Source organism: Rhineura floridana, chromosome 2 (genome assembly GCF_030035675.1).
Source record: "Rhineura floridana isolate rRhiFlo1 chromosome 2, rRhiFlo1.hap2, whole genome shotgun sequence".
In the NCBI taxonomy this organism is placed as follows: domain Eukaryota; kingdom Metazoa; phylum Chordata; class Lepidosauria; order Squamata; family Rhineuridae; genus Rhineura; species Rhineura floridana.
Genome location: NC_084481.1, coordinates 128944957 through 129066852, shown reverse-complemented (window position 1 = coordinate 129066852; position 121896 = coordinate 128944957). Strand labels below are relative to the sequence as shown.

Here is a 121896-nt window from a genome sequence, read left to right as displayed (position 1 = left end):
GGGGCTTATGGGAGTTGTAGTTCAGCAACATCTGGAGGGTTAAATGTTCTCCACACCTGCTATAAGTGAAGTCTGGTATCATACTCAAAGTTTGGTGCTCGCTGAGTAGCATGTTTAATTATTTAATAATAGTTTAATTTGTGGAATGGGATGGCCCACAGCTGTCTAAACAGATGAGATTAAAACACACAAAGGCAGATACAAAGGCAGAAGGAGCCTTGCAATCAAACCTTTGGAATCCAAGAAAACCAACCAAATGCAGCTGCTGTCAAACCTCACTAGAGGGCATCAATTTCTTAACCATGCACTCAAGCAGCATAGATGGCAAATAATCTTTTGCTTTTTGAAAAGGGTGGTGATGTTGCAGAGACAGTGCCAAAGATTGTAATTCCATTATGGTGCTTACACCACAATCAGCTGGAGTTTGTCAACACAGGGCGGACTTGAATCAGCAAGTTCCTGGTAGTGTACACAAGAGAAGCAAAAACCTTGGGGCAGTAATGAGGAGAATGCATAGTGATAACAACCATAAGCAAATCCTAGCTAAGGAGCACCATTCATAGAATCATAGAATAGTAGAGTTGGAAGGGGTCTATAAGGCCATCAAGTCCAACCCCCTGTTCAATGCAGGAATCCAAATCAAAGCATTCCTGACAGATGGATCTCCAGCTGCCCCTTGAATGCCTCCAGTGTCAGAGAGCCCACTACCTCTCTAGGTAATTGATTCCATTGTCGTATGGCTCTAACAGTTAGGGAGTTTTTCCTGATGTCCAGTTGAAATCTGGCTTCCCGAAACTTGAGCCCATTATTCCATGTCCTGGACTCTGGGACGATTGAGAAGAGATTGCAAAAGTGCAAGAAGGAAGGGAGGAAACTGCACATTCCTGCTCTAAAAATGAGCAAACACATTTTACTCAACAAGGCTAGATATCTTATGTGGTTCAAGAAGGGAGTACAAAAGACCACAGTTATGAATGCTATTCACATGTGCCTTATACCAGACCACTAGTCCACAAAAATTTCATCTCACCAAATAATGATGCCCTTGTGAAATATCATCACTAGTTTAGGATATGGATGCCAAATCCTTCAAACTATTTCTTCAAACCATTTGCTTCTCACAGAAAAGGAGTTTCAGAGAGTAATATTGTCTCTTAGAGCTCCTAATTTTGGAAGGCTTTTGGGGGGCTCTTGATGTTGTAGCCTCTTTTAGGGGGTGGGTTGTTCTACCACTGTTATATTTATGTGTTTTTTAACTTTTTATTTTGTTTAAGTTTTTATACTGGTTTTAACTTTTTATTGGTTGTAGGTCACTTGGGGTTCACTTTTGTGATGAAAAGCAGCTAACATTTAATAAATAAATAATAGATAAATAAATTGTGCAATCTTCAGCTTGCTTAGTGGCTCTAGAACATCTCACACACTGGTGACATCAAGAACATTTAATTGCAAGTTCTTTCAGGTTACCCACAGAAAGTGTTCTCAAAAGGGGAGGAGCAGGAAGCATAACCTTGAGCAGAGTGTGTAACTGGAATATCAGTGATGTTCCAGCAGTGCATCTTCCTGCTGGCAGCATACCTCAAATACTGTCCTTATAGTGGATATTTCACCATATCCTTTAGTCATCAGCCAGTGTAGCTCAAGTACAGCATCGTACAGTCATGCCTCATTACTGATGATATTAATACCATAATGAAACAAAAAACATAAAACCACCCTTGACCAGAATGGACAGGAAAATCTTGCTATCTAACACATAATGGACACTCTTCTAGCAGTTCTCAAACGTAGTTTTAGCTACAGCACACCAAATGGCGAAACCAAACCAAAACTCAACCCCTTTCTTACTCAAACAATCTCCTAGAATTCAGATGGATGGGAGCAGAAAGGAGGAGTGTTGCTCACACTATGACTAAGGGAGGTGAGGAATGAGGATATTGCCTTTTCTCCCTAGGAGATATTCAGTTCTGACATGCTGAAAGGAAAGTTCATTCAGTATGCTAATTAAGTGGTTCTGCTGTTGAGTCTTCTCCTCCTCCCTCCCTCCCCACCCCGCAGCCCGCCCGGGATTCAGATGGGCGGCTACGAAGAGAGCAATATTGTGGTAATACGATCCCATCCGCCCTCACTCATTTGGCGAGTTCCCGAAGACAGGCAATCGGCACCTCCGATAACAGCCAGGCTGGAGTGGAGCGGACGGAGAGTTTTGGAATTTGCGATTTGAGCTAAGCAGGTAGGTAAATGCGAAGTAAAGAAAAACTTTGCTGGAATGATCAACAGAAAGACAGAGTCGACCCGAGTGAAATTGCTGGATTAAATTTTTGAGCGGAATGAAGGAAAAATGAATCACTGGAGCCCCCTCCGCTGCGACTTTCATGCTCCCAGCAACATACCTTCGTCAGTATTGCTTTCTCTAGTTATATGTTCTTCTTGATCTTCCACTATATTGGCTATTAGATCTGTCCCTAAACTTGTTAATATCGTTTGGTGGTGGTGGTAATTTTATTAAGCAGAAACCACGGGTGAAATCCATGACACCGCAGCATTAAATTATAATCTGTTTACTTTATTTGGAAAATGTGTATGCTACCCTTCAGGGTGATGTATAGAACAATGTTTAAAAGCAAACGAACTAAAACAGTAAAATAATAATAATAGAACTAGTTCATTTGCACATCAAAGTGGCATTTAATTCGAGGTGAGCTTCTTGCTTTACTTATCTTGAAAGAGCAGGAAAGGTCCTATAGGGTATAACAAAGTCATTGTTTTAAAACGGGTCAGTTTGATTAGGCTGCTCAAAAATTCTCTTCTGAGATGCCGAATACAGCTGTTGTGTATACTGATAAGGAACCAGACAACAGTGACAAGCCTGGACAGTGCAAGGGAGCTTTGGTTTTGGCATTTCTGGAGCAGCAGGAACTTTTCCACAACATAGTGTGATATGGCCTACTTTTGACAGGGAAAAGGAAAAAGATCCCACTGGGTATTTACAAGCTCTTCATCATGCCTGAAGTAGCTCTGTGGATCCTGACCACTATCATAAAAAAATACAAAGTCTAGTTTCTACTGTGTCACATGAAGTTTCATTTCTAAAGCTCAGTGTAATCAGTTTGGAATTTTGTCAGCTAGATAATTTTCCTTTACAAGATTCTACATGTGGGGGGATGCGTGCTGGCAACCCAAAGCATGCATGGACACACAAAGAAGGGCCTAACCTCTGTTATGTATTTCTCCTCTTATACTAAAGTTGTTAGCTTCAACTCCTGGGCACAATCCGGGTAATTATTATTATGCAACCATGATGATGTACATGCTAGACTGGTTTTATGGGAGTCCTGCACTTTAATCTAAAACAACATTCATCCAAAAGTCTTGCGGGGACTTGTGGCTGATGTTGATTGTAGTCAATAAGTCGATTCTTAAAGATTGTTAGTGATTAATCTGTTAACAATTTTTTGACAGGTACCAGGTTATGTTCTTTTTTTACGTTTTACTACTTCAGCTGCTTCTAACACTCCTTGCATTTCCTCACTGTTCAAGACAATTAAAGGAATCAGAGGATGCGGTGAAAGGAGGTAACTTTCTTTATACATAAGCTCTGCCCTCTAAACACAAAACTCTACTGAAATTCATTGAGAATCTCTACCCAATATGCAGCACAAAATGTCATAAAACAAAATTATTATTTGTTCACTGAAGCTTTAATCTTCTTTCATTAAAAAGATTGATGGGGGAATCATCCAGACACTATTGCCCAATATAGTTCAGTCAAAGTTCAAGAAATAAGTAGTTCTTCTGGGGTATACGAAATGAAAATAATTTATTGCAATAGTCAATAGTGATAGAGCAACAATCTAAAGACACATTGTTCTGGATTTTAAACTGTACCTTCCCTATACTAGTATGTTTTGCCAGAATGCATAGATCATAATTGCTTCTAGTTGGCCCCACACAACCAGCAATATGGTCACATCTTGTATATTTGCCAGATCGCCACTGTACCACAACACAAACTGTATTTGGAATTCATCAAGCCCATTGTTCATCAATAGGTATACCAAGCAGCTGTTAAACTCCAGCAGCAGTGGTGATAATCATACTTTATTTATATATCACATATTTTACAAATACATTTGTGCTCAAAGTGGTTCATAGAAAATTTTGTTGTTATATGCCTTCAAGTTGATTACGACTTACGGCGACCCTATGAATCAGTGACCTCTAATAGCATCTCTTATAAGCCACGCTGTTCAGATCTTGTAAGTTCAGGTCTGTGGCTTCCATTATGGAAACAATCCATCTCTTGTTTGGTCTTCCTCTTTTTCTACTCCCTTCTGTTTTTCCCAACATTATTGTCTTTTCTATTGAATCATGTCTTCTCATTATGTACCCAACGTTTGATAACCTCAGTTTCATCATTTTAGCTTCTAGTGATAGTTCTGGTTTAATTTGTTCTAACACCCAATTATTTGTCTTTTTTGCAGTCCTTGGTATGTGCAAAGCTCTCTTCCAACACCACATTTCAAATGAGTGTATTTTTCTTTTATCCGCTTTTTTCACTGTCCCACTTTCACATCCATACATAGAGATCAGGAATACCATGGTCTGAATGATCCTGACTTTAGTGTTCAGTGATACATCTTTGTATTTGAAGACCTTTTCCCTCATAGCTGCCCTCCCCAGTCCTAGCCTTCTTCTGATTTCTTGACTATTGTCTCCACTTTGGTTAATGAGTGTGCCAAGGTATTGATAATCCTTGACAAGTTCAATAGTCTAAATATAATAGTGTAGTACCATAATAACATTATATCACTTCAATATGTCAAACAATTTAACAATGAACAGCTCATTTAAAATATATTCAAGGTAAGGATAGTGCTTACAAATAGATTAGTTAACAATGTTAAATGCGTCTGCATCCAAAATAGCCACAAAGCTGATGGCATTAGTGCTCTAGCAACCATCCCCCCCCAAAAAAAACTGTTATAGGGCAGCCTCCTTGTGAAAGCTCTTAGGGCTGTAAGGCTGAACAAGGCAGGTAGAATCAGCCACTCCCTAATGGCAAGCATGCCATTGCCGTGCTCTAGCTACCTTGCAATCCTCCCCCTTCTTGCTCCCACTGAACTAATGAGTTATGCAAGATTTTTAATTTTATATTTTTACAAAGAAATGTCCCCCTGAGGTTTCCTGCAATTATACCATGGTTACTTAAATTACTTAGATTACTTTTAGATTAAATTACTTAGATTAATTTTAATTGATGGATTTCATTTGGTTTTATCAAACGTTTTTAGCATATGAGCATGCATTTCTAAGAATTAATAACCATGGAAGAATTACAAAGAAATGTCATTTTGTGATGTCATTTTCCTGCAAAAATTTCTCATATTCAGTCTACCCTCAGGCTTCTCTCAGACTCCCAAAATTGCTTCAGCTTAATTTGACACACTTCAGTCCCACCTAACTTGAAGAGGTTCACTCCCTTTGACACATACCTCTGTTCTGGTTTGTAAAGGCTGTTTTTAACCTCCTCGTGGTGAGCACCTTTAATACGTCTCAAAGTGACATCACTCTCATATTTTCATAAGTAATTATTATGAACTACCTGAGGGTGAACAATGATGTTGATTCTCAAGAATTCATCCAGGTGGTTTTTTCTTAGGCTACTCTTTAAAGATGTCTGTTTTGAAATACAATATACTATTGTTAAGAATACTGCTAAAGTTTGTCATGTGCTCCTGGGATTAAAGCATTGTGTTAGAGCAGCTTGATGTCTTGCACTTTTGAAGATAGAAGTGAGCTAAAAATCAATTATCAGTGAGTGGTTGTTTAATAACTCCATGAGTATGGAAAGTCCACTCCACACTTGTGTTCGTTCTTCTAAGCCGGGGTACCCAACATGGTGCCTTCCAGATGTTATGGATGATGGCCCCAGCTAGCATGACCAATGGTCAGGTATAACTGGAGTTGTCCAACAATATCTGGGGAGCATCACATTGGCCAACTGTTTTCTAAGCTATCCCACTTATATCACTTGGGTATTTTTTTCCATGGATGGTAGGATAAGAAGCAAAGGGTTAAACTACATGGAGAGCAAACTAAAGTTTAGGAGATACTATCCAGCCCAACTATCTTAGAAGAATATGTTTGCCAGCAGTTGGAAGATAAGCGGGTTTTCCAAATAAAGGAAATCGGTGTGTGAGACTTTAAAATTTTCTTTCTGTCACCTATTCTCCTCACTACTTGTTTACTCACGTTTTTGCTGTTGATGCTTTCATCTCTCACCAGGTATTTAAATTCTTCTTCCTTCTGAAAGTTTGCTGCATAGTACAGGAAGGAAAGGAATAAGGATATTCTTTCCCACTTTTCAGAAACCTCCTCACAATGACATACCAATAAAGTACTCAAGTATGGGGTAGGCAGCAGGAATCTAGTCCTGGGGTCCCAGGGGGTCTTAGACCCCTTACCTTTTGGGGAGCCAGGTACCAGCAGGGTTCCTATGTCTCCAGCATACTATGAGCCGATCAGCATGAAAGGGGAATATGTTAGCCACTGAGAAGAGTCCCAGTGAGTGTCAATTGCAAGCAAGCCTTTATTCATTCCTATTTTGAAAAGTCAAGACAAGTTGTGGAGAGTGAAAATTCTGTAATTACAGAAGGGACAGTTTGGTAGCCACAGGAGATAAATGTGTAGACACTTTATTCAGTAATACAAACAGTACCTCTGAGAAAGTACAGTCAAATGGTGTCAGTGAAAAAGAAGCAGAAAGCAGTATTCAAACCTGGCCAGATTATTCTACAATTTTAGAAAGTTGTATAATCTTAGAAAGGGGCATGACTAAGACTCTCATAAAGGCTGAGACTCTCTCTCCTGCACTTCTGAATTTGCCACTACACTACTGGCTGGCAGCCATCTCCAGTCCTGAATCCTTCTGCAATATATTGCACAGTGAAAAAAGCAGGTGGATTCTCTATGAGCCCCAAACAGTACTATGAGGCTCCTTGTCCAAGAACTGGGGGTATTCTACAACAGGTTGTACAACATGTTATAAACAACCTGGCTTATCTGCTATGGTTTCCTTGAGAAAAATCATAGAGTAGTTTTAATTTTACTGACATGTGGCAGATAGTCTTCATATACAGTTGCATAATTTATCTTGCCTGCAACACCTTTCGATAATTAAATAGTGAGATTCTGGAAGGATTGCAATTGATGTAAACCTTCGAAAAGAAACTGAAAGAGACCTCACAGGTGTTCTAAAAGCAGCCAATAATATCAGATTTGAGACTGGGCTGAGATTTTTACATTGTACCCACCCACTGGGGTCAAGAAGATAGCTGTGGCTTTGGGATGTCAACTAAATATAGTAAACAAACAAGCTTTTTACTCAGTGGCCCACCACGGAATTTTGAATCGATGGCACCTGATATAACCTCACAGAATCAGCATTGGGGATGAGGCTTCACAGTTAGATATATGGTTGAGTTAGGTCTAGGCAGGACACAAGCAGGATTAGATACAAGCATTATCAGGATACCAGGGCAAGAGACAGGAAAGCAAGAATTTGGGGCAAGTAGAAAATTTGGGGAAAGGCTCACAAAACCAACAAGGAGAAGCAGAGGAAGTCAAGTTGCATACCAGCAGTTTTTTCCTGCTTGCTATTATAGGGACTGCTATGAGGCTGGAGCCCACAAGGCTAGGGCAACCATCATGGTCATAACTGTGTCACCTGCAGACTCTCTCACAAGAGCTGACTAGTGAGTCTCAATCTGTCAGTTATAAATATAGCCTTGGGAAAACTTATGTTTAAATATGAAAGTCCTTTTAGTTTAGTATGGGGACCACATGGCTTCCTAATGTAACTTGGGCAAACATGGGAGGTTGTGGCTACAGCCCTAGGACTCCACCTGGTGTGTTTTTTTAAAGTTCTATTAATGGAAATTAGGAGCTTTATCATTTTCCCCCAGTGTATTTATATGCCAGTGTATTTTTTAAAAAATGTCATGGTTGTGTATTTGATATCATTGTTTTAATTTTTTTTTTCAGTGTTCATCTCAGCAGAGAAAGCCAATTTCTTTATTGGACGGCATCTTCTATACAACAGATTTGACTTCGAACTAGTAACCAAAGGGGATCTTGAAAGAGAATGCTATGAAGAACACTGTAATTATGAGGAAGCAAGAGAAATTTTTGGTGACCAAGAAAAAACAGTAATTACTTTTCTTTGGTGGCTTGTAAAGGAAGTCAATGTAACCCATTGTACTTAGGGATGAAATGTTAATATTTCAACCTAGAGTTGACAGGAAGGTGCCTCCTACAGCAGTCCTTCTTCATTTGTTTGTACTATTGTGCAGAGATGGAAAGCGCTGACTGTGTACCTCAGGTTTCCCCAATTTCCTGCCTTCCAGATATTTTGGACTACAATTTACATTATCCCTGACCATTAGCCATGCTGGTTGAGGTTGATGGAAGTTTTAGTCCAAACCATCTGGAGGACAAAAGGTTAGGGAAAGCTGGCATAGCTGATTAACCATCACATTTGTAGAATTCACAAGTGAATCAAAATTCCATTCCACCCTCACTTTGGTGCTGTACAGGCGGGCCCTACTTTACAGCGCTTCGCCTTTTGGCATTCTGCTAATGCGGCAGCTTTCAATTTGGGAAAGTCCCTGCTTTAAGGTGCTTGTTCCGCTTTTACAGCAGTTTTTGCTCGTCGCATGCCATTTTCGTGCACTGCGCACCATTATCTTCAATGGGTTCTGCTTTTTGGCGGTTTCCGCTTTTCGGCGGCAGTCCGGAACGGAACCTGCAGTATAAGCGGGGCCCGCCTGTACTCACATTATGCTTTATGTACTACTGGTACTGGATGAGGATGAGTACACCCTTCTGTCTCTGCATAATGGATGAGGGTAACCTTGCTGAATGGGAATAGCCACACTGTTGTTAATTTTTTTGTAAATGGGGCTGGATGTTGCTTTGCATAGGGGAATCACATGTCCATGAAGAAAATGTTTTTAATATAGTAAAGTTTCTTAAATGTGCAGTGTGGAGATTTTTTCCATGTATGCACAGTTTTTATTATTATTATTATTACTATTATTATTATAGTCAGCATGGATATTTTTGCATTCCGCAATGTTAAATTGAAAATACCCCCATGCCATTCTGATGCTTCCCATAAGCTCATTTTAAAACAAAGCTTTACAAAATTTATAGTCTTGAACTCAGAAATGTTCGCTTAAGAACCATTTTAAATTTTCATTGTGATACACAAAACAGTCAGAGAGAATCAAGAGTTCAAAGTGTAAAAAGAGAGAGAAAACCATACCCTTTTTGACTGTCACTGTTCTCATAATTTGTTGACATTAATTAAAAATCAACCATGTTCACAGAGTACCTGTAATCCTATTACTGACCTTGCCCCACACTCTGACTTTCATCTTCTGTAGTTTAAAAGTTTAAAGCCTGGCTAATTTTTAATTAATTTAAGAAATTTAGCACTGAACTCAATGATAAGGCCAGGCATGCTCAATAAGAACCAACTGTCAGTGTTCTAAGCCAGACTCACAGCTGCTTGGCTTGCCTAATCGGGGCCACACCCACACCAGACCTTTATTTCACTTTAGACAGCCATGTTTTCCTCCAAAGCAGCCTTTCCCAAACAGTGTGCCTCCAGATGTTGTTGGACCACAAATCTCATCAACCTCAGCTAGCATTGCCAATGGTCAGAAAAGATGGGAGTTGTGGTCCAACAACATCTGGAGGCACACTGGTTGGGAAAGGCTGCCCCAAAGCATCCTGGGAAGTGTAGTTTGTGAAGGGTGCTGAGAGGAGACTCTTATCCCCCTGAAAGAGCTCCGGTGGCCAGAGTGGTTTAACAGTCAGTTGCTCTGACTGAAACTCTGTGAGGGGAACAGGGCATCTCTTAGCAACTCTCAGCATCCTTCACTAACTATACTTCCCAGGATTCTTTTGGAGAAGCTATGACTGACTGTTGTTGTTGTTGTTGTTGTTGTTATGTTATGAGGTCTTCCTCTGTTTTCCCCAGCATCATTGTCTATTCTAGTGAATCATGTCTTCTCATTATGTGTCCAAAGTATGATAACCTCACTTCCATCATTTTAGTGACAGTTTAGTCAGTTTAATGACTTCTAGTGACAGTTCTGGTTTAATTTGTTCTGACACCCAATTATTCGTCTTTTTCACAGTCCATAGTAAGCACAAAGCTCTGCTCCAACACCACATTTCAAATGAGTTGATTTTTCTCTTATCCGCTTTTTTAACTGTCCAACTTTCACATCCATACATAGAGATCGGGAATACCATGGTCTTAACGATCCTGACTTTAGTGTTCAGTGATACATCTTTGCATTTGAAGACCTTCTCTAGTTCTCTCATAGCTGTCCTCCCCAGTCCTAGCCTTCTTCTGACTTCTTGACTATTGTCTCCATTTTGGTTAATGAGTGTGCCAAGGTATTGATTATCCTTGACAAGTTCAATAGTCTAAATATAATAGTGTAGTACCATAATAAAATTATATCACTTCAACATGCCGACATATTGATAATCCTTGACAAGTTCAATGTCTTCATGGTCAACTTTGAAGTTACGTAAATCTTCTGTTGTCATTAGTTTAGTCTTTTTGACGTTCAGCTGTAGTCCTGCTTTTGTGCTTTCTTCTTGAACTTTCATCAGTGTTCATTTCAAATCATTACTGCTTTCTGCTAGTAGTATGTTATTGTCTGCATATCTTAAATTATTGATATTTCTCCCTCCAATCTTCACACTCCTTCATCTTGGTCCAGCCCCGCTTTCCGTATGATATGTTCTGCATATAGATTAAAGATTAAACAAATAGGGTGATAAAATACACCCTTGTCTCACACCCTTCCTGACTGGGAATCAATCCGTTTCTCCATATTCTGTCCTTACAGTAGCCTCTTGTCCAGAGAACAGTAGGGCTCTGCTTTTTGGCATTCCGCTAATACGGCGGCTTTCAATTAGAGTAAGGCCCCACCCATATGGCGCTTGTTCTGCTTTTACAGCATTTTTTGGGCATCAGGCACCATTTTATTGACAGAGTTCCACTTTTAGGCGGGTTTCACTTTTAGGCGGGGGTCTGGAACATAACCTGCAATATGAGTGGGGCCCTACTGTATAGGTTGCACTTCAGGACAATCAGATGCTGTGGCACTCCCATTTCTTTTAAAGCATTCCATAGTTTTTCATGATCTACACAGTCAAAGGCTTTGCTGTAATCTATAAAGCACAGGGTGATTTTCTTCTGAAATTCCTTGCTCTGTTTCATTATCCAACATATGTTTGCAATATGATCTCTGGTGCCTCTTCCTTTCTAAATCCAGCTTGGACGTCTGGCATTTCTCGCTCCATATATGGTAAAAGCCTTTGTCGTAGAATCTTGAGCATTACTTTACTTGCATGGGATATTAAGGCAATAGTTTGGTAATTACTGCATTCCCTGGGATCCCCTTTCTTTGGAATTGGGATGTATATTGAATGCTTCCAGTCTGTGGGCCATTGTTTTCTTTTCCATATTTGTTGACCATTTTTTGTCAAAATTTGGACAGATTGAGTCTCAGTTGCTTGTAGCAACTCTATTGGGAAGCTTTTGCCTCACATTCTAAAATTTCTGGTTCTTCATCATACAGTTTCTCCATGAATGAATCTGTCATCCTGGCATCTCTTCTACAGAGTTCTTCAGTGTATTGCTTCCATCTTTCTTTTATTTCTTCTTGGTCAGTCAGTGTGTTCACCTGTTGATTATTCAACATCCCTACTCTTGGTTTAAATTTCCCTTTCATTTCTCTAATCTTTTGGAATAGGACTCTTGTTCTTACCTTTTTGTTGTCCTCTTCTATTTCTATACAGTAACTATTGTAATAGTTCTCTTTGTCCCTATGTACTAGTCGCTGTATTGTTGCATTTAGGGTTCTGACTGTGTTTCTATCTCCTTTTGCTTTCCTTCTTTCTTTAGCCATTTTAAGAGTTTCTTCAGTCATACACTGAGGTCTTTCTCTCTTTTTAACTAGAGATATTGTCTTTTTGCTTTCTTCCCTGATAATGTCAGAGCTTAGAATATTACTTTAAAAAAATAATAAATTACAGTTACAGTTACATGACCCAAAAAAGTAGTAATTACTATTGCAATTGCTCTGAAAGTAACTGATTACTTTACCTTTCCTCCAAAGTAATCACTACAATTACATTTCCGTTACTTTAAAAAAACCGCCTACAAGGTGCTGGCCTTGGGTGCTGCACATCTAAGTAGCCTAAAACAACATTAAAAATAAACAAACACATACAGAGATAGTAGAATAATTATTTTTATTCATAAGATAGCAATGGTGGTCTCTCTGCTGGTAAGGGTGGTGGGGAGGGAGACTGTGGCCACTACTCAGATCTTTGCACGTCAAACCAAGTGCAACCCCCCCCCCCACTCAGCCAGTCAGCATAATCTCTCTCACTTAACCACCTCCCAGACCCTGCCCTGCCACCAACTGAGGGACGCTCACTCAAACATTTTCCCCTGAGATGCAAAAAAGTTAAAATACTGCAAATGCAGCACAGTAGCCAGAGAGGGTGGTGGAGGCCACTTTGTGTGCCAAGTGCAAACACATTATTCACATAACACACACACACACACGTTGTCATCTTTCACCTCCACAGTTCTTTATCTCCTTTCTGCTGGGATGTTATTTAAATTTATTTTGGCATTATGATTGCTTTGTTGTTCTTCTTTAGCTTTACTCTGATTTTCAATACAACCAGTTCATGATCTGTACTGTAGTCTGCTCCTAGTCTTGTTGTCGCAGAAAGTATGGAACTTCTCCATCTTCTGCTACCAATTATATAATCAATTTGATTCCTATATTGACCATTTGGTGATGTCCACATGTACAGTCGTCTTTTCAGTTGCTCAAAAAATGTGTTTGCAAGAAACAAATTATTGGCTTTACAGAATTCAATAAGTCTTTCTCCTGCTTCATTTCTGTCTGCTAAGCCCCATTTTCCCACAATTCCTAGTTCTTCTCTGTTCCCTACTTTTCCATTCCAGTCCCCCATGATTATCGGAGCATCCTGTTTTGGTGTGTGATCAATTTCTTCCTGTATTTCTGCATAAAATCTCTCCATTTCCTCTTCTGTGTTTGCCGTTGGAGCATAGACTTGGATGATGGTTATGTTAATAGGTTTCCCATTTAATCTCATTGATATTACTTGCTCAGACTGCGTTATAGTTCCTAACTGCTTTTGCTCCATCACTTCTCACTATTAAAGCAACCTCATTTCTTCTTTATTTTTCATTTCCTGCATAAAATATTTTGTAGTTGCCTGATTGAAAGTGTCCTGTTCCCATCCATTTTACTTCATTCATGCCAGGTATTGTAATGTTAATATGTTCCATTTCTTGCTTGACAATTTCTAACTTTGATACTGTTCACCATGTTTTCCTTTTGAAAAGGAAAGGGGCTTCCCCTCTGCCCAGTGCCCACCCATCCAATCTCCTCCCTGCCCTCCTCCCCTCCCTGCCCTCCCCCAGGTCAGTTTCACCTATCCTAAGCATGATTGCACAGGAGGAAATCCCACTGAACTCAAAAAGCATGCATATGATCAAACCTGCCCTCCCCTTCTCCTTCCTCTTATCCCCTCCTTTTTGCCCCTCCCCTCCCCCTTCCTTCACCCCTCCCTTCCCCTCCCCCATCCCCTACCAATTCCCTCCCTCCCCCATCCCCTACCAATTCCCTCCTTCCCCCTCCTCCTCCTTCCCCCTCCTCCTCCTTCCCCCTCCTCCTCCTTCCCCTCCCCTCTGCCCTCCCCCTCCCCCATGGCCAGTTTTACCTATCCTAAGCATGATTGCACAGGAGTATATCCCAATGAACTCAAAAAGCATGAAAATGATCAAACCTGTCCTCCCCTTCTCCTCCTTCCCATGACCTCCCTTACGCCTTCCCTCTCCCTTCCTTCACTCCTCCCCTTCTAATCCCCTCCTTCCCCCTCCTCCTCCTCCTTCTGTTCCCCTCTCCTCCCTTCCTCCTTCTCTCTACTCACTCCTCCCCCCTCCTCTCCCATGGACAGTTTTACCTATCCTAAGAATGATTGCTTGGGAGTAAATCCCACTGAACTCAATAAGCATGCAAATGATCAAACCTGCCCTCTCCTCTCCTTCCCCCTCCTACCTGCTCCCCTCCCCATCCTCCCCTTCCCATCCCCTGTGGTCAGTTTCACCTATCCTAAGCATGATTGCAGGGAAGTAAATCCCCTAAACCCAGTAAGTATGCAAATGATCAATCCATTCTCAGCAAACTTGCACAGAATCCCATTTCTTACCTCCCGGATGAAAAAGCAGAGACATTCACTAATAGGCAAAAAATGTTGCAGTTTAAGAACTTACCTATAGCCCACAGATATTTCTGTCAAACTTTAAAAAGCAGGGAAATTGGGCAGCTCTAGTGAATGCACCAGGGGAGCAGGAGACCTGACTTCCTCTCTGACATATTTTGACAAATTTGTAGGGCAGTCCAATATCTCAGAGGAGGTCAGTTCTCCTGCTCCCCTGGTGCATTCACTAGAGCTGCCCAATTTCCCTGCTTTTTAAAGTTTGATAGAAATATCTGTGGGCTATAGGCATGTTCTTAAACTGCAAGGTTTTTTGCCTATTAGTGAATTTACTATTGGAGGAGTGTTCCATTGCCATATCCAGAAAACAATACGTACTAATGATGTTTTTTTAAAAACAAAGCTTCATAAAAATGGCAGAGGTGATGGGTAGTTGTGTTGCTTGCTATTAATGATGTCACAAGCACTATCATTTATTTATTTATTTATTTATTTATTTTGTTCAAATCATGTAGATTTGTATCATGTAGATACCTGTGTTAATTACACAGTCCCAATCTGCACAGTACTTACTATAGCAAAGAATGTGGTAAATGTGGAAAGAACTGTATGCCCCAGCAGCAAATTATTGTGCTTAGGGCGGTGTACAACAGGGAGGGCGGTGTACAACAGGGATTAATTAATTAAGTGTTTTATATCATGTATGCAGAGCTAAAAGCTTGTTGCAATTTATATATATAAATGTTTGTGGGAATTTAACAAATAATTTATGTTGGTACCGAATTCCATTCAGAGTTAGTAAGTGCAACTCTTTTAATTTCAGAAGAGTTAAATTCTTTACTGATTTTGGAGGTAGTTTTTGTTGGCTCCTATAGACTTGATCTCATGCACATTTTTCTTATTTATTATCCTAGATGCTCTTTTGGAAAGAATATGTCATTAAAGGTTCTGGTGCAAAGACAGGTAAGCCCAAGTTATAGCAGATCTTGGTAGGGTTTGCTTTTTATATTGCAGAAACTAATGCAGTTCATTCACAATCAGGGGGCAGTCCAAATCCCTGGCTGGCGGCTGTGGGGCTTAAAGGAGTGGCAATGCCACTGCCACATTCACAGACTTGTTACTTATGCCAGCCAGGGGAGAAGTGGGGGGAGGAAAAATTCCTCCTTGTTATGCCAGCTCCCAAGCTGGCATTTGAAATTGTATATACGATATTTTGTTTTATATCATCCATTGGAAGAGGAAGTTACTTAGTCCTGTTGTACAATGGAACATCATTTTACCTTTGAACTAAAGCCATTCCTTTAATGGGTTTGGAGGGCAGAGAAAGGCTGTAATGTTCTAAGTGTTTCTAGTTCCCAGATGCCACATGCCATAAGTGCAAGTGCATGCTGTTCCTCTGATGGCCACTCAGTACACTAGGGGAATCATACACAGTGTTAGCCTGGTAGTTCAGTTCATGCTGGGAAAGGATGTGCAAAGCATTGAGTGAATTGGTACCTTCACTTTTGGCTCCTACATCCCAGAAAAGAATTTACTCATAGATTACAATGTTACATGGCTCCTTTTTTTTCCTTCTTCAATACGAGGTTTGGTTCACTCCACATAGTTGATTTATTTTGCTCTGTTTGCTCTGTGGGCATCTGGTGCACTAAATTCATTCAAGTTGTGTTTGTGGCAAACACACTAAGATCTGGTGATGTAGATTAATCTCTAATCCTTAGTCACTTCTCCTCTCCCTATTATTATATGCATTACTGCTGCAGTCCAAGACCCTCTCTTTGACAACTTCTGGCCTTGATGTAATGAGAATAACACATACTTCCCTATCCCAGTCTGATAGGGAAGATAGGGAATATTACTGCTGAAGAGTACTTTTGTACATCTATGGAATTATTTCAGAATGGTTTCAAAAGATTTTTTTAAATGGCATAATAGTGGGTTAAGATGTGACCTAGGATAGATCAAGAAACAATGCACTCAGAACAGTAATTCTGACTTCTGTACAGGTGCACAAGGAATACAGAAGATTGATGTTATGGGGCTTTTGACGGGCCTGGTTGCAATTGGAGTGCTGTTGGTTATAACTGGACTACTTATTTATTATCTCTGCCAAACGAGGTGCAAACAAAGACAATTACCACGGTAAGGAATTAAGTATTGTAATTACCAAGCCTTTTCAGTGTGTTCATTTCTGACACAAAAGTTTCTGCAGCCTAAACAAATTGCTGGATTGAGGTATATCTATTTGCACACATCTGTTTACTGCATTTTGTCCTGTCTGGGTTCATGCTGTGCAGATCTGTAAATGTGAAGGTCCTGGGACTTAGAAACAAATGAAAGCAGACTATGACTTACCAAAAACAACAACAACTATGGACTTATAACTTAAACAGTTGAATCCTTTGGAACCAATACTTTTGTAATAATCCTGTTGTATCTTAATGTAATATATGTTGATTTGAATGGAAATTAGGGATACAAAATTGTTATGAGCCTGGGAGAACATGAAGATCAGTGAGCAAAACTAATTGATGAGGGTTGGAGACAGGATAAAGGTAAAATCAGGAGTCAGTCATAATGGTGGGGAATAACCAACAGGAACATGGAAACAGGCTTATTCAGGCCATTGAACCATCTAGCTCAATATATTGACTGGCAGCAGCTCTCCAGAGTTTCAGACATCACTCTTTTCCAATCCTAGCTGGAAATGCCAGGGACTGAACCTGGGATCTTTTGTATACAACGTATATGATCTGCCACTGAGCTACAGTGCCCTCAGAAAAAAAGAAGGGCTAGATAAAAGGTTAGCATTTCGTAACTTAAAGTGCAGCAGCTTCATTTGATACATAATATTCACACAGATAAAACACCTTTCGTAATTTCTATTTATGTATGTAGTTTGTTGTTCAGATAACTAATGCAATATGTGTGGGGGAAATGATTTATTCTTATGAGAACTGATAAATTATTATGGCAATAAGAGCACAACATTTTAAAGCTGAAGAATGAAAAGGCAACTGAGCTGCAACCTATATTCATGCTGGGAGTAAGCCTCATTAAAATCAATGGGCTACTTCTGAGTAGGGATTGCACTCTATGTATACCTTTATTAATGCCATCCAGCAAGAGAGATCTGCACACTGCAGCATGGTTAGCTGGTGTAAATCTGTACTGTGATGCTCATCTGGGCCTCTTTGAACTGGTTGGATGAACTTTTCTAAATGCATGGACCACCAGTTGTTAATATGACTTGAACTGGATTGTGGCTATTATGTTGTTGCTTTCAGAATGTGCTGTCCTTTAAATTAGTTGTTAATTTCTAGCTATTTGTTGATGATACCATTTTAAATATAATGTGAGAAAAATAAGGATGTTGCGTTAAATCCTTGGAAACACTTGTGGCTTGATATCTTTGGTAGTTTAAAAGCATGAAACAGCTTCTTAGAAACCTGTGCATGGGATTTAACCAACAACTTATTATTGTCACCTCATGGACAATATTTTTCCTAACCAGGGATAATTTAAATTTAGTCCTGTGTCACTAATCTATTAGAGTTCTTTAAGAGTCTCAGCAAACATGGATAGAGGTGAAATAATGTACTTGGACTTTCAAAAAGCTTTTGACAAGGTACCTCACCAAAGACTCCTGAGTAAGCTTAGCAGTCATGGAATAAGAGGAGAGGTCCTCTTGTGGATCAAGAATTGCCTACATAGCAGAAAGCAGAAAGTACCAATAAATTGACAGTTCTCTCAATGGAGGGCTGTAGAAAGTAGAGTCCCCAAAGGATCCTTATTGAGACCTGTACTTTTTAACTTGTTCATAAATGATATAGAGTAAGCAGTGAGGTGGCCAAGTTTGCTGATGATACGAATTGTTCAGAGTTGTTAAAAAGGGATTGCAATGAGCTCCAAAAGGACCTCTTTAAATGGAATGAATGGATGATAAGAGCAAATAATCTTAATTTCACATATACGCTCCTGGGGTGACTGAGAAGGAACAAGACCTAGGGTCATAGTGGACAGCTCGATGAAAATGTCAACCCACTGTGCGGCAACTGTGAAAAAGGCAAATTTCATGCTAGGGATCATTAGGAAAAGTATTGAAAATAAAACTGATACATACCATTGTATAAATGTATAGTGAGACCACACTTGGGATACTGTGTACATTTCTGGTTGCCTCACCTCAAAAAGGATATTGTAGATCTGGAAAAGGTTAAAAAAAGGGCAACCTAAATGATTAAGGGGATGGAGCAACTCCCCTATGAGGAAAAGTTGCAGTATTGGGGACTTTTTAAAGATAAGGCAAGTAAGAGGTGACATGACAGAAGTGTATAAAATTATGCATGGCATGGAGAAAGTGGACAGAGAAAAGCTTTTTCCCCTCTCTCATAACACTAGAACTCGTGGACACCCAAGGAAGCTGAATGTTGGAAGATTCAGGACAAAGTACTTCTTCACACAGCACATAGTTAAACTATGGAATTCGCTCCCTCAAGAGGCAGTGATGGCTACGATCTTGGATGGGTTAAGAGGGGATTAGACTAATTCATGGAGGAAAAGATCATAAGTGGCTACTAGCCATGATGACTATGTTCTCTCCATAGAAACAGTATGCTTCCAAATACCAGTTGTTGGAAACCGCAGGAGGGGAGAGTGCTCTTGCACTCAGGTCCTTGTGGGTTTCCCATGGGCAACTGGTTGGCCACTGTGAGAACAGGATGCTGGATTAGATGGGCCACTGGCCTGGTCCCATCAGGCTCTTCTTATGTTCTTACCAAACCTCTTAAAACAAGAACAGGAAGCTCTTAAATATAATACCCACACAGTACTTTTTTCAACATTTACAAAACACTTCTGCAAGTAACTTGGAGGTCATGCACATATCATGCATTGTTCTCACAAGGGGGGTTTCCTACCCAGGCTGGAGTTGATAGCAAAGCACAATCCTAGTGTAGAGGAATTGTTACAGAGTGTTGTAGTGTGGGAAGGTGACATTACATTATGTTAAGGTTACCATGAGATCACCACACAGACCTACCTGTCCACAATATTTTCTAAGGTCAGACCTACCTGTCCACAATATTTTCTAAGGTGTGCCACATCAAAAATCTTTCCATATATATTTTACCCTTTCATTTAATTCTTCAGAGGTGATGTTCTCTTGCCCAGTGCTGATCCACGTTTCAGTAAAATGCTTATCCATATGCTTCAGTAAAATGGGAAAAGACTGCAGGTGAATACTCCCTTCCATTCTGTGAATTGGCATATTTGTCTCATGGGCAAGCACTAAACCATGAAAATGTTGTACTCCTATGAAAGTGTGGTTCATGTTCTTCTCTCAAATGAAGTTTTAGACTATTATACTTAGTCACCACTACCCCAAAAGGCTATATAACAGTTCTTTGAAAATTGGTGCTATTCTTCAAAGCTGTGTTTTTATTTTAGGCACACAAGCTGCAGGAGTCATAACTCTTCCATCATCTTTCAAAGACATGAAGAATTTCCCTTAAACCCTCTCCCGCAATGCACAGAACAGATTGGATTACCAACTTATGAACAAGCAATAGCACTAAGAGGCAATCATGATGCTCTACCCCCACCATATCCAGGCCCTTCAAGAGGGTTTAAAGTGTTCAAGAAGTCTGTCTCTCTTCCTGGTCCTTAATAAGCATGGCTTGTGAAATGGTTGCAAATTAACTTGGCTAAAAGAATATGTATAGTTGCAAATTAACTTGGCTAAAAGAATACGTATAGCTGGAATGTTGCAGTATTGTGCTCACTTCAGGAGTCTTTCACAGTGTGAAAGGGATACAACTCTTCAGTGTGCCTAAGAGGAAGTGAAGTGTGTCAGGTGAACAAGGAAAGCATCTGTCAGGTGAACAAGGAAAGCAGTGTTCTGATGGCTAAGGATGAAAGACTCCTTTTGTTATGCTTATTTTTAGGTGCTAAGAACTGTAGGGGGCCTGGCTCCTGTGCATTTTGAGCCAATCAATGCAATCAGTAAATTGATAAGCCAGCTTTCCTGTCTCTCAAAAATGTCATTTTCAATTTTAAAAAAGTTGCTCTTGTTTTTTTAATTACCAATTAAAATCAGTGATGAAGTGCAGATGATAGTATGAAATAACACAGGATCCTTGCTTTGAACTATTTTTAATCATGATACAAAGAAGAGCTAGTAACAGGTAAAAATTGAATGTTTTTCTAACTCTGTACAACTTAAACTATGTTTCTTAGACTAACAGTAACTAATCTTCAATTTAGTGGTTTGATAGCAAAAGACTCTACAACTGAAATTCTGTGTCTATCCTTTCTTTTTACTTGTCTCTCAGTGCCCATTACATTATGAATCTTAAGGCCTGTTTGATCTATGTGATAAGAATTGATCTGCTCTATCAGACCAAAGGTTAGTTTGGTTCATCATTCTGTTTTTAGAAGCAGCTACCAGTTGACTATGGGAAGCTCGCAAGTATCTCCCATAGCCTGATCTTGCCATCTGGTAATCTAGAACGAAGAGACAGGACAATTTACTTATCTATATAAATACTATAGACTTGTATCCCACTCAGTTCAACGGATTTAACTAAATCATGACTTAACTTAAGTTCATTAATTTCAGTAAGTCTGCTCTCCATATGACTTAGTTGGATACAACTCACTGTTGCAATGTTTCACTCAGGCCAATTTAAATTAAGCCCTAAAAGGTCAAGGCACTTTAGCAAACAGCTTCTGAACATCTTGGCCTGTGATACTATTGCAGCAAATCAAATCTGGCTTGCAAAACAGGACAGGGGATGTTTTAACACTGCTTGTTTAAAAATACAAGTAAAAACTTCAGTGCAAAAGAGTCATTAAAATTCTTAGTAAAGCTGATAGTTTTAAGAGAAAGTGAGTAGAATCCTAATCTAATGAAATCAGTGGGAAATTTTCCATTGACTCAAAGCATGTTAGGATCATTGTAAAGTTAAGATATTATATACTGCTAAAGAAGGAACAGGGAACCCTATACAGATGCTACACACATTTGGGCAATTTGCTAAACAGATTATAAAGACAAGGATTTCCCAAGGATTACTTTTTTTAATGTAACATAATTCTGGTTTGTAGAAATACTCTATTTTTTAAAAAATCACTTGTTCTTGCCTGTCTATCTCTTTCATATGATACATAGACAAACATAATGTCAAGAAATATCAGACAGTGGCGCTGATCCAGAGATCACATGGAAATATAATGCCTCTGGAGTGGGGCTTTTAACTTTGAAGAGTATCACCCCTATGACATAGTAGAAATTTATATACTAACTAGAGGCTGTTTCTAAAATGCTTTTTGATGCCTCTCTGGAATCTAATTCGGCAGGGTATGATCTCTCACTCCATCTCTTAGTGTTATAAGTCTTCTCCTACTGGGAAGATAAATTGCATGCTGCTGTGTAGTTGTGAAATAGTTCCAACTACATATTAGAAACCCATCTAAAAACACACTATATTGAAAAACTTAGAAAGAAAAAATGTACTTTCAAGCTGCACAGGTCATAGCGAGAATTGTGGTGGGAAATAGGAGCAGTTTATACATCATGTTAACATATAGAATGGTATTCAATGCTAATCCTGCTCAGAGTAGATTCACTGAGGTTAATAGATATGACTAATTTAGTTGCATTAATTTTGATGAGTCTACTCTGAGAAGGTCATAGTTGAATACAATCCATAATGATCCTGATGACCACTTAAGAGCCCGAATATTACACCGGAACTATTCCTTAACTCTGTCATTTCATGGTACCACTTCCAGTGTGTTAATCAACATTTTGTAAAATTTAGGATTAAATATTACATTTCATCTTGTTCACACAGTTGGCCAGAACCTGAAGAAGGTTACAGCCTTTATTCAAAAAGCACTTTAAAAGTATACCGTGGTGTAGTACTGTTATATGATACAATATACAATTTTCAAGAGGGTAGCTATATTTGTCTCTTGCAGAAAAAATATCAATAAGTCTTGTGGTACCTTAAAGACCAACAAACATACTATGGAATAAGTTACTGTGGACTAGAATCAGCTTCATCAGATACATGAAGTGTTATCCTGAGTTACAGGTACAAGGGTGGTGGGAGGAGAGGGGAATGGAAACTGAGGTCAGAGAGAAATCAATGCAAGAAGTACAGATGATGATAAATACATTATTAACAGTGGCCATTCACAAGTATCACAGTTACTAGCATAGTCCAGGCATTGGTAAGCTAATTAATGCATGCAGTGTGGTTAAAAAAAAATCTTTATCTCTGTCCAAGCTACAGATGATAGCACTGAACCTTTTGATGAATACACACAGTTTGCATTTATTTCTTACATGGAATGGCCCACTGTGCAGAAACTTTATAATACAGTGGCTCCCACAGACTGCAGGTAATACTTGTTGAAGTTTACTTGCACAAATAACTGCTCTATTCATGTGAGCAGTGTCAAATCAAAGGAGCAAAACCACTAAGGGAAACTTGTAGTGACTATTTCCATTGGGGTGGTGCATGCCCTGTTCAGGAAAGCACATGCAATATTCTGTAGACAGCTCTAGAGGTTACACTGTTCACGCATGATTTTCCCACCCACTTTTCCAAAGTGTTCATGCATTTGATTTCTCCACCTGCATTCTGAAGTAATACAGTAAAGGACCGTTTTCCATGCACCCACTAATGTTTGTATGAACTTTTGGACCATTTCACATAGTACCCAAGAACTTGAATTTTCTAGTATGTACACTCTACAAGCGGACAACCAATTTTGGTTTCCTGTAGAGAGTTCTAGATATTTACAGTTTTGTGTACCAGTAGATATACAAGTTAAAATAGTGTATGTGAGAAGAAAACTTAAATAAGGAACAGAAGAGGGAGAAGCTGAAGTGGCTGCATGGTCGTGTGGGCCAATACACGCATCACATTTTTAGTGCAATCGCAGAAAACATTTCACTTGTACATACAAAGACGTGAAGCATTTTCCACTACACAAGAGCCAACAAATTGTTAGGGAATTCAGCCAAAATATGTCACCCACATTCATCACTAGGTTTTGACTATACGGAAGTTACAATGGGTAGGGGGACCTTTTGGTGTGCCGAGACTTTAAATATTCCAAATTAATTAACGTCTGCATTTCGGCTCGACGCCTTTCCCACTTCTGTTCTATAGATCAAGTTCCCTCCTCTTCTCCTGCCACCGCTGCTAGTAGTGATCATCATCAGCGACGGCAGGAAGAGCAGCAACAGCTATCCCCGCTACCGAGGCTGCTGCTTCCCGTGCTCTGGAGCTCTAGTAAACTGTGGAGGGGTGGGAGGGGCATCCTGGGAAACAGCCGCCGCAGCTCGACATGGGTCTCTGGCTGGGCTGCTTGCAGCCCCTGCTGCCAACTCCGTCGCCCTATCACCCCTGATTCCAAACCACTCTCCCGGCCCTCGTAGCGGAAATTGAGGGGAGGACCGGGTCGGGGGTGGCCGCTGCCGCCCTCCTTCTGTGAGAGGGAAGGGGGAGTCGCTCCTACCCCTCTCGGTCCTTGCAGCCGCCCCCCTCCGTTCCCTTCTCCTCGCGCGCTCAGGCCCTAAGTGGAGCCTCGGCGTTCCCTCTGTTGCCGCTCCGATGATGGATAGGAACTACCCGGCGGCCTCCAGCTACCCCGATCCGCTGGCTTCGGTCACCGCCGCCCCCGTGTCCTCTCAGCCCACCACCGCCTGGGCCTACGAACGGGGCACTAGCAGCCTCAAGCCCAGGTAAGGAGGGTCCGTTCTCCCGCTAGTCCGCCTGCTGGGCCGGGGGGGGCTGCGCCAGGAAAGGCCGGGGATTGAGGCGAGGCCTTCATTCTCCCTCGCACCCACGGGGCGTGTTCCGGGCGCCTTCGCGTTTCTCGAGGTGGGGGCTGACTTTTCTTCTCCAGGGCGCTGTGCGGAGTGGAGAAAATAGTGTGGGGGAGGACAGACGCCTCCCTAGACCTGGGCCCACCAGTAGGGGAGCGCTGGGGCCTCAGGGAAACTCGTTGCCGTTAAGTGTACCTTGGGATTTTTGGGTGGGTTTAAAGAGGTGAAGAAGGCTATAATAAGGGCATTAATGGGGTAATAAGTGCCAGTAAAGGGCAAAAAGAAAGGAAACTCTGTGGTGTAGTAGAAGACAGGGAGGGAGGGAGAGACGGACGGAGGGATTCTGGGTTGCCGTGTAATTCTAAGCCACGCTTCTCTCTCATATATGCTCGCTTTCTACAACTGGAGCGTTTTTCTTTCTTCCCTTCGCCACGGGATGAGGGTTCAGAATAGCAGAACCAGCTTGTCCCCCTCCCCGTTAAATGCATTTTAAGGGTGCCCAAGGGTGCGAGCAAGAAAAGTTGCCCTGCTTTCTTCTGCTCCCAAGTTGTGTGTTCACCAGGCATGTTCGAGTTCAAGAGTTCATGTTTACTTTTATGTTGCCTAGGGGAAGCCCATCACACTGTACCAGTTTTTTTGAGGTCTTTGGAGGAATAAGGGGGGAGCTTCTCCCCCATATGTATCAATCATAAGGAATAGAGTGAGGCTGTAAAGTTGCGGCACAGTTTGTTATTTATTGATAATGTTAGTGTTCTGCTTACAGGTCTTTATAGTCAAGTGGTATATAAATTTTGTTAAATAAAAATTAACAAATAAATAAAATATGCACACACACAGCAGTTCTTGCCAATAGATTGTGGGTGGTGGGTGGGAATTTAGTGGTCCCAATCTACATATAGTATACCAGGGCCAGGAAATCCTGTTGGCACCCCTGCATAGGCCAAATGGGGAGGCCTAGGAAGCCACATTAGGTCAGTCGGCTGAAGGTTCCCTACCTCTGACGTAAGACATCAACATAAAAGCTTCCAAAAACTTGTGCTTGAGGAAAGGAGTGTAGAAAAAAAAAATACATAGGGTGAAACCTTGAAAGCACAGAGTTCGTAATCGGGGATGGACATTGCCAACTCTTGATTATCTCATCTTAAACCACCAGAGAGTGTTTTGGGCCCATCGCATTGCTTCCCAGCATCCTTGCATCATTTAAATTTTATTATGCCATCAATTGTTATGCTATATAGTTAAAGGTTCAATAGTCTTTTGGTTACAGATGCTTATGTTCTGCAGCCTAAAACTCAATTCATGTTGAAACTTGTCCAAGAGTGTTCAACCGCCAGGAGTTTAGGAGAGTAAAACTTGGATGGTTGAATGTGATCATTTTATATTTCCTAGGAGATGCTTTTTCATACATACTGGCAAAGGTGGTTTTGCCATCCTCTGAATGTTAAAGCATGGCCTCTCCTATAGCATCCATCTTCTTAAAAATGTAGGCTTTGCTATACTGTACGAACAATCTGTGTTTCTTAAAACAATTGAGGGATTTTGTACATTGTTACCAATGCCTTTGCATTGAACCTGATATCCAGTTGGGTGTTATTATGGATTTTCTAGATCCATTTTAGTGAGGGTTCAGACCCAATTTTGGCACAGAAACTGCCTTAGTTGTCCTATATGATAACTTATGTTGGGAGAAAGATAGAATGAGTGTGTCCCTATTAATACTCCTTGATCTCTCAGCGACTTTTGATGCCATCAACCATGGTATTCTTCTGGAGTGGTTGCCTGAGTGGGGGTGTATGGCACTGTTCTGTGGCGGTTCCAGTCCTGCTTGGATGGTTGCTGTTGGAGGGTGATGCTTGGGGATATTGTTTGCCTCCATGCAGTTTCCAATTTGGGGTTCCACAGAGTTCAGTTTTATCTCCCATGCAATTTAACATCTACATGAAACCACTGAGTAGGACTATCTGATTTGGAGTAAGTTGTCAGCAATATGCTGACAACACACAACTCTATCTCTCCTTTACATCTCCAGGAGCGGCAGTAGATGTGCTAGACTGATGTCTTCCTTTCGTAATGGACTAGATGAGAGCCAGTAAACTGAAGCTGAATCCAGACAAGACTGAGGCAGTGTTATTGGGTAGTTCCCTAGACCGGATAGAAGGGTTGTGGTCTGCTCTTGATGGGATTACACTCCCTCTGAAGGAACATACATAGCTTGGGAGTACTTCTGGATCCACTACTGTCACTTGAGGGTCAACTGGCCTCAGTGGCGAGGAGTACCTTCTATCATCTTTGGCTGGTGGCCCAGCTTCGACTCTGTGGAGAAGGAAAAAGACTGACTTCTGTTGCCTATGCTCTGGTAACCTCTAAGTTGATTACTGCAATGCATTATACGTGGGGCTGCCTTTGGACAGTTTGGAAACTGCAGCTGGCACAGAATTCAGCATCCAGACTGCTCACCGGGACAAGACGATTTGAGCACATAATACCAACTCTGGCACAACTGCACTGGCTACCGGTTAGTTCCTGTGCTCAATTCAAAGTGCTGGTTTTGAACTATAAAGCCTTGTATGGCTCAGGACCCCAATACCTCAAGGGCTGTCTCTCCCTATATGTACCAACCTAGACCCTGCACTCAACATTGAATATATGCCGGGAGGAAGGGCGGGATATAAATCAAATAAATAAATAAATAATCAATAAATATACACCATGTGTATGCCTGCAGAGCCCTACCTAGACCTTTTCAGTCATTGTCTTTTGCAGTTTGCCTTGCTTTATCAATGGCGCATTCCCAGAAACCCTATAAAAGCAACTGCAGATAATGTTTTCATTAATTATTTCAGTTAGATACAAGAAGTGCTGTAATTAAAAATCATGCACAACTGTGTATATAGGAAAAATTGAAATAGCTGTGCAATCTTCGGCAATGAGAAGAGCAAGAGAATCTCTGTCGTTGACAGATAGGCTTTGATAGCTTTGCAAGGTAGATAGTCATTCCTTGCCTTACAAGTCAGTCCAAGCCTGCTCACCAGCAAGGGAGGTTTCCTTGCAGCTTTTGGCCAGGAGCTCTCACTCACCCACAGAGCCAGGACAATGTAATAACTCTGCCTCTTCAGGTTACTTGCCTGATGATAGGTGAGGGCAGAACTGAGCAACCATACAGATTTCTTGCTTCAGAGATCTGAGAGTAAAAAAGGTAACTGAGCAGATTGACGATTTGCACCTATGTACTGCATTCATATAGCCATAGTAACACAAGGGCAGCACACACGTGCAGGTCTTTTTTGGGAGGAGGGTTGCCCTCTTTTGGGAAGTTTCAGTGTTGAAGGAAATTTCTGCTTACATTCTTGATTGGTCGTGGTCCTGTTTTGTTTTCAAAACAGTCAAAATGGGGCCATCAGTTTTGCAATTACAGAAAGTACGTGGGGCCTCAAAAAAATTGTAGTAGTATATTCCAAGCCTCCAAGAGAAGTATTCCTGTTCAAGGATCCACCCATCCTGGAACATGAAGTCAAGTCTCTAGGGAGAAGAGGTGGGGCCTAAACATTTTACTGTTTTATAGAGGACAGAAGTAGTTCTGGATAATGTTCTTTTCTTCCTTCTGCATCCTGTACAGTGCAAACGTCTTCCCAACAACCTTCTATAAGCAGGGAGGAGCTTCTACAGGTCATTTCTTCTTTCCCCTCCATTCCGCCCCCCAACTGACACACAAACATTCCATGTCTCTACTGCTTTCAAACATGGATTTAACTGATAAAACTCATAGAGTCCGTCCAGTTTCTCTTAGGCCCATTTTTCATCCTGTGGATGAAAAGGAATGCTGTTTATAGAAGAGACTGGAGAAAATGTAGGATTTTAGCATAGGTGTGATTTGGCAACAGCATGCCTTCCTCCATCACAAAACAACATGTGTCAGCAAAGACAGGAGTTCCTGCCTTAGTGTACAGAGTGAACCCAGAGGTTCCTTCTCCAGACAATAAGATAAATTACTCTAGAATTTTCTTTTCTCTATGGCAGCCTTTCCCAATCAGTGTGCCTCCAGATGTTGTTGGACCACAATTCCCATCTTTCCTGACCATTGGCAATGCTGGCTGAGGCTGATGGGAGTTGTGGTCCAACAACATCTGGAGGCACAGTGGTTGGGAAAGGCTGCTCTATGGTCTCAATGTTTTGTGGGATCTCACTGTTCTGTAGGTCACATGGCCATTTTCAAAATTCTTTTAATATATTATTTATTTATTTATTTATTCTATTTCTATGCTGCCTTTTGGCCAAAGGCCCTCAAGGCGGCTTACAAAAAAATAAAATAAACACAAATACAATATACACATCAGAAAAGAATACAGTGCACAAAAATTCAAACAACAAAATATTAACGTTAAAAAAACAAGTTTCTTTACAGGCCTGGAGATAATCTGTCCTTAAAATGTAGCACTGCCACTCCAAGAATTGTAGTCCTCAAACATTGAGCAGCTGTTGTAAAGTAGCCCTGTGTCACATTAAAATTGATAAGATAGCTGACAACCTGAGTTCTCTGTCAGAGGGAAGAAGCAACAAAATGTTGCAATATATTCTGTCCTAATAGGAATGCTCCTGTTTAGGGGCTAGCCATGCCATCTTTGAGCAGGCTATTTCATTTGCCCCAACCCCCAATTTTCATTTTTTCTTTTCCAGTTGATGTATTTGTTTTAACGTTTTTAGTTACTGTAAACCGCCCAGAGGGTTCCGGCTATGGGGCGTATACAAGTATAATAAAATAATAAAATAAATAAATAAAAATAAATACTCAACATTAATGACTACTGAGCATGCTTGGGTTTCATTGAGCTAGATTTTTTGGGGGGGAATGCACTGCTTAGTTTTTTTTTATTCTGCTAATATAAATCTGGGAATTATCCTAAGCATTATTAAAGAAAGATTTACCAAACATAGAGAAGAAAAAGGGTTGCTGAAGCCAAAGAACCAGCATGGCTTCTGCAAGTGTAAGTACTGTCTCACTAAGATTTTAAAAAGTGTTCTTTGAGAATGTCAAGCATATAGAAAGGGGGGATCCAGTCAACATTGTGTTCTTAGACTTTTAAAAAGCTTTTGATAAGGTCACTTACCAAATATCCTGAGGAAGCTTAGCATTCATGCTGGAGGAGGGCAGGCCCCCATTAGAAGGCTGTGATGATGTGGAGAAACAACTGTGATTTGGCTGCTAAATCTAACCTGTAGACAATCTGGTCTAAGTTAGTTTCTCTGTTTTTTAAAATTGTCAAGTCTGCTTCAGGTTTAAAGCAGTTTTTCCTTCTCTAATCAAGATGACAGATGTATTTGTTATGACGGTTAGTAATTCAGGGAAAGAGTGGTCTGTTAACACAGAGAAAGATATTTACTGCCTGTTTATTCAGATTATAGCACATGTCTGAACATTATTGCTTGTAGTACCCTGAGATAATAGAGCATTTTAGTAGCCCTATTGCTATTTGCAGTGCACTATTAATGTACATAAGAGTTCTGTTAGCAGCAGGGCTGTGGAGTCGGTATGTCAAACCTTTGACTCCGACTCCTCTATTTTTCTACTGTCCAACTCCTTCATAAATGGCAAATGTATATTGATTTATTAATATTAATAAATTGATATTAATATTAAAATGTTAATTTTATTTTGAAGTCAGTTGGGACATTTCTACCGACTCCGACTTCACCCAAAATTGCTTCCGACTCCACAACTCCAACTCCACAGCCCTGGTTAGCAGCGCAAGAAGTGGTCACATTTTGATTTTTATGCTGATATTTGAATCCAACTCCAGAGTTAGTGCAGGAGCTGCCATAAGCATTTCCCCCCTGCCCTCAGTGTAGCAGGTACAGGTGCCACATTGAGGTTATTTGTTTGCTGGGATAGGCGGCAATGGCTGTTATTTGCTCTTACAGAGCAAGGCATACTAAGGGCCATTTGGCAATCTGGTTTTTGGAGGGACTTTTTAGTGGTATGGGTATTTATAGACAGATTTGGTTCTGGTCTATTGACAAGCATGGCATCTAGATCCCTCTAAATACGATAATGCAAATCACCATTGTGGTGGTGTGATTTGAGGGTGTACAATAAAAAACAATTCCTGTCACTTGCTCCAATTACTTATGCTTTGCAGACATACACTTCTGTAAAGGAAATTTGTAGTGGGAATAGTTTATGACTTTCCATAGCAAAATTTTGAAATCTAATATCCAAAAGACAGAACAAGACTGAGACTTGTGGGAGTTCATGAGAGGTCTCGTGGATGAAATTTGAAATGCTGCTTTTTCATATGAATGACAATGGAGCTGAGTCAATTGTCACCACACATGCTTTTTTTCTAGACAAAAAAAAGCAAAATAATGCTGTTGTATGTATGATTTCTAGAGTAGTCGTTCCCAAAACATTTTTCCCATGGACCACTTGAAAATTTCTGAAGGTCTTGGTGGACCACTTAATTATTTTTCTGCGTGTTACAATAATGGTAATGTACTGTGCTAGATTCTGTAGGATTTTTAATTGTATTTTTATTGCTTTTTATTGCTTGTATGTTGCATTTTATTGAATTCAAGTTGTAATACAATGAAATACAACATAAGTAAGAGAAGCAGTAAAATACAATTAAAAATCAATATGAATATTTAATGCAGACATGCTGCAGACCACCTGAATGACGCTTGTGGACCACTGGTGGTTCATGGATCACAGTTTGGGAAGCCCCATTCTAGACAGCAGTTTCTTGTTTACATTCTAAAAAAATTACAGCCCATGTGAAGTGGAGAGAAGTAACTAAAATGGTAAATTTTAAAAACTGTGTCTGCTTTGTGTCACGCATACTTAATTGCAGATGTATAAAGAAGCTGCAGAGGTGGCTATATGAATGGTTTTTCACTGTTTCTAATTAAGAATTTATCAAACATGTTTGTAATTTGCTTTTCCTCCAGGGAACTCGGAGTAACTTATGTGGATCTCATCTGGCTTTATTCTCACAGCAGTCCTTTGCAGTAGGCTAGTCCAAAGTTGAATACTGCCCACTATCTCCAATGCATCCCGTCAGTGCAAGAATTACAGCTAGCGCATGGGACTTCCCCCCCCCTTCACCTCTGCACTTGCCATACACCCTCTCCAAATCTGCTCCAGAGGATTGGAGGAGCCCCTAGAACAGACTTAGGCGGTGCATGGAGGGGAGGGGGGGAAGTCCCATTGTGTTAGCAGTAATTCTTGCACTGACAGGTCACTGATATAGCGCTATTGTGAACACAACCTACTTACTGGTCTCAGCTAAATATGTTTTGTGGCTGAGTGGTTATTCAGCACCGGGCTGTCCTTGTGAAAGTTTGACACTCAGTTTAGTACAGATCATTAGCTTTTTTTATTATTAGGGTTTCTGAGCTTTTCTTAGTGTAAGGTGAAATATATCTGGCATGGATAGGTCTGCCTGAACTCAGAAGTGAATAGGGATTGAGTTGCAGGACTACTTTGTGAAATGTGTGACAGATGGCCAATCTTCGGCTGTTGATATTTAGTGCTAGTTTACAATGCTGGACAGTTTGTAAATATATTTAAAGGCATTTTGGCTCTTCTACTTTGTGTAGAGTTTCTTCAAATTCACAGAATAAATCATGGCATTTCCTGATGGATTTTGCCAACTTAACTTTTGTCTCTGAGTTTGCAAGACTAGAGACAACAGGTCTAATCAAAGTTTAGTTTGGCGGTATCATTGTTTTCATTGTCCGTGTGCAGTAGCCCATAATGATAGTGGAGTCACCCAAGATTTGTACATTGGTCAGATTTGTAAGTGCCAAATACTAACTGAAAAATGCACACTGAATTATTATTTTGCCTCTAATGATGAGCATGCTTATGAAATTCTGTTCTTCAGCCTGCAAAAATTGCTCCAAATTCATAATGCAAAATTAGTCCCAGACTGAGACTGCCAGAATGCTGTATCATAGCCTGTGCTTACATAGTGAATGTGAAGAATATACACACAGTTACTTGATATAGAGAGCCAGTATGGTGTAGTGGTTAGAGTGTTGGACTACAATCTGGGACACCAGGATTCGAACCCTTACACAGCCATGAAGCTCACTGGGTGACCTTGGGCCAGTCACTGCCTCTCAGCCTCAGAGGAATACCACTTACCATGAAAACCCTATTCATAGGGTAGCCATAAGTCGGAATCAACTTGAAGGCAGTACATTTACATTTTACTTGATATAACAGAATAAGATCCTTTTTCCTGCACCCATAATTGCATGGTGCTTATAAAAACATTTTTCTGTAGATTCAGTTTTTCCTGTTAGAATTGTTCTATAATATACCTGTGTTAGCAAGTGGTGTAAATTAGTACATAACTGATATGGGTGGTTCTGCATTTTGTTCCTGTCTTTCCAATTGACTTGTTTGACTGTTAGCCTGTTATAGCTAGGCTTTCCAAACTTGCCATTGCTTTCCTTTTGCTGAGTTCACTTCTTGTCTTACAAAAACACCTGTATGGTATGTTTACATGAGCTTCCTTAACTGTGCCAAACTATAATATGGATGATAATGGACTCACATGTCTTGCTATTCTGTATTTGTTTTGTGGCAGTCTAGAAAGCTGATTAACATGAACTTAAGTTGTGCAGGTAGTTACTGTTGCATGTACGTTGTATTGAGGGTGAGTGGAAAGACTGAACTGTTTTTAGCTGCACAAGAGATGGACAAGTTCTTGAAAGTTAGATTCCAGTTAAGTGCCTTTTTGAAATAATCCATGCATTTATTGTTCTCTCTCTGTGTGTGTGTGTGTGTGTGTGTGTGTGTGTTTCTGTTTATCTGAAGAGAAATCAGAACTGTGAGTGCACTATCCAAAGTGGCCGTCACTCTTCTTTCACAGCACTTAATATATAGGATAACATCATGGCAGTTTTCTCCATTGTGATGTACATGGGGGCAACAGCAAGTTGAGTTTGATATGCTGTATATTTTTCCCAAAGTTATGATGGGCAGCACAGTATGTGGTGTTGGAGGAGAGCTTTGCACATACCATGGACTGCAAAAAAGACAAATAATTGGGTGTTAGAACAAATTAAACCAGAACTGTAACTAGAAGCTAAAATGATGAAACTGAGGTTATCATACTTTAGACACATCATGAGAAGACATGATTCACTAGAAAAGCCAATAATGCTGGGAAAAACAGAAGGGGGTAGAAAAAGAGGAAGGCCAAACAAGAGATGGATTGAAGCCACAGACCTGAACTTACAAAATCTGAACAGGGTGGTTCATGACAGATGCTGTTGGAGGTTGCTGATTCATAGGGTTGCCATAAGTCGTAATCAACTTGAAGGCACACACCACCAACAACAGTATTTAATTTATCCAACAGAAGTGAATAGGTTCCATTGATTTATTTTTATGTGAAAGACTATTGAGAGGTTACAATTTGAATTACAACAAGAATAAGTCAATTTATTTCTCTTCCTGATAATGCTTTCTGTAAATAAATCAAATGTGTGTGTTGTTGCCAGGGGTAGTCTTGACAAGCCTTTCTTCTTTTTAAAAAAGATTTGTCAATAAGGTGATCATTAGATCTTAGTACAGTTTATCCTATATCGTACCTCAACGAATTTTTCAGAAAAGCTGTTCCTGCCATTTGATAATACTTGGAGATATTGGTAGAGTAACTGGCTGCAGATATTCATTGTTCTATGCTTTTGCATGTCTGAGAGCAATATTTGATGTATAGCAGGCATGGCTAAATGTTTTCAGTCCAAGTGCTGCAATGCTTTGTTGCAAACCCTCTAGGGGCCACATACCAAAATGGGTGGAGCCAAATCCTTATGACATAAGGAACTGAAACTAATTGTATGTAAAATGAATTCATAATTAGCCCCCACCATTGATTTCATATTGCCTTTTTGGTTGCTTTTTAAAGATAACAGAGAAAGAGAATTAATGGTGCTCATTAACATTTTGGCTTTTTAAATCTCTCACACACTGAATTTTACTTCTCTGTCATGAACCCTGTGGATAACTTCTGGCAGAGCGGATCTGACAAGGAGGAAGACTTGTATCCAAGGGAAGGTTCTGATGGTCTGCAAGAAAAGTGAAGAGGGCTGGGATCCAGGGAAGGTTCTAGTGTTCTGCAAAGGGGAGGTGGTCAGTTTGGGAGGGAGTCCAGTGATGTGCCAGATGGCAGCCCCACCCAAGACTAGGTCAGCATGACAGATTGTCATTCCCCCACCCCTCCTCTGAAGTTCTCCCCAACTCCAGAATTGCCGCTCAGTCTGCCTCTTGGCAGAGATGCACTGGACTAAACATTCTTCCTAATAGTGGCCCAACATCCCTCTCTCAGATAAAGTACTGCACACATCATGCCACAGAACTGTCTTTACAATCAAAAGCATTTCTGGTAGTGTTAAATAGGCATATCAGTACTTGCTTTCTAGTATTAAAATGCTTAAGATTTCTGTTTGCCCTCAATTATAAATTAGTGTTGTTTAGGATCAAGCTAGATAATTCAGGCATAAAAATTAAAATGAAGTTGATACTTAAATTATTCAGCTTCCAAAATACAGCTGACCTATACGTGTATCGCATATCTTCAAGTTGGATTTTACATAAATCTTTTTGTGAATAAGGAAAGTCGTTTTAGTGGTTGTTTTGTTGTAAAAACCTGCTTAAGAAATGTTCTGTTAGTCATAAAAATGTGTTATATATTCCAAACATTTGTATCTCTCTTTTAGCCTAGTGATTGTCAGAGTTATTAATAAAATAACAATGATGGAAACAATGAGAACAAAATAACAATGCTAAAACAATTAGAATTTCTTGAAATATCAGAATAGCACTAGAAATTATAAGCCAAGTAAAGGAGAAGACTACATCATGAAAGATTAAAAGAGTAACTGAGACAGGAAAGTTTAAATGCCTGGACAAATAAAAAGGTCTTCACCTGGCACCAGATGCTTCCATCTGGTGAGTCTCCCTGGGGGTGGCAGCCCATAGACAGGATGCCACCACCAAAAAAGTCCTTATCTCAGAATCCCACTAGCCTTGATTCTGAAGGTTGGGAGACTCAATAAAGATTCTCAGCAGAAGAGTTTAGCATCTGATCAGGTGGCCCTTAAAGTACACAATTCTCAAGCCATTTAGGGCAGTATTACTATATCCTGTCGCTAGGGGAACAATTTCAACTAGTGCAAGGGGATTTTCCCCCTCTCCTCCCCCTATGTGTGCTCCTTGCATTCCCCAAATCTGCTCCAGAGTGTTGCGTGGAGGAGAGGAGGGAGTGTTCTGCTTGACTTAATGCTATATTGAATTCAATCCTTAGGGATTTAATTATTAAAATAAATATTTGGAATTATGCACAGGAACAGACTAGAAGCCAGTAATACCTCGCATTAATGTACTCAATGGGACCAGAGCGAGTACGTAAACCGAAAATATCTTTAAAGTGAAGCACTACCTTTTAAAACTTTTTTCCCCTCTCCTTCATGCGGAGCCTCAAAGCCCCATGCTAAAGCCTCTGCTGCTGCGCTGCCGCACCTCTCAGCTGATCACGATCGCACCTCCCAGCTGATTTGCGGTGGCGCTATTTCCACCCCCACGTGCTAAAGCCTCTGCTGCTGCACTGCCGCACCTCTCTGTAACCCTAACCCTGTAAGTGGTTTGCTAGCTGTGTTTCTGGAGAAATACAGACATATGGAGCATGTACGTTATAGCGAGGTGACGTTAAGTGAAGCGATGTTAAGCGGGGTATGCCTGTATATGTCTCTTAAAGATTTATGCTATATGTCCCTCCCCCATTAGTTCTTCTATTGTAGCTGCTGTATTCATGAAGCTCCTCAATGGTCTTCAGAGGCAGCCTAAAGTACAATATATTGCAATAATTCAAATAGCATGTTCCCATAGTGTGGTTAACTGTGGCCAGCCTGTGCTTGTCCCGTAGGGGCTACAGCTGGCACTCCAGCATCAGTTGGTGAAAGGTACTTCATGCAAGGCATTTGGGCCTCCACATTTAGGGCAGAATCTAATAGAACCCCCACACTGTGAACCTGATCCTTTAGGAATGCAACCCTGCCAGATTAGGCTGAACACCACTTTCCTGGGCAGACAAATCACCCACCAACAGTAACATCTATTGTCTAGATTGAACTTCAGTTTATTGACCCTCATCCAGTCCAATACGATGGTTCTGTACTTTCACAGCTTCATCTGAATTTGATGGAAAGGAGAAATAGAGTTAGGTGCTATCAGCATACTGATGAGGTCTCTGATGATACTTTATACAGTAGGGTCCCGCTTCTCGGCATTCCACTAATACAGCGCCAGCGGGGCGATCAGCTGGAGGGGGTGCTGGAGCTCCCCGCACTCCAGCTGATCGCACCGGAGGAGGGGAAGATCAACTGTAGCGTGCTACAGCTGATCTTCTCTTCTGGCGTGATCAGACTCTTGCTTGAGCTGATTGCACCCGAGGAGGGGAAGATCTGATCTTCTCCTCCTCTGGTGCGATCAGCGGGTTAGTCCAGACCCCCATGCTACAGCTGATCCGCTTTTTAGTGGTTTTTGCTTTTTGGCGGGGGTCTGGAACTTAACCTGCTGTATGAGTGGGGCCCTACTGTGTCTTATATTCTATTTTATAGAATAGAATATATTCTATTATATTGTTTTCCTATCTCTGCTACATATTTTGAAAAATTGTCTACACTTATAACAACAACATTTTATTGCAGTCAACCAACCATTAAAAGTACAAAAACAATGAATATTGTCGGTCTCCCTACTGCTCCCTACGAAAAAAGCATAAGATCCTTTTAAGACACAAACCCAGAAGCTGCTCATAATTCATGGCAACAATTAATATCAGCTTTCTATTCCCAGAATTCCCCAATGTTTTGGTATACAGTTTCTGTACATTTATATATTAATTAATTTATTATACAGCCACAAGAGTGACTGTATACTATAGTCAGCATGGATATTTCACATTCTGCAATGTTAAATTGAAAATATCCCCCATGCCATTCTGATGCTTCCCATAAGCTTATTTCAAAACAAAACCTTACAAAACTTAGTCCTGAACTCAAGAAACGCTTGCTTAACAACCCTCTAAATTTTCATGGCGATTCACAAAACAGTCAGAGAGAATCGAGGGTTCAAAGTGTAAAAAGAGAGAGAGAGAAACCAGACCCCTTTTGGACTTTTTTCTGTCAGAGTTCTCATAATCTAATGAAATTAATTAAAAATCAGCCATGTTCATAGAGTACCTGTAATCCTGACCTTGCACCATATTCTGACCTTAATCTTCTGCAGTTTAAAAGTTAAAAAAATGCCTGGCTGATCTGTAATTAATTTAAGAAATTTAGCATTGAACTGAATAATAATGTTGGGCATGCTCAGTAAGAACCAACTGTCAGTGTTCTAAAAGCCAGACTCCCATCTGCTGGGCTTACCTAAGGGGAGAAGGGGGGCAGGGAGGGGGAGGGGAGGAGATTGGATGGATGGGCACTGGGCAGAGGGGAAGCCCCTTTCCTTTCCAAGAGGAAAACATTGTGAACAGTATCATACTTTTTCAGGGTTTCCCCCACCTTTTTTTTCTACAGCAGGCACATGCAGCCTCCCACCCAAATTTGAACCCAAGCTGTCCCTGGCCACACCCACACCAGACCTGTATTTCACTTTAGACAGTCATGGCTTCTCCCAAAGAATCCTGGGAAGTGTAGTTAGTGAAGGGTGCTGAGAGTTGCTAGGAGATGCTCTGTTCCCCTCACCGAGTTTCAGTCAGAGTGGCTGACTGTTAAACCACTCCGGCCACTGGAGCTGTCAGGGAAATAGGAATCTCCTCTCAGCACCCTTCACAAAGTACACTTCTCAGGATTCTTTGGGGGAAAGCCATGACTGTCTAAAGGTATCTTGGTCCCAAGCTGTATAGGGCTTTGTACACCAAAAGTAGGATCTGGAACTTAGGCCAGTAGCTAATAGGTAGCCAGTGCAATTCTTTCAGTAGCAGAGTGACATGTTGGCGATAACCTGCTCCAGTTAGCAGTCTTGCTGCCACATCTTTTACCGGCTGCAGCTTCTGGACCAACCTCAAGGGTAGCCACACATAGAGCCCATTACAGTAATCCAGCCTGAAGGTTACCAGTGCATGGACAACAGTGGTCAGGCTATCCCTGTCCAGAAACGGCTGCAGCTGTCTTACCAACTGAAGCTGGTAAAAGGCACTCCTAGCCATTGAGGTCACGTGGGCCTCTAGCAACAAAGATTAATCCAGGAGCACCCCCAGACTACAGACCTGCTTTTTCAGAGGGAGTACAACCCCATCCAAAGTAGGTAGCTGACCAATTATCCAAACTCAGGAACCACCAATCTACAGTGTCTTCGTCTTGCTAGGATTCCTTTTTCCTCCTCCCCTGCCCACTCCAGCCCTCCCTCCCTCCGGTCAGTTTTACCTATCCCCTAAGCATGATTGCACAGGAGTAAATCACACTGAACTCAATAAACATGCAAATGATCAAGCCTGTCCTTCTCCTCCCCTCCCCCTCCTGCCTGCTCCCATCCCAGTCCTCCTCTCTGCCTTTCCTCCCCTCCCTCCTCCTCTTCCTGCCCTCCCCATCGCCTGTGGTCAGTTTCACCTATCCTAAGCATGATTGCAGGGGAGTAAATCCCACTGAACTCAATAAGCATGCAAATGATCAATCCATTCTCAGCAAGCTTGCACAGGATCCCATTTCTTACCTCCCGGATTAAAAAGCAGAGAAATTCACAAATAGGCAAAAAACCTTTCCTGCTCCCCTGGTGCATTCTCTATAGCCACCCAATTTCCCTGCTTTTTAAAGTTTGATAGAAATATCTGTGGGCTATAGGTACATTCTTAAACCGCAGGGTTTTTTGCCTGTTTGTGAATAAATATCTTATATTCTATTTCCAAACTGGAGAGGAAAATCTCTGTGGGTATGTAACCAAAACGAATAGCACCCAAACACAAGAGGGAGATACCAGCAGACTGGAAAATACTAGGGTTTGGATAAGTACATTTTTAAAGAAAGAAACCCTATGGGGGAGAAAGCAGGCCCATAAGAACTTGATGAACACAGAATGTTGAGAGATTAAGTGGGCAAAAATGACAACTAGGTGGGGGAGGGTAGAATAGAATGATAGGCCGGAAAGGGATAGGGAGAAAGAGATGCATAGAGATGAAAAGGGTTCAGAGAGAACAATCTTATTGTGCGGATAGATCATTTCCTAGTTCACACTGAGGAGCTATTTTAAAACATCCTTAGGGACAGAAGTTAGATCAATTCATAGCAATCCATGGAGAAATGCAAGGCTTTAATGTAGCTGGGATTGGATGCCAGTGAGTCCACTGTCCACAAAAGTAGCAATGATGAGTTCCTCTTTCTAACTCATTTGTTGTTTAGTGTGAACCATTTAAAAATAGCTCTGCTAATGCAAATTCCAAAGCAAATGCAGTTCATTGCCCATATTGTAGACTGGAATGGGCTGTGGCTGAGAGGGAATATCTTATGTCAGTCGTACAGTGTAGTTCACACTGAATGCTGCAGGTCAAGCTCTGAGTATTGTCCTGTGGTATTGTACCCGTTACACACTGGGAGTTGCAGAAGAGTATTCTGCAGCGTAATCAATGCTTTTATCTCCATATTGCAGATTGGGCTGAGTAGTATGCAAGAATTCTAGTTCACTGTTAATATTGCAAGTCAGAGGCGTCACTGAAGCTACTTTGGATTCCCAGTAACGTCCCCCATACATTTCTCTTAAATTGCCCTCTCATACCTCCTTGCAGAAGTATCATGCCTCAATATTGTAATGTTTTGATTTTTTTGCAATAAGATACTGTCCTATCAGTCATTAACTTTGTGATATTGTTATTGATATGCTGAAGCATCAATAAACTTGGCTAAGTTTTGGATTCATCTTGATCTTATTTTTGTGACTAATAGTGTACTGAAACTGGGATGATTAGGTTAAAATGTGTCCTAGAAAGTAGAGAGCCTAGTTTTTCAGTGTCGTTGTTGTTAATAAAATTTGTGTGCTGCTCTTCTATATAAATATGCTTAAAGTGGCTTGCAACAGAACAAAAATACAAATCACTACATCAGTAACAATCAAATACTAAGTCATTTAAAACATGGCAATCCAGCAAATAACTCAAGAAGTAGCCATCTGGTGATAGATTATTTTTAGTTGCTTGGGTTTTTGAAGGATCTGGCTGCAGGTGAGAGAGATAGTTGGGCTATTTGTTTTCCCTAGTACACCTCTGTAAAGTTTTTATTCATCCTTTTTACATGACTTAGGCTGCAATCCAATACCTGTCTACTGGTTCCCATTGGGTTCAATGGGACTTACTTCCAGGTAAATGTGTATTGGATTGCAGCTTTAGTCATGACATGTTTCAGAAATATGATGTACCCATGAAATAGTTGGTAGATATTGCATGCAGTCAGCTGATCAGATTCATTGCCTCTCAACTTGGAATGGCTTGAAAAGTATAAACAATTTCGCTTAAAAAACAACTTGGAATGGCTGAGTGTTTCAAGGCTGAATTATGCAAAATTAATTTCTGAAAAGGGTTTGCAGGTGAAACTCCATGTTGCACAAACTCTGCCAGTTCACTCTGCAGATTAACGTCTCTGTAGGCTGGTTTTTTCTCTTGTATCAGTTTTGCAAGTGAACTAACCATCAGATCCAGCAGATTCCTGATGTCACAGTGTAGATTTTTCTTAAGGGTGTGCCTGATTTGGACTTCTTAGTTTTATTAGCTAATGTAAAGAGAGAGAATATAAATGAGATGACTAATTCAGGAAAAATGGGTTCTAAAAGAATATTGTCTTATTTAAATACATGTAGATTACTTCCATGATGCTTCTGCAACCTGCCTCTGCCTGGTTTTCATTGATTCCTTTTCCCATTGCAGTCGCAGGCCTTTCCTGAGGATTCCTTATCCCTCATGTTAGCAAGACTCCTCTGTAGACATGTGTTTCACATTCACGCATTCTACAAGTCTTGTGACTTAGGATCTTCAGACATTGGCAATAGTGCGTCTTGGCAGATTTACCCAGTAACTTACACTCACACAGATATTAAACATGGGGATATTTATTGTACATAGACACACAGAATCAAAATATACACACTTAACACTTCAATGGGGAATAGCTCAGTAACAATACATAAACCTAATCATAAGTAAACTCACATATAAGTTCAAAATACACACACACAAAGGAGCAATCACACAAGGCATGAGAGGAGATGGGTGGGAGTTGAGGAAGGCACACTAGCCTGCTCTTTCTCTCTGGGCTCACTTTGCAGACTAGGCATCAGTCATGTGCAGCTGGGCAGGGAGGACCAGAACATGGCTTCTGAAACACAGTCACACATGCACAGTCAAAGATAGGCAGAGGGAGCAGATGTAGAGGCTACAGGTTGTAGGGAAAGGACCTCCTGAAGTCAGGCTAGAGAGCGAGATATACCTTTCCCAGCCCTGATGGGCAATCTAGAAATCTAACTGGAGCACATTGAGACTCCTGGGTCACGCAGGGAAACAGCACATGCAGCAGGCAGAGGTCCTGAAATGGCTTCTTGGATCTGAGCTTTGGCTAGCAAAGGTGCAGAGCAGAGCAGGAAAAGTAGTGGAGCCCTGAAAAGAGCTCTTGAAGCAGCTTCAGTAAGCAGGGACCTCTGTTTCAGCAGGCAGGGGCCCATAGACAGTGAAGGAAGAGGAGAGGAGAGTCAGATCTCTGGGTTCTGGCTGGCTAAGTGATTTAGCAGGTGATTTCAGGTACAGTGATACTCAGCAGTGTGAGTGACCAAGACCCAGAGCCGAGGGGGTGGAAAACCATGGCTCTAGGAGTCCAGTTTTTATACCTTTCTGAACAAAAACCTCAAAGGGGGATGCAGAATGGCTTGGATCAGGCAAGTGTCCTTCCTTAATTTCCATACCTATTACAGTAGGGCCCCGCTTTACGGCGTTCCGCATTATGGCATTCCGCTGATGCGGCGGCTTGCAAGCAGGGGAAATTCCCCATTTTAAAGCCGATTTTGCCGTTTTGTGACGTTTTCGCGTAATTTTTTCACGACGCAGCCCATTATAGTCTATGGGGCCCTGCTTTACGGCAGGGACCTGGTCCCTAACCCGCCGTATTAGCGGGGCCCTACTGTATGAGTTATATTGTCAGGGTGATGGGCTTTTCTTTTGTGAAGACAGGTGGTGGCATTCATCTTTTAGCTAGCTTGATAAGTTTGAACAATGGGCTCCTCTTTGAAGGGCCAAACTTTTACAGTTACTTTTGGGATTGCATCGATTGGATTGCCAAAGGGTCATGTCCTGTGCATATGACTGGCAACATCCTCTCGGTTGAAATGACAAGCTTACCTCTTTCAGCTGCTTTTTCCATCAGGTCTCAAGCAACATCTTTTTGCAAAATGAACCAAACTGAAGCCATTTTAAATATCATATAGTCCATGTTGGGGTGGAGTGTCTCTCAGGTTTATAGGCTGATAGCCATCCTGCCAACACTCAGGGGAAGCTTTTTGGTGGTTGTAGTGGGGAGGAGGGGGCAGTTCCATTGTTCAGGAGAATTTACACAAGTATAGATGTAGGCCATAATGCCAAATAATACGAGTTCCACAAGTGTTCTGCTCATTTGGGCCACCTATACATACAAGCCCTCCCCCCAGTTCATTGAGGAATGCATGGAAGTTGCCCATCCTATGATGTGGGGAACGTATACATGTTCTCTGTTGTTTGTTTGCATATAGGTGCTCCATGTGCTTCCTGGAGCTTTTGATTGTGCAAGGAAATACAACATTGATTCTGTGCATTGCAGTAGTTTTGAGAGGGAACACAAACGTTCCATGTTCCTTGGGTTGCTAGTGCAATCCTGATAGGACTTTGCAGCAAAGTACATGTCACTCTGATAATGTGTGTTTAGCACTTCCGCTAAAGTTGGAAATTCCCCTAACATTCTTATATCAATTGTAAATATTAAACAGCACATAAAGGAAGTGGGAAAAGGCTAAATTTGTGTTTTCTGAGATTGTGCATAAAGTAGTAGAATGACTAGGCAGTTCTTTTAAAAGTTCAGAATAATCCAGTAGGTGTATTTTAGTATAGATATTTATGGGAAGAGCATAGGTCAGTGACTCTGCCAGCTCATTTTTAGTGTCAAACCCCCAAAGATGATACTTAGAGCACAACAGCATCTTTTCTTTTATATGACATGCATGCTTCTACCACGCTAACATATCATTTCATATTTAATGTACAATTAGTTATGTAAAAATTGTAACATATTTTCTTAACGTAATTTGCAACTTCTCCTTTGTAATACAAATTAGAATATGCCATTCAGAATTGTCACTAAAAATTATTGCTCTTGATAGTTGTCTAGAGAACTCTTCAGACTTGAATAACCACTGCATCTTGGTTGGGCAATATGCACTCCACATGAAGCCATCACATCTTTCATGTAGCATTGCTTTATTTCTGGAGGAGGATATGCAGTCCCAGAAAAAGAACCTGTCTTGGTATATTTTCATATATATTTGTGTTTCTTAAGAGGAGGCTACTTTGTACATGGACTTTCTCCTGTTTCTTTTCTGTCATGGGAGGCCAGACAATCATGAAGGGAAATGCTTGGCATTGGTGTAAGAGGTCCACAATTTTACTTGCCGTGTCAAATGTTCCACTATTCTCTGGCCAGCTTGAAGCAAGATTGTCCCTAACAATCTACTGCATTTTGGAGGTGCAATGTAAGGTCAAAGACCTTGTACCTTACAGGAGAAGGGCAGCCAAACTTTACGGTTGCTTTATACATATAGTGCTCTCTTATACACACACTCCCTGTGTATATATATGACTTTCATCCCATACGTTGAGCCAGAATATTAAAAGCAAGAATGGTTCACAAGGCTTGTCAGTGCAGGCTGCAAAATAGTAAATGTTTGTCGAGACTACATAAGCACTCTTTAAAATAAGTAAAGGAAACAGATCTCTGTTTTTGATATGTTAATGTTTAAAGGCTGTTTTGTTTTGGTAAACTAAAGCATCTTTCTTGACCAGTTTGTGGATTCAAAATGGTAATCGGCACTACCACAGTCGCTGGTCAGCTACTAAGCTTCACACTCTTTTTGACATTATTTTGCTTTACCGGTTTTTAACTGATTGTCAGACTTCTCATCTACATGATGTTTTTTGCTAGTTGTATGTGCTATAACCTTTTTACTTTTTTTCAGTTTAAGCTATGGAGGAGGGCATTCCACACACTCAGAAACTGATGTTCTTCACAGACAAACATATACAACTTCTCATCAGCTTCCTGCATATGCTACTACACCCCATCCCACTGGTAATAAGTCTATGAATCTTCAGTTTAAACAGATAAATTCTCAACTTTGTATAAAATCAGTTATAAATTTGTAGCACACGTGTAGCAGGGAGCTTAGAAGATCACGAGGGATAGATTAAGGAGAATGTTTTGAGGGGTGTGTTTTTTCATTTGCACCATCGAGGTAGTACTGTTATACACATCATTAAATAAAAAGTACTGGTAGCTTAGTTTTTTTTTAAAAGTTATTTAAGTTATTTGAATGTTTTAAGTAATTTCTCTCCTCACTTTCCTCATCCCCTCCTTACTTGGAAGATTAAAGATCAAATTTCTGATTACTGTGAACCCTTTTTTAAGGAGGGCTAAATATACAGCTCTTTGCAAAGACACAGCTAGAGATAATTTGTCGACTATTCTTACACTAATTACAGTTCGAGACTAAATTCATATGGATGTGCAGTTCTGAGCATCAATCTTTTTTAAAAATGGGATTTAATTTATGTGAAAACTGATTGTGCTGCAACTAACATAAATTTGAGGTTCATTTAGAAAATGCCCACTCCCATTGTCTCAGTACATTCTTTTCTCTGTCTTTCTCCCATTAATTCTTTGTAGAAAACTGGTGTGATTGCAATAGCAATCTACCCCAAGGTTAGCCAGAAAATGTTATGATTGAGTTTCATGACCAATGAATGTATGGCTGGACACTTAAATGTGCAGCTTATTATTGTGTAATGTGTAGAATCTGGGATCCCACTTATATATGTTACATATGTTCTTCATGTAGGCCTTTGTGGAATTTTTGATAACACTATGCACAGCGGCACTAGCAACACTAAAGAAACATCAGTTATGAATTTTCTCTCTGCAATTGAATCCCGCAATGCTCAGGCTGTTTCTTCAGGAACTACTCTCTTACCACAGTTCAGGCCTCCAACATGGCAGCCAGGTGACATTTTCCTAATTTGTGGAACTTAAATCAGTTGTTTCTCTGTAAAAAAAGAAAGAGAGAGAAGAAAGATTAGTATTGTATAGAAATTAAAAGAAAGTGTTATCTTTAAAGTTTTTCCATTTAGTTTCACATTTTTAGGAAAATATTTTCATGTAAAATGTTTCATGCCGTTGTTATTTTGACAACCATATTGGTTTGGAAAGTACTGTAATTGTGCCTGCTATATTTAACTACTTCAGTTATTACTGTTTAATCAGTATATCATCCAGTTACAAACACTTACGTTTATAACTTCCTGCATATCTTCCTGCAAAACTGGTCTAACTTCCTTGCAAGACAAGACCGGTCACTGAACATGTATCATAAGAATAGCCTTGGATCAGCTTAACATTTGGGCTGTCAGGGCTGATGATGTATGCTTATGTAGTTTTGTATCACAAGTCTCTGAAGTCCTTAGCCTACAAGTTTGCATTGCTAAAGCCTAGCATACAATCAGTGGCTTGCTAACTTATTAGATGCTTATTAACTTCAGGCTTCCCTTCCAATTATTTTCGCACTATAGCACACTGTTAGCAGGGAGCAACATGGTTTTAGTCTCTCTGCAAATGCAGTTCTTAAGCAAGAACATATTTATTAAAGAAATAACATAATAAGCACACATAGAACCTTTAACAGGAGTTCATTGGATATGTGCCACAGGCTGTGTCTAAGAGATTTTACTGTAACAAAAGTCTCTGCACAGTGTTATATTGAAAGAGGTTTGGAATCTAAAATGTTTGCGATCAAAATAACTATAACACTTTTTGACATGGAACATGCTACTGCTTAGCAAGTTTGGTCTGTTTGTTGTGTGGGTGGGAGAGTTTTGTGCACTAATTCTTAACACATGAAATTCTCATTGATTTCAATGCAGTTATGTATGTATATGTTATGGGAAATGGCCTACATTGAATATATCGGTGGCTATTTAATAAAATTATTTGTATCCTGCTTCTCTAAGATAAAAGAAAACATAAAATAGTAGCACAGTAAAATAATAATAAAACAGCAATAGATTAAAACATTTCTACAACACAACAAATTGACAGTAAAATTGCAGACTAAAATCATACTAAAACAAAAAAAAGCCTTCAATAGACATTTAAAAGACAAAAGTCAGGGGCCTAAAAGCATTTCCATGGAGAGGACATTTCACCGTCTTGGTGCCACCATTGGAAAGGCTCTGTCTTGGGAACTGCCTGTTAATTTCATATAATGTCAAGTAAGGGTGAAGCCATTATCTCACCTGACAAACAGGCTCCAGTGGGAGCAATGGACCTTAAGCTAACCAGGCTCCAAGTCTTTTAGAGCTTTAAAGACTAAACTAGCATATTAAATTGGACTTGGAAACAATTAGCCAGTGCAAGATTAGAATAATGCACTCCAACCTTTGTGTTCCATATAACAGTCTGGCTGTTGCATTTTGAACCATTTGTAGTTTCTGGACTGTCATTAAAGGGAAACCCATATAGAGAGCATTACAGCAGTCCAGCCTGGAAGTGCTGGCATGTGAATAACTACAGTCAGGTCTGATTTCTCTAGAAAAGACAGTAGTTTGCTCAGTACTGAATCTGGTAAAAGGCACTAATTGCCACTGCTGCTACTTTAATATCTGGGGAAAGAATCAGGCCAAGAAACGCTCCCAAAAGTGCAACCTTATAAAGAACAGGCCATATAACCTCTTCCAGATTGCCAGAATTCTTGAGCAGTAACACTTTTTGTCTTATCTGGAATATGTTTCAGTTTGTTTGCACCTGTCCTTTCCTAGATTGACACCAGACACCAGCTTAGAAGTAAGATAAAAGAAGTTATCAAAAACAAATTCCAGGAAAATATTGATCTCACCATCAGCTTTTATATTAATAGACTATGTTTGATCCCAAATGCAGTGGTCAGAATGTTTTTAATTAAGTCCAAGGTAAAACAAAATGGTTAAATGGCAGTTTTATGTTCTTATGTTCATTACTGAGTCATCACACCCATTTTTCTCTGCCTTTTTTTTTTAACAGGTATGCATTCATCAGCTGAGCTTTTTGTTACTGGAGCCCTGCCAGCCTCTGGAACCTTTCCACCAACTTCAGCTTATCAGCATCCCAATACTTTTAGCAGTAGAAATTTTGCTACTACTCCCTCTCTAACACTTCAAGACACAACATTCAGTGCAACATCAAATGGTCTTCTGACTGCCCATGACCCTTTATTGCAGATCAAGACATCCCAGGGCACAGTTCCCACTGCATTGACGTTTGAGCGTCTGGGCAGTTCTGTGTTAAGTACCAGCATACCCCCCCAGTCTTCAACATATCGCTCTGCTCAGGAGTCTGCACCCCATCTCTTGCAGCCACAGTTCAGTTTGTTGCCTTCATCACTTGGAGGAGCTCAGCAGGCTCCACAGGTGTATAGCTCATCTCTGTTTACTGGTTCCACTGCCTCCATTGAAAGAGCACTGCAGCGAGAATGTAGTGTTATCAAGCACCATCAGCGGCCTTCAAGCACACAGTCTGTTCAGGCACAAATAACTGGTTCCCAGCATTCTTTACACAACTATTTATCAAGCGCAAGTGGAACTGATTTTCAAGATGCGTCCCGTCAGTCATCCCTATCTTGTAGCCCAGTTGGTGATGCTACTCAGGTAAGCAATGGTGGATCACAGCAGAAGACCTCTCAAGTTTCAGTGGAACTTGCTCAATCATACACATCAGCAATTCCATCACCTGGTTTCCCATCTGTTTCCACTGCAAAGGCAAAACACTGTTCTACAAAGCAGCCACCGAGATCAACAAAACCCCCTAAGTCGCAAAGTGTTGCCCCTACTGTGCAGACACAAAGCTTTTCCAAAACTGCACAAAGCCAGAATTCTGTAATAGCAGGTCAAGCACAAATCTATTCTACAGCACAGCTTCCAAGCCTCTTGTCAGTAAGCCAGTCGCAAAACTATGTTTCAACACAGTCGCAGAATGTGCCATCTGTCAGTCATGCACAGGTATTCTCAACTATCAAGATTGAGAAGCTGCCACCATTGTACAAAACACTTGCTTTTGCTGGGCAATCACAAGCAATTACTTCAGATAGCCAGACACTAAGCTATTCTTCTGATCAACAGGTATTAAGCTCAGTTTCAAATGGCAATTACTCTGGGCAAACAGATCTTCCTTCAGACAGCCAATCTCAAAATTACTCTTCTAGTCATTCTCAGGGTTTGTCAACTGTTAGCCAATCCCAAGTTAACTATTCATCTCAATCACAGGTTTTGTCGGTTAGTCCTTCAGAAACATATACAACAGGGCAATCTTTGACATTAACGTCACCATCTCTTCCATTTTCTTCTTCTCATGTTCAAAACTTGTCTGCCTCCAGCCCTCCTCAGAACTATATTTCTCTACATTCTCAGGCACAAGAGTCATCTTCTCCACAGTCTCAAAAGTTTTTGCCAGTTGTCCAGTCGACGTCTTTTGCAATGCCAGCTCATTCACAAGCATTGCAGAACAACAGATCTTCCTCGGACACAAAGTCATATATTAAAAGGAAGTCTGACCCTAACTTGTATCAAACATCCAAACAAGACGAACAGTTCCCAATGCAAGACATGCAGACATTGCAACAACAAACATCTCTTGATTCCTCCACTCAAAGGCTAACCGATGGTGAAGTTCATGCTCAGGATACAGCTTACAAAGTTTCCAAAGCAGATAATCGGTATTCTCAAAGTGTAATCAGGAGTAACTCTCGCCTTGAAGATCAAGTTGTTGGGCTTACTCTTCAGGGATCAAAAAAAGATGAAAGAATGGTTGGTTCTGTGGCACAGCTCACCCAACAAATTGGCCATATCACTAATGTAGTAAGCCATGATATTAAAAAGGCAGCTAATTTATTGCCGACAAACCAAGTAAATGTAAATTCTAAAGAACTAAGTCAACAGCATTCTGTTCTGCATAAGGTACATGATGCTAAAGTGTCAGAGCAACAGGGCCAAGTCATTAGCACACCGCCACAGCTTCATGCTCAAGCCATAAGGCATAGCCACCAGCTGTGTTTGCCTAGTGCACAGGTACTTCTAGAATCTGCCTGTGATTTACAAATGCTTCAGCAGTCAATATTGCAGTCTGGCTTAGGGCACACAAAAGGTTCTTCACAAGTGCAACATATTCAGAGTTCTCAGCAAGTGACTCACCAATTCCTTCAGGTAGATGGTCATCTGATTCAGAGTAATGGAGGACATTCTCAACAGGAGCTTCATTCTCAGAACTCTGAAATTATGAAAATGAACATATCTGAACCATCAAAGTCTCTACATCCACACTTGACATCAAAAGATAATTTTGTGCGGCCAAATCATGAGTCTAAGAATCAGTTTGTGTCTCTTAGTTCTGTATGTTTTCCAGAGTCTATGCTTCTCAATGATGAGAGGAATATACTGTGTAATGTAGATGATATTTTGGCAGCAACTGCTGCAGCTTGTGGTGTAACGCCATCTGAATTTGCCAAATCTACATCTAATGAAGAAGAAATCCAGTCTCTTGAAAATGGGGACAAGTCTCAGTTCCAGACCATAGATGTCAGACATTTGACTCCTAGCTTCAACTCCTCATCACCTGTTGTTGGAAAGCCATTGAGTATAAACAATATTTCTTTAAATGGAGGCCAGGTTACACTAAACCTGACAGCAATGCCTACAGTGCAGTCAAAAAATAGGAGCCTTGACCAACAACACACTGAGGCTCCTGATCAAAGCATTCCTACGAGAGTTGCAACCTCAGTGCTTGAACAGAGGCAGGAACAGGTTCCTAGCTTAGTTAAGCAGCAATCTAGCATCAGTAATGAATCTGAAGATGCAAATGGTATTCATATGGATGGTACATTAAATGTGAAAGTTATAGAGCTTGTTTCAAGTGGTAGGGCTCAAAATGAAGAGAGTGCATCATCAAGTGGTTGTTTTAACATGGAGAGCGACAACACTATGACAGGAAGCAAGGCTAAAGTTCCACTGCAACCAATATCTGTGCAACAGCCAGGTGATGAAAACGGTAACAAAGCCGAAGGCAGGAACCAAGATTTATCACAAGAGGACCTTCAGAAGCAAAAGGACAGAGGACAAAATCAGCTTAAAAACAGCAATGATGACGACGTGCATCAGAAGCAACTGAAGCGAAGTGGACAATGCAAACGTCAGAATTCAAGAGGAACTGATGTCAGCTTGCCATATTCTCCTGTTCCTGACAGCTGCCATGAAACTTACCAGCATCAAGAAAAAATGAGGCAAAAAATCAAAGAGGTGGAAGAAAAACAACCAGAAGTCAGAACAGGATTCATTGCATCTTTTTTAGATTTCCTAAAATGTGGACCCAGACAACAGTTTTCAGCTCCTGCTGTACGTGTCCCCAGTCGTACGAGGAAACCTATAACCCCAATTGTTAGAGTGCCTTGTCCACATCCGTTTTCAAAGCCTCAAGCAACACCAGCTTCTGTGCCACTTGAGAGCAGTGTTGAAAGTTCAAACGAAAAGGGTAATGAAGAACTGAAGAAAAATTCAGAAGCATTGCCTTCATTTTCTTCAGATGAAGATTCCGTAGGGGCCAACCAGGATCTTCAAAAGTCCATTACTTCTGCTTTATCAACTTTGGATGATGCTTCTGATAAAAAGAAAAAGTCAGGTAAAGATGATTATGCTCACAATTTGGTACAGGTACATGAATCTAGTATTACGGTAGCTTTAAGTAAAAGTTAGAAGTGGTTTGTTCTTGTTTGCCCCAAATGCAGTAAACCAGCCTTTCCCAACCTTTGAGTCCCCAGATGATGTTGGACTACAACTCGTATTAGCCTCGCCAACATGGCCAATGGTCAGGAATGATGAGAATTGTTGTCCAGCAACATCTGGAGACTCAAAGGATGGGAAAGGCTGCTGTAAACCGATATCTGTAGTTCACTGTTACTTAGGCTAACCAATATCCTGATAGGTGAAAATATACATTGAAGTAAATTTAGCTTTCTTGGAAATGTTTGTGTTTCCACATTTGGCCACTTATTTTGGAAAACAATGAGTTGTATCCAATGCCAAGTGAGCAGAGTTCTGCTTGTGCAATAAGACTTCTGTTTACTCTCCTCCCACCACATGTCCCCAAACTATGTCCCGGTGGGTCTCCCAGCCTCCAGAACAGATTTTGAGGGCATGCAAAGCCTGAAGGGGACAGGAAGTTCCAATCCACACATGCAAGTCTGTTGCAGAAGTGGAACTACAGCACTAGATACAACCCATAGACCTGATTTCATTTGGCATGATTTAAATTCCTTCTGAAGGCTTTTAAAAATTATGTTGTATTATGTTTGTGTGACTTTAAACTTTGGGTTGTATCCAACTGAGTTCTACTCAAGAGTAGACTTATTGAAATTAATGGCCTAAATGATGTCCATTATCTTCAATGGGCTTACTCTGATAAGACTACCATTGGATACAACCCAATCATTCTGTTTTTATGGATCATTTTAATGCATGACTAAGGTATTTTTGAATTAGTTTTTCTATTCAAGTTACATAAACAGTAACACAAACAGCCATAATGTGTGCAACACAAGATAAATTATTCAATATCTGTCCTTTTTTACTCTGTGCCTGTCCTTTTTCTTTTCCTTTCAGGAGAAATATTATATACCCAAGTCTTTTCAAAATGTCTCTCCACAAAGCTAAACTGCTAATAGCCTACTAAAAGAGACAAATGCAAGTCTGAAAAATCCCAGTCAGGTTTACCCCCAACACAAAAATCACACACATTAAAAGATGTGTGTGTTGTGTTGTCTGTTTCCCCCTCATTAACATCTTGAGCATGATTTCTTCCATATGTAGTTCAAGGCAGGAAACCATTCAGATTTGCTGATGCCTTGTGTATGTTTGGGGGTGGGCAGTGTTTGAATCGTCATTCTTTCTCTTACAGGCTGCAGTAATTTTTAATGAAAAGCAATTCTGTTTCACCTGGAGCAACCTAGGAAGTTATCTGTCAGATAGGGAATTCTGCTAATGTCTTTTTTTTTTTTTTCAATAATTTTTATTCAGATTTTCATAAAACATACAAGACAAAATCATAAAACATTCAAAGACAAAAAACAGAATCAAAAATAGTTAAACAAAAAGAAAAAAAGAAAAAAAAACAAAAATAAAAAATAAAGAGTAAAATATTGACTTCCCATTTGTCAAAGATCAAATCAGTTATAAGTCTATAATATATAGCAATCCTGTCTCTTAAGTCATATTATAAAATCACTTTCCTCCAGTAGTTATCTTACTTAATCATCAAATCTCATAAACATTACTTTATTCTTTCCACAAAAAGTCAAAGAGAGGTTTCAATTCTTTAAGAAATATATCTATCAATTTTTTTTTCCAGATAAGCATATCGATTAATCCATCTCATTACTAATTATGATAATCTTATTGTCATAACCATAGTCAAAATAAACATTTCAATTAATCCATCACATCAGAATCTGTTAGGTTCAGTAATTTCAGTAGCCATTGTTCTATTATCTCTATTAGTTCCATTTTCCATCTTCCATCTTCAGTAGTCTTGTTAAGTCCAGTAATTTCAATATCCAATCTTCCATTATCAGTATTCCATAATAATCTTGCTGTCAAAGCCATAGTCATATAGTAAGAGTCTGATGGGAATTACCTCTATCCCAAATATTTTCTTGCCATCCATTCTGAATAAGTTGCTGAAATACTGCTGTAAAATCATATCTCTGTTCTTTTTTTCAAAATACACTGGGTCATCTCTTAAAAGTTTTTCCATTGTCACATGGCTGCAGTTAATTCCATAGATTTTCTCTATATTGGGCTCCATCACATCATTCCAATCCAGAAGATAATCCATGCCATTGATAACTTTATCTCTAGAATCTTCATTAATTTCTTCAGAGATAACATTGAGTTCCAAACAATAGATTTTATTTCTAAAGTCCATAGACTCCAAATCTTGTTCCTGTTCCACGTTTGTTCCAATCTCCGGGATCTCCTCTCTCACAGGGACCCCTATTCCAGTCTCCAGGGTCTCCTCTCTCACAGGGACCCCTGTTCCAATCTCCGGGGTCTCCTCTCTCACAGGGACCCCTTCCAGGGTCACCTCTCTCACAGGGACCCTTATATCTTTAATCTCCTGCTTCATTTTACTCAATTCAATTTTCGTTATCTCAATCTCATCCATTATTTTCTGAAACATAGTTATTTCCAGATTCTCAGCCACTTTCTTAATTGCCATTTTAAAAGAAAAATATAGGAAAACCACTTCTTATTTCAGCAACAATTGGGTTAATACTCCAAACTTGGTGACATCACAGTATAAACAGAGCAGACAGCCTTATCTCTCCAATAGTTAAGTAAACAAAATGCAGTTCCCAGGATCGAAACAATTAATGGCAATCGTCAAGAAACAGATTCGTCAAAATAAAATAGACCAAAAAGAGAGTAGTCTCAAAACAGTATAATATTTTTCAAAATAAAAATCTGGAATAGAAATCCCTCTTCTGTGTGTATCTTTAGAATGCAAATCCAGGACAGCTTTTTGCAACAAAAACAGAGATAAGCTATTAATTAGTGCGTAGCAGAGAGAAGTTACGGCTCCCCAGTGAGATGTCAAAAACCGATCAATCTGGCAAATCTCTTTTAAACAGCAACAATTTAAGTCAAGTAAAAGAAAAATATAGAAAGAAGGGTGCTTGCCTGTTAGTGCGTTCTCTCTTAGAAGATAAGATGAACGTTCGCTTTAACAGATAGAGCTTGCTGTTGAAAATCCGTCCCACCTTCGTCGGCTGGACCTCGTCCCATAAATTAATGAGATCTGGTCGTCCCAACAAAAATAGGCTTTGAGGTTAATCTCTTCGTTTCTCCCTACCCGGGAGAAGTTTAATCAGTCAAAAAAAAAAGAAAAAACTGACTGATATATCTGAATAAGCTTCTTTTGAGGCAGGAGCCCGTCTCAAAAGCAGGCACAGGCTAAGTCACCCTTCCCGGAAGTCGCCGGGAATTCTGCTAATGTCAATGGAACTGATACTTTGCTCTTCACAGTAACAATTCTCAAGCAATTCACCATAAGTTAAAAATAGCTAGTGATAATTGAAATACAAAAATAAATTGAAATTCCTGTTATGATCACTTTTTTTACTTTAGAAATGGACAGAGCTGTTTCTCATGCCGCCACCAATACTGATGAAAAGAAGGAATCTTCTGATACATCTAGTTCTATGGCAGATTCTCGGGTGAAAATCTGCTTAACACAACCTGAGACAGACCAGCTTGCAAAGTCACAGGAAACTGCTGCAATAGAAGGATGTATTGAGGATGACAATGGAGACAGTGGAGGAGAGGGCATGTACAGGGAACGTGATGAATTTGTAGTGAAGATTGAAGATATAGAATCTCTAAAGGTAATCCAGCAATTTTGGTTTGAGTAATTTAAAAGAATACACTAATCAAATAATATTTCATAGCGTATGCATTTTGTCTCCTTTTATCTCTTCAATATATTGTAGCTTTGACTTTTTTGGTACTATAAATGTGTATGATTCTTTACAAATAACTCAGGACTAGGGTTTATAAAGTGTATATATTTTAAGCTTTATAATTGCTTGTCGCACAGAGACTCAATTCAATATCCTACTAAAACATAGTTAGAGAAGTTTAACTGGTTTCACTTGATATCAGAATTGACAGACTGTGGTTTGCAACTGACCAGTAAACCAGAATCGGAAGCTATAATGTCAAGTGGGGTTTTTTTCACATGATGGCTGAACTGACAGATTATAGATGTGACTATTGCTCTGCTTCCAGAAGCTTCTGAACCATGAAGACAGAAGTGAACTGTGAGTTTTGAAAGCTGAGTGCTAAGAAGTTTGAAAATGAAAACAGATACTATAGCTATAAATGGTGCATGTTGCATATTTGGAAGCGCAAACCATGTTTTGATTTGTTAATCTGATTTGAACCAAACAGTATAAAATCTCTTTGGAACCATTTGTATATTTTATATAACTGTGTGTGTGGTTCACTTGCATTCTCTGAAAACAAACAAGCAAGCAAAACAAACCCAAAACTCAAACCTGAAAAAGTTCAAATGTTTGAAAAATCAACCTGTTAACTTAGTGTCCTATCTGCCCTAGAGATGATACTAATTCTCACTACCATTTACCTGTAGTCAGATCTACAGCATATGCAGTTTAGTTGGGTTCTAATCATTCTTTATGTTTTACAGTACTTTCAAAGGGCTTCATTAAAACATTCAATTGGAGAAAATTTATAGACAAATGCTTTAAACTTCCATTTGCTGTTCTGTTGTCACTTCAAAACAATGGAGAAGAAGGGGTGTATAGTGCAATGGATATAGTACTGGGTTTGCCCATGAGAAAAAAGCAGGTTGAGATCCTTGATTATCTATACCAGGGGTAGCTAATCTGTGCCCTCCAGATACTGTTGAGCTCCAACTTCCACTGGCCCCAGGTAGGATAGTTAGAATCATAGAACAGTAGAGTTGGAAGGAGCCTATAAGGCCATCGAGTCCAACCTCCAACTCGGTGCAGGAATCCAAATCAAAGCATACCCAACTCCCTAGGGAATTGGTTCTATTGTCATACCACTCTAACAGGAAGTTTTTCATGATGTTCAGTTGAAATCTGACTTCCTGTTATCTGAGCCCATTATTCTATGTACTGGACTCTGGGATGACTGAGAAGAGATCCTGGCCCTCCTCTGTGTGGCAACCGTTCAAGTATTTGAAGAGTGCAATTATATCACCCTTCTGTCTTCCCTTCTCAAGACTAAACATGTCCAGTTCTTTCGGTCTTTCCTCATAGGGCTTTGTTTCCAGTCTCCTGATCATCCTTGTTGCCCTCCTCTGAACCCATTCCAGTTTGTCTGCATCCTTCTTAAAGTGCAGTGTCCAGAACTAGACACAGTACTCAAGATGAGGCCTAACTAGTGCCAACAGAGGAGAATTAGTACTTCACGAGATTTGAAAACTATACTTCTGTATTTCTTTTCAAAAGTTTATCCTTGTCTTCTGCTTGATTCCAACCACCATATTCCTTTTATTCCCTTCCCCATTTTATTTTAATGCAGATACTCTTTGGGGGGGGGGGTTACTAAGCTTATCCTCCTGTATTTCTGTGCCGGGATATATATTTTTAACATATAGCATGACTCTGCCTCCCTTTGTATCCCTTCTGTCCTTTTTGAACAAGATACGTATATTCTTCAATGGCTGAAGTCCAGTCATTACATCAAATTTCAGTTATACCTATCATGTCATATTTTCCCTCCTATAATAATTAAGATTCAGGGATAATCCAAGTAGTAATCTAGCAACATTTTGAGGACCAAAAGTTAGCCATCCCTGATTTAACATTGGGGTTGACCCTAGCCAGGCTGACACCTCTCATCTTAACCTTCTTCGTTACAGTTGTAATACTATATGTTGGGAGGTGTTCTGGAAAGCATAAATTACTATTTAAGGTACACAAAATAATTCATTAGGTAGTAGAACTAATTATTTCAGCTGTATAAAGCTAATTGAAACTGGTGCTTTTTATTTTGTCCTTTCAGATTGCTTTAAAAATGGGAAAGGAGCCTCCAGCCATCTGGAAGGTTCAAAAAGCTTTGTTGCAGAAGTTTGTTCCTGAAGTGCGAGATGGACAGAGAGAGTTTATAGCTACTAACAGTGTAAGTACAAGGATTCCATATTAATCATATTATTCAGCAACAAAGATTCCTGTGACTTTTTGGTTGCTATGATAATAAAAGTTCTTTCGTAGACCGTGTTTTGACAGAAAGGATTATCATGCTGCCTCCTCTCCCTCCTCTGCTCCCTATGCACCCATTACCTGCTCTAATTATTGTTCTTGGTAACCATAATATGCTGTGACATGCTGATCAGGTAATGTGTAACCATCAGAAACCACCTGAAGGGCCATTGAGTCTTTCATTCTCTCACCAAAGGGTCACTTCCAAATGTCCCATAATTAGATGAGTATCTAATTCCTTGGGTTGGAGAAATCCTAACCAGGAAGTAATGGCATATTACATATTCTATGCCTTTGACTTAAACTGATATTGTTAATTGTACCACAACTCCCTGACTAATGGATGTGCTTAGAAAGTAGTAATCTCTTAGATTTTCCTCTTAATTTCAATACATGATCTATATTTTATGTGTTGATTCTTTTAACTTGAAATCTGTGATATAAGTTTAACTCCTTATTTGTTCAGTTATGTCCAGACTTTTCTCAAGTGGACACTGTCTCTTTTGGCCCTGTTTTCACCTCCCACTGGACCCCCCATGCCATATCCCAGTCCTTTCCTGAAGGACCCTCAGTGGAAGCTTTTGGGAGGCCTAGGGAACTGCAGTGGAGAGGATGGGAAGTGGCTTTGTGTCTGCACAAAAACTGGACACAACCTGTTACTTAAACTTCAAGCTAAATTCTGCTGTACAAAATTGTGTGTAAGAATCTGCATGTACTATGTCTCTGTTTTTGCTTCTTGTAGTATCTTGGGTATTTTGGGGATGCAAAATCAAAGTACAGACGTGTTTATGTGAAGTTCATAGAAAATACAAACAAGAAAGAGTATGTCAGAGTGTGTTCCAAGAGACCAAGAAATAAACCTGTACAGCCTGCAAGGTATTTTATTTTGATAGAACTTTTGTACTTGACACTTTATTTTAACACTTTATTTTAACATTTGTAGATTTTAAAGGCAACTGTTTTGTATATTTTGCATATTTTTATAGCAGCAGCGAACCATAATACTTGTTGGTAGTTGCATCAAATAGTGAATTCTATAGAATAGACTGAGAATAGTGGCCCAGTTACAAGCCTTGGGCCCTCTTCCACATATAAGAATACTTTTGAATAAAGCGCTGTTTCTCATTGCATGCAAACTTTGAGAAATGAGGTTTACTTAAAAAGTAAAAAATTGAACTTGCAGTCTCCTTGTGTGCAAAGGAGGAAAGGAAGGGAAGCATGTGAACCCAGTGTTTGCTGCAGCTCACTGGCAGTTATCTTCACATTAGTTATGTAATGCTGTTCATAGATTACTTTTTCCCAACCAGTATTCTTCAATTTGGTGGTGTTTGGGGAGGGAGAGGGTCCTTTTAGCCCATTCTGTGGAGTTTAATTGCTATGGAATGAGAAGATTTATTCCTTCTTTCTTTTATTAACAAAATACTATCACCAGCACTTTAACCATTTAATTTGTTGGGTGGAAGGAACTCTACATGTGCATGTGTGAACTTAAACACATGAGATTAGCAGCTAGCGAGATGATCAGAACCAATGGGTGATATATAATGTCCGCCTGCTTGCACAATGAAAACCTGTTTTGCAATAGGACTTCTATTTTCTCTTCTTCCCCATTCAGCCCCTCTCCCTGCATTCCCAAAATTTGTTTCCTCCACTTTTGAGAAGCCATGTTGCATAAACAGATGCCTGCTCACATTACAGCCCTTATCCAGTAGCTAAATTTTAAAATATTTGTACTTGTCTACAGGTGAAAATGGAGTGAGAGCCCATAAAGAGCTGCAGAATTAATGCAAAGAGAATAAAGATATTAAACTAATGAATAACCTAAATAATGTGAATTGAATTTATAAAGATTAAACTCATACTTAGTTGAGTTTCATACAATTTGTTTCACTTACTGTCTCTTAACTTGTAGGACTGTTCATTGTAAGCCAAGCACAAGCAACAATAAAATTCCTGATCCCCCAGCACCAAAAACTGCAACTATAACAACAAAAGTGTCTTCAGTGAAACCCAAAGCTAAACAGCCAAAGATAAAGGCTGAACCACCACCAAAGAAAAGGAAAACATGGAAAGAAGAATTCCCGTCTGCCCCTCAACTCCAGAGTGATGAGGAAGTTAAGTGCCACTATGTCAAAAGTAACTGTGTTTCTATTATATAATATTTCCCAAAAATTTATGTGCTTTGCAAATGTCACAGCAAATGTTGTTAGAGAGATGTTGACATGATAGGAGAACCTTCATCTTGATAAATGCCCTAAGGAAGATTGTTTTCAACCAAAACACATTGGGCATAATTTTTTATAAGAATTTTACAAGAATAGTAAAAGATTGATTTTTTTAGGGGCCTAGCCTCTTTTCTTTACTTCTCTTGGGTTTTGGTGCTCCTCCCTTCCACCTTCAGTAAACTGTTACGAAAATTCATGGCTTCATGAAATTTAATTGACTATCTTACCCATAATAATTGTGATTGTTCCAAAGTCTGTTACCTTTGGTTCCTGCTCTCAGCCCTCAAAGGCCTGGGATTTTTCCTTTTTGCTGCACACGTCGTTTCAAAGTCGCCATTTGTGAAGTGGTCAACCTCTTATATATCGCTTCATAATATAGGATGACTGAAGCCTTATGCAGATACTGCCTCCACACATTTGCTCTATGTATGAAGGAGAGAGCAGGGGCTGCACCTATTAGCCCCACCTCAATATTGCCTGCTTCCCCAAATCTTTGCTTGTTGGGTTCAGTGTCTGCAAAGGGATGCCCACATGCATGTAACTGTACACCAAGTGCGCTCCACATGATATGATCAGGAAGCCCAGTCACATGGAGTTCCAACATGTTTGCAGTTAACTTCACATGCACAGGTAGCTCTTTGCAGATGTTGTGTTCAGTAAATGGATATCTAAAAGGTGCGGCAGCCAGCGATAGTTGTGGAGTTAGTAAAACCTTGGCAAATGTCAAACCAGTACACAATTTCTGTCATGGCAGAAAATTTTCGTCCAAGTCTCAGCTCCGCCTTCTTTATTGGGGTGGCTTCTTTAAAGTGTAATTATAAATGGGCCTCGCAGAGTCTTTGTGGACACTGGCTAATTTTTGTGCAGCAGTAGTGTTGTGTTCATTTGATCTAGGTTTTCAAAGCAAAGGACACACTTATTTTCTAATAAAGAAAACAACTGAGCTTGAATGTGTCTACAGTGTAATTATAAAAACTATTCCTAAACATCAACATCATTTTTTAGCTTATAACCAGTCCAGTGAGATTCTATACAGGCATACCCCGCTTAACGTCGCCTCGCTATAACATACATGCTCCATATGCCTGTATTTCTCCAGAAACGCAGCGCAGCAGCAGAGGCTTTAGCGCGCGGGGGTGGAAATAGATGTGATCGCGCCTCCGCAAATCAGCTGGGAGGCCTGATCGCGATCAGCTGGGAGGCGCGGCAGTGCAGCAGCAGAGGCTTTAGAGTGTGGGTGTGGAAATAGACGCGTTCACAATCAGTTGAGAGGCGTGGCAGCGCAGCAGCAGAGGCTTTAGCGCGCGGGGGTGGAAATAGATGTGATCGCGCCTCCGCAAATCAGCTGGGAGGCCTGATCGCGATCAGCTGGGAGGCGCGGCAGCGCAGCAGCAGAGGCTTTAGAGTGCGGGTGTGGAAATAGATGCGATCGCAATCAGTTGAGAGGCGCGGCAGCGCAGCAGCAGAGGCTTTAGCGCGGGGCTTTGAGGCTCCGCATGAAGGAGAGGTAAAAAAAGTTTTAAAAGGTAGTGCTTCACTTTAAGGACGTTTTCGGTTTACGTACTCGCTCTGGTCCCATTGAGTACGTTAATGCGAGGTATTACTGTATTTTTTGTTCTTATTTAAATTATTTGAAGCTTGTTATAATCTAACAGATCAGTCCTAACTAGGATAATGCCAACTAATAATCTTAGTGTACCAGTATTTCTTTGAATGGTCACTAGAGGTCACCAGAGTCATAACAAAGAAATCTCTACACCTACAAATAAATTCAAAATACAATTAGAACAAAATATTTGTGTTTCTGATATTTCAGACGCTGGGCCTCCAGCTCCCATTATTGCTCGTTTTTTGAACACCAGAGCTATGAAGGAAACATTTAAAAGTTATATGGAACTACTTGTTAGCATTTCCTTGGACCCAGATACAATGCTGGCATTGGAGAAGAGTAATGGTACAGTGTGTTCAACGTTTCACTTTCCTTATCTTATTACTGTTTACCGTATTATATATCATTCAAAAGCTACCTATTGGGGAGGATCTATATGGGCACATGATCTTAATGCACACATGAACCAGAAGGCTGTTTTGTGCTTTATCAAATGCAACTTCAGAAGGTCACCTTGGTCTTTGGGGATAGATTTTCATTGGATGCAGAGGGCTAAAAATGTAGCCCCTGTAGATCCTTAAAATGATACAAGTAATATTAGCTCACTTTTACAGTCATTATTGTCCACAATATACTGTAGAACGTATTTTTATGAAAAACAAATGACATTAAAAAAGGCACTTCATAGCTTTTGGCTGCTCCTCTTCTTGGACTTTTCCATCCTGCCAGATCATCAAAAGTATTTGTGTGTGCATGCCCTCCTTAAGAGGACCTCCCTGGATCCAGAAGTGTTAAACAACTATTGACCAGTAGTGAATAACCCTTTTTGGGCAAGGTGTTCAAGAAGGTGGTGGCTGTTCAGCTTCAGGCATGCTTGGAGGAAACTGAGTATCTGGATACATTTCATTTCATTTCATTTCATTTTGGCTTTAGGCCTGGTCATGGTACTGAAACTGCCTTGATCACCCTTATTGATGACATTTTTGGGGAGAGTGCAACCCTGTTCCTCCTTGTTCTCTCAGTGGCTTTTAATACTATCGATCACGGTATCCTCACGAAGTGGCTCAGGGAGATTGGGATTGCAGACACTGTACTTCAGTGGTTCTGTTCCTACCTCTAGAGACATTTCCAGAAAATAGTTATGGGAGGCTACTGTTCAACGCAATGGGAGCTTTCCTGTGGTGTCTCGCAGAGCTTCATCTTGTCCCCCATGCTGTTTAATTTGGACAGAGTTGGATGCCACGGTTAGAGCAAGTCCAGTGGAGGCACCCAGAGCATCATTTGTTCCATCTGTACTGGATCGGTTTTGACTATTGCGGCCTGAGAACGTGGACAAGCTGCTTGAAGAAGCGCGGCCAACCACCTGCCCCCTTGACCAGTCCCAGCACACTCCTGCCATCATCCCATTGATGCCCCCAACTATCTTGGCTGCTTCAGGGGGAGTGTTGGAGAGCACCACGACAATCCCAGCCTGCAGCAGTCTGGTACCCAAGAGCCCAGTCATGCCTGATGCCTGCCTTCCTCTTGACCCTTGTCCATCTTGGCTTCTTAGAGCTAGCCATAGGGCATTGATTGGTTGGGTCTAGGGAATGATGATTGTTTCAGTGGAGGAGGGGGAGATACCATCTGCCTTGAAGGGGGTGGCAGTGCATCTCCTTAAGAGGACTTCCCTGGACCTAGGAGTGTTAAACTATCATCCAGTGGCAAATATCCCCTTTGGGGGCAAGATGCTTGAGAAGCTGGTGGTGGTCCAGCTTTAAGCATGTTTGGAGGAAACTGATTACTTGGATCTGTTCCAGTCTGACTTCAAGCCTGGACATGGCACTGAAACTGCCTTGGTTACCCTTGCTGATGTCATGTGTCAGGAGAGAGATGGGGGAATGGGACCCTGCTCATTCTCCTTGATCTCTCAATAGCTTTCGATACTGTTGACCATGGTATCCTTCTAGAGTGTCCTGGAGAGGTGGAGGTTGGGGCATTGTGCATCAGTGGTTCCACTCCTACCTCCAGAGCCTCTTCCAAAAAGTAGTTATGGGAGGCTATTGTTCAGCAATATGGCAACTGCCCTGGGGTGTCCCACAGAGTTCTATCTTGTCCCCCATACAATTTAAAATCTATATGGAGTCGCTGGGAGTTGTCAACAGGAGATTTAGAGCGAGGTGCTATCAACATGCAAATGGACACCCAGCACTACCTCTCTGTTTCATCTGAATCAAGAGAGACAGTTGAGTTGTTGGATCAGTGGTTGCAGGTGGTGATGCACTGAATGTGGGTCAATAAATTGAGACTGAATCCTGAAAAGACAGAGGTGTTATGTGTCCAGAGTTCTCATGTCTGGGAGGTGGGGAGGTGGCCTATTCTGGATGCGGTTGCACTACCCTAGAAAGAGCAGGTCTGCCGCTTGGGGATACTCCTGGATCCAACATTGTCACTGGAGGCTCAGGTGGTCTCAGTAGCTAGGAGTGCTGTTTTCCAGCGGTTCTCCAATTTTGGCCCCTTTTGGACAGAGATGACTTGGCTACAGTACTTCATGCTCTGGTAATTTCCAGATTGGATTATTGCAGTGGGAAGGATTTTTTTTTTAAACCCTCAGTTAATGGAAGAAGAAGATAAAATATGGCAACATGCTGCCCTCCCACCTCATGCCCTACTAGTATGAGCCCAAAAGGGCTTTAGATTTGGTGGTTGCTCAGCTTTTGATACTCCCTCCTCCCCCCTCCTTCAGATTGTTTTACCAGTGACCTTTTTATGTTAACTTAATAAATATTATTAGTAAAATATAACACATTTTAAAGCATGTATATTTTCTTCCAGAATATTTTGCACAAGAAAAACATGGGGCTCTATTTGCTTAATAAGGCTATTCAGTTTTTCATTCTAGGGCAAAATGAATACAATTCTTAGACTAAAAATTCTTCTAAAAACACTTTTTGAAACAGATGAGAAATCATGTGAGAGAGCCAGTGTGGTGTAGTAGTTAAAGTGTTGGACTACTACCTGGGAGCCCAGGGTTTGAATCCCCACACAGCCATGAAGCTCACTGGGTGACCTTGGGCCAGTCACTGCCTCTCAGCCTCGGAGGAAGGCAATGGTTAACCATCTCTGAATACCACTTGGCATGAAAACCCATAAGTTGGGATCGACTTGAAGGCAGTCCATTTCATTTTCAAGAAATAATGTAATTGCATATCACCTGTACTATACAGAAAGTAGTAGGACTGTAAAGTGCCTGCTGATTTTAGAGTTAGTTCAGAAAGAATACTTGCCTTCCTGAGTGCAATGAAATGTGCGATTGGTTGCAGTTTCATAAGATGAGTGGTTATTTGTATCTTTGTGTAGGTTTATGAGTCAAAGATACGTTTTTTTTCTTCCCAAGATTTAGGGGAATTTGGGTGTTTGCTCATGAGATACAAAATGGCCGCAACAGGTGGTTGGAATACTGGACAGGGTAGTTGAAGAGCTAATTTTATGTGTAGACTCTTACTGAAATTTGTTTCATTCCCAGTGGTTATCATTATATTTGGGATCAAGAAGGAATTTCGGTTTAACTTACAGGGTACTGTAGTCTTGAGGATCAAGTTTTTTGAACCATCTGGGTGTATTTTACTGAGCCTGTTCCTGGTTCTATTGGTGCACTTCCTGTTACCTTTTTGTGCTGATTACCAATGGTTGCTTGGTTTTGTTTTGAAGTATCATGTATTTTTTTTTTCAGATGAGCTGCTTTTGCCTCACATGAGAAAAATTGATGGCATGCTAAATGACAATAGAAAAAGGCTGCTATCCAAATTACGTTTAGAGCGTTCATTCAAGGTACTGATAGTTAAAATGCTTTAATTATTTATATACTTTTATATTACTTGAAAACTTTTGAAAAGTGTTTAATGGTACAAAACAAATAAAACTGAAATACAAATTCCTTTATAATTTCTTTCTTATTCCCTCCAGCAAAAATTGACTAGCCATAATCATGCATTTTCAGATTAAAGGGAGCTTTCCTGTTCACACCAATTAGCATAATATGAATCTATATCTTCACTTAAATCAGATAGATAACCTGGAGAGAATTGAGTTGAGCAATTTTTATGGGCTTGGATAATAGTGCCTTGCTTAAGGATTGTTTTAATGGCTTGTTTTATAAAAGGATTCTAGTTAAATTTCTAGCATATTAATTTGACACACTCCTGCACAGACTATAAATGACGGTTGTTTTGCTCTGTTTTAAGGCTGCTTTGGAGAGCTTTCCGGAACTGACAATAATCAATCGTGATTCTAAAACAAAAACTGGGGTGAGTGCAGTTCCTAGAATCAAAATGAATGGTAAAGCTTATAACAAGAAAACATTGAGGATTTCTAAAGCAAACTCAAAATTAGCACAGGTATGTATTTTTTTAAAGTGTTTTGGATTTTTGCTGCCATATTTCTAATGGAACACCAGTACCATTCCCATAATGAATTTCCTTGTTTATAAGCATTTTCTAAATGTTGTGTGCTAAGTGACGTTTTTCAGTTATATGCTTTCAAAAACAAATTGGTTGCTAAATTATGTAACGGTACTTTTTATGTAATTTGACTTGTTTCATTTCATTTCCTTTGTTCATTATCCGTTGAAGACCAGTAGGCACTCTAAAAAGGTAAATATGTTGAAGTGGAAAATAGAAAAAGAGCTCTGTAAATGAAAGATTCACAATGGGAAGTATATATTCCCTAGGACAGGGGTTCTCAAACTAGTGCATGGACCACTGGTGGTCCATGAATTTCATTCAGGTGATCTCTAGTGTGTGTGTGTGGATTTGTGGCTGAAGGTGGGAGACAGCACATCTATTGCATTAAATATTCACATTGGTTTTTAAATGTTATATTGTATTTTATTGTATTACAATTTGAATTTAAAATACAGTACGTAAGAAATAAAAGAAACAATAAAAATACAATTAAAAGCATACAGCATCTAATACAGCACATTACAATTGCTACAGCAGGCAGAACAATCAAAGTTCGCTGAGACCCTTAGCAATTTTCAAGTGGTCTGTGGGGGAAAAAGTGGGGAAACTACTGCCCTAGGGCTGAGCCAGGACATAAAAGTACAGACCTACCCCTTGAAGATGCAAACCTACATGCACTTAGCTGGGAGTAAATAAGGGTTGAACTCAAATGGGACTTCTGAGTGGATACACAATCAGATTGCACTGTAAGGGTCTCTTTGCTGGTCCCAAGTCAGCCATTACTGCTGAAGACAATATTCTCTGTGACTGCCTTTGCACTTACATCTTACAGCCTTTTTAAACTCACTGTGAGGACATCAGCCATAGTAGCTTTTATATTTGACATTAGCAGGTTAAAACTGTATGTAAGCAACTGCAGTGGCTTTCCTAATCTCTATTCTATGTCTATACCATTGACTCTACAAACCCTAGGAATTTAACTAACTTTATCTGGAAACTATTTCCCCCCTTGAACTGCTTTAATGGAATGCTGTCATAAGGTGCCCAGGCAGGAGTAACTGCGAAAGAATCTGAGCTTTTCCTGAAGAGGGTTGTGTAGATACAGCAAATAGAAAGTCAAATTAGTTATTAAAGGCTGCCTCAGGTGGGAAAGGGAAGGATGTGGGGGTGGGGGAGATGTAGCTGCACACGGAAGGCAGATGCACAATGATGTTTGGTCCAAGGGAATTCAGCATATTCAGAAGAAGAAGAAGAAGAGCTGAAACTAGAAATGCTAAGAAAAAACAGATGGTGAAGGTGAACAAGAGAAACAAGAGTTTTATCCATTCATCCCTCATGATCTGTGACAAGCACATCAGAGGGAGAAGGAACAGGGAATCCTCAGTGGCAGGGTAAATCCTATAATGTTTTTAATTGCTGTAAACCTCCCAGAGAGCTTCGGCTATGGGGCGGTATATAAATGTTAATTAATTAATTATTAAGAAAGAAAGAAAAAGAAAGAAAGAAAGAAAGAAAGAAAGAAAGAAAGAAAGAAAGAAAGAAAGAAAGAAAGAAAGAAATCAGCATTCCAAGGCCATGGCAAAGCTTTCCTGGGTAGGATCACAGGGTACAGTGGTACAAGTCAGCACCACAACAAGGCTTCCATGGTGCATTGGGCAGGGTAAACTGCACTTGCATGAAATTTCTGCTAGAGGAATTGCCAGTGCTGTGTAATTTGCCAGTTCCCCTCTGTTCCCTGAAAAGCTGCTATGGAGGGGTGTGAGTTTGTACAGGGGTTGCAGTGGGAAGATGAAATATGAACAGTACCCTCCTCTCACCACCCCTTAGCAAGCATCTGCACTGATCTCAGTTCCATTTGCAAATGGAAGGAGCAGCCTAGATCCAGCCAAAATGCATGATTGTATGGATAAATACATTCACTAGCACATTTTATTTCTGAGTGCTCAAAATAATTATTGGCACCAAGAATCCATCAGGCTGTAGGCAACTTTGTGGCTAACAGTAACTATTTGTCTCTGCAGGAGTTTGCTGTAGATCCAGAAAAAATACCACTGTGTTCTTTATATCACTCACTCCATCATTACAAATACCACATGTTTCTGAGGTGTAAAGTAGAGGTTAGTCTTCTGCTAGACAATGTATTTTTTGTATTTTCTATTGCAGTAGATAATCTATAAATCTAGAGTGGTTTATAAATATTGTATTAAAGATAGATAAAACATTAAGCATTAATTTAGCGGTTACAGTAATGTGAGTTTTTCAAGAGTGTTGTGAACACAAAATGTTGTAATTCTCCATTGTTAAGGTTCCTCTGAAAGTCCCATTTTTAAGGCATTGAAGAATCCACCAGCAATTCCTGTGGATTGAAATTGGTGCAAATAGCTCAAAGGAACTACTTGTCAGTAATTCTGAGAGGCATTTCTCAACAATGCAAAGTTAATTTATCTGAGCAGTCCCCATGCATTGAAGATATAGTGTGTCAGTGTACTTTTGCCTTCAAGAATCCAAGTCAGCCTTGTTAGGGCCCTGAGCTGAGCCCTGGATCTCCTGCCCACAAGGTGGCTGGTTGCATTGCAAATCACAGTGGTAATGACACCTCAGCCTACCCACCATCATAATAGAGCACAAGAGGATCTATATGTATAAATTAGCATATGTAAATTTTCCCTGAGCAATGCCCCTGGAGCCAAAACAAGATGTGACACGGGGATCCATGATCCAGCCTCCCAGTATTTTAAAAAACTTAGCAGGTGCAGAGAAGTCCAAACCGGATATGGGCTGTGGCAGTAGCAGCTCTTTTCCCCATGCACCATAAAAAATGTACCAATGTAGGTACCTAGTTTCCCTGCACCCACCCACCCACCTGATGGGGGTTATTAGCAGTTGGGGGGGGATTTGTTACTTACATACACACGTGCCCTGGAGAATCCCACCTCTCAGTTTGTGATTGCAGTGGCAAACAGAAAAGCTTTGCCTTCTGCTATCATAATGCCTTGGCAGTTTGTGGACATTTTTAATATGTTTCTTCTGAAAGCTGTGCAGTACCCCTACCTAGTAGTGCAGTGCACATATTCCCCCTCCCCCTTTTCATTTTAAAACTATGGTGAACAGCTATTCCCTCTGCAGTAAGGCTGTCCTTACTCCTGTTGCATGAGCAGGAGATATAGCTCTGACCCTTGGGTTGCACTAATGTTAGTTTAGTACAAAAGAAAAATTTCAGAGTTGTAATGTCTGGTAAAGCCCTGAAAGAATATTATAGGTGGTTCATGAGTACAGAAACAATGTGTCAGTCTAGGAACACACTTTGCTCTGCTAGGAAGTTCATTGGTGACATTGAATTGTGCTTTGTTTATGAGGATGTCCACTGGACATAGCTGGTGTGTGGATATATGAATTAAAATGTTAAGATTGGCTACTGAGGATATGGATGTTAGCAATTTAATCTTCTATTTTCTTTCCTCCCTCAATAGATTTCTTCTGTTCAAAAGAAGAATGCAGAACTAGGCCAGGAGGAGATTGTACAGCAATGCATGAAAAATATAAAATGGGTAGAAGACCTGTTTGAGAAGTTTGGTGAACTTTTGAATCATGTACAGCAGAAATGTTCATAATAACTGTGGCACTTGGGGCAAAGTTTTTTTTTTATATCACTCATCAAGAGCAACTGAAAGGTCAGGGAAGCTCTGGTTAGTCTGATCATGCCAGACTTTATTCTGAGTCAGAGGAATTCTTAGTGTTCTTGGTCTGTGGCTTCTGATGAGGAAAAATTATGCTGCCATGCAAATGGAACTACAAACAAACCTCACTGAATTTTTAATCTGAAGAATGATTTTTCCATTTTGTAAACTCTTGTATTGAAATGACTTAGGTTTATTTTTGACAAGTGATCAAAGCATGCACTAAATATATATATTTTTGGGCTATGGTGAAAATAATACTGAAAATATCATGGCTTTTTCTGACTCTGAACAGTAGGAAGAGTCTGGGTAGTAAACAAATATTTACATTTGTCTGACTTATCAAATAGAGTCTTCTACATTTTGCAAACAGAGCTAGTATGACATGAAATTCTGTATATAAATAATCACCATCACACATTCAGAAATGTCATTGTGCTTTATGGACTCCTTTTACTGCTGTTATGTTCAGGAGATTGAACATGGAGTTGGTGCAATCCTATGACTGCTATTTTGTGTCAAATTATATTGTAATGAAAGACAATGACCTTAACTATGTTCCCCTTTTTTATTTTTAAGAAAAACATATTTTCCTTTATACTGTGCTTTTTTTCCCCTTTGGAAAAAAATCAATTGTACATTTTATCTCACTAATAGTTGTATTTTTCACAGAGAAAATATTGTGGCTAAAAATTGTTTTGTGTATCTTTGTAATACACTTTTCATTGTTTTCAGTAAATCCTGTTCATTTTTATATATTAATTTCACATTGTAAACTATGTATCTTGAGATAATTCTTTTGTTTATACCAGCTTCCTTCAGTGTTAACCAGGAATAAGACATACTAGACTTTATAAGTTTGCTTTATATGTATAGTTGTGTTTAAACACTGCATTTCATTTTCTGAGGCATGAAAATAAATTTCTTACTAAAATACCATGAATAATGAAAGTTTCATTGAACAGCTATTACTTTTGTCTTCTGGATACTGAAGATTGATGATTTAATAAACTATATGCAGTGTTAAACACAACTGACATTGACTTTTTTTAGAATCGGTAATGGCAGAACTGTTTGGTTCTCAGTGCCTTTTCACATGTTCAGACGTGCTTTTGTCATTGTTTTTCTCTGCTGAGTTATTTTTTAATCAGTAGGACCAGTAGTCTCACTTAGACTAAAAATGTGTTAAACTCATAGGAAAGTTTCTTCATTTGCCAACAGAATGCCTTACCTCAGTCATTGATTCAAAATGTGTAAGTCCTCTGCTTGGATTTGTGAAAAGATTAAACTTGTGCTTTCGTCAGATAATATATAAAAATAATTCATTTGTTCTTTCACTGCCACTTAGTGCCTTAATTTCGACCAAGAAAGCAGGATTCCTCATTCAGTAGCTAACCGGGGTATTTTTGTATGTAGCATGGTGTATTTTCTTTAGTTGTACATATGTTCATTGCACCTTAGATTTGTAAAATATAATGAAGGGCTGTGATACAAGCAATTAAACCAGGATTTCAAAATATCAAAGGACAACATTCTTTATCTTGATATCTGTTATGTAGGTTTACCTCTGCATTTTCAAAGGGTTTTTTATGTTTGATGTGGTGGTACTCCATTTCTCTAAGGGGAAGAAAAAAATGCAATATTTTTTCGTAAATTTCCATTGTTTTTTGTCTTAAAATTTCACCATACTGCACTTGCCTTGAAAAAGCCAGGCTGTATTACTGTGACTAATTTGCTGGGGATCCAGTGGTCCTGTAGAAGAATTAATGGTCTAGACTCAAGCTCTACAGCATTAGGGAAGCATTTTGATCCTCTGCCTAAAAACATTTTGGGCATTTGTCTACCTGCAACAAAGAAGCCAATACTGCTGAATTATTTTGGAAGCCTCCCTGCAAACTAATGTACATCTTAACCCTTCACTCATACTTAAGGCTGCAATCCTTCAACCAATTACCTAAGCCACAATGAGCTCTATGGGGCTTTGAGTAACAGGTCTAGGATTGTCCTTTGTGTTAGGAAGAGATTTGAAAGTTCCTTTTATAATATAGATGCAGTATCCTTGGAGCCATCACATAAATAATCTCCTTAGGTGGAGGAGGATATAGAAGGAAGGCAGAGGTGGCATCTTTCTCATGTTGGAATTAAAATATTTAAGAACTAGTCATGGAAGGTTCACAAATGTAAAACAAAATTGTATAGCAAGGGTGAGGAATCTTTGGCCCTCCAGAGGTTGTTAGACTAACTCTCATTACCTTTAATTATTGGCCATGCTGGCTGGGATTGACGAGAGATGTAATACAGCAACATCTGGAAGGGCAAAGATTTCCCAATCCTGTTGTCCAATGAAGTAATATACATCAACACAAGCTTATAGATAAATTGGTTTAATAGTTAAACATTAATTGAACAAAAAAGGATGGGGATTGCACTGTTTTACTGAGGGTGCAATCCTGTATGCACTTACCTAGGAATAAGTCTCATTGAAATCAATGGGACTTACTTCTGAGTAACTTTGCAGGATTAGGTATTCACCTTTTTATTCTTAGGACGAGTAGATGGCAACTTTGTCAAGTGAACAATGCATAAGAAGCTTTCTTGGGATTATGGAAGTAGAACATAAAATACACTTCTGTCTTGCTAGACAGATGACGTTCAAACTTCCTGTGTTCAGAGAACCCTTTTAAGTTGTTTGGCCTCCCATGTGTTTCAAGGAATGACTATACATTGCAAAAGGGGTCTGTTCTAGGGTACATATTTTATGTAGAACATTAGTGAGGCCTATTAGGCCTAGCTGTTGCCCCATATCCAGTGGGTGCATCTTTGAACACACCCAACATCTTTTGTGGCTGTGTATTGCAGGGAAAGCTCTGCAGCTTTAGGAGGCTGGCCAGGTGTATTCCAGGAACAATGGTCCACTGACTTTTTTTTTCATGGAGGTGCCTCTGATAAGCTTCCAGGGACGTCTAGGTTTCCTGTAAACAAAGAGAAAACGGCTGTGCTAGACAGACAATATGTTAGGTATCCAAAATGCAACAATTTTAGAACAAAATGCAATTGGGCAAAATATGATTTAAATAGCAATTTTAGGTTTCTTATAACACATTAAAGAAATAAAAGATGATGGCCACCACAGTCAAACCAGTATTTCCTGAATTCAGTGTATATGTTTTGCAACAATCAGGAGGCAGAGTTATCAGCAATGCTACTTGAGAAATACAGTGGATTGTTCACTTGATAGAGACATTTTCTAACTATTCTGGGGCACCACATAAAATCTGGATATTAAATTCAGCTTGGACAACAGCCTTCTACTGTAGGGCCGCACTCATATGGCAGGCTATGTTCCGGACCCTTGCTGAAAAGTGGAACTCATTGAATGGCACGCGAAGGCCTGAAAACTGCCGTAAAAGCGTAACAAGTGCCGTATGTGTGGGGCTTTAGTCTAATTGAGACCACCGCATTAGCAAAGTGCCGTAAAGCGGGGCCCTACTGTATATTCTTCCTTCCAAGGGCCCCTGCAAATAGTAATTTTTGAGAGTACGCTGGAGATCCTTTGGAGAAGTGCCGGTGCACTCACAGTAAGTAGAGCTGCAGGTTTTAAGCAGCTGAAATGCCTAAATAAGTTGAAACCTTGACATTTGCTTCCACCATAGTGCATTTAGGATTATGGAGCCAGTGTAGTGTAGTGGTTAAGGTGTTGGACTACAACCTGGGACACCAGGGTTCGAACCCCCACAGAGCCAGGAAGCTCACTGGGTGACCTTAGGCCAGTCACTGCCTCTCAGCCTCAGAGGAAGGCAATAGTAAACCCCCTCTGAATACACCTTACCATGAAAACTCCATTCATAGGGTTGCCATAAGTCGGAATCGACTTGAAGGCAGTCGATTTACATAGCTGATTTTAATATTACACTTCAGCATACATTGTGCACACAAAATGCATTCATGCCTCTGCGTTCTTATAATATTGCAAGAATGTGGAACTGACTGATTACATATATGCAAATGATTTCCAGATGTTCAGTACCCATTCAAATGTAATATATGAAGTGGCCCTCTGATACTATTTTTAATATGGTAACAATGGGGGCAAGTGAACAAACACTGTGTAAAACTAAATAATTGCATCTTTAGATTGGTAGTCCCAGCAAGCATTGTTTTGTGTCCAGATCTCTGTAAAGAGTCTCTGATCTTTTCATTTTAAGCTTCAGCTTATATAATTGGTGATACAACTGGATTCTACAGCGTCCTTTACCAGGACGTTGCATACTTTCCCTTTTGCTTTAAGTAATATATGTTAAAAAGGAAAGTCAAACTGTCTTCCAATAAACAGTCTCCATAGAGGAAATATATTTTAAATATTTAAAATTTTACTACTATTTAAAATAATTTAAAAATGAACAAGCCAAAATGCTAGGAAATTGAAAATCAGTGTACAGTAACTTCAGTTTTTGTTGATGATAATTTGGCATCCTACACTAACGTACCTTTTTGTATATTATACAGTGCACATCCTTCTATATATTCTGTTTAAGTTAATGTTCAATTTTCATTAATAAATGTATGGTAATACCTAGCTTCTTATTTACTGCAAGAATTTAGTCCAGTTTTCAGGTGGTCCACAATAATGTATAAAGTTGAAGGGGAAAAAGTCACAATTTTTGTATTGTTGATTCGATGTTACTAAACTCATTAAAGTGAAAACACTTTTTCAAAATGCTGTTCAGTGGTTTATTAAGCTTGAAAACATTGGTCTGAAAGAATTGGAATGACTAAGACAAATACTCCCATTAGTGTGATGGTCCAAATCTTACCCTCTTTTAGGACACCAAATGATTGGTTGTCACAATCTTAACATTCAAGCTAAACCCCCTCCCCTTAGACGCATCCACGACACATTGTAAGTTGCCTATGAAAGTCAGAATTGCCATAAGGTGGAAGAGTTAGGGTGCTGTTGTAGAGGGACATGGGAGAGAAACTGCTTGAACATGTGCTCTTATTCAAGGTTAATGGCAACCCTGCTTGCAGGAATTGGAGGCATGATTTCTTCATTGCATCATTGGGTTTTCCCCTTAAGTTTTTTTATGCGTCTGTAAAGTATGCTGATACCTCCCTCTTAGCAGTAGCCCCATTTTTTGTTACATCACCATCATAGCTTAGCACCTGAGATTGCTAAACTATTAGTATCTATGATTGTTGTGGCCACACTTGTCTCAGGTATCATTTACTTTGTTAATGGGTATCTCATCAAAGCAGCTTTAAATGAAATGGGATGTCTGATTTTTAGTGGCTTACCCCACCCCAACCTACCAGTGTTTGGACAGGTTTATTACAGAGAATCAGGTGGCTCGCTACTTTGGAAGGCTTAGCTTATTCTTCATATGAAAGGTACTCACTCAGTATGAGCGGATTTATCAAGATGGCCATTCTCAATAACTCACCCCTTGGAACTATCAAGTATTTTACATGCTACATTGCATTCATCCACTGGATTGGGTCCTGAGTTTGCCCTGTGAACAGAAGGGCCCTTCTGATTTGTGGGCCTTTGATCCAGGGAAAGCTGGTGGTGGTGGAAGTGATTGTAGCAGACTCCCTCCTCCTTCCTGCACTTCTACAGTGTTCTGGGAAGATCCCCAGCCACTGAACATGTTTTTGTACCACAATAAAGGAGGAATCAGTAGAAATCACATCTGCCAGCAAGAACATCGCTTGAGCAGAGTTCCCATTCATGGGATATCAAGATCCAAACAAATATATTTCACATAGCACCTGAATGACTGTGCACCATATAAGCGGTCATGTTGGAAGTTGAGCAATTTATAACATTTGATACTTTGTGCACCCCACCTATAGAATATTCTAGGAAAGCCAACTAGTGCTTGGTGCTGATACCTTGGTGTCTTGATGCATAGATTGACCTGTTTGCCTGGGATAGTAGCCACTGCTGCAAGCCTGAGTGTTGTTATGATCAAAATTACTTGCAATTATTTTTAATTACATTGTAACCCACACTGAGATCGCATGAAGGGCAGACTTAAACTGATTTTCTACAGCGTAGCTCATGTGGATTATATTTTCAGCAGTGTGATCTATATGCTGAAAGGGTAATGGATACAGAACACATTTTTATAAGCAACTGTTTATGCATTCCTTCTGGTATCTTCAGCATGGCTTCGCTGTGACTCAATCAAACCATTGTTTATATGTTGAAATAAGATGTAGATGAGGGCCCATTAAAAACTGGAATGTTCTATGAAATGTTTATGAAAAATGATATACTATTTTATATAATTCAAGGTCAAGGCATAGGATACAAATACCAGTTATATTTCTTTTTTTAAAACACACACATTACGTTAAAGCTTAGTACTATTCCCAAGCACTAAGTTAAGAAAGTTATAAAGTGAAGGCTACATTCAGAGTATTGCATAAATAAGAGAAATGCCAAGCTTTTTTCAGTCAGCATAAATGAAATCCTTACATACTGTCTGAATCTAGCTACATTCTCAACTTTATTTACATAAATGGGACTTAAAATATAAATTCAGTTGGCTTGTACCCATGCTGAGATGCATAAGCTTATATATCCAAATTTTGTCCCATGACACTATGCAAACGAAAAAACAGAGGTAACATTTATAGGTGAACTGACCAAATGTGAAGGTGACTTCCAAGAGCTACAGGCTTTGAAGAGCTCCTGCCATCCCCCATAGAGATACAAGGATAGCCTCAAAATGAAGGCAGCTGTGCTGATCCACTTATTTATCTAATACACAAACACACATAGCAGCAATATGTAGCATAAAACCCATATTTATTAGAATCTGCATGACTGCAACCTTGTGCGGTTTCCTTGGAGTACGGTCCATTGAAGTCAGTCCTACTGACTGCCTAAGCTCAATTTACAGAGCACATTTTAGCTTTAACAGAAAATCTTCAGATGAAATACAACCCTTAGATTTTTATTAGAAATGCAAACAAAAACTGTTAGCATGAGATAGGAAGCCCCTCAAAGAAAAACAATGTAGTACCTGACCCCTGATTATTTTGGTCATTCTCCAACTTTCTTTATGCTACTGACACAAACTTGAAATTATCACCTCATTCATTTGCTAGAGCAAGGAAGGTCCATCAGTTACCCTGACAGTCCAGCACTCATTCCTGAAAAAAATCTAGAATTGCATCTCCTTTCTATTACAGTACTGACAGGCACAAATTACTCCCATATAAGTTGGTGCATCTGGGTCTTTTTCAAATGGGCCAGAATGCAACCTGCTGATCTCTCCTTTTTCAGCATCACCATTTCCACAAGCATAGGCAGCCCAACTTTTTGCAGCACTTATACATGTGTGCTCCGAAGTACGTCCACACTAAGTTCACTGGGACATATTTCCAGTTGAGTGTATAGGATTGCAGCCTCAGCAGACTAAATGAAACTTTTCCAAAACTATTTTAATTAACTTTCTTCCCCTGTTGAAGGCTTCCTTGTTTCTTGATTAGTCTTATCTAGACACAGCACTCCTAATTGCACAGTGTCCTGTCATTATCTCCCTGACCCTAGTTACATTTAGGAGAGAGTTTAGAGCCCCCTGTCAAAAGCTTGAAAACTCCAAATTTATAATGGATTTTAGTAATTGCAGACCCTTTTAGCAACAATGTATAAATACTGCTAATATTTATTAATTTTTATACTTCAAACTCACAAAAAATCTACATAGGACAGAAAGTCTCAATTAAAAACCATCTAAATAAAATCAAGCAGAATACATTAAAGGAAAAAAATACAAGAATGGGTCATCGTTACATACAGTGTCAGGGAATTAGGTCTTACCAATGAACCGAAAGCCACTCCTGGGTGATCAAGCCAGGAGATAGCGGGAATGAGCAGGAGTGTTGGGAGCACACCAAGATAAAAGGTGGTAAAAGATTTACTGAAAGATGTCCAGTTGACACAGCCAGAGGTGCTGGAGTCACCTATTGCAGGAATAGTAAAATGCAAAATTAGATACGCCAGCTAGCCCTGATCTTTCATACTTGCACAAGAAGCTGGTGGCCAACCAATACTGTAGCGAGGAAGGAGCAGAGGCATGCTCACAGAATCTCAGGTAGTAGGTTATGGTGGAAAACTTCTCAAATCTCCTGGTGAAGCTAGGGTGTCTTTATAGTTAGATGATGTTTTGATATTCTCTTGATATCTTCACTGGGCCCTGGTATCTCATCCATCAATTGGTCAGCTGGCACTTGTACTGATGTCAATCTCTTGGCACATCCATGTTCTCAGAACTGCATCTCTTTCTCATACCAGCTTGGTGCCTATCAAGGGCGCTAGTCACAGGATCTCTTTCAGACTTGCATTAGAATTATAACATTTGTTTATGGCTGATTTATTCTGGACACCCTCCAGTTGTTGTCACCTTAATAACCTTTATTTATTTATTTATTTTATTATACTTGTATACTGCCCCATAGCCGAAGCTCTCTGGGCAGTTTACAGTAACTAAAAACATTAAAACAAATACAATTTAAAACAGATCTTATAAAAACAATTTAAAACACAATTAAAAAATTCAAACAGTATAAAACACATGCTAAAATGCCTGGGAGAAGAGGAAAGTCTTGACCTGGTGCCGAAAAGATAACAGTGTTGGCACCAGGCGTTTAGTGCCTCTAAGCCTCCAGTTTCAGCCATAGAAAGAGAAATTAATTCACACCCACACATCCTCTACATGCTATCATAACAGAACACTCAATGACGGCCTTGGGTATCTAGCTGGTTCCATAGTACACAGAAGCAATGAAACAGACACTGCACTTGGAGTTGTCCATTTCATAAGCAATATCAATAGCAGCATCAATAATAAATGGCATGAATATATAATGCATAGAGGTGTTCAGGCATTGATACATATAAAAAGGAGGAAATATACAGCAAATATACCTTAATCTGTGTCAATCTGACAAAGTTATAAAAACAAATCATTTTTATGACACTTGCTGAAATAACCAAATCTTAAGTTGGCACCTGAAGCTCATCATATCATCTTTTATGATTACCTGATTATAAAAATAGACTTCTGGTACATAATAATAAATATCTGTTAGACTTCAGTGGGCCAGAGGAAGAAAAAAAAGGGAGGAAGCCCCCAAGACGCCAAAAAGTGTATTTAATAAACTGCTTTGGAATTAATTTCATAAATATACTTTTTGGCATCTTGGGAGCTCCCCCCCCCTTTTTTTTTCTCTTCCTTTGATGAACCAGATGCCATCCACCTTCGCTGCACAGACTTCAGTGGGCAACAATCTGAAATAAAGGGCATTTTTTTAAAAAAAACTTGATACCCCTGATGGAAAACCCCTCTGCAGTACAGATGTTGCCTATTGGTTTAAATAACTTTGATAAGCATTACAAAATATACACACCCAGTTCATATAAATGAACCTGGATGAAGTATCACAAGATAAAATTAATTCTTTGTGCCTCTTTTTGGCTACAGCCCTATGTATTTATTTATTTATTTATTTTATTTTATTACATTTTTAGACCGCCCTATAGCAATAAGCTCCCAGGGCGGTGTACAGCATAATAAAACAGGTTAAAATACAAAAACACAATAAAACATAATTAAAAATTTTCAATTTTAAATTCAAATTTTTAAAATTTTTAAAATTTTTAAAATGCCTGGGCGAAGAGGTAGGTCTTTACCTGGCGCCGAAAAGATAGCAAAGAAGGCGCCAGGCGTATCTCATCAGGGAGGGCGTTCCATAGTTCGGGGGCCACCACTGAGAAGGCCCTAGCTCTAGTTATCATTCTCCGTGCCTCCCTATGCGTTGGGACACGGAGAAGGGCCTTCGACGTCGAGCGCAGCGACCGGGTAGGTACATAGCGGGAGAGGCGTTCCGCCAGGTATTGCGGTCCGATGCCGTTAAGGGCTTTATAGGTAAGAACCAACACTTTGAATCTGGCCCGGAAACATATTGGTAGCCAGTGCAGCTGGGCCAGGACAGGTGTTATATGATCAATTTTTTTTGTCCCAGTAAGAACTCTGGCCGCAGCATTCTGCACCAGCTGAAGTTTCCGAACCGTCTTCAGAGGTAACCCTACGTAGAGTGCATTACAGTAGTCCAATCTAGAGGTTACCAGAGCATGGATAACTGTGGCAAGGTTCTCCCTATCCAGATAGGGTCGTAGTTGGGCTACCAGCCGAAGCTGGTAGAACGCATTCCGTGCCACCGAGGCTACTTGAGCCTCCAGTGACAGGAGCGGATCTAATAAGACCCCCAAACTATGGACCTGCTCCTTTAGGGGGAGTGTAACCCCATCTAGGGCAGGTCGGACATCAACCATCTGGGCAGAGAGCCCCCCCACCAACAGCATCTCAGTCTTGTCAGGATTGAGTCTCAGTTTATTAGCTCTCATCCAGTCCATTATCGCGGCCAGGCAGCAGTTTAGTACATCAACAGCCTCACCTGAAGAAGATGAAAAGGAGAAGTAGAGCTGCATATCATCAGCATATTGCTGGAAACGCACTCCAAATCTCCTAATGACCTCGCCCAGCGGCTTCATATAGATATTAAAGAGCATGGGGGACAGAACTGAACCCTGTGGGACCCCATATTGGAGTATCCAGGGACTCGAGTAATGCTCCCCAAGCACCAGCTTCTGGAGACGATTCTTGAGGTAGGAGCACAGCCTCCAACTCCTAAGTCCGCAAGACGTCCCAGAAGGATACCATGGTCGATGGTATCAAAAGCCGCTGAGAGATCAAGGAGAACCAACAGAGTTACACTCCCTCTGTCTTTCTCCCGACAGAGGTCATCATACAGGGCGACCAAGGCTGTTTCTGTACCAAACCCCGGCTGAAAGCCCGATTGACATGGATCCAGATAATCAGTTTCATCCAAGAGAGCCTGGAGCTGGTGAGCGACCACACGCTCTAAAACCTTGCCCAGGAACGGAACATTTGCTACCGGTCTATAGTTGTCAAGATTTTCAGGGTCCAAGGAGGTTTTCTTTAGGAGCGGTCTCACCACCGCCTGTTTCAGGCAGGGTGGTACCACTCCCTCTTGTAAAGAGGCATTGATCACCTCCTTGGCCCATCCGGCTGTTCCGTTCCTGCTAGCTTTTATTAGCCATGAGGGGCAAGGATCCAGAGCAGAAGTGGTCGCCCGCACCTGTCCAAGCACCTTGTCCACGTCCTCGAGCTGAACCAACTGAAATTCATCCAATAAAACAGGACAGGACTGTGCTCTGGACACCTCATTAGGCTCAACTGCTACAATATTGGAGTCAAGGTCCCGGCGGATGTTTGCGATCTTATCTTGGAAGTGTCTCGCAAACTCATTACAGCGGGCTATTGATGGTATTATTGCGTTCTGAGGACCAGAGTGTAAAAGTCCCCGAACAACCTTATAAAGTTCCGCTGGGCAGTTAGAAGATGACTGAATGGAGGCAGCAAAGTACTGCTTCTTCGCTGCCCTCACCGCCTTCACATAGAGCTTGGTAGAGATCTTCACAAGTGCAAGACTACAGCCGTCGGGAGTTCGTCTCCATTTGCACTCAAGCCGTCTCCTTTCTTGCTTCATCACTCTTAGCTCCGGGGTAAACCACGGAGCCAATTGAGCTCTGCAGAGGAGAGGGCGCACTGGGGCGATCGTGTCAACTGCCCGGGTCATTTCCGTATTCCACAGATTGACCAGGGTTTCGACAGGAGCGTCAGTTTTATCAGCCGGAAAACTCCCCAGAGCCTTCTGAAAACCTTCAGGATTCATTAGTCTCCGGGGGCGGACCATCTTAATAGGTCCTCCACCCTTGCAGAGGGGAGAAAACATTGTGAGCCTACACCTCAATAGGCGATGATCTGTCCATGACAGAGGAATAGATGTAAAATCCCTCACTCCCAGATCACCATCCCCTGCTCCAGTAGCAAAAATTAAGTCTAGAGTGTGCCCCGAAATATGCGTAGGGCCAGTAACAAATTGAGACAGCCCCATGGCTGTCATGGAGGCCATGAAGTCCTGAGCTGCCCCAGACAAAGCGGTCTCGGCATGAATGTTGAGATCCCCCAATACCATAAATTTGGGGGATCGCAACACCAAACCCGAGACCACCTCCGTCAGCTCAGTTAGGGAGGCTGTTGGGCAGCAGGGTGGACGGTACACCAACAGTATTCCCAGTCTGTCTCGCTGGCCCAACGTAATATGGAGACACTCCAGACCATTAGCTACCTGGATAGGGTGCCTAATGAGAGGGATGGAACTTCTATAGACCACAGCGATTCCCCCTCCCCGACCCTCGGATCTACCCAGATGCTGAACCGAGTACCCAGGTGGGCACAGCTGGGAGAGATTAATGCCTCCCAGATCGCTCACCCATGTCTCAGTAATAAACGCCAGATCGGCCGCCTCATCCACAATTAAATCATGGATGAGGGAAGCTTTATTATTTACCGATCTGGCATTAAGAAGCAGCAACTGGAGATCCGAGAGTTGGCTGATAGAACTACCAGCAATCCTGTGGATGTGGGGAGGACCGGAACACGGTACAGCCACCAATTGTCTGTGCCGAGTTCCCCTCAACTGGCATGTCCTCCTCACAACGCCATACCTCCCATTACCCGTCACTACGCTAACAGGGGCCCCCTCTGGTCCCCCCTCCCAATACCCTATCCTCCCGCCCAGGCACATAATAAAATAAAATAAAAATACACACACACTCACAACATACAGTCATACAAACATCCACTCATTCCATTCAGGTCTGCACAACAACCACAGTCCCGTGCTCCATGCGCACCAACGCAGCTCTCAAACCGTTCTTCCCGGGAAAAGCGCCACCTGGAGCCTGGTCCTGCGAGGTGCCCACGTGCAGAGCAGGAGCCCAAGAAGGAGAGAGCAGAGATGTTGGCCAAGCAGCAGCAGCAAAGCAGGCAGATGGCTCTCCCTCCCTGGGCGGTGATGGTCCTCTTCCCTTGCAGGCACTGGATCTCCCAAGCCCCCTCAGCCAGCTGGCTTATATATCCCCTCCAGAGAAGGGACAGGTGGAACAGTATCAGGCACAGCTGGCTGAGTACCTGGAGCCTGGTCCTGCAAGGTGCCCACGTGCAGAGCAGGAACCCAAGAAGGAGAGAGCAGAGATGTTGACCAAGCAGCAGCAGCAAAGCAGGCAGATGGCTCTCCCTCCCTGGGCGGTGATGGTCCTCTTCCCTTGCAGGCACTGGATCTCCCAAGCCCCCTCAGCCAGCTGGCTTATATATCCCCTCCAGAGAAGGGACAGGTGGAACAGTATCAGGCACAGCTGGCTGAGTACCTGGAGCCTGGTCCTGCAAGGTGCCCACGTGCAGAGCAGGAACCCAAGAAGGAGAGAGCAGAGATGTTGGCCAAGCAGCAGCAGCAAAGCAGGCAGATGGCTCTCCCTCCCTGGGCGGTGATGGTCCTCTTCCCTTGCAGGCACTGGATCTCCCAAGCCCCCTCAGCCAGCCGGCTTATATATCCCCTCCAGAGAAGGGACAGGTGGAACAGTATCAGGCACAGCTGGCTGAGTACCTGGAGCCTGGTCCTGCAAGGTGCCCACGTGCAGAGCAGGAACCCAAGAAGGAGAGAGCAGAGATGTTGACCAAGCAGCAGCAGCAAAGCAGGCAGATGGCTCTCCCTCCCTGGGCGGTGATGGTCCTCTTCCCTTGCAGGCACTCTATGTAGAGTGCAGCACCAATTTACCAGTATAACCAGTAGAGTCCAGTAGCGTTTTAGCTTGTGTATCAGTGCCAGTCACCGACCGAAATAATAGACCATCAGCCAAGTCTTTAAGAAAACAAAACTTTACTGTTTTCACACCGTGCTCCGTCTCTTGCTTACCAACCAACTCTATAATGCTTTCCTATTACCCCCACACCTCTGTGTGCTCATTGAAGCCTTTTTATTGCTGCTTCACTTATCAGTTACAGCTGCAGCCTCACCTTGGGCATTTCTGCCAAGTGCTGTCAATTACCGGCTTCACTGTGTCTTTAACTCCTAACAGTCTTGTCTGGAACTGGCTGTGTTGCCCACCTAAGCCTGACAGCCCCCACCTTCCAGACAGACGTTTCAAGTTACAATTTTACATTTTTTTTTCACAGTACAATTATACATTTCCTTTGTTACATACATTTGCTTTTTACTTTGTACAGTCTTCAGGCATTTTTCACTTTTCTACATTCTTTACACATTTAACACATATATGCACAGTCACTGTCACCTTCTTGAGCATACTTTGCCATTTGTTCTCTTGTGCTATTGATGAACAGAGTATCACTGTCTGTTATTACTTTGCACTGTTTGTTTTCCTCTTTGTTCGTCTCACCCTGTATGGCTGATACTTGGAAACGTTCTGGAGGTTTCCCTTTATTTTGTCTTGTTGACCTCCTTAATGTTTCTGTTTCTTGTTCCTGTTCTGTATCTATGTCTGTGCTTGATGCACTGCTACTGGAATCAGAGCTGCTTGTCTCTATCTCCTGTTTTGTTTCTTCCCTTTCCTGTTTTATTTGTTGAGCAGGCTCTGTTGCATTTATGCCATTTGTGTCACTGCAATCTAGATTTACATATGTTTTGTGGTTCTCTGAGTCTTGTTCTTGTGTTCTAACACTCCTGCTGAGTGTTACACTACCATCCTGTGGAACCCACACGCGGTAATTTACATTCTGATACCCCAACACATATCCCTTTTTCGCTCTGGGAGCCAATTTTCCCTTTCTCTTTCCCTTGGGAACATGCACCCAGCATGGGGAACCAAATCTCAGTATGTGTAGTAGTCTGGGCTTTCTTTTGTACAACAGTTCATATGGTGACATGGCAATAGTTCTATGCAGTACTCTGTTTTGAATATAAGCAGCATACATTAAACTTTCTCCCCAGAAAGATTGATCAAGGCCTGAATCCTTTAACATTGCTCTCATTGCATCCTGCAATGTTTTGTTTTTCCTTTCTGCTGTCCCGTTCTGATGTGGAGAAAACGGGGCGGTTACAGCATGATTTATTCCTTTCTTTTCAAAATATTCTTCCAGGGACTTTCCTGTGAACTCCCCGCCCTGGTCAGATCTAATCTGTTGCACCTGTGTACCATGCTGCACTTCTACTCTGTTTAGAAAACGTTTTAATTGCTCTGCAGCCTCATCTTTTGTTTTCAATAACTTTACATGACAAAATCTTGAAAAATCATCAACAATCACGAGAAAATATTTAGCACCACCTTTTGTTTTGGGAAATGGTCCCGCTAAATCAACATGTATTGTCTGATAAGGCTTATCTGTATTTCTTTCAGCTACTTTGTTAATTGGAGCTACAGTGGCCTTTGTCTGCTGACATACTTCACACTGCATGTATTGCTTGCAGTCTTTTAGTTGTACATCAGCGCTGAATTGCTCTGCCTTTTTCACAGTCTCATAATTTACATGCCCCAGCCTTCGGTGCCATTCATGGATACATCTATCATGTGTTTTCTTATGCGTTACTAGTGAGGCTTGTACTGCAGGGTTTACATTTACATAGAACATGCCTTCCTTACAATATCCTTTTAGGCACACCTTTCCCCTTTTCATTATTTCACATTTCTTGTTACTAAATAACACACTATAATTCATTTGCAATAGTTTTGAAACTGACAGAATGTTGTTAGTTAAATTAGGCACAAATAAAACATTTGTCATTATTGTTTGTAAAGCACATAACTGTACAGTACCCTTATCCATCACCTGTTGTTTAGTGCCATCAGCTAAACTCACGTCTTCATTAGCTGGCACCATTGTTTTAAATAGACTTTTATCTTTTATCAGTGAATGGGTGGAACCTGAGTCCAGGACCCACAAACTATTGTCTCTGTTAACAAAGTCTTTTTCATTCTTTGTCTTTGCACTCACCAACTGCACGTGTGAGGGTTTTCTTCCGTCCCTCCTCCTTCTCAGTAAGTCACAGTCCCGCCTTAAATGATGCAAGGAGCCGCAGTTGTAACAAGCTTTAGTCCCAAAAGCCTTTATCTCAGTCTTTTCTTTTCTTTCACTCCTTTCGTTCCGTCCCTCTTGCCTTTGTTTTGTTTCTTTTCTTCTCTCCCACTCTTGCTTTAGTTTGTCTGCAACATATCGAAACGAAAGTCCAGCATCGGGCACCGCTTCAAGTGCGCTGATAACAGGATTCCAAGAGTCATTAAGTGTTGAAAGAGTGATATAGATCTGCTGCATTTCAGAGTGTTCCACTCCCCTTTCTTGTAATTCTACAAACAGGCTTGTAATGTTCATTAAGTGTTCTGACATAGTTACTTCGTCAGTTAGCTGCATTCTGTATAGTTTTCTCGCAAGACTTATTCTACTGCTAGCTGTTTCTTGAACATAATATGCTCTTAAAGCAGTCCACATTTCTTTAGCAGTCTCTTTACCTCTTAGAAGCAGTAGTTGTGAGTCTCCAACAGCTAAGATAATTAATTACTTTGCTCTTTCATCCAAGCGTAGCCATTCAGCAGGTGGTGGAACGGAGGGGGGTTGTTGGTCAATTACCTGCCATAAATCCTCTCTGTTTAGATAGGCTTGCATCCGCAGCCGCCAGCATGAGTAATTTCGTTCAGAGAGACGTTCCAGTGGAATGCCAGCCAAAGTTACTCCAGTCATTCTTGCAGACCTCTTATCACTTTGGTTTCCAGGCAACACGGTTCTCTATCTCTGCTTTGCCGCTCTCCCACAGCTCACCAGCTCTCCGGCTCAGCTTCCTTCGGTTGTCCGGCGTAGCACAAGCTTGCTCACTGGTTTTAACTGGGTGTTACTGGTTTGGAACTGGGCCCATAACCCTTGTAGAGTGCAGCACCAATTTACCAGTATAACCAGTAGAGTCCAGTAGCGTTTTAGCTTGTGTATCAGTGCCAGTCACCGACCGAAATAATAGACCATCAGCCAAGTCTTTAAGAAAACAAAACTTTACTGTTTTCACACCGTGCTCCGTCTCTTGCTTACCAACCAACTCTATAATGCTTTCCTATTACCCCCACACCTCTGTGTGCTCATTGAAGCCTTTTTATTGCTGCTTCACTTATCAGTTACAGCTGCAGCCTGACCTTGGGCATTTCTGCCAAGTGCTGTCAATTACCGGCTTCACTGTGTCTTTAACTCCTAACAGTCTTGTCTGGAACTGGCTGTGTTGCCCACCTAAGCCTGACACCCTATACATGCTTACCTGGGAATAGTCCCCAGTGAAAACTGTGGCTCTTACTTCTGAAGCAACATACTTGGAATTGTACTAACATCTGTTTTTTATCTAGCAAAATAAAACAAAGATTGCAATGTTCTCACAGACTTGGTTCACTATGTGCTGGCCTAGTTCTGCATGTTCTGACATACCAAGCACAGAATTTTTGCAATTTGTTCTTTGATTAAACAGTGTATTGTATATGTTGCTATGCTGCTGCCTATGAATTCAGCATGGTAGGTATGAATATCCAGAGCAATTCAGAGTTGCACAGAGACTTGATTTCAGCAACTCTCTGGTAATAAAACTGTCAAAACTCAAAGCCTTACGGATCTGCAATTTGTTTGAATTACTATTAATACTAAAATTTATATCCCACCCTTCCTCCCAAAAGGAGTCCAGGGCAGCAAACAAGAAGTGATAAAACAATAAAAACCTCTTTAAAAAATCCCAGTTGCAAACTGGAATAAAGGTAACAACTTGAAAGGCTTGTTGAAAGAAGGTCTTCAGTAGGCACCAAAAAGACAAGTGACAGCACCTGTCTAATATTTAAGGGGTAGGTGCTACAACACTAAACACCCGGTTCATATGTTTCTAATAATTCCAGTTCTGAATAATGTTTAGGGATAAGTCCAGATTGCACTGAATATCAAAATATCTCATTATTAAAATTGATTAGCCACAGACATCAATCATCAACCCATTTCCATCTAACCTCAAACTTAAATTTGGAACAGAAATTGCCCTGGCCCCAATAAAAAACAACTCTGCCAGGAAATGAATAGTGAGAGCCTTTTTTTGCTACTCAGTGCCCTATAAGAGCCTGAGTTTGGGGATATGATCTGGTGTAAACATATTTGACTCAAGTATATGTGAATTGGAGATTGTTACAAAGCAGATGGAAGAGGTCATTATAGAAATGAAAGATACTGTACAAATCAGTCAGTCATTGCTTATGACTTCAACATGTATTAAACTATGCTTAACTCTGACAGTTTTACGTACCAGAGTTCAGCTAGAAGTCACACTATTGGACCTTGAAGTTTTGTGTTCCCTAATGCGAGATCTGTAAGGACTTAGGTACACTTACTCACTAAAGGAGGAAAGGCACTCCCCCTCTTTATTGTTACTTATCTATCCTGCTCTTGAAAACAGAATCCATGGTTGAGCTTTGTCTCAAATTAGACTCCGTGGGCATATGTACATGACAGACCTAAACTGCTGAACAAGCATTCCCTCTCTCCAGAATCCATGGCTATCGTAATATTCTGAGGTGAATATTCTAACACTACAATTCCCAGGGTTCTTCGGACAAGTTAAAGCAGTTCAATTTTGATATAAGCTCTGTATGTCTGTAGTCTATGTCTTAATTTAGGACAAAATCTGCCTTGACTCCTACTATTGAAATTTTCAGCTCTTCTTCAGGGAGAAATTGCCAGACTGGTATAGTGGTACAGTGTTGAACTATCACCTAGGGGACCAGGAATCACTTCCCCCTTGGCCGTGAAGTTCTCTGGGTGCCCTTGGACCAGCTGCACTCTTTCAGCCCAACCTACTTCACAGGATTGTTAAGAGAATGAAATGGGAAGGGGGAGAACCGTGTACACCATCTTGAGTTCTTTAGGAGGAAAAATGGGATATAAAGTACAGTAATAAATACAAGTAAATGATACCTCAGCAGTCAAAGCTCATTCACTTTTGCATAAACTTTTAACAACTCAGCCCTATCCACAGTTAACATTGCACAGGACCAAGCTGGTACAACTGCAACCCTATCCACACTCAGAACAAAAGGGGACATACTTGTCAGTAAACATATAAGTTTAGGATGCATTAACTTGTGAAGGGAAAATCTGGGATCAAAAGCAATAAAAGACATTTGGCTAACACGGATTTACTGTAGAAACACTCAGTCACCAAGATCTTAAATAAAATTATCAAGAGCAAGAAAACAAGGTAGTTGTTTTTTGTAACCTCAGATGGCATACCAATAGAGTTGCTACAAGCTACTGAGACTGGATCTGTCCGAAGTTTGACAAAAAATTGTCAGCAAATATGGAAAAATAAACAATGGCCCACAGACCGGAAATGTTCAATATACATCCCAATTCCAAAAAAAGGGGACCCCAGGAAATGCAGTAATTATTGAACTATTGCTTTAATATCCCATGCAAGTAAAATAATGCTCAAGATTCTACAACAAAGGCCCCTACCATATATGGAGCAAGAAAAGAAAAAAAAAGAACAATTGAGAGCTTAAAGAACATCATGGCGGCAGGAGTAACAGCTACGGGCGAGGGAGCTCCGCAACAAACAGCTTTTATGTGGTAATTTCTCCCTTGTTGGAGGTTACAATGCATTGGAAAATACGGGGTAGCCTCCCCCCCCTCTTATGTCACCACCCTCGGACCCGACCTGGATGCCAGCTATCAGAAATACGATGTAAGACTTTCACCTACGCTGGGCCGCCGCCGTTTCCTGGTTGCCGGATCGGAGCTGGGGATGAACTGCGGCCCTTCGGCGAGCCTGGGGCTGCGGCCTCTATTCGGGAGACAGCGTTGTTCGCCGCGGCAGTTTTCCGTTGGCTGCTGGGGTTGGGGCGCGCCCCTGCGGCCTTCGTTGTCCTGCCGTGCTGGCCTTGCTCGTTTCGCCTTGTGTCGGCTGCGTTTTGCCTCTCATTGCCTTTGCTTTTGGCTTCTCGGGGAGAACTTTCCTGTTGGTCGCATCTTCGTGGCGCCTGTTTATGCCACCTCTCACTGTTTGCTACGCTGGATGCTGGATACTGAGAGTGAGAGGAGATGCTGCTTTCGGTTTCGCAAATGACGCACCTTGTGGACTATACGGGCCAGAAGCTTTATTGAACTTTACTGTAGTAACCTTTACCTGTTGTTTTAGTTTTATTGCTGTTTTGATGTTGTGATACTTATATATTATGACTTTGTACATCGCTCAGAGTGGCTTGGTTTCCAGCCAGATGGGCGATAAATAAATCGCAGAAATAAATAAATAAAATAAATAAATAAATGCCAGACGTCCAAGCTGGATTTAGAAAGTGAAGAGGCACCAGAGATCATATCGCAAACATACGTTGGATAATGGAATGGACCAAGGAATTTCAGATGAAAATCACCCTGTGCTTTGTAGATTACAGCAAAGCCTTTGATTGTGTAGATCATGAAAAATTATGGAATGCTTTAAAAGAAATGGGGGTGCCACAGCATCTGATTGTCCTGATACACAACCTATACTCTGCAGAAGAGGCTACTGTAAGGACAGAATATGGAGAAACCGATTGGTTCCCCATCGGAAAGGGTGTGAGACAGGGGTGTATTTATCACCCTATTTGTTCAATCTATACGCAGAACATATCATATGGAAAGTGGGATTGGACCAAGATGAACGAGGTGTGAAAATTGGAGGGAGAAATATCAACAATTTAAGATATGCAGACAATATCATGCTGCTAGCAGAAACCAGTAATGATTTGAAACGAATGCTGATGAAAGTTAAAGAGCAAAACACAAAACCAGGACTACACCTGAACATCCAGAAGACTAAATAAAGTAATAACAGAAGATTTATGTAACTTTAAAGGTGACAATGAGGACATCGAACTTGTCAAGGATTATCAATACCTCGGCACAGTCATTAACCAAAATGGAGACAATAGTCAAGAAATCAGAAGAAGGCTAGGACTGGGGAGGGCAGCTATGAGAGAACTAGAAAAGGTCCTCAAATGCAAAGATGTATCACTGAACAGTGAACACTAAAGTCAGGATCATTCATGGTATGCCAGATCTCTATGCATGGATGTGAAAGGTGGACAGTGAAAAAAGCAGATAAGAGAAAAATCAACTCGTTTGAAATGTATTGGAGGAGAGCTTTGCATATACCAAGCCAAATAATTGGATGTTAGAACAAATTAAACCAGAACTATCACTAGAAGTTAAAATGATGAAACTGAGGTTATCATACTTTGGACACATCATGAGAAGACATGATTCACTAGAAAAGACAATAATGCTGGGAAAAACAGAAGGGAGTAGAAAAAAAGGAAGGCCAAACAAGAGATGGATTGATTCCATAAAAGAAGCTACAGACCTGAACTTATAAGATCTGGACAGGGTGGTTCATGACGGAAGCTATTGGAGGTCGCTGATTCACAGGGTAGCTACAAGTCATAATCAACTTGAAGGGACATAACAACAAGAAACCCTTCTGCCTGTCACATGCAAGTACTAAAACAAAATCCACATTTCCTCCTGGTATAATAATCTATGGGCTGGTGGATTTTTGTATTAAGGACAGCAGATCTCACAGCGCACATTAAATTGAAAGTGTAATTGGAATTCTTTTGCGGGTGTGTATATTGTTTTGAATACACCTCTTTTTTTCTTTCTTGGATTAAAAACAACAACAAAAAATATTCCTGGCTGGACTATATATGATAACATTTAGACAGTTGTGAGGATTCCCACTCAAAGCATCTGACCATCTCAACACAGAGACTAATATAACTTTTGACTCCAGATTCATCTTTAGATTTATGACCATTTTTTCACACAGCTCAGTCATTCACATCACCTTCCTCTCCCACTTTCCATCTGATATTTAGGGCAATCATAAGCAATACATAACAGGTTTCCTCTTCTTGTATAACCAAAAGGGTAATGTCACAGCAACTCTCACCACTAAGGTGCCATAACGTTATAAACCAGATTACAATGTCTGGGGCCTATGTCTGCAACCCATCCTCTTCACTCCCCACCATCACTGTCGTTTCACCCTCTTATAGCTCAGCCCCGAACGCAACAGGCTGAAACAACTGCCCCCATCCCGTAAGGTCCCGCCGTATTTAACTTCCCACATGCAAATCTGTACACCGAGTACCTCTCTTTAGACGTTTCCACCGACCCCGACCCTCTCCCCCAGTATACAGTACAAACACAGATAAGGAGCTTTTGCCTGAAACCTCCATTGGGCGGGAGGAAGACTGCTTTCGTATAGGAGCGTCGCTTGCATCTTCTGAAATAAAATTCAAACCACATGCACAACATTAGATCACCCGTACAGAAGACCTTAAGCAGAGCACATAGCAGAACATTACTTCACTATAACAGCAAAAACCGTGAGATGTAGTTTCAGAGGACCGGTTTCAACAGCTAGTTTTGTAGTTCGCCTCATACTCTACTTTCCGAAAACCCCGCCCCTCCGTTTGGAATGTTAAATACAGAGTAGGCACCGCCCCCACTACGAATGTGAACCAATAAGCATAGCCTCCGCCTGTAGGCACCGCCTATTTCTCTCAGCAAGAAGCCCGTGAACTCTCGATCGCGTTCGGAGACGCGGTGGCAGAAACCGGCGGGCGCTATGGCCACCGTGAAGGAGAAGGCGGCAGCTTTGAATCTCTGTGCGGTGTATAGTCCGGCTAACAAACCTCCAGGTAACGGTGGGTTCTGAGTTTACATTCCAGGGAGGCTTGTTAAAGGTTAGCTGGATTTGGAAGATAAGGAGTAGCTTGCCGAAGGGACGTGTGAGAAAGAGATAAGGAAGCCAAACCGGTTAGGACGGAGACTTCTCAGTCCTAGACTAAGGGCACATATAGAAAATACAATGAGAATTTTTTTTAAAAAGAAAAACTACTGAAGTTTAGGACAGGTGCGTACAATGTGCTGTTCTGTCTCTTGTGGCTGTTAAGGATTGACTCACCTGAATCTTCACTGGATATCGTTCGAGCTTTTACTGCTGTCTCTCTTCCCACCCCCACTCCCACCCCCACCCCCACCTGTTCTCCTACCCCTACCCCATTTTGCGTAGTAGTACTTGCTGTTTTTGTTTCAGCTGGTCATGTGGGCGAGGCGCTGTCTCTGACTGGCCGCTGTTGGAGGCAGAATGCTAGGTTCATCGAATGACGGACCTTTGGTCTGACCCAACAGCAGTGCTGCTCTTACGTAACCGCGTCTCTTCTCCCTTTGATATTTCCTGTCTTCTGGGAGATAGTTCGCCTAAGCCCTGTTGGAAGGTCAACCTGGCATTCTGTGTAGAGTGTCCGCTTCTGTCCTGGAAGGATGACTTTCCTCCTGTCTTGATCCACTTAGTGGCTTAGGTGCAAGGCAGAATCCCATGCTATTATCATTGTGTCTAGGGCTATGATGTCTGAGGTATGTGTGTTGACAACCTGGACTTCCCTCCAACTCTCCTCCCAACTCTGGTATGTTTGATGTTTCCTGAGCTGGCCTGTCACTGGGCACGCTAACCTCTGACTCAATGTGTAGAGTTGGATGCCTGATTCTCTTCCTGACTGTAGTTTGAAGGTTGGCTGGAGTCTCTCGGTTAATGTTGTTGTTGTTTTATTGCATTTATATCCCACCCTTTCTCCCAGAAGGAGCTTAGGACAGCAAACAAAAACACTCTAAAATAGATAAAAAACAAGGTACTTAAAAACATATTAAAACAAAACATCTTCTAAACAAAGTTTAAAAACATCTTATTCAAGAAGCCTTTCCTTACAGAGGAAGATATTCCCACTTGCTTTACATTGGTTCATTCTTCTAGCCTGTTGCGTGCTTCTTTATATATGGTCTGTGCTTCCATATGTATAACCATTAATAAATTACTGCTTATATTAAGTATGATCTGCTTCACCTCTTTTGTGTGATTCCTATGGGATGTTCACAGGTAGAAATGTGCAGAAACCAGTCTCTTGTGAGCTGTTTTCCTGGAGATGAAATACTTTCTTCTTAGTTTGGGTAGCCTTCTGGGAGACAGCCTCAGCTCAAATGATGCTAGCAAACATATCTTTCCCTGGGGTCTGTTTGGCAACAGGAGTAAGAAAAACTGTAGTTCAGTACTGTTCGCTACTTTTAGTAGATAAAAAAAGGGAACTGTTGTTTATCTAAGCAGAATGTGTTCAGGCATTTGAATTTACTGGTCTTGTATAGGCAGTACTGAGAGATCTAGGGGTTTTGGGGGCAGCCTTCACACCCTCCATTCCTTGACCGTAAATGTTATGGTCATAGCCATAAACATTAAATGGGTGTATGTACTAGGTATGTATGGCTCAGGCACTTATTTTAATAATATAAAGAGCATCCTGTGCTGATGATTTTGCTGTAATTATAAGGTACAAATATTAACCACAAAACATGATTTTAAGGTATACTGCTTTTTTGTAACTAAATTTAATCCTGAATGTATCTAAGAGCTTTTAAATCTTAAGAATATTGGCCACCTCTAAATAATCTTCTCTTTCCCCCTCCCCCACCCCAGGAATCTGAAATGGCAGCCCTGCATGCTGTTGAAGCATCTAGAGCAGGTGTGGGCAGACTTTTGGCTTTGCAGGATCCTTCTTTGGTTTTTTGTTCTTTATTAGAACCTCCAGATCCACCAGCTGGAGTTAGGTGCAAAACATACGCACACTGAATTAAAAAATTCTGATTCCAGGAAATTGTTTTGAATACCAGAACAGATCTGACCTCACAGCCCTTTCACTCAAAAATCCACCCTTAACTCTGCTTCTCCCTCCAAGCTTTTTGCATTTCAGTAGTGTAACTTGGAGGGGAGTTATGTTGTGGTTACCATGGTTAAAAACTTGTAAGTCAGAATAAATTCTTACTGGTCCTGATATACCTTCCACTCAGCCCTGTTGCAATCTTTCTCAGTGTGTTCATGTATGGTCTTTCTCCACTCTCCCATACAAAGTATCACTAATGAAAACATAAAGCTCCCAGGATTGTCTACTTCGACTAGCAGTTGCTCTCTGGGGTATTGGTCTCTGGTAGAAAGAAATCTTTCCCAACCCTGCTACCCGATAGTGTTTTTCCCCGTGGAGTTTTCGAACAGTGCATGTGCTTTGCTGCTGAGCTGTTGTTCTTCCTAATAATGTTCTTTTTTAAAAGTGCATGCAAAGCACACAAGATAGATATGAAGAAAGCTTGGTGAAGTGTATAGCTTTTAAAAAAGTTTCAAAGGTGACTTTATATGGATGCCTGTGCTTGCATCATTTGCTAGTTTTTATTTCATTATAACATATTTTTGTATAATGCAAATGGCCAGCTCCATATAGCAGAAACAAGCTTATGATCATTTATGGTCAGGAAGTAATCAGCAATATAGAATAATAGAATAGTAGAGATGGAAGGGTCCTATAAGGCCATCTAGTCCAACCCCCTGCTCAATGCAGGAATCCAAATTGAACCATTCCCGACAGATGGCTGTCCAGCTGCTTCTTGCACGCCTCCAGGGTTGGAGAACCCCCTACCTCTCTAGGTAATTGTTTCCTATAGTCTCTATCTAAGATGTGGCGATGTAACTGTTATGTTATCTGGAACAGGGATGGGGAAAGTGTGGACTTCCCCAAATGTTGTTGGATTTCTATCATCCCTGATCGTTGGCCATGCTGGCTGAGGGTGATGGAGTCCAACAACATCTGGAGGGCCACAGGTTCTCTATCCCTGCACTAGATGGAGATCTTGTTACTTAATGCTACTAGCAAAAGTTGGTAAAAGAGTGTCACAGACAACTATTTCCATGGTAAATCATGCATATTTTTAAAGTAAATCCTAAAAATGTTGGGTAAGTCCATAATAAGCTTCAAGAATTCTCACTGAAACATCTCCAGTAATACATCTCCTGCATTGCTTGTTTAGGCTTCAGCTTGGCACAGAGACCATTTGGAGCCACTTATGTCTGGAGTAGCATAATCAATGCACTTCAGACCCAAGTTGAAGTGAAAAAGCGACGCCAGAACCTGAAATCCTATAATGACTGCTTTATTGGCTCTGATGCTGTAGACGTTGTCTATGCCCATCTTCTCCAGAACAAATACTTCGGCGATGTGGATATTTCCCGGACTAAAGTTGTGAGAGTGTGTCAGGCATTGATGGACTACAAAGTGTTTGAAGCAGTTTCTACCAGAGTCTTTGGAAAAGACAAACAGCCTGTGTTTGAAGATAGCAGCTGCAGCCTCTACAGATTCCCAAATGCATGTAAGGAAGCAGATAGCCCCTTTGGGAAAGCGTATGGCCAATCTGTGCCACAAAGGTTAGTTCCAAATGGAGTGCTGAAGACTGGGTGGGCAGTTGCCACATTTCTTGTTATAGCTTGAATGTATCCTAATCTTAAACATGACATGCTTGGAATTGAAGTTTTGTGTTGTTTGGAACTTTCTAGTTTAAGACCGGAACCTTGCAGTCCAATTTTGTGTGCACACTTACTGAGAAGTAGGTCCTACTTGTTGCTGTGGATTGATCTGCACAATCAAAGGGTACCTTTTTCAGAAAAAACACACCTCTGGAAAGGCCCTGAAGTCAATAGAACTTAATTCTCTGTGTTGGATGAAATCCAAAGAACTGTGTGTACAGCTTAAAATGCAGGAGTGGGGAGTCTGTGGAAGGAAAAACTGTAAGCATAAGCTGTTCCACAATCAACAATTTAGGAAGATATGTGTGTTTTTGTGAAACTTGCTATAGACTTTGCTCTGATTTAGCTCTACAATCATGTCCATTAGGGCACAAACTGGGACTTCCAATCTACTTACTATACATCTATACATGTTACTGTCACTGCCTGACCATGTATCTGTTTGGCTGTGGAAAGGGACAATCAGTTCGCCTCTTTTTCTGACAAGGTGATTGGTGCTGTCCTTGACCATCCGACCACGGTTGCATGAACACAGCACTGAATTCAGGATGGAAGTTCCCTGACCTGGGAGTCATGCATGCAGCACCAATTTTCATGAGGACTTCTCATTCAGCAAAAGGGATGCTGAGCTTAAAGCTGGCTTCTGTTTTTGAATCACCCTTGCTGGATCAGGATGACGTATTTTCCCTTTTCTTTTTTTGTCTTAAATGTCTGTTCGGCCTTTCAGCATAAAGCTTCCATGGTGGTTAACTATCATTTAAATGTTGTCAATTTGAAAAAATAAAAAGGCAATAAAAACCAAAACATCAGTAAAAGCAGAAAGCTCAATAAAAACAGCTATGACAGCAAACTAGCTGAAAAAAGCATTGGGATAATTCAGTAGCTTTATTGCCAGATGCCTAAAAGCTAACTAACCAGGAACCAGCCAAGTGTCCCTGGGGAGAGTGTTTCATAATTAGGATACCACCCCCAAAACTGCCATGTCTCTGGTTGCCACCGGATCATCCAGAGAAAACCCTCAGTGGGGATCTTGGAGAGCAGGCAGGTTCATATGGTTAAGAATCAATATTTTTAAATGCCCCCAGGGATGGAAGATGCAGCTGCCCATAGAATTCAGTGGATAAATTTTAGATTTTAATGTAGCTGGATTTGGGTCCCAGTGTGTTCACTTTAACCCAAAACAACCCAGTGAGGACTGCGCATGCTCAGACACAGATGGGGAGAGGAAATGGATAGGCCTAGAGCGAACCATCTCATAAAATGTCTCTTCTTCTGTCCTCTTTTTCCAGCCACTGCATCCCCTCTTCCCACCTGCTGTTCAGTTTTCTCCCTCTCACCAGTCAGCCAGCATCTCTGAAATCTGAGCAAACTTGGTACCTATGGGGATGCTTTCCCCTTAGAGTTATTTTAATTTTTTTTTGTACATATGCAAATATCAGTATTTTCCCAAGTCTGCTGATAACCTCTCTTGTGCATCACTGTTGTTCATGGCTTGGTAAGTGATGACACTCGAAGAACTGAATCGGAAATGGAAAAATGATGTGATTTGAGATCAAGGCTGCAGTCTTATACCCATCTTTCTGAGAGTGAGTCCATTCAACTCAACTGGACAACTTTTGGACAGAAGTTAGATTGTACAATTTCAGTTGATTCTGTTTATAAAACTCCAGCGTAGTGTGAGTACAAGTAGGAAGAGGAGGGAAGAGTTTCTATAGCATTATTTTTTTAAAAAAAATCCATAAAATGACCATGTAACTTGCAAATAACCCCAACCTGAGAGAGTTCTATTTACATTTTAACCCTTTCATTTTGAATGGATTTGTGTGTGACTACTTTCCACTGAATCAAGGCCAGTGTGTTTACAAAAATAGTTCTTCGACAGGATTATTTGTATCATCATAGCAGATGGGAGAGTAGTGTATCTGAAGGCACATGTTCAAGACTCAGCCACATGGAATGATTATGGGGTGAGATAATCTTTTAGTGTATTTTTATATGGGTGAAGTGGACATTCTAAACTTGTTAGCTTCTTTGAGTATAGAAGCAGGGTGGAACAAAAAGGTATGATCTTTATGTATGTGGCACAAGATGCATGATTGACATGCTGCTTGTTCCCGAGACCTAATAAAAATGCTATCCCTGTTGTCATCAGTGAACTGAGAAATCAGCTGGGTACTATTCTGTTGTGCCTTTCTTAAATGCTAGTAGGATATGTGATTTACAGTGTAATCTGTACATGGCTGTTCAGAAGTCAGTCCCACTGAATTCACTGAATCCTGTTTCTACCTACCTGGGTGTAGGATTGCCTTAGACTGCAACCCTAAGCACCTTAGCTAGGGAGTAAGTCCAAATGAACTCGGTAGGTCTGACTTCTGAGTAACCATAGCTTGGTCTCTTAGGAAAGGTGTGTTTGATTAATACAAAATAGATTGGGATGTGCACAATTCTTCTTTTCTCTTGCTAAATGTAGACTTTGGAGAGAACATGGACTAAAATGCTGGCTTCACTGGCTTAGGCCATGCAGCTGAAAAGGTGGAAATAAAACCTCCTAGAGTAAACTTAGTTAACAAAAGTAAACAACTTATTCATTTAAAAATATTTATAGTCCATCTCTGGCAGAAATACATGACTAGCAACATCAAATTTACATACAAGATGGGAAGAGGTAGGAAAAACCGACAAGCCTATGTTGAGTGTAACTGTACAAATCTAGGTTTATTGCTGTGAAATCTTGTGACTTTCATTCTGGGCATACAGGCATTTTAGGAAGCCTCCCTTTCTTCGTGACTAGGTAACTGAGTGAACTGGAAAGAAGCAAGAATTATTTACCACCATAATTGCTGTTTACTTGTTTTGGTTTATCATATTTTTTCCCACTTCTCAGACAAATACTGTCTCCCAGTGACTCAAATCTTTTAGAAAATGAGACAACTGCAGAACATCTGTGTGTGTGTTCGTGGAACTCACTGTGGACTTTGCTCTGATCTAACTCTACAGGTGTGTACATTTAGTACACAGACTGAGACTTCCTACCTACTACCTATACTTGTCACTGCCACTATCTGATGGGGTGCCTGCTTGGATGTGGAGTGGGACAATTGCATTCCCCATTTTTTCTGACTAGGTGATTAGTACTGTCATTGATTTAACTAGGACTGTAAGAACACAGCCCTGGATTCACAATGCAGGTTCCCTCCCGAGGGAACTGTGCATGCAGCACCAATTTTCATGAAGGGTTCTCATCCAGCAAAAGGTGTGCTGGGTCTGAAGCTGGCTTCTGTCCTTGTGCTGCACTTGCTGGATTAGGGAAAAAGTATTTTGTCTTCTCTGTCTTTTAAATACATATTTTGCCTTTCAGACTATACATACTAAAAAGACAAGGTGCATGAGGAAAGGAGGGTGGAGAAACACCGCTTAGAGTTTTATTTAAATATAAGCAGTGTGTGTGTGTGTGTGTGTGTGTGTGTGTAAATTAATTAAATAAATAAATAAATGGTAAGAACATAAGAAGAGCCTGCTGGATCAGGCCAGTGGCCCATCTAGTCCAGCATCCTGTTCTCACAGTGGCCAACCAGGTGCCTGGGGGAAGCCCGCAAGCAGGACCCGAGTGCAAGAAAACTCTCCCCTCCTGGGGCTTCCGGCAACTGGTTTTCAGAAGCATGCTGCCTCTGACTAGGGTGGCAGAGCACAGCCATCATGGCTAGTAGCCATTGATAGCCCTGTCCTCCATGAATTTGTCTAATCTTCTTTTAAAGCCGTCCAAGCTGGTGGCCATTACTGCATCTTGTGGGAGCAAATTCCATAGTTTAACTATGCGCTGAGTAAAGAAGTACTTCCTTTTGTCTGTCCTGAATCTTCCAACATTCAGCTTCTTTGAATGTCCACGAGTTCTAGTATTATGAGAAAGGGAGAAGAACTTTTCTCTATCCACTTTCTCAATGCCATGCATAATTTTATACACTTCTATCATGTCTTCTCTGACCCGCCTTTTCTCTAAACTAAAAAGCCCCAAATGCTGCAACCTTTCCTCGTAAGGGAGTCGCTCCATCCCCTTGATCATTCTGGTTGCCCTCTTCTGAACCTTTTCCAACTCTATAATATCCTTTTTGAGATGAGGCGACCAGAACTGTACACAGTATTCCAAATGCGGCCGCACCATAGATTTATACAACGGCATTATGATATGGGCTGTTTTATTTTCAATACCTTTCCTAATTATCGCTAGCATGGAATTTGCCTTTTTCACAGCTGCCGCACACTGGGTCGACATTTTCATCGTGCTGTCCACTACAACCCCGAGGTCTCTCTCCTGGTCGGTCACCGCCAGTTCAGACCCCATGAGCGTATATGTGAAATTAAGATTTTTTGCTCCAATATGCATAATTTTACACTTGTTTATATTGAATTGCATTTGCCATTTTTCCGCCCATTCACTCAGTTTGGAGAGGTCTTTTTGGAGCTCTTCGCAATCCCTTTTTGTTTTAACAACCCTGAACAATTTAGTGTCATCAGCAAACTTGGCCACTTCACTGCTCACTCCTAATTCTAGGTCATTAATGAACAAGTTGAAAAGTACAGGTCCCAATACCGATCCTTGAGGGACTCCACTTTCTACAGCCCTCCATTGGGAGAACTGTCCGTTTATTCCTACTCTCTGCTTTCTGCTTCTTAACCAATTTCTTATCCACAAGAGGACCTCTCCTCTTATTCCATGACTGCTAAGCTTCCTCAGAAGCCTTTGGTGAGGTACCTTGTCAAACGCTTTTTGAAAGTCTAAGTACACTATGTCCACTGGATCACCTCTATCTATATGCTTGTTGACACTCTGAAAGAATTCTAATAGGTTACTGAGACAGGACTTTCCCTTGCAGAAGCCATGCTGGCTCTGCTTCAGCAAGGCTTGTTCTTCTATGTGCTTAGTTAATCTAGCTTTAATCATACTTTCTACCAGTTTTCCAGGGACAGAAGTTAAGCTAACTGGCCTGTAATTTCCGGGATCCCCTCTGGATCCCTTTTTGAAGATTGGCGTTACATTTGCCACTTTCCAGTCCTCAGGCACGGAGGAGGACCCAAGGGACAAGTTACATATTTTAGTTAGCAGATCAGCAATTTCACATTTGAGTTCTTTGAGAACTCTCGGGTGGATGCCATCCAGGCCCGGTGATTTGTCAGTTTTTATATTGTCCATTAAGCTTAGAACTTCCTCTCTCGTTACCACTGTTTGTCTCAGTTCCTCAGAATCCCTTCCTGCAAATGTTAGTTCAGGTTCAGGGATCTGCCCTATATCTTCCACTGTGAAGACAGATGCAAAGAATTCATTTAGCTTCTCTGCAATCTCCTTATCGTTCTTTAGTACACCTTTGACTCCCTTATCATCCAAGGGTCCAATTGTCTCCCTAGATGGTCTCCTGCTTTGAATGTATTTATAGATTTTTTTGTTGTTGGTTTTTATATTCTTAGCAATGTGCTCCTCAAATTCTTTTTTAGCATCCCTTATTGTCTTCTTGCATTTCTTTTGCCAGAGTTTGTGTTCTTTTTTATTTTCTTCATTTGGACAAGACTTCCATTTTTTGAAGGAAGACTATTTGCCTCTAAGAGCTTCCTTGACTTTGCTCGTTAACCATGCTGGCATCTTCTTGGCCCTGGCAGTACCTTTTCTGATCTGCGGTATGCACTCCAGTTGAGCTTCTAATATAGTGTTTTTAAACAACTTCCAAGCATTTTCGAGTGATGTGACCCTATGGACTTTGTTTTTCAGCTTTCTTTTTACCAATCCCCTCATTTTTGTGAAGTTTCCTCTTTTGAAGTCAAATGTGACCGTGTTGGATTTTCTAGCCAATTGGCCATTTACATGTATGTTTAATTTAATAGCACTATGGTCACTGCTCCCAATCGGTTCAACAACACTTACATCTCGCACCAGGTCCCGGTCCCCACTGAGGATTAAGTCCAGGGTTGCCGTCCCTCTGGTCGGTTCCATGACCAACTGGTCTAGGGAATAGTCATTTAGAATATCTAGAAACTTTGCTTCTTTGTCATGACTGGAACACATATGCAGCCAGTCTATGTCCGGGTAGTTGAAGTCACCCATTACTACCACATTTCCTAGTTTAGATGCTTCCTCAATTTCATATCTCATCTCAAGGTCTCCCTGAGCATTTTGATCAGGGGGACGATAGATCGTTCCCAGTAGATCTCTTTGACATAAAAGTGGGAAGCTGTCAGCAGACATCTGTATCAGCAGGAGTTAGGCTGATAGTCTGCCTTGGATGTAGAGGCACTGCAACTGCGACTAGCCACAGAACCAAGGGCTGTTGAGTGAACCCAGTTGTGGTGCTGAGGTTCTGTTGGACTCCTTGACTACTTAAATGTGCCTAAAGAAGAACCTTGTGTGCGTGGAACATGAACTCCGCATTTATTTATTTTCAGAGCCTAGATAAATAGATGGAGACTCACTGTATATTTAGACAGAAGCGACTTATTTCTTAGCTGGGGTCTGACAGCTGATATAAGTTTCTTTTGGGGTAGGAGATGTGTTTTTAGACTTCTGCACTGAGGTTGCAATCCTACTTACCTTAATTAGGCTTTCTTATAAAATTCAAATTAATGAACCTAAGGTAGTCATGTCTGTTAATACAGAAGGGTAAATATGACTTGATAGGTATAACTGAAACTTGGTGGGATGACTTCTATGAGTGGAATACAACAACAGAAGGATATCACTTGTTCAAAAAGAATAGTGAAGGAGGCAGAACTGCACTATATGTTCAAAAAGTATATCCCTGCACAGAAATACAGGAACATGAGTTTGGTAGCCACACCAGGAGTATCTGGATTAAAATTAATGGGGCAAGGAATAAAAGAAACATGGTGGTTGGAGCCTACTACTGGCCACCCAATCAAGGAGAAGATGATGGTGGAACTTTAGAAAACCAAGCTGCCAATGTTTTAAGGAGGCATGATGTAGTAGTTGAGCCAGTATGGTGTAGTGGTTAAGGTGCTGGACTACGACCTGGGAGACCAGGGTTCGAATCCCCACACAGCCATGAAGCTCACTGGGTGACCTTGGGCCAGTCACTGCCTCTCAGCCTCAGAGGGAGGCAATGGTAAACCCCCTCTCAATACCACTTATCATGAAAACCCTATTCATAGGGTCGTCATAAGTCGAGATCCACTTGAAGGCAGTCCATACTGATGTAGTAGTAACGGGGGACTTCAATTACCCCAATATCTGTTGGGAGACAAATTCTGCCAAGCACAGCCCTTCCAAGAAATTCCTGAACTGGGTTGGCAACAACTTTCTCCTAGTCGAGGAAGGAACTAGAGGATCAGCTATCCTTGACTGGATTCTAATTAATAGAGATGACTTAGTGGATGAAGTGGCACTTATGGGAACTCTGGGGGAAAGTTCTTGATTTTAAAGGAAGCAAAAGCTGAGAGTAGCCATACACGCACCCCAGACTTCAGGAAAGCCGATGCTAATAAATTCAGAATAGTTAAGGTTCAATGGCAAGTGACCCTAATGAGAAAAGGAGTCCAAGATGGGTGGGAATTTCTAAAAGCGCAATGGCCAACAATTCCATCAAGGAAAAAAGGAAGACAGCAGAGGAAGCCAATGTGGCTTCACAAAAACCTTAGAGATGACCTGAAAACAAAAAAGGGGCACATATAGGAAGTGGAAGGAAGGCCAGGCTACAAAGGAAGAGTACAGACAGGTAGCACAGGATTGCAGGGATGGCGTCAGGAAGGCTAAAGCTGAGAATGAGCTGAGGTACATGCATAGTAAAAGACAGAGAAAAGAAATGGTGGTATAGCTACTCATTGAGGATGACAAAAATGATAACAGATGACAAAGAAAAGGCCGAAGTGCTTAATTCCTACTTTGGCTCAGTCTTCTCCCCAAAGAAGGTCTATGACCTTCATGGCAAATGTGAAGTTGAAGGTGCAGGATTGCAGCTTGAGGTTGATAGACAAATAGTCAAGGAATACCTAATCACTTTGAGTGAGTTCAACTCTCCAGGCCCTGATGAACTGCATCCTAAAGAATTGAAGGAACTGGCTGAACTCTCAGAGCCAGTGTCTATTATCTTTGTGAAATCATGGAGGATGGGTGCAATGCTGGATGACTGGAGGAGCGCTAATGTCCCTATCTTTAAAAAGGGCAAAAAAGAGGAACGTGGGAACTACAGACCAGTCAACATCAATCACTGGAATCAATCACTGGAAAAAATCTGGAGCAGATTATAAAGCAGTCAGTCTGTAAGCACTTTGAAAACAATGCAGTGATTACTAGGAGCCAACATGGATTTATCAAGAACAAATCCTGCCAAACTAATCTTAATCTCATTTTTGACCCAGTAACCTCCCTTGTAGACTGTGGGAATGCTGTGGACAAAATATATCTCAACTTCAGCAAAGCATTTGACAAAGTGCCCCATGATATTCTGATTAGCAAGCTAGCTGAATGTGGGCTGGATGGAACAACTTTCAGGTAGATCCACAGTTGGCTACAGAATCATACTCAAAGAGTGCTTATCAATGATTCCTTCTCAAATTGGGGGGAGGTAATGAGCACGGTATCGAAGGGCTTGGTCCTCGGTCCAGTGCTCTTCAACATTTTTATTAATGACTTGGATGAGGAAGTGCAGGGAATGCTTATCAAATTTGCAAATAACACAAAATTGGGAGGGATAGCTAATACCCTGAAGGGCAGAAACAAATTCAAAGAGATCTTGATAGGCTGGAGTATCGGGGTGAAAACAACAGAATGAAATTTAACAGAGATAAGTGCAGTTCACTTGAAAAACAAAGGATAAGTACAAGTAGTGCTGTGACTTATGACGCAGCTGGATCAAAGCCAAAAGGAAGCCCATAGGCTGATGCGCACAGATGCAAAAGGAGAGTCTGGAGTTGTAGGACGCACACAACAGGAACATGGAGTGTGAGAAGCATGAACCAGGGAAAGTTAGAAATTGTCAAGCAAGAAATCGAACACATCAATATTACAATACATAGCATGAGTTAATTAAAATGGACAGGAATGGGACATTTTCACTCCAGCAACAACAAAATATTTTAGGCAGGAAATGAGAAATTAAGAAGAAACGAGGCTGCTTTAATAGTGAGAAGTGACATAGCAAAAGCAATTAGAAACTATAATGCAAGGTCTGAGCGAGTGAGATCAATGAGATTAAAAGGAAACCTACTAACATAACCATCATCCAAGTCTACGCTCTAATGAAAAACGCAGAAGGAGAGGGATTGGAGAGATTTTACGCAGAAGTACAGGAAGAAATTGATCACACACCCAAACAAGATCTGCTGATAATCATGAGGGACTGGAATGCAAAACTAGGGAACAGAGAAGAACTAGGAATTGTGGGGAAATGGGGCCCAGGAGATAGAAATGAAGCAGGAGACTTATTGAATTCTGTGAAGCCAGTAATTTGTTTCTTGTGAACACATTTTTTGAGCAACCAAAAAGACGACTGTACATGTGGACATCACCAAATGGTCAATATAGGAATCAAATTTATTATATAATTGGTAACAGAAAATGGAGAAGTTCCATTCTTTCTGTGACAACAAGACCAGGAGCAGACTGCAGTACAGATCATGAACTGGTCATATCAAAAATCAGAGTAAAGCTAAAGAAGAACAACAAAGCAATCATAATGCCAAAATACAATTTAAATAACATCCTAGAAGAATATAAACATCAAATAAGGAACAGGTTTGAGGCTTTAAACTTAGCTGACAGAGAACCAGAAGAACTATGGAGTAAAGTCAGAGACATTATCAGGGAAGAATGCAAAAAGGCAATACCTCCAGTTAAAAAGAGAAAAAGGCCTCAATGGATGACTGAAGAAACTCTTAAAATGGTTAAAGAGAGAAGGAAAGCAAAAGGAGACAGAAACAGGGTTAGAACCCTAAATGCAACAATACAGAGACTAGCACATAGGGACAAAGAACTATTACAGTAGTTATTGTATATAAATAGAAGAGGACAACAAAAAGGGAAGAACAAGAGCCCTATTCCAAAAGATTAGAGAAATGAAAGGGAAATTTAAACCAAGAGTAGGAATGTTGAATAATCAATAGGAGAACACACTGACTGACCGAGACGAAACAAAAGGAAGATGGAAGCAGTACACTGAAGAACTCTATAAAAGAGATGCAAGGATGACAGATTCATTCACAGAGGAACCATATGATGAAGAACCAGAAATTTTAGAATGTGAGGTGAAAGCTGCTCTTAAAATACTTGGAAGAAACAAATCACCAGGAACAGATAGCATACCAATAAAGTTGCTACAAGCTACTGAGACTGAATCTGTCCATGTTTTGACAAAAATTTGGCAAGAAATATGGAAAACTAAATAATGGCCCACAGACTGGAAGCGTTCCATATGCATCCCAATTCCAAAGAAAGGGGATCCCAGGGAATGCAGTAATTATTGAACTATTGCCTTAATATCCCATACAAGTAAAGTAATGCTCAAGATTCTACAACAAAGGCTCTTACCATATATGGAGTAAGAAATGCCAGATGTCCAAGCTGGATTTAGAAAAGGAAGAGGTACCAGAGATCCTATCGCAAACATACACTGGATAACGGAAAGGACCAAGGAATTTCAGAAGGAAATCACCCTGTGCTTTATAGATTATAGGAAAGCCTTTGATTGTGTAGATCATGAAAAACTATGGAATGCTTTAAAAGAAATGGGGGTGCCACAGCATCTGATTGTCCTGATGCGCGATCTATACTCTGGACAAGAGGCTACTGTAAGGACAGAATATGGAGAAACCGATTGGTTCCCAATTGGAAAGGGTGTGAGACAGGTGTATTTTACCACCCTATTTGTTTAATCTATACACAGAACGTATCATGCAGAAAGCGGGATTGGACCAAGATGGAGGTGTGAAAATTGGAGGGAGAAATATCAATAATTTAAGATATAGAGATGATACCATATTACTAGCAGAAACCAGTAATGATTTGAAACGAATGCTGATGAAAGTGAAAGAGGAAAGCCCAAAAGCAGGACTACAGCTGAACGTCAAGAAGACTAAAGTAATGACAACAGAAGATTTATGCAACTTTAAAGTTGACAATGAGGACGCTGAACTTGTCAAGGATTACAATACCTCAGCACAGTCATTAACCAAAATGGAGACAATAGTGGAAGAAATCAGAAGAAGGCTAGGACTGGGGAGGGCAGCTGTGAGAGAACTAGAAAAGGTCCTCAAATGCAAAGATGTATCACTAAACACCAAAGTCAGGATCATTCAGACCATGGTATTTCCGATCTCTATGTATGGATGTGAAAGTTGGACAGTGAAAAAAGCAGATAAGAGAAAAATCAACTCATTTGAAATGTAGTGTTGTCAGAGACCTTTGCACATACCATGGACTGCGAAAAAGACAAATAATTGGGTGTCAGAACAAATTAAACCAGAACTGTCACTAGAAGCTAAAATGATGAAACTGAGGTTATCATACTTTAGACACATCATGACAATACATGATTCACTAGAAAATACAATAATGCTTCGAAAAACAGAAGGGAGTAGAAAAAGATGAAGGCCAAACAAGAGATGGATTGATTCCATAAAGGAAGCCACAGACCTGAACTTACAAGATCTGAACAGGGTGGTTCATGACAGATGCTCTTGGAGGTTGCCATAAGTCCTAATCGACTTGAAGGCACACAACGACAACAACAACAAAGGGAAAAGTTCTGTGTTTTGTAAAAAGAAACCCAATGCAAGTTACAAGATGGGGGATACTTGGGTCACCAATACTACATGTGAGAAGGATCTTGGAATGGTTGTTGATCGCAAGCTGAATATGAGCCAACAATGTGATGTGGCTACAAAAAAGGCAAATGCTATTAAAGGCTGCCTTAACAAAAGTATAGTTTCCAAATTGCGTGAAGTACTAGTTCCCCTCCATTCGGCACTGGTTAGGTCTCATCTTGTATTGTGTCCAGTTCTGGCCATCAAGGATACAGACAAATTGGAACAGCTTCAGAAGTGTAGTGTGGTGTAGTGGTTAAGGTGTTGGACTATGACTTGGGAGACCAGGGTTCAAATCCCCACACAGCCATGAAGTTCACTGGGTGACATTGGGCCAGTTACTGCCTCTCAGCCTCAGAGGAAGGCAATGGTAACCCTCCCCCCCAAATACTGCTTACCATGAAAACCCTATTCATAGGGTCGCCATAAGTCAGAATCGACTTGAAGGCAGTCTGTCATCATCATTAGGGGAGGGCAACAAGGATGATCAAGGGACTGGAAACAAAGCCCTATAAGGAGAAAGAACTGGACATGTTTAGCCTTGTGAAGGGAATACTGAGGGGAGATACGATCAGGGCTTTAGAGTTGGGAGCAGTTTTGGGTGGAGTCGGAGTCGGTAGAAATGTACCGACTCCGATTCCGATTCTGACTCCAACTCCTTCATAAATGGCAAATGTATATTAACTAGTAATAACAACTTTACTGTACTAAAATGGTAGCACAAGGCATTTCATCACCATCACGTGAATCCAGAGCTTGGAAAAGTTACTTTTTTGAATTACAGCTCCCACAAGCCCAATCCCTGGGGCTGATGGGAGTTGTAGTTCAAAAAAGTAACTTTTCCAAGCTCTGGATTCACGTGGTGGTGATGAAATGCATTGTGCTACCATTTTACCAGAGCTTGGAAAAGTTACTTTTTTGAACTACAACTCCCATCAGCCCAATCCAGTGGCCATGCTGGCTGGGGCTGATGGGAGTTATAGTTCAAAAAAGTAACTTTTCCAAGCTCTGCATTTTACTACAGTAAAGTTGTTATTACTAGTTAATATACATTTGCCATTTATGAAGGAATCGGAGTTGGAGGTCTGGCGTACCAACTCCACAGCCCTGGATACGATAGCACTCTTCAAGTACTTGAAAGATTGTCACACAGGGGAGAGCCAGGATCTTGTATCAGTGATCCCAGAGTGCTTGACACAGAATAATGGGCTCATGTTGAAGGAAGCCAGATTTCAACTGAACATCAGGAGAAACTTCCTAACTGGTAAAGTTGTACGACAATGGAACCAATTCCCTAGGGAGGTGGTGGGCTCTCCAACGCTGAAGGCGTTCAAGAGGCAGCTGGACAGCCCCGTCGGGTATGCTTTAATTTGGATTCCTGCATTGAGCAGAGTTGGATTCTATGGTCTTATAGGCCCCTTCCAACTCTTTATTCTATGATTCAATTAACTTAAATGGGTCTACTCTGGGTAGGACTAGCATTGAATACCACCCATGCTAGTTATTGTGATTTTGTTTTATATTTTTAGTGTTGGATTTTTGTGATTGTGGTTGACTTGAAAGAGAAAGAGTGAGGTATAAGAAAAATAAATATATTACTGTATTCATAATCTTATTTCTGTAAGAAGCAATAAAGATTTGACTTTTGTTCTCCTTTCCTTTAGTTTACACATATTGCTGCAATGGAAATATTGGTGAAAATTGGGATAGTGACATTCAGAATTTATCTTTTGCCTTAGCAGAGGATATAAGGTTGTGCGCTTGTGTTTGTGACATAAGGACCCTTTGTTTGTACATTGACAAAAAAGATGGTAAACACTGCTTTATGTTTGCAAGGCTCACAGTATTTAAAGTGCAGTATTTTTAAAAACGAAAAGAAAGTCAAATTAGTTTCATTAATTTGAATGGGTCTACTCTGAGTAGGACTTAGCTGACTATAGCAGCCATGATAAATTATGCAGGTAATGCCAATTGCACTATGCTCCATAGGCCTGCAGCAATAACTAAGTTTTTAGTTGCTACCTGAACATAAATGCTGTGGGGGATAAATGCATCTCTGCAGGAAGGGAGTTCCATAACTGGGGTGCCACCAGTGAGAAGTCCCTACTTTGTGTATTGACAGTGGGCCATATTTGCCAAGAGTAGCATAAGCAGGGCATGACATGCATATCTCTGAACCTGGATTGGATGGCATTGGGGAAGCCGCTCTTTCAGATACTTGGGTCCTAAGCTGTTCAAGGCTACATACAGTAGAACCAACACCAGTAAGGTCAGTTAACTTAAGGGAAACTAATTTGCATTAAATAATCTTGTGTATGTATTTCTTTGGTTCATTTTTATTTTTGAAGGTGAATGTTTTTATTTTATCTTTCAACTGGAGTAGTTGTAAATTCAGAGTTCACATGTAGGGACTTCACCAAGCTATTGCTACCAAGACCTCTCTGGCTAAAGAGCAGATACTTGGATCATTCGCTTGTCTTTTTTTCAGACAGGAGAAAAGAGCATTACTTAGCACACCACAAGTGAAATCGGAAAGCTTGGAGAATCTCTTGGAAAACTTGAGTCTAAAGCCTGTTAATTCCCCTTCTTCAAATTTGTCTCGCCAAGGTACGTGACTTACAAACATCACAATTGCTTGCACCCAAGGGAAGGAACGGCTGCCTGGTTTTAAACTGCAGGGCACTGGCAAATTCAGTTTTCTGCCACAACATGCACTTTAAAATATAGTGTTCAAAATAGACGGAATACATTGTTTAGTGTATTTCCCTGAATTACAGCAGATGCTATCATCTGCCTGTCAGGATAAATCATAGCTGGCCATTCTTTGACACTGGCACATCTGGAGAGAAGCAAGGGCCTGATAGTGATTGTTATAGACCAGCCACTGCCAACCTGGTGCCCTCCAGATGTTTTGGGCAACTTGAATCGGCCCCAGCCAGCATGGCCCAGCCAGATTGGCAAAGGCTGATATAGACACTGTTTGCTTCTCCCTGCCTCCCCTAGCTTGTTATAGAGGCAAACTGTCCCAAGATACAAGAAGGGAGGCAGGGCTGAACATGTACTGTGGTGTGTACTGGATTGTAGCATAGGGGCCAATTTTTTATTTATTTTCTACATTTATATAGCCACCCCAAAACAGTTCTCTGGATGGGTTGCAAAGCAAAACCAATACAAAAATTAAATGTGCATCAAAAAGAATAAAAACTTAGGTTTAAATAAGAAGGCTTGGATGCCTTGCTGCCACCTCGTTCATCATTACTGCTGGGGAAAACAAAAACCAGATATTAACTTAGCTGTTTTTCTGTCATTGAAAACTGAGTCCTGATTAGAAAATGTAGCAAGCGGACAAGTTCTTAGTTTTCAGTTTGGAATCCTTGAATGTGACAGAGACTCTTGAAGCTAAGCAAGCCATTGTTCTAGTTCTAAAGACCTTAACAAGGGCTTCTTTCTTTATGCATCCTTATTAGCATGATTTATGTGATTGGATTCCCCATCCAGCAAAGATCACTTGCAAGTTACACAGGAAAAAATGTAAAGCATTTTGGCTATTTCCAAATGCTTGCTGTTCACTATAGAAATCACTATTGGTCGCCTTCCTTTTACCCTGATAAAGTACATATGTAAGTTGATAAGGGACTTGCTTACTGATTAATGCATTAAGTATTATTGCAGTAAAGTATGAAGACTCCTATGCTAAAAGACAAATACTGCAATGTCAGATTGCCACTTAACCCTTAAATAACTTTTGCTAACTGGATTTTGGTGTTTGGCTTATGCTTTTCACTTGTCCTAGTTATTAATGAAGTCTGGAGAGAGCAAACAATTACCCGCCTCCTGCAGCTTATAGATCTTCCACTTCTTGACCCTTTACTTGAGTACCAAAAGGCAGGATCTAAATTTCCAGAAAGCAAACTAGTGTCTGAATGTAACATCGCCAGCAACTACCTGGACCGAGAGATTTTGAAAGCCTTTGGTGACTCTCAGTAAGTATGTTGATGAATATGAAGGCAAAAATCTGATTTTACAGACAAGGGGTGGAATTCAAAATAGTGCTACATCTCTCACTCTGTCAGTGTAAAGATTTTCCCCCTTGTGCAACAGAACATATTCCCTTCTCCCTGTGCACCCCCTCAATCTGTTCTAGGTATTCCTCCAGCCCTTTCGAGAAGATTTGAGGAGGACGCAGGGCACATGTGTGTATGTGTGGGTTTGAAACTTCCATTCCACAAGTGGAAACACAATGGGATGTAATACTTAAATACTGCCCTAGATTTACTTCAACCTGCAGGGCAAATAGCATCTTTACAGATGACATGGGGAAGAGGATTTGAACCAGGAAAATAACATAGTGGAAGGATTCCTTTTGTTCCCTCAGTACTGTAGCTCCAATCTGAATTGCATTCCCCAGATGCTTTGATCCTTCTTTCCTTAAACCCCGCCACAGATCCTTCCGTGCATTTCTCACATCACATCTAGATTTGGCCCTAACATGTTACACTGATCTCAATGGGGCATACTTGAGAGTAGCAGACTTCCTGGAGGAGGGCCAGTGTCTTAAAAAAATATACAGATCTTAGAATTTTCATTTTCTAGGACAGATGAATGGCTGTCGGCAGCAATAGACTGTTTGGAGTATCTCCCAGATCCAATGGTTGTTGATGTGAGCCGTACCTTGCCTGATCGGCCTGACAAAGTACATGTTGGGAAACTACTGCTGTTTGATACCATTGGTAGATACTATAGCCAAAAGAAAGAGCCACTCTTAAATCATGCACCTGAAATCCACCTGGGCATTGCAGAGCTGCTAGGTAAGTGCAACAAGCTTCATAAAACACCAAACAAAAGGCAAGTGAAAGGCTAAATCCTTAAATTTGGGATGCCATCCAGTGAGAAGTGATTTCTTCATAGCCATGGAACACTCCAGGTTCTTCCCTTAAGGATCCCCCCCCAAATGGTAAGCCCAAAAATTGCAGGCCCTAGCCTTCAGTGGGAGGCCAGTATGCCTGCAGGAAAGGACACAGCACTTATTAGATCCCAGGCTAAAGGGTTCCATTAGGAACCCAATTTCACTTCCCCAGGATCTTTTAAGGTACTTGAGGAGTCCCTTGGCCAGGGGTTAGTGAATTGTGATTGGTGGTTAAAAGTGCTTCCCTTGTTCGAAATTCACCTGTTTTTAAGTTATGAAGTGACCGCAACTTCAGGGTAAAGATCTTGGGGTTAGGATACATGCTGATTCCATCCTCCCTTAAGCTCCCTCATAGAGCACAGAGAGGAAGTTAACTCTGCCCTCCATGTGCTGTGTTGGAGGGGCAAGAAACGGCTGCTTCAGTCCTGAACCTAAGATATTGTGTGTTGGAATGGGATGGGGAAATTCTTTTTATTCCCTGGGAGTTCTTAATAGGCCCACAATTTGTTCCAATTTACTGAAATTCCCAGTGTGTGTGCGTCTAGTACCAGTGATTCAAGGTATGCGTTATCATAAGCCTATATAGCTGGAATTTGTACTTGCAGTCAAGCCCATATCGTGTTTTTGGGAACCCTGAAAATTTGCCAGAATTTGCTAAAACATGTTTTGTCCTTGAAGTTTCTGTGGAAAACATGAAGAGATTCAATGACAGACATGTTTTCGTGGGCAAAGTTCCTCCAAGGTAGAAAGTTTGAAAACCAGTGGTCTTGTATGATACCTAGTCAGTTCCATCCCTCCTATAAACATTCATAGGTCATGCACTCTACCCCCTTAGGAGCCAGTGTGGTGCATGTTTGAGTGTTGGACTAGGACCTGGGAGACCAGCGTTCGAATCCTCACTTAGCCATGCAGCTCACTGGGTAACTTTGAGCCAGTCACTGTCTCTCTGCCTAACCTACCTCACTGGGTTGTTGTGGGGATTATATGTGGAGGGAGAGAACCATGTATGCCACCTTGCACTCTTTGAAGAAAAGGTGGTATATAAATGCAATCAATCAACGTGTATCAAAGCTGCATGTGTTCTTTTATCATGTCTTTACCTGATATGGGTAATTTCTGAAGCTAAGCAAGCTGAGGTCTGGCCAAACATTTGGGTCCTCAGGAGGTATCTCATCCATCATATCTGCTCCTTTGACTTCATTGGAGGAAGGGTGAGCAGCTACCTTAATGAACAATCAAAATGTGTAAAAGTGAAATTGGATATTGGTAAGGATTGTGTGCTAGTACTGCTTCCCAAGCTTTTCTTGCATGTCCATCACTGTGCAATTGAAGGTGTCTGACTATCTTGGTGCTGTCCTTATTGAAGTAACTTTTGGCTAAACTGGGTGTGTGCGTGCACTCCATACTTGAAGTTACTGAGAAGCAAAATAGCTTGGCTAAGTGAAAAGTACGTATGAATAATCTGCCAGCAATCTGTCAAAACTAAAAATCTTACAGCTAACAAGTAGCTAGAATACTAATTAGATTTGCAGATGTGGATTGTGATGGGAAGCATTTTAGAGGACAGCAACATTGATGATCTTGCTAAGCACCATATTTTTAGTAAGAAATTGAGTAACAGGCCAGTTAGCTAACACTGTAATGCTGACAGCATGTCAATTAGATGGCTGTGGTTGCAGAAATTTATTTCTGTGCTCTTGTGGCAGGAGACAGTCCATCTGCACAGTCTTTTTAAAATGCTCTTTCAAATGCCTAGGCTTACTTATATTCACATGTGAATGCATTATGCATCTTCAGCAAGTAGCATTCCTCTTCCCCAAAACAGGAAGCAGGTAGTCTTGTCATCTTCTGGCTCTGATATGTAGCCAAGCCGTCATAAATGAGAAGGATGGAAGAGACTGGAAACTAAATAACAAGAATACAATTACGTAATACTAGTCCAATGAATCCAGTTTGTTTAGATGGCTAACAAAGATTAAACCCAATGTAGCTAGTCAGTCTGCTGGATACGCTTTCTGCTGCCCAAACAAAGAATCTCTGGAGGCGTTAGTTGACTCTCACAATGTTTTCAAAGGACATTGTGAAGACAAAATCTATTGACTATTTCACTGATCCCAGGTAGCTAGTCCTAACTTCTGCTATGCTATTTTATCTCTCTGATAAGATGGATTCTGCTTCAGAAGATAGTTCCTTTTGCACCATAATGGCTGGGGCTTGATATAGGCCTTTCTAGAGAGTCAGTGTGGTGTAGTGGTTAAGGTGTTGGACTACGACCTGGAAGACCAGGGTTCGAATCCCCACATAGCCATGAAGCTTACTGGGTGACCTTGGGCCAGTCACTGCCTCTCAGTCTCATGAAAACCCTATTCATAGGGTCGCCATAAGTTGGAATCGACTTGAAGGCAGTACATACATAGGTCTTTCTGGCAAGCAGAAAGGATAATGGATAACAAGGTTCTTTCTCTTGCTTGGTGGCAGGGAGGAAGGATCAACTGAGGCAGGTTTGGCTTAAGTTATTAAGACGCTAAAATGGGACTAAATGGGCAAAAGGCCTGATGATTCTACATGTAGGGAAAGTGCTAGCAGTTCTCTATCTTCTCTATGCCATGGCAGAGATAAAGCTGATGGGTTGCAAAGCTATTCTATTCAGCAGAGGTAACCAACATGGTGCCCTCCAGATGTTGTGGTCAGCAATTCCTGTCATTGCTGACTTTTAGTCATACTGGCTCAAGCTCATGCAGTCCAACAACTAAGCATATATTCTGCAACAAGCACAGACCTTGTTAACATTCTTTATCTAAATTCTTGGAAAATATGTCGGTTCTAAATTTGTATCTTTCTTCAAACATGACACATGATGGTGGAGTTGTGTGGATTGGCATTAAGAAGTTTTTTCTGCACCCTCTCTCTACTTCCCCCATAGTTGAGGATGTACATGGGTGAAATGGTCCTAATTAAGCCAACTGTGGAATAAAAGTTCTTAAAAAATAGTTGGTCTTTACAGTATGAAATGGCAACCAGTGAAGAATCTTTCAAAATGGGGGTGGAGTGGGGAATAAGCCCCATTCAGAAAGCACCTACTCCAAATTTCTAGATAACTAGCTATATTCTTTAGCAAGCAACTACTTTCTTGTATTTTCGGAGTGAAAACTCTTTTTAAAAATGCCTACTGTATAGCTTGATGGTAACTGTGTTTTTACTAGCAAACTTAACAAGTTTGTGGTGATGGGGAATTGTTGGTATTTAAATAGAGAAGCAATGTAATGTTGTTATAAACTGCATCATTCTTCTTTGTTCCAGTCAATGGGAAAACTCATAAAGCTTTGGAAGCAGTTCAGCTCTACTTGAAGCTACTGGAAAGCCCGACAAGAGAGGAGTTCAGGAGGCTACTGTACTTCATGGCTGTTATAGCTCAGAATTCTGAGCTTAAGCTGCAAACAGAGGCAAGTGTGATCACTTGGGGCCCCTTCTCATGCAATAATTGCCCTGGGCCGCCCTAGGCCGCCCTGGGCTCCTGCTGGGAGGAGGGCAGGATATAAATCAAATAATAAATAAATAAATAAATAACATGGGAGTCATTGGAGCATGGCTCCTCCCTGTGCTATTAGTTAATGTTTGAAATATGAGATTGCTGTGGTAGGAGCTCATGCCATGATTCCTTACTGTGGCAGCATCACCCCTCCTGAGGACAGCAGAGCTGAAAGGAAGGAACCACCACATGGGATCCTCCCACATGACTTTGGACTTCTGATATTATTAACCTGTGCATCAAAGAGCCACACCGCAGCAATTTCCATACCAAGATAATATTGTTTTCACATTTTAATATTGGGTGGTAGTTAACACTAGTGCTACTCAGAGTAGACCCACTGAAGTTGGGTCATGGCCAACTTCAGTACATTAATTTCAGTGGGTAAGTAGGACTTAGTTGAATACAAACCCTGTGTGTTGATATTTTTTTAATCTGCACTGGGACCTTATGGTGAAGGGTGGGTAAGAAATAATAGTTAACCATAATAGTAAACTATAAGTAATGTGTTGTACCCAGGCTGCTGTTTTGCTAGTGCAGCAGAGTTCCCCTCTTCTCCCCTGCAGCTCCTCTCCCATCCAGTTCACCCTCAAAATGTGCTCTAGAGAATTTGAGGAGATTGAGGGTGTATGAGGAGAGGAAGAAGAAGTCCTACTGCATAAACAGAATCCTGGGTCAGCTTGGATACAACCCCTAAATAATAAATAAAAATAATATTGGAAGGCAATCTTAGTGGGTGACTCCAAGCACATTTGGGCATAAGCTCTACTTAAATCAATTTATTCACTTGTATCCCTGTGGCATCTATGACTTTCTGCGGTCTTATGAAGCAATCTATTTACTAAGAAGACTGTGAAACCTGCGCTTGAAAACAGAGTAATAAACTGGGAAAAGTTTACTTAAATATTTTCCCTCCTCCTATTTTGTAGAGCGACAATCGGATGGTTGTGAAGAGAACTTTCTCTAAAGCTATAGTCAACAATAAAACTTTATCTAAAGGAAAAACTGACCTTCTAATTTTGTTTTTGGTGGACTATCAAAAAGATGTCTTAAAAGTAAGTGCCTGAGAGTTTATTTTTCTTCTGTTGCTTGTTACTGAATTATCTATCTAAACCTGAATGACTGAAAGCAGCTATTGCTTCTTTTCTTCAAGATCCCAGGGACATTGCATAAAATGGTTAGTGACAAGCTTGTAGCTATACAGCAAGGGAGAGATTCCAACCAGAATACAGGTACGCATGACTTTATTAATATTTTAGTCCAAGGATGGGGAACCATGGGCCCTACAAATATTGCTGGACTACATCTCCCATCAAGGGGCGCCTCTCCCTATATGTACCAACCCAGACCCTGCTGCACTTGATATTGGAGGGCCTTCATGTGCTCTATCCAAAGGAGGTGTGGAGAGTAGCAACATGAGAACAGGCCTTCTCAGTGGTGGCCCCTCATTGACAGAACACTCTTCCTAGGGAGGTATGCCTGGTGTCATCATTATACATCTTGAATTCATGCAGTGAGCAGCTTGAATCAAGCTGCATCTGCCAACAAAGGGCTTGAATTCAGGAAAGCTTCGCTTGTGGCAGGGATCATCTCTGCTCAGGAGGGCATTGCTGGGGGGGAAATGACCACACAGGTCAGATTAGCACACCTGGCAGATTAGCACACGCACTTGACCTACATGCCAGGAGTTCCCCATGTGTGCTGTATGGATTTAAGATATCTGTATGTAGGATAAGTTCTTAGGAAAAGCTCTCCATCAATGCCAAGAATTATCACCAAACTTTTATGAATGTTTTTTCATGCTTGCTTTAGGATATACTTTCTGCCAGCAACTTGACAAAAATGAGTATCACTGCAGTGCAAAGAAGACTACAAAAGAAGAACTTTTATCTTTACTAAAAACAATTGATGAGGATTCCCATCTCTCTGCCAGAGAACGAAAGAGGTTGCTAGATCAATTCTATACTAGTAATCCAGCTATCTTTTTGCAGTATTTTCATGACAGAGATACTGAAAGGGCTGTAGAACTTTAGACATAGTAGGCATGATACATACTAACAGTTTTTAGAAATTCTCATTTTGTATCTTTTTAGTTTTTTAATTTAAAATTAAATTAAATCTGTTTTGTAAATATCGATGGTTTCCCCCTGTTGTAATAACATTATTTAAAAATAATTAAAATTGCTGATTAAATATCTTATTGTTCAGAGGTATTCTCAATTCTTTCTTTTTTAAACTGGGCTGGGGAGGGAAGTCTAGGTCCAGTGAGTACAAGTTTTGTTATTAGGTCTATTCAAAAACTAATGTAAACTTTATGAACTTTACAAATGAACTTTCATTGATGGAAATAATTTTTTCCTCTCCTGATAATCTAATCTGTTCTTGCTACCACTGTCTGGATGATTAAAACTAACTTGATTTCTCATAAGACAATGCTTGATTGATCTTGAATTGAAATACTGAAGTCACTGGCCAAATATGCAAACACCTGCTATTGTATCTAATTTTATGTTCATACTGGCATGTTTATTGAACTCCAAAGAACAAATAATCTTCCATAAAAGTCCAAGACAACAATCTTCTATCTGTTTGCTTAGGAATAAACTCCAGTAAACGTAGTGGGGTTCAGAATTAACATTAAAAATTGGGTTTGTTACAAAAAGGCTAGTGATTGTTTTTTGTTGGACATATCTTGTCTACAGGCCAGTTCGTATTATCCCTGGATGCATATCTAGTCTCTTATTATCTGCCCAACTTAATTATATTGATAGTAGCTTGCTGAAGTTTAGCTTATGCCTATGGCAGAGGGTTCAAGTGACTGCTTTGTCAACAACACAACAAAATCAGACAGATGAAGTGTGTGCTCAGAGAATAAGGAACGGACCATATTCTCAAGGGTTGTATAAATTGCCCTTGTACATGGATGCCAAGAGTTTGTGATTCCATCTCATCAGAACTGCTAATGAAACCTTGTTATAGGCTTCTCTGTTTACAGACCTAAAAGTGCAGATGGTGATGATCTGGAAAGAACAGTATAACTGTTTTAAAGACCATAGTCTTGGTCTATGGAACAGCTGCATAAATCTGTAGTAGAAACCTAATGGACTCTGACAGAAGTTTATGTGCACCTTCTCTGACTTAGAGGGCAGTTGTAAATCATCATTAGTGCCATACAACCACTTCTGCCCTTACATGGACACAACAAGAATCACATCTGTGCGAAGAATGCTGTTTAATAGATGCTTGCATTGTGTTGAACAATGGGAATTTAAAGCTAATTATATTCTTAAACAGGTCAAGCATTAATTAAAACATTACAATATAACATGTTAAAAAGGTTCTGTCTCCAGGAGACTACCATTATTGAACCCCTTTATATTTACTGTTGAAATGTTTAATCTCATACTTCACGATATCTTTTGACTCTAAACATTTCTTTAATAGACAGAAGGCAAACTGACTTCAAAAATATATAGCTTAAAAATGCAGAACACCACTTGAATACCTTCTTAAATCTTGTTCTCATGATAATGTGGTATATTTTGGCTCTGTGTCAGTAGATCTGCTTGGAATTATAGGCCCTAGCTTACTACTTGGCATTCTAGGCCCTGATGTTATTTGCAGATACTTTGCAAGTCTTTTCTTGTCTATACTGCCTTCAAGTCGATTCCGACTTATGGCGACCCTATGAATAGGGTTTTCATGAGGCTGAGAGACAGTGACTGGCCCAAGGTCACCCAGTGGGCTTCATGGCTATGTGGGGATTCAAACCCTGGTCTCCTAGGTGGTAGTCCAACACCTTAACCACTACACCACACTGGCTCTCGCACTTTGCAAGTAGGAACCAAAATAGCACAAGGAGTGACAAAAAATAAAATTGGGTAGGCTACTTTTAATATATTTCCACTGACCACAAGAAATTAAATGTGGTCTATGTTTTAACAGATTTTACTATTTAAGATCTATTAAAATGATTTTCTGGGGTGTATACTTCCAAAACAGAATAAACTGGTAAACATCAAATTTGGAGGAAGATAAGGGTTTGTATCCCAGCTGAGCCTGTGACTTTTATCAGTGGCTTTGAGCAAGTTGGTTTCCCAGCTATAGTTCTCATTTTAAGTTTGGTTTCCCTTCTCCTTACTGTATATCTGCCATTGCGTCTGTGCGATAGTGTATTTCATGCATTCCAGGTACTTCCACTGTGACTTATGCCAACTTTCCCAATGGTACCTTACAGCAGAAGGAAAATGTTTTCATATTATTAGTAATGCATTAACGGAGCTAGCTCATGGGGAAAAAACCAAATGCAACATGGGTTTCTATAAAGCATATGAACCTCTAATTACCTAATGAATTTCAAGCAAAAGGACATGCATATGTGAGAAACTGGCTAGTACATCATCTTCTGAAAATATTTTTAAATTGATGTTCACAAAAAGCAGTCCTAGCAACTATGAAGGGCTTTGCAGAGAAAATTAAACAATTGAAAATGATTTGCATGTTTCTTCCTGTTTTCTGAAACTGTCTGCTGAAGTGCTGGAAGTAAATATAGTAGGGCCCCGCTTTATGGCGCTTCGCTAATGCGGCAGTCTCAATTAGATGCAATTAGACTAAAGCCTCACTCACACAGCACTTGTTCTGCTTTTACGGCGGTTTTCGGGCATCATGTGCCATTCTATTCAATGAGTTCCACTTTTCAGCAGTTTTTGCTTTTCAGTAGGGGTCCGGAACGTAACCCGCCACATGAGTGGGGCCCTACTGTATTCTTATAAGACATTATGAAAAAGTTCACTAGTAGAACTGTACTATTTGATGCCTCTTTTATCTCAGTATTTCTACTGAGTTTGGTGTGATATATGTGGTACCTGCTGCCTCATGATTCTCACAAGAACCCTTTGAGGTAGGGGTGTCTGTGAGAAAAGGCCTGGCCCAAGACAGTCCAAAGAGCCACTTCTTACCTTGCAGATGAGTATCTGCAGTTCCTATAGTATACTGCCATAGGCTTGCGTTTTAAGTATTTGTTGACAATGAATGGATAAATATTGAGTTGCCTTTATACGGAGTCAGATTATTCATCTAGTTCAGTACTGTCTAACTGGCAGCAGCTCTCCAGGACCAAAGGGGATTGCCCTTGCTGGACAGCGGTGAGGAACTTCCAGCCCAGAGGCTTAATTAAATCAGGGCAAATTTGGCCAGCAAGGTTATTCTCCCACCTGCAAACCATGCCCACTTACCCCATGCCTTTGGTCATATGCAATGTCAGGTGTGGGGCAGGTAAGGGCACAGCGCCAAAGGAGCAATTGGAGCAGTACGGATAGTGAGCTGCACAGGAACTGGGAACTCCCTACTGCAGGTAAAGGCTTTGCTGTCGGCGCGGTACAGCCCAAATCTTCAGCTGAACTTCTCCCCGGTAGTCTCATGCAAAATTTAAAAAGCAGAGGGGACAATATAGATAGATTGCTGTCAACCCATGGGACCATCATCTGGGAACACCCATCCAGGAAGGGCTGGAACCACTAACACATTGCCTCCTAAGCCCAGCTTGACAGAAGATGCAAAAGGGTATCACAGTCAATGGTAACAACAGCCACTGAGATGTCCAGGAGAATTAACAAGGTAGTACTTCTCCAGCATAATTCATCCACTAGGGCAAGGGTGAGGAACTTCAGGCCCAAGGGCCAAATGCAGTCCTCCAAGCCTCCCTATCTGGCTCTTGGGATACTCTCCACTCCCCTTCATCAGCCCTGCTTTGCACACTACTTGAGTGTTTTTGCCTGTCCAGAATATGCCTCTGAACGCTGACAATGCCTTTTGCTTGCCTGGATCGAGGACAGTGTGTGTGTAGAAACTATTATTATTTATTAAATTTATAACCTGCCCTTCCTCCCAGTAGGAGCCCAGGGAGCCAAACAAAACACTTAAAACACTATAAAACATCATAAAAACAAATATTAAAATATGTTAAAACATATTTTAAAAAACTTTTTTTAAAAATAAAAAAACTTAAAAAGCAATTCCAACACAGACGCAGATTGGGATAAGGTCTCTACTTAAAAGGCTTGTTGAA

The 121896-nt window shown here is 40.8% G+C and overlaps 3 protein-coding genes and 1 long non-coding RNA gene across 10 annotated transcripts; 3 read left to right on the top strand and 1 right to left on the bottom strand.

The window, feature by feature from the left end:
• Positions 1-2068: 2068 nt before the first annotated feature.
• On the top strand, positions 2069-21772 carry PRRG4 (proline rich and Gla domain 4). Its single transcript, XM_061610540.1, has 6 exons — positions 2069-2233; positions 3463-3575; positions 8047-8210; positions 15270-15318; positions 16362-16497; positions 19804-21772. The coding sequence occupies exons 2-6, from the start codon at positions 3473-3475 to the stop codon at positions 20021-20023; spliced, it is 672 nt and encodes a 223-aa protein (XP_061466524.1). The 5' UTR covers positions 2069-2233; positions 3463-3472; the 3' UTR covers positions 20024-21772.
• Positions 21773-23572: 1800 nt separating this feature from the next.
• Positions 23573-73972, top strand: QSER1 (glutamine and serine rich 1). 4 transcript variants are annotated; one of them, XM_061610529.1, is made up of 13 exons: positions 23573-24115; positions 44442-44554; positions 45321-45482; positions 47534-51175; positions 54679-54935; positions 57106-57222; positions 58045-58178; positions 59215-59438; positions 61344-61481; positions 64849-64946; positions 65360-65422; positions 67600-67695; positions 69049-73972. In XM_061610529.1, the coding sequence occupies exons 1-13, from the start codon at positions 23985-23987 to the stop codon at positions 69187-69189; spliced, it is 5316 nt and encodes a 1771-aa protein (XP_061466513.1). In that variant the 5' UTR covers positions 23573-23984; the 3' UTR covers positions 69190-73972. The 4 variants fall into 4 exon arrangements, with proteins under 4 accessions (XP_061466513.1, XP_061466512.1, XP_061466511.1 ...); XM_061610528.1 differs by having other exon boundaries at positions 23574-24115; positions 59215-59417; positions 65360-65512; XM_061610527.1 differs by having other exon boundaries at positions 23574-24115; positions 65360-65512.
• LOC133377131 (uncharacterized) lies at positions 71688-92134 on the bottom strand. The gene is made up of 3 exons (XR_009760622.1): positions 91562-92134; positions 77087-77229; positions 71688-72227 (listed from the first exon to the last, which is right to left on the bottom strand). It is a non-coding gene; the product is annotated as an uncharacterized LOC133377131 (long non-coding RNA).
• On the top strand, positions 91735-118262 carry DEPDC7 (DEP domain containing 7). 4 transcript variants are annotated; one of them, XM_061610535.1, is made up of 9 exons: positions 91735-91903; positions 95103-95496; positions 109883-110001; positions 111188-111377; positions 111988-112202; positions 115601-115743; positions 116759-116884; positions 116962-117061; positions 117642-118262. In XM_061610535.1, the coding sequence occupies exons 1-9, from the start codon at positions 91825-91827 to the stop codon at positions 117860-117862; spliced, it is 1587 nt and encodes a 528-aa protein (XP_061466519.1). In that variant the 5' UTR covers positions 91735-91824; the 3' UTR covers positions 117863-118262. The 4 variants fall into 4 exon arrangements, with proteins under 4 accessions (XP_061466519.1, XP_061466520.1, XP_061466521.1 ...); XM_061610536.1 differs by having other exon boundaries at positions 91736-91897; XM_061610537.1 differs by having other exon boundaries at positions 91737-91903; positions 116983-117061.
• Positions 118263-121896: the final 3634 nt, after the last annotated feature.

Excerpts from the sequence above, each read along its gene's own strand:
- PRRG4 (XM_061610540.1), top strand. The coding sequence starts at position 3,473 with ATGTTCTTTTTTTACGTTTTACTACTTCAGCTGCTTCTAACACTCCTT. Across the intron at positions 8,211-15,269 it reads TTGGTGACCAAGAAAAAACA|ATGCTCTTTTGGAAAGAATA; the intron begins GTAATTACTTTT and ends TTATTATCCTAG. Across the intron at positions 16,498-19,803 it reads AAACAAAGACAATTACCACG|GCACACAAGCTGCAGGAGTC; the intron begins GTAAGGAATTAA and ends TTTTTATTTTAG.
- QSER1 (XM_061610527.1), top strand. The coding sequence starts at position 23,985 with ATGATGGATAGGAACTACCCGGCGGCCTCCAGCTACCCCGATCCGCTG. Across the intron at positions 54,936-57,105 it reads AAGATATAGAATCTCTAAAG|ATTGCTTTAAAAATGGGAAA; the intron begins GTAATCCAGCAA and ends TTGTCCTTTCAG. Across the intron at positions 57,223-58,044 it reads AGTTTATAGCTACTAACAGT|TATCTTGGGTATTTTGGGGA; the intron begins GTAAGTACAAGG and ends TGCTTCTTGTAG.
- DEPDC7 (XM_061610535.1), top strand. The coding sequence starts at position 91,825 with ATGGCCACCGTGAAGGAGAAGGCGGCAGCTTTGAATCTCTGTGCGGTG. Across the intron at positions 95,497-109,882 it reads GGCCAATCTGTGCCACAAAG|ACAGGAGAAAAGAGCATTAC; the intron begins GTTAGTTCCAAA and ends TCTTTTTTTCAG. Across the intron at positions 117,062-117,641 it reads AGATTCCAACCAGAATACAG|GATATACTTTCTGCCAGCAA; the intron begins GTACGCATGACT and ends TGCTTGCTTTAG.